At 36.5% G+C, this 144179-nt stretch overlaps 11 protein-coding genes across 11 annotated transcripts in view; 4 read left to right on the top strand and 7 right to left on the bottom strand.

The window, feature by feature from the left end:
• Nucleotides 1–6004, bottom strand: part of LOC143619183 (vacuolar-sorting protein BRO1-like) — a 7077-nt gene extending 1073 nt beyond the window's left edge. The window contains exons 1-7 of the mRNA XM_077091181.1: nucleotides 5711–6004; nucleotides 3427–3838; nucleotides 1408–2361; nucleotides 1191–1280; nucleotides 331–399; nucleotides 107–247; nucleotides 1–28 (exon numbers count right to left, since the gene is read on the bottom strand). The exon at nucleotides 1–28 is cut by the window's left edge and continues 21 nt beyond it. Of these exons, the coding sequence (XP_076947296.1) occupies nucleotides 1–28; nucleotides 107–247; nucleotides 331–399; nucleotides 1191–1280; nucleotides 1408–2361; nucleotides 3427–3838; nucleotides 5711–5985 (1969 nt within the window). The 5' untranslated portion in view covers nucleotides 5986–6004. The remainder of the gene's footprint in view (nucleotides 29–106; nucleotides 248–330; nucleotides 400–1190; nucleotides 1281–1407; nucleotides 2362–3426; nucleotides 3839–5710) is intronic.
• Nucleotides 6005–22952: 16948 nt separating this feature from the next.
• Nucleotides 22953–27809, top strand: LOC143619180 (ATP synthase subunit beta, mitochondrial). Its single transcript, XM_077091177.1, has 9 exons — nucleotides 22953–23534; nucleotides 25525–25600; nucleotides 25685–25773; nucleotides 26039–26156; nucleotides 26236–26339; nucleotides 26430–26588; nucleotides 26671–26895; nucleotides 27165–27476; nucleotides 27570–27809. Exons 1-9 carry the CDS (start codon nucleotides 23058–23060, stop codon nucleotides 27678–27680), a joined length of 1671 nt encoding a protein of 556 aa, XP_076947292.1. The 5' UTR covers nucleotides 22953–23057; the 3' UTR covers nucleotides 27681–27809.
• Nucleotides 27810–28462: 653 nt separating this feature from the next.
• LOC143619182 (sec-independent protein translocase protein TATC, chloroplastic-like) lies at nucleotides 28463–32349 on the bottom strand. Its single transcript, XM_077091179.1, has 4 exons — nucleotides 32088–32349; nucleotides 30920–31206; nucleotides 29615–29905; nucleotides 28463–28708 (listed from the first exon to the last, which is right to left on the bottom strand). Exons 1-4 carry the CDS (start codon nucleotides 32347–32349, stop codon nucleotides 28499–28501), a joined length of 1050 nt encoding a protein of 349 aa, XP_076947294.1. The 3' UTR covers nucleotides 28463–28498.
• Nucleotides 32350–39587: 7238 nt separating this feature from the next.
• On the top strand, nucleotides 39588–49564 carry LOC143619130 (uncharacterized). The gene is made up of 2 exons (XM_077091138.1): nucleotides 39588–41840; nucleotides 49325–49564. Exon 1 carries the CDS (start codon nucleotides 39588–39590, stop codon nucleotides 41739–41741), a length of 2154 nt encoding a protein of 717 aa, XP_076947253.1. The 3' UTR covers nucleotides 41742–41840; nucleotides 49325–49564.
• A 1481-nt stretch (nucleotides 49565–51045) lies between these two features.
• Nucleotides 51046–55705, bottom strand: LOC143619178 (fructose-bisphosphate aldolase 3, chloroplastic-like). Its single transcript, XM_077091176.1, has 6 exons — nucleotides 55541–55705; nucleotides 52729–52998; nucleotides 52546–52655; nucleotides 51937–52027; nucleotides 51586–51855; nucleotides 51046–51491 (listed from the first exon to the last, which is right to left on the bottom strand). The coding sequence occupies exons 1-6, from the start codon at nucleotides 55688–55690 to the stop codon at nucleotides 51213–51215; spliced, it is 1170 nt and encodes a 389-aa protein (XP_076947291.1). The 5' UTR covers nucleotides 55691–55705; the 3' UTR covers nucleotides 51046–51212.
• Nucleotides 55706–58245: 2540 nt separating this feature from the next.
• LOC143619061 (2-oxoglutarate and iron-dependent oxygenase domain-containing protein CP2-like) lies at nucleotides 58246–65048 on the bottom strand. The gene is made up of 9 exons (XM_077091085.1): nucleotides 64734–65048; nucleotides 62344–62391; nucleotides 62045–62230; nucleotides 61820–61970; nucleotides 61646–61732; nucleotides 61277–61401; nucleotides 59108–59226; nucleotides 58908–59019; nucleotides 58246–58452 (listed from the first exon to the last, which is right to left on the bottom strand). The coding sequence occupies exons 1-9, from the start codon at nucleotides 65040–65042 to the stop codon at nucleotides 58417–58419; spliced, it is 1173 nt and encodes a 390-aa protein (XP_076947200.1). The 5' UTR covers nucleotides 65043–65048; the 3' UTR covers nucleotides 58246–58416.
• A 7927-nt stretch (nucleotides 65049–72975) lies between these two features.
• Nucleotides 72976–76860, top strand: LOC143619129 (uncharacterized). Its single transcript, XM_077091137.1, has 7 exons — nucleotides 72976–73293; nucleotides 73861–73966; nucleotides 74055–74155; nucleotides 74907–75081; nucleotides 75161–75331; nucleotides 76409–76509; nucleotides 76741–76860. Exons 1-7 carry the CDS (start codon nucleotides 72976–72978, stop codon nucleotides 76798–76800), a joined length of 1032 nt encoding a protein of 343 aa, XP_076947252.1. The 3' UTR covers nucleotides 76801–76860.
• Nucleotides 76861–77984: 1124 nt separating this feature from the next.
• On the bottom strand, nucleotides 77985–79482 carry LOC143619059 (reticulon-like protein B9). The gene is made up of 5 exons (XM_077091084.1): nucleotides 79272–79482; nucleotides 78630–78810; nucleotides 78414–78543; nucleotides 78240–78309; nucleotides 77985–78151 (listed from the first exon to the last, which is right to left on the bottom strand). Exons 1-5 carry the CDS (start codon nucleotides 79372–79374, stop codon nucleotides 77985–77987), a joined length of 651 nt encoding a protein of 216 aa, XP_076947199.1. The 5' UTR covers nucleotides 79375–79482.
• A 34966-nt stretch (nucleotides 79483–114448) lies between these two features.
• On the bottom strand, nucleotides 114449–115651 carry LOC143619058 (glycosyltransferase BC10-like). Its single transcript, XM_077091083.1, has one exon. The coding sequence runs from the start codon at nucleotides 115649–115651 to the stop codon at nucleotides 114449–114451; it is 1203 nt and encodes a 400-aa protein (XP_076947198.1).
• Nucleotides 115652–118233: 2582 nt separating this feature from the next.
• LOC143619128 (glycosyltransferase BC10-like) lies at nucleotides 118234–120131 on the bottom strand. Its single transcript, XM_077091136.1, has 2 exons — nucleotides 119685–120131; nucleotides 118234–118878 (listed from the first exon to the last, which is right to left on the bottom strand). The coding sequence occupies exons 1-2, from the start codon at nucleotides 120129–120131 to the stop codon at nucleotides 118234–118236; spliced, it is 1092 nt and encodes a 363-aa protein (XP_076947251.1).
• Nucleotides 120132–128603: 8472 nt separating this feature from the next.
• Nucleotides 128604–143271, top strand: LOC143619177 (chaperone protein dnaJ 15-like). The gene is made up of 10 exons (XM_077091175.1): nucleotides 128604–128758; nucleotides 136600–136723; nucleotides 140376–140458; nucleotides 140546–140657; nucleotides 140747–140902; nucleotides 141386–141475; nucleotides 141556–141664; nucleotides 141763–141911; nucleotides 142086–142139; nucleotides 142903–143271. The coding sequence occupies exons 1-10, from the start codon at nucleotides 128604–128606 to the stop codon at nucleotides 143140–143142; spliced, it is 1272 nt and encodes a 423-aa protein (XP_076947290.1). The 3' UTR covers nucleotides 143143–143271.
• The last annotated feature ends 908 nt before the right edge of the window (nucleotides 143272–144179 follow it).

Raw genomic sequence — 144179 nt, 5'->3', positions numbered from 1 at the left:
AAGTGCTAGCAAAATCACGGTTTTGAGACTGCAAACAAGAAAACCGATTAGAATTTGAGAGGATCGACTGCGTGTTTTTATGAAAGATCAAAACTCAAATACAGACCTGAATATGTAGCAATAACTGTTCCTGAGCTTGAAGGTTTTGAGATATTTCTTCACATATTTGATTATACTTAGCTATCTCTTTTCTAAAGAGATCTTCGTGTGAGCCTGCTGATGTCATCAACTTCGGGAGGATATCATCCTATACCCAAATAATAATATTATTAATACGAATTATATTATTGAAGAACTATGTAAAGATATATCCACAAGAATTAAACAAACCTTTCTCTTCATATCTTTCAACATGTCTTCCAGACCTGCCCTTTGAGCGCCCAGTGTCTCCAATTGCCTCTGCAATAAAACCAAAATAATTTTAAAAAACATGGCAAATGTAAATAGGAAAGTGTAGATATTATTATAACCTGCAATACACACATAGATATATAGAGGGAGGATCAATAACGTATAGGCACTTTTACATACTTCTTTAAACTTAATACATAAGACTATTTTCTTCTCTCCCACTATATATTATTATCTTCAATGCATGTTCGTTCATTAAACTTTAGCGTGCAAGCAAATAAACAAACGGGGTTTTCTTGTCCACATCCGTCCGTTAAGATAATGAGTATGCTTGTGTTTGTTTATGTTCGTTGTTTAAATTTAAAAGTATAAACAAACGGTTCACGACCGAACAATACTATGTATAAATTAATAAACATAACTAAGCAGACACCAATTATAAGTTAACATGAACATAAATACGTTGGGATTATATATTTATTAAACCTTTACTAGATTGTAATGGGCCTGAAAATTTTAGATGACCGTGTAAATAAATGAACTTAAACGAACGACGATAAACAGACAAATGAACAAACGTTCAAGAACATATGTAAACAAACAAGACAAGTGTTCATGTTCGTTCGTTTAACTAAATAAACGAACATAAACGAGCTTCCCGCCGAACGTTTTACACACAGTTCACTAAACGTAGGGTTACAGACACACTTAGGCGGTTCTCGTAGTTCTCTACTTAAAATTGGTTCTGAATAGAAAGCGCCCAAATAACATACAATACATGTCGATTTGCTTTTTCGACACTAGAGTAATATGAAGCCTTATAATATAAGTAAAATTACCAAGCTCTGTTTCAGGGCCCCCACTATAGCATCTTCATTGGCATCCAAAGACATCATTGGCTTAGACAATGTTGGTAGTGCAGATTCAATCTAGCAAATAAAAGATCGCAGAAATGAATTTAACATAAAAAAAGTTACACGTAACTCCAGATTTTTCAAATTTATAAAAAAAATAATAAAAATAATAATAAGCAACCACTAATTTTAAAAAACTTACAGGTCTGCAATCAAGAATAGACATGAGTTGCATATTCTCTCTAACTGAACGTTCAATTTTAGCATCACTATCAGCAGCTTGCTTTAAATTTGCTGCAAATCTATTTAACCGATCCTGCAAGTTTTTAGTAAGAGTATTAGACTGAGGCCGAGTCCACCGGGTCCCAAACTGGCTTCTAAATTGAGCATCTTCTGCAGCTTCTTTCTGAATAAGCTCCTCGGTCTGAACCAACAACTCATGGTTAACCCTCCTCAAATCACGAAGCTGTTGAAGCTCACCTTCCAAACCAGCTGGACCGCCACTAATCTGAACCGCTTCAACGTCTTCCCATAAAGCGGTTGGCAAAACTGCGTGTCCTTCCAATGCAAGGATCGAACCAGGCAGGTCCATTTCCTTGAGGCTGACTCGAGCCAACTCACTACCTTGTTGTAACTTCTCGGCTTGAGTTCTGATGATGTCATCAACCATTTCAGTGTACTTTGAAAGAGCCTTTGCACTGCTGTCAGGGACAAGACTTGCAAACATCCTATCTTTACTTGCATCCAATACCTCATTCATGTTTAAAGGTTTGACCATTGCGAATGCAGGAAGCGGTTGTAATGAGCTGGCTTGTGGGACCCTCATGAGGTAAACTCTGTCATTCTCTTTCATAGCCCTGTCTAAATTGGTTTTGAGATTGGTTTCTAGTTTGTTGATTGCATCAAGAATCTGTTGTGCGGCTCCTTTTGGGGATGATTTTTTGGCGTCAGTTAATGCGCCGATTCCACTTTTTAACCGTGCGATTTCTTCTGCAATTTCTTCTTTCTCGTGAAGCTCTAAACTGTATCTGTAACAAGCCTCTGCATAGAATAATGCTGCCTTTAGTTGAACATGAGATAACCACGGCTTGTCAAAGTGATTAGTGAGAGGCGCAGCATGTAGTGCAGCTAGTGCTTCTTCATAATAGAGTCCCACCTATATGTGAACAAAAGGTGTTGTGTAAAACTATCAGGATTCAAGATTGCAGTATCATATAGCAGTTTGAATTTGTATCATATCAAGTCGTTTAGCTGGAAATCATGTAAACGTTCACTATACATGATCAATGTTTACCTATGATGATCATAATTCTTAAATCAACACACATGCATAGAAATCAAACAATCAATTAACTGCAAAACTTAACATTCCAGTATCATATAGCAGCTTGAAGTTATATAATATCAGATTATCAAGTCGATTAACCAGAAATCATCTAACCATTCACTATACATGATTAGCCTTTATCTCTGAAAATCATGATTCATAGATCAACACGTATGCATCGAAATCACACAATCAATTAGCTGCAAAACTTAGCATTGCAGTATCATATAGGAGCATGAAGTTATACATTATCAACCAAGTCGCTTAGCTAGAAACCATGCAAATGCTTATTATACATTATTAACCATTATCTCTGATGAATATAATGCTTAAGGATCAACACGTATGTATAAAAAGCAAGCAAGTAATTCATTACAAAACTTAGCATTGCACTATCATATAGAAGCTTCAAGTAATATATCATATCCAGTTAATTAGCAAGAAATCATGTAAACGTTCACCATACGTAATTAACCTTTATCTTTGATGATCATGACGCTTAAAGATCAACAAATATGTATAGAAATCAAACAAAAAATTAACTACAAAACTTAGCATTGCGGTATCATATAGCAGCCTGAAGTTATACTGCCAGTTAAAGTTATAGGCTTATAGCATATTAAGTTGATTAGCGACAAATCATGTGCATTTCTATCCACACATTAGCAACCCTTATCTCTAATAATCATAATGCTTAAAGATCAACACAGCTGTATAGAAATCAAACACTACTGACTCAAAAACTTAGCATTGCAGTATCTTATAGCAGCTTGAAGTTATATCGTTAATCATATCAAACTATCAAGCTATTAACCTTTATCTCTAATGATCACGATACTTAACTAACGACACATATGCACAAAAATCAAACAATAAAGAAACCGCAAAATCTACCTGTCTGGAAATCTTGGAGCAAACCCCAGAACTACTCCCTTTGGCAATACTATTCTCAAACACACACTCCTGAGCCTGCGCCAACATCAACCTCTCCAACATCCCCGCACACTCCACCGACAAATCCACCGTTGTCGAGCTTCCAACCCCAGCCTTCACACTCTCATTATCCCTCAAATACGCAAACGCACCGGCCGCCGCAATAAACGCCTGCACTGCCTGCCGCCTCCCCTCCACACTCATCCTATCAAACCCTAACCCTATTTGACTATACACCGCCCCCAAATTAAACAACACTGCCGCCTTCTCGAGATGTATATTCTGTTGAACCGCTTTCTGCTTACTCTTAAACGCATCGTACCACGTAAACGTCACGGCGTTCACGTGATCCTTATCGGACGAGATCGGAAACCTGGATTCAAACATACATGGCCTTTTAAACAAGCTGTGAAGCTACCAAAATATCATTATATTTTCATTATCTAGTTTGATAGTAATTAAACCTATCAGAAACCTATATTCAAAGGCCTTTTAAACAAGCTATTAAAATACGATCATATATATTTTTCATTATCTAGTTTGATAGTAATAAAACCTATCCAGAACCAGGATTCGACCTTTCAAACAAGCTACTAAAATATCATTATATATTTTTCATTATCTAGTGTGATAGTAATAAAATGTATCAGAAACTTGGATTCAAACGCACATGGCTGGAGCTGTAAATGAACAAACCGGACGCCCGGACGTCCGTTCGACGAGAAGTTTGTTTATGTTCGTCCGTTTAATAAACAAACCGGACATGATCAAAAAAAAATTTGTTCGGTAAGCTTAACGAACAGACACTGACAGAGACCTCGTTCGTTCAATAGTATCCATGAGCATCCGGTAGCGTCCAGTAATGATTATACTTTTTGAAATTAATATGTAATCGTTTAGGGTCGTTTGTTCATTAGAGTCGTTTATGTATGTTTTGTCCATAAATGTTCATTAGTGTCTGCTAGTGATCGTTTGTCCATCAGTGTCCATTACTGTCCATGTGTTTGCTTGTCTAGTATTGTCCATTAGAGTCCGTTTGCCCGTTAGCGTTCGTTTACAATATTAACAAACAAACACGGGCAACTCAATTCCTTAACGGATGGACACGGAATAGAGTGTTCGTGAACCGTCTGCTTGTCCGACAAAAGTTAACGAACGAACACAGACAAGGTCTCGTCCAGTCCGGTTCGGCCCGTTTACAGCAGCCCTACTGACAATGCCTTTTAAACAAGCTACTAAAAATATCATTATATTGTGATAGTAATAAAACGTATCGGAAACCTGGATTCAAACGCACATGACCTTTTAACAAGCTACTAAAATATCATATCATTATAGTGTGATGGTAATAAAACCTATCGGAAACCTGAATTCAAACGCAACAAGCTACTAAAATATCATTATAGAGTGACAGTTATAAAAGGTATAGAAGACCTGTATTCAAACTCACAGGACCTTTTAAGTTTTAACAAGCTATCATTATATTTATCTGAAACTATATGGTCGTTTGTTCATTAGAGTCATTTATGTATGCTTTGCCCATTTATGTCCATTAGTGTTCGTTTATTAGCTTCCATTAGAGACTGTTAGTGTTCATGTGTCCTTTAGCGTCCGTTTACAGTGATATTAACAAACGGAGACGCGGACAAACTCTTCGGTAGAGTGTTCGTGAACCGTCCGCTTGTCCGATAAGAGTTTATGCTCGTGAATCGTCCGCTTGTCCAGACGTCCGTTCGACTAGAAGTTTGTTTATGTTCGTCCATTTAATAAACGAACCGGACATGATAAAAAAATTGTTCGGTAAGCTTAACGGACGAACACGAACTGAGACCGCGTTCGTCCAATAGTGTTCGTGAACATCCGGTAATGATTATACTTTTTGAAATTAATATGCAATTCGTTTGTCTATTAGTTTCTATTAGTGTCCATTAGAGTCTGCTAGTGTTCATTTGTCCGTTAGCGTCCGTTTACAATATTAACAAAAGGACACACACAAACTCAATTCCTTAATGGGCTGACGGAAACGAATACGAATTTTCACTCCGTGGAGTGTTCGTGACCGTCCGTTTGTCCAGCAGAAGTTTAACGGACAAGGTCTCTTAAACAAGCTACTGAACTATCATTAATAATAATAATAATAATAATAACAACAAAAATAATAATAATTATAACAATAATAATAATAATAATAATAATAATAATAAAACACTGTCCGTTATAATAAGTATCTAAACAGATCAGAAACCTGGATTCGACGGCGGTTAGGGCTCTGAAGTAGGACTGATACAGATCACGGCGAGAGGTGAGTGAATCTGCGGCGGAGGCGCGTTCGATAGACGCACGCATGGATTTTAGGGTTTCGAGATCGTCATCTAGGGTTTGGGCTTGGCGTTCGGAGTAATTGAAGACGATGTAGTTGCGTAATGGACGGTAGAGATCGATTGAATTGGTCTTCTTCTCGTAGATTGCGAGCATGATGTTGGTGGTGGTTGTGGATGATGAAGTCGCCGGAGTTGACATGATCGGTGACGGAGATTGGTATTGTTATTATTATTATTGTTATCGTGACGGTGTGTATGTATAGAGAGAGATTTGGGTTTTTCTTAGGTGGCAAGAAAAATGTGACTGGGCGTAAAATAGTGCCAAGTACCATTCATGTCACACCACTGTTAGCAACCAGTAATACTGTAAAATACTCGTATAAAGATAGAAATAAAAAGAAGGAAAAAATTAAACCGAGCGGGCAGTGAACGTAACGCATTGAACCATGCACGTGAGACGCAAAACATGGAAAGCAATAGTTGAGTCGATCTAGGACCTTCGTGTTACGGCGGGCACCTGAAACGCAGAAAAATATGTGTAAAACCTTTGAATCACGCACACATGTTGCGACGTGTTGACTCGCAAAATTTAGACCGAAACGTAAAAAATTTTTGTAAAAGATGAAAAGTATAGTGGAACGAAACTGAAAGTGAAAAGTGTTGAGATTAAGTTGTAAAAGATGTTAAAAAATTGGGTTAAAAGTAAAGTATTAAAGATAAAAAAATAAAAAAGAAAAACCAAAAATGGGTACAGCCCACTAAAGACCAAGGTACAAACCATGATACATACTTAAGTAGCTAATTTTGTAAAAGATGAAAAATGTAATGGATCGGAATTTAAAGTGAAAAGTGTGGGGATTGGATTGTAAAACATGTTAAAGTATTGGGTTAAAAGTAAAGTATTAAAGATAAAAAATGAAAAGGAAAAACCAAAAGTGAGTACAACCTACTAAAGCCTAAGGTACAAACCATGATGCATTGCTAATTGTGTGTGTGTGTCTATATATATATATATATATATATATGGTAAGGTTAAAATAAAAACCCACTTGAGTTGTGAAAACTCTAGAAATTCATTCTCAATCACATGTTTTTAATTAAAGTTTAAATCTTGTGGTCCACAATTAAAGTGAATAAAAAATGTAAATATAAATATAACTTTTTCTCTCTCCTGAAAACATATATAAAAATTAGTAAAAAATGTTAAAAAGTAGCAAAACATTTTTTTTTATTTTTCGATGTTTTGTATTAAATGTAACGACATATATTACGTGTGCAAAAAAAAACGATGTTACATAGGGTTTTCACGGGTTTTCACAACTTAAGTGGGTTTTCATTCTATACTTCCCATATATATATATATATGGGAAGTATAGAATGAAAACCCACTTGAGTTGTGAAAACTCTAGAAACTCATTCTCAACCACATGTTTTTAATTAATGTTTAAATCTTGTGGTTCACAATTAAAGTGAATAAAAAATGTAAATATAAATATAACCTTTTCTTGCTACTTTTTAACATTTTTTACTAATTTTTATATATGTTTTCAGAAGAGAGAAAAAGTTATATTTATATTTATATTTTTTATTCACTTTAATTGTGGACCACAAGATTTAAACTTTAATTAAAACATGTGATTGAGAATGAGTTTCTAGAGTTTTCACAATTCAAATGGGTTTTTATTTTAACCTTACCATATATAGGCTAAGTATAAAATGAAAACCCACTTGAGTTGTGAAAACTCTAGAAACCCATTCTCAATCACATGTTTTTAATTAATGTTTAAATCTTGTGGTCCATAATTAAAGTGAATAAAAAATGTAAATATAAATATAACTTTTTCTCTCTCCTGAAAACATATATAAAAATTAGTAAAAAAATGTTAAAAAATAGCAAAATATTTTTTTTTGATGTTTCGTTGTTTTGTATTAAATGTTACAACATATATCACATGTAACAAAAAAAACGATGTTACATAGGGTTTTCGCGGGTTTTCACAACTCAAATGGGTTTTCATTTTAACCTTACCCTATATATATATATATATATATATATATATATATATATATATATATATATATATATATATATATATATATATATATAATTGTTATAAAAACTTCTTAATAAAATGTTAGTATGGGTAGTATGGGTGTACAAGAAACCGAAATTGAAAAAACTGAACTGATACAAAAATTGATGGGTTGGTTACTTGGTTTTATGTTTTTGTAAAAAACGGATTTATGGTTCTATTTTGGTTTTACATGTAGTAAAAATTGAAAAAACCGAACCGAATCTCCAAAGTTTTCTTTTTCTATTTTAAGTAATTTATAAATTTTAATAATTATATAACTCAAATATTTATGGCTAAATATATAATATTCACTTAGTAATAATTAACAAAATTATTTATACCTATATTAACTATTTTTGTCATAGCTATTTTTTCGGCCTAAAATTATAAAGATCAAATGACAAAAATCGAAAAAAAAACGAAACCAATACGAAAACCGAAACCCGAAATCGAGCGGTTTCAAAAAAATTCAAAAATCAAGTTTTCGGTTTTTGGCTTGGCTTTTGCCTAAAACTGCATCGTGCACGCCCCTGATATAATTCTTAACATACATAAATCCCGTGTACATTTTATATAATATTTTATTAGTTTATATTCGGTTTTTATTAGGATTTGTGTACTACTAACATAATTGAATAATGTAGGTTATCGGACTTGTTCATGGTTAAAAAGGGCGAAAAAAGAGCTAAAACAAGCCAAACCGGTGAACCGGAGCATCAAAATTGAACCAGACCGCATCAGAATTGAATCGAACCGCATTAGGAAACGAACCGGACCGGTCAGCCCCCCTTCATCCGGACCGGGAGGCAAAATCCCGCCGCACGGCGCGACGGGGACCCGGATTCTTGAATTTTCTTCGTTTTTTTATCAGTTTTGGGCCCAGGAAACCTATATAAATGCCCCTAAACTTAATCCTGAGCATACCCTGCGAACCAGAGCCGAATTTAGAGTTTCCTGGAGCTTAGGATTGCAACATTTGGTGGGTTTAAAGGCTAGGAATCAGCCGGCGAAGTACTTATCATCCAAGAACGAAGACCATGGGTTTTATTGCCTTTAATGTTCCGTTCTTATTTATTTTCGCCATGATTTCCTTTATTATCGTTTTGTTTGCTTTTATGATGTTAGGCTAAACTTTATAAACTGCCTAGGCTTATGATGAACCATTGTTGACGTTTGATTTTGACTTGGGATTTATTTATCGTTATGGTTTTTATGAACTAGTTAAAAGGTTTAATTATATTAAATTGATGTATATGTGTGCTTAGGTTATTTAATTAAGTTTTATTATTCCGTAGTTGCCTTGATTATTGTTTGTCATTATGATATGTTTCTATTAGGTCATCTACTTTGTGTTTTTGACTATTTTATGATTGATTTCGCGATAAGATCATAGGAATAATATTAGTTAATCAAATAAACCTAAGTGTGCTGCTAACCTAAATAGCTGTAAGGTGCTAGGTTATTAATAGGTCTTTATTAATCAAGATTACTAGATTTAGTTCTTCGTAAGGATTCCGTCTAGGTTTGATTGATTAGCTTTGTCTATCGAGTCTATTGAATATATTAGATTGCCTTTGATTTCAGCGTTGTAAGGTAGGATTTCGTATAAATGAACTAGTTTGTAATTAATTAGGTGACCGTAAGGAAACTTGATTTTTAATACTGGTGTGCGTTAAAACTTATTAGAAACTCATGGGTGTCTCTTGAGAAGGGTCATGGGTCCTGTTCGGGTTTTCTCTTAGGTGTCTATTTCACGATCCCAGTTCCATAACTAAGTATTCTCCCGGGTTAATTGGTAACTGAAACTTAGGGGATTCTAGCCTAGGTGGTTGTTCATCATCATCTGAATTAAGTCTAAGTTATAAGTTTAGTGGTCTTTAGTTTTCTTAATTAGTTAAAATTAGTTTAAAATTAGTTTAATAGTAAAACCCCCCTTAAACAAATAATAAATAAATAGTCGTGTCTGTAGTTGAGTCTAATTTAGCTAGTTTACGTAATTAAAAGAGTCTCGTGGGTTCGATATCCGGACTTACTTAGCTGTACTAGAGTCGACCGGTTCACTTGCCGGTTAGTAGTTTAGTTAAGTTTAAGAGTCTATAATTTATTACTTAGTGTTTAGATTAGCGTTTATTTAGTTAATAAATTAATAACTGCTTTTAGCACATTGAGTTTTTGGCGGCGCCCCGCGGGACTCTTGGCGATTGCGTTATTAGCTTTGATTAGACTTGCTTGCTATATACGTGCTATTTGTATTTTGTTTTGTTTTTGAGTCGTAGGAGTTAGGTTAATATATTTAGTTTAATTATTAGTTTTATTTAGGAGTATTTTAGTAGGAGTCTACTTCGTTTTATTTTATTTTGAGTCGTAGGAGTCTAATTGTCCGTGTCTTTTTTTTCTTTTGAGTCTCGTAAATATGTGTGAGATTTGTGGTGGACCCCATTTTACGCTTATATGTCCTCAATATGTGGGGTGTTTGGCACGTTATTATACTAACCCTCCTGTGCAGCCGCAACAAAATTTTTGGCAGGGGCCTCCTTCGTATTATTTAATGATTTGTATCGGCAGCCTCAGCATAATCAGGGGCAATTCGATGATCAATATTCTAATCACAACCCTGCTGAGAATAGTTTGTCCGAGAGTAATATGAAGAATTTAGAGAATATGATGGCTCAATATCTGGCTTCAGATTCCCAACAAAAGTTAGTCGAGCATGATATCATCTTGAAAAATCGGCAGAGCGTTATTACAGATCTCCAACGTATATTAGAGAGCGTTACTAGGAGATTGAATGAAGAAAAGGAGGAAGAAAAGAGATTGAAGTTACTAGAGTATGTTGATGAGCCAAATAAAGGGATCACTCAAGTAACGGAGATGAAAATGGACGATGAAGTCCCACCTCCGGTTCCACAGGTTACTATTACTAATTACTGAAGTGACTCTGATGATGAAATAGATGAAAAAGAGTGGGCTGCTTATCAGAGGTCGTTAGTGAAGAAAGAAGAGATAGAGGAGGAAGTGGATTTGAGAGATTCACTTGAGTTGATGTTTGGTATTGAGGAGGAGATAGACGATGAAATGGATTTGGGAGAGTCACTCAATTTGATGTCTAGTATAGAGGAAAAGGTTGAGAATAAGTTATGCGAGGAGGATGAGTTTTTGGATTTGGAGTTAGATGTCACACCCCAACCTAAGGCGGAAATGTCGGGGCATGATCTGATTGCTCACAGCTCGAAGATACTACCATATATAAAATGTGACAATATCTAATTAATTATTTATTCAAATAATACACACATTATCTAATTATAACAAGCAATTTACAAATATAAATATAAGCTCAAATAACGTTTATCTTGATTATATCCTAAGGTCTTGTCTGCGTGTCCAAACTTCAATCTTCAATACAAACAACCTGCATATGCATAGAAAATGGAGTTTGTCAACAACACATGTTGAGTGAGATGATCACCAATTTTGACAAAACAAATAACATATATATATATATAATAGATAATTGATAAATGATAAGTGATAAATGCGCAAATCAACCATGTGATAGTATTAATCAAATCATAACAAAACATGTATATAACCAAATCGTAACCAAGACTTGCTAGTGTGCCAATGAATCGTTGCCAAGCGAATCGGGCATTGATTACAATGACTAAAATTGTCGGTTTAACTTTGCCAAGCGAATCGGGCTCCGGTTACTAAGACGAGCGTATGATCATACTAATGAGAATTTCCAAATGTTGTCAAGTAAACAATTAAACATGTAGCAATTAGCAAATAGCATTCAACTAATATTCACACAATGATTATGTTTGCGATTTTGTGTATATATATAGGATAGAAAATATGAATAAGTACGCATATGTCCCCAAAACGTTTGAAAACAGTGTATAAAAAGGGGAATGATCAAACTCACCTTAGATTAATGACGAATGAATATAAATATGAATAAGCGAGCTAACGAATAAGCGAGTCGTCCACTACACGTCAAATGATATATACGATTCAAAATCTTAGATTTTAGGATATGATAATATGTATAAAAACGAACTCGTTGCCGCTGGAATCAATCCAAACGGACGTTTAGAACTCAAGTTATGTTTGTTTTAAGATTTAAGCGGCTGGTACTGACCAGAATCCGAACAGCGATTCGGAAGTTGGGTTTTGGTCAGTAGCCTTAAAATTTAGTTTCGAGAATAAAATTCTTTTGGACCGAACGTTGAATCCGACCAGAAGTATGAGAAAACGTAAAGTCAAACTTGTTGACTGTTTTGCCCTTAAACGGGTTTTATGCGAATTGACCAGTCAACACCCTTCAATCACCGAAATATATTGAAGGTTATTGACTAGGGAATATGTATGAACGATTTTACAGTTTACAACTTACCCGGAAAGTGAAAGGATTGATGAGAAACAGAAGTCAAAGTTCCACACGTAAGCAAAGTCAAACGGTTATGAACGTGTCTTCAACAAAATAGCAAAAATCAAAGCATATGAAGAGGGGCAGAAGGTAGGACGGATGAAGAAGCTCCTCTAGGGTTTGGGGTGAAGGTTTGTGGCAAAGATTATGAGTTGTTAATATAGGAAAAGCAATAACAAACTTAATATGGGCTTTTTACTCATTTAGGAAAACGAATCGAGTTTTAATGATCAAACCAATTATAAAATCAGTAGATTTCATTCTTTGACAAGGGGTTAAGTATATGGTCATGTATTTTAGTTATATTAGTTTTCTTGGGGCTTAAAACACTCGATTATGTCTTAAAATAAGCGATTTCGGGCCAAAAACGAACTAGGAAACGTATTAAACCAAAACGAACTGCACAGTTCCACCACGGCGCCGCGTGGAGGCCACCCCCCATGGTGGTCGCACGGTGCTTCGGGATTTGGAGGGTGAAGTTTGGATTTTGGCATTAACGGTCCCTAAACTAAAATAAGTTGCTATTTCTTGATTATTTTTAAAGTTAATTCAAATCGTAAACAACTTAGAAAAGGTGAAGGGTATAAAATGAAAATACTAAATTTTAAATACTTTTAAATACTTTTAAACGAGAAACTTTTCCGGCAACTGGGTTTCGGCCAAATCTTAACATCTAAAGGTAATTGATATATGCTTTTTAATGTCGTTACACCAATAAACAAAACCCCTAGTCTAATTATATCGAACATGGAACAGAAACCCCAATTGATAAATTAGGGTTTATGTTCTTGAAGATGAAGAAGACGAAGTTGAACATCTGTTTAAAGTAAACTGTTTCCATAACTTCATTGAATTGCTTCCTAGTCCAACTGGTTAAATCGTTAACATTGTAAACATGAGACTCGGGTTTGAAACCCGGGTCAAGCGTTTTTTTTTTCTTTTTGTGTTGGGCCCTGTATTGTTATTATTATTATTATTATTATTATTAAAATCCATTCCAAAGCTAATAGTATATTTAAGTATTAAAAACCATACTATAAACGAATATTGTCACCAGAGCAGTTGGATAAATACCCAGAACTTATACCACCAAGACCCGGGTTCGAAACCCGGGTCAATCTCATATTTTCTTTTATTAAACATTTTTCCAGTTTATTATTAATTAATAAATCATTTTAATCAATTAATAATCATAATAAATTTATAAAAACCTTTTTAAATTAAATAAAAATCATGTAAATTAACTATAAAATATATCTCACCATTTTACATATAAAAATCAAGTTTCTCGTTTTCATAAGTCGTTATTAAAAATCGTGTAATAATCACAAAGTAAACTTTAATTCTCTAAAAATCGTTTTGTTAAAGCAACAATTATATTTTCGACTTGTAAACAATAGTTCAAGCTTTTCGAACATATAAACTTTGTTTTCTCTCCATTAAAGTGCTTAAATTGTACTAATAACCAAGTTGTCGTGAAAACATAAATAATAATATAATAATCTAAGAGCCATAAGATTCGTAATAAAATAATAACTATCTTCTAAAACTAGCATACAATTAAACAACCTTAAAATCCCGATAGAATAGTCGTTAAAAGTCATGTTTATTCTTATTTATAGTTCGTACGGATTGATTACTTCGGTTCCTTTGACGCCTTCAAGTTATTCTTATTCCTTTTTCACTTCAATTACTAAGGCGAGTTTTTCACCACCCCGTTTTAATGTTTTAATGTTTTGGGATAGCATATGTATTCTTATAAAGATTCAAGTATTATTTCTTCTATTACAAAACTACAATTCGTATATGGACTTGTGTGTTACTTGTATTACTTGCACGAATATTACTTGCACGATTGGGAAGCCTCATTAAGTATGATCATACGCCCCCCTTTGCACTCCGGTCCATTTGTATCGAGTGGAAAAGAGCCTCATTATCCAAGTACGTTGGTTGTTACCAATTGGAAAGGACCTTACTTGCGCGATTATCCAAGTATGTTGGTTGTACCAACTGGAAAGGATTTACTTGCTCGTTTACCACATGTCTATGAATTGTATGGTTTTTATGTACGTATTTAAACTGTGGAAACTCACCAGCTATATTTATAGTTGACCATATTTTATACATATGTTACAGGTACCGTGATTAGAGGTTGAAGTATTGAAGACACTTAGATTACTTAGGGTATTTCAATAAAAGAACTATTGTTATGGTTATGTTTTGGTTTGAACTTGTATTGTTACTTTCGAACTTGTGTTACTTGGCTTATTAAATGAAAATGTTATTATGGTCACTTAATAGTGTCACGTGTGTTTGAGCAATCTGTACGTCACACTCGGGCGTTTCCGCTTAAGCCGGGGTGTTACACTAAGACTAAAAGAATTATTATAATGATAAAAGAAAAAACAAATATATTTAACATCGGTTAACTTTTTCACCATTACTCCAAAATATAAACAAGCATATGCTTATAACAAAAAAAAAATCCAAATTTCTCATAATGACGAGTTTATTGTCCAATGTTTACACATTGAACTCTTGTGCTCATTTTTCTTGACAATTTTTTTAAAATTATTTTCTTCGGAAATACCTCGTTACACTTGGTCTACATGAGCTAGTTTTGGTGCCTCCCACTTAATCTTGTATCGCTTTGTAGACAATATCGTGACGCCTTTTCATGTACGTGGCCTTAATTTTTTGCACCTACCACTTCAATCAATCATGTTATTAAAAACGAGGTTAGGATCATTTAAGTTTTAAACTATAGTTTATAAAGGTGCGTTGAGTGAATTGAACTCGGTGAAACACGTAGTCATTCACATGATTGTGAGAGGTAAATGAGGTCTAGGGCGTGGGCTTAAACTTCCGTAAACAATGAATCAACCTTCAAGACCTTTGAATTATAAAAACCGGTAAATAGCATGTGCACGAAAACTATTGGTAAGGCGTGGGGAGATTTGAAAGTAGGAAAACTTCACCTTTATCCCTAGGATAGAAAAGCCGCTTTCAGAATCTTTGCATGAAACTATTAATTAAAAATTTGTATGGCAAGTTATTAGAATATATAAAGTAAACATTACACGTTAAATGGTGAGAATCCTCATGAACCATTCATGAGATCATTAACCGGTCGATTCATGCTTGCAAAGTCCTTTTGCTGTTTTGCAGTGTTGATCTAAGGCAACCTTAGCATTATTATTAATAACTAGATTTTACCCCCCGTATTTACAGGGGTTGTTTTACATTATTCGTTTTTAATATTTATATATGTATATTTGGATTTTAATTTTATTTATTATAAGAAAGTTAATAATTAATATACTTGAGGTTTGATAATAAAATGGTTTCACAAATAAATGATATGTATAATCTGGTTTAAAAACTATCTGGGTTTGGTGATACCCATTACCCGTTTATTTTCTTTATTATAAAATTGTTTATTAATTATAAATAATATATTTTTTTAAAAATAAAATAGGATATTAATTTTTGGTATATTCCTATTTTATAAGATTTTCATATCAAATATTTGATGAGATTATTTTTTTTTAACATAATGAGATGTTATAACCCGTTTAAGAGCTATCTGGGTTTGGTGAGACTTTTACCCATGAATTCGGGTCAAATGCGTAAGAAGCCTTCATTTACAAATAAAGTAATCTGATGGCTTGAGAGAATGGTTGTTTTACATTTTTCGTTTTTTAATATTTATTTTTTGGATTTCAATTTTCTTTATTGTAAGAAAGTTAATAATATACTTAGGGTTTGATGATGAAAGGGTTTAATAAATAAATGATATGTTATAGCCCGTTTAAAAGCTATCTGGATTTGGTGACTCATGACCCGCTTATGTTTTTTACTATAAAATTGTTTATTAATTATAAATAATATCTTTTTCTTTTTAAATTGGATATTAAATTTTAGTATATTCCTATTTTGTAGGATTTTCATATCAAATAATTGGTAAGATTAATTTTTAATTTAATAAGATGTTATAACCCGTTTAAGAGCTATCTGGTTTTGGTAAGACTCATACCCATAAATTTGGGTTAAATCAATGAGAGGGCTCTATTTAAAAATCATGAAATCTGGTGGCTTCCATAAAAGGGGGGAGCGACCACATTGCGACACATAGGATTTTTGGGTTTTTCTTTATATAATAATAATAATAATAATAATAATAATAATAATAATAATAATAATAATAATAATAATGCCTTAGCATTATTAATAATAAACTCGATGATCGACTTAACAAATTTCAGTACTTTTTCAATTTTGATACAATATTTTTTTCAACAATTACGAAAAATATGTTATCTTGGTAAGTGGACGAAGAACATGTTTTAAATAAATGATTTTTGCAGTGATATCTCCGTCACACATGTTTTATAAGTACATGTATTAATGTTCGTATTACATAGACGCCAACAAATTATTAACTTGAATTAAAAATCATATACAAATATCTGATCAATCTTTTCAAACGATTAAGTTGGAAGAAGGATATGAGCTTCTAGAAGTCGTAATGTCATAGAAAGGTCTAAAAAATTGTGAGTATTTCCATCCATTTTCTTATGGAAAAGTCTTAAAATTTGAATCAACTAGTACTAACCGAGTATAAGTTTGGCGATAAACCAATGCATAGCTGAGCATAAGATATGTGAAATTTCATCTCATTACGATATCTTGACGTATATTTTTTCTGCACTATAAGGAAAATATTCGTATGCATTCCATGAACTTACACTTACTGGCTGCATTTGCTCTCACATACTTCACCGACTTTCGAACATTTTCAATGGCCCATTCAATTACTTTCAATCCAACTTGAACAACAAGATTTAACATAGATGCAAAACACACTGATATCCTATTTTACATTATCTAGTGTGATAATAAAAATCTTCTCAATAGCCCACCATGCTAAAAAAAATTAATCAGGTGCTATGCTAAAATAGAACCATCATGTGGAGCATCATAACTCGCAACTTTAGCATTTTTTTTATAACCTAAATTCAATGAGCATGATGAGCTATCAATGCCGTAAATATGCTAGCTGTGAGAGAACTCCATAAATTAAAAGTCAAACATACCCTACTAGTTACGTTTTGTAGCTTGTTTTTATGAATTTTCTTCTCTTGATCATATATATCGAGTCATCCGCCTTTGTAGTGTTTCTTGTTAAGTCATCCACATCACGATGTAAAAATTTATGCAAATTTCATGCCCCCCCGGTGTTCAACATAACTAAAAGAATAGTTATGTTTGATGATTGAAATTGCTAATTTCTTCTTGTATATTGCTTGATACAAAGATAGACATTTTTTTTTGTGCGTGTGAATCAATCTAATCAATATCAAAACACCTAGTGATATGCCATATAAGGTTAATTGTTTCTGATTTTAAACTCGTATACTTATATCTGCACGCAGTACAACTTGCTTTCTTATCCCCATCAGGTCTAACATGTAAGGGACGGGGGTTGTCCGTACCCCATGAAATTAGTATATATAATTCAGAGCGATCTTTAAGAAATTTTGATATTGACCTCAAGAAATTTAGACTTCAACCCAAGAATAGTTATGGCGAAGTTCCAAGAGTTGCGGGGAAGGTTAGCTTACTTTCTTAGCCCATCAGATTCAACATATCGAAGTAGGTGCGGATTTTGGTGTTTTGGTGTAAGGGACATGGGTTGTCCGCACCCCATGAAACTAGTATCCCAGAGCGACGTTTGAGAAATTTGGATATTGACCTCAAGAGATATAGACATCGACCCCAAGAAAAGTTATCCGGTTGGCTGAAGATATAAAGAAAACATAAAAACTTAAAAAGGAGAAAGAAATAGATGTTGAAGTTCCCAGAATTGCAAGAAAGAACAAAGATTATATAAGAAAATGAAAGGAAACTGAAAAAGAAAGTACTTCAAATTCACTTTTAGAAAATTAGGAATGTAGGAGATAAAAACAAACGTTGTCAAATTCTAGTTAGGGATGGAAAAATTGCCCGAGCCCGACGGGTATGCCCGAAACCCGAACCAAATGGGACAGGCATACCCAAAACCCGATGGGTATAGGTCGGGTGTGGGATGAAATTTAAAAATTTTCGCGAGTATGGGATTCGATTATACCTGGCTCGATTACCCGAGCCATATACCCGAATTGTAGACCCGAAAAATTCTTTGTATTTTATAGGTTGTGAAGTATATATTTAAAAAACTATATAAAAATTATAATGATATTATTTATTTATTGCAACGCTTATGTATATGGAGTGTCGTACATTTTAGACAAAATAACAAAACTAGTCTTTTATGTTTACATGTTTTTTCAATCGATGTTCTTTCGCAAACTTAATAACAAAAAACATCATTTTTGTTTAAAACCTATATCACCTTATGTCTTTTTTTGCCTAACCCATATAACTTTTCTTGTTAAAGTCGGTCATGTGCAAGACACACAAGGGCAAATTGGTCTTTTAACCCATTTAATTTAAAAAACATATTAAATATTAAAATCATCAATATGCCTTCACCCCACCACCTGCTTCTCTCCACCACCTACAGATTGCTTCATCAATAACGTTGTGTTCCCGAGTCTCATTAAAGGAAAGGAAATGAAGAGAAAGAGCTAGAATGTTGTATTCCCAAGTTTCATTTAAGGAAGGAAAGGAAAAAATACAAGGAAATGTGTGTTATCGAGTTTCATTTAAGGAAAGAAAAGAAAGGAAAGGAGTTATGAAAGTGAAAATGAAAAGAAATGAATGAATTCCTTTCCTTTCTCTCCTTTATTTAACTCGGGAACACAGCGTAAAGGAAATTCCGAACATATCTCCGACGGGGTTCACAACCATCAACACCTTCACCCTACCACCAACATACATCTGACCACTTCTCCTTGAAATTGTAGATCCGGCATCTGACCACCATATCTCTAGAAAGTAGAAACCCTAGATCCGCTTCCCCCAGCTAATTGATATCTTTGAAGTTTTTTGAATATGCAATGGTGAATGATGAGCGACGCCACCTGATTGTTCATCGTCGCCGTCGCCGTCATCGGTATTACTGTCAGATAACGCCGACGAGTTGAAATTTGATCGGCTAGGACCTAAAAATTGCCTGGTTGCTTGAATAGGTTTAACAATTCTGCTAATTACGAGTCTACAAACCGGTCCACGTGGCTTATCGACAGTTCCGGAGGCGGCGCTGGCATCATTGTCGGAGATTACACAGTTGACGCGAACGACAAAGTGGTCGGCTGGTGGTGACGTGTACGGTGGCTCCGGGTGGAGGAGGTGAGTTTTGATATGAAGGAAGGAGTCATGGCTAATTTGGGATCTATGATTTGAAGAATTGATATCTGGAAAATTAAATTGAGAGAGAGAGAGAGAGAGAGAGAGAGAGAGAGAAAGAGAGAGATTTTATATGTTTTTTTATAAATATATTTTAGTTCTAATGATTAAATAATGTGTAAAATTAGCAAACTACCCTCACGTGTCTTGCACATAATCAGATTTAATGAGAAAAATTAACGAGGCTAGCGCCAAAGGACGTAACGTGATATGGTTTTTTAGCATAAAGGATGTTTTCTGTTATTAAGTTTGCGAAAGGACAACCATTAAAGAAACGTAAAAATATAAAAGACGAGTTTTGCTATTTTGTCTGTATTTTAATTTATAATAATTGTTGTATGTTTAAATGGTATAGAACAATTATAATGATAAAAAATGTACTTGAAAGTCCTAACGGGTACCTGATTCCCAACGGATAATTCACGACAAATACCCGACGGGTAATGGGCCGGGTATGAGACACGGTTTTACAAACGGGTATGGGCATGAGATTACTAATACCCGGCCCAAACCCGACTCGTTGTCATCCCTAATTCTAGTATCATCGCATTCCTTAATATTCGAACACCTCGTGTGCTACACATGATTAGTCATATGACACATGTAAGTATCTTCGTTAGATTAGTGTAAGAAAATTACACTTGTCAAATTTTAGTAACACGTCATGATGTTTAAGACACCTTATGATATTTTAACTTAATCATTAAGTATGCTTAGCACTATATATAAGGGACTTGAAAGTTCATTTTGATTAATCTAAATTTGACTCTCTTTCCACTCTCAAATAAACCTGAGCCTTCTACCGAACGTTGTTTCGCTATCTAGTAGTCCGACCCTCGTATCTAGGAAAGCATGACAGTTCTAGTCGAACGTAAGAACTTATAGCCATCGACTTGTACTTGGTTGTAAAGCTTATTTGAGGTTCAGCATACGAGATAGAAGATTAATATATCAGGATCTATCAAACCGAAACAACAGGTGAATACGTCTTACCTTTGTTAAAATTATTTTATTCTTATGGGACAAACCAATAATTTGTCTTAAATTGAGTCAGAACACGTTTGTGAACGTGGATATGCCTAACTTTTTACGTACGTGGTTACGTACAACATTTATTTAACATGATTATGATGAGAACTTTTAAACTTATGTTTAAAAAGATTTTACTCTAAAACATTGTTGATTTGTTTGTCTTGAAGAGTCCGAAAACTCAAAATAAAATGCACACATGTCTAGATAACATAATTGACAATTATCAGATAGACCATGCGTAAGTCTCAAACCATTTCTCCTGAATGCAGGGTCGGCCATTGACCAAGGCTGAGTGGTCGACGACCCTAGGCCCGAAAATTTTTTAAAAAATCATACATACATACATACATACATACATATATATATATAAAATTGTATTTCAGCTTTCTTTTAACAAATGAATGTTTATTAGGCTCAGTTACAATTTCCAATTCCCAAATTATTTCCAGGCCCAAAACCCATTTAAAATTTTGTTTATCAATTTATGAAGTAGAAGACCAAAGGGCAAAACATACAATGTACTCATCACCCATTAGGTTTGAAAATAAAAACTGAAACCCTTAATCACAACCACCGTCGGTGCCGTGACCGGTGAAACCGTGAACGTCGGTGTCCACGGTCCACTCCGCCCCGCCACACTGCCACAGCACCGCTACGCCGGCTTTGGTCCGTCTCTTGGCTCCCTCCGACGGTCGGACTCTCCAGTATTAGATTATTTTTGCTACAATATTTATGTTTTGTGTATTGAAATTACAATTATCATTGTGTGATTTACTTTTATTTGAGTTATCGAATTTTATATATTACTTAAGCCCAAATTTATATTCGCTTTCCGCCCAAATTTTTTTAGCGATTTTCGGAGACGGGCCTGCCTGAATGGGGACAGTCCCGGTGAAATGTTGACTTGTGTGTGTATGTTACTTGATACGATTTGCTACGCATCAGTTTCAAACCATTTCTCCTTATTGGGGACAATCTTGGAGAAAATGTTGAATCGTATTTGTATGCTAGTGGATACGTGTCACAGGGATCGTGAAAATGGAAAATGGCGCCCTGTTGAGTCATTAAAAACTATATTTATTGAAACACGGGGATCGTGAAAGTGACACCCTGCGGATTTGAAAATGTTTTTGAGCCAGTCGACTATTCACCAGCATATAGCTAACGTATTTTCAAAACTGTTTTACAGGAACTCAGTAAGGTTAAACCCGACAAGAAAGACATAATAGAATATTGGAGATGTTCAAATGCTATCTAATGGCTCAGATACCGAAGTTATAAAACAATGTAATTTTTTTTAACCAAAGAGATGCTTTAAATAAAAGAAGGGTATTTAATTCCCGATATTTTAATAAAAGAATATTTAATTGAAAAACTTCTGCTAAAATAACGCAACTATATTATATTTATAAAACTGGTACCAACTATTAGTAATACGGCTAGAATCCTAAGACCGGACGTGACATGACATGTGGTTATTCTTAGTAACCCTATCGACATTACCAACAAACTTTAGTAACAAAACCTAATTATACCATTTTTAACGAATGAGGATAGGCGTTTTGACTGTTGTAACACCTTAGTCAAATCCCATATTGTCATGTTCCATGTTGTGGATGAGAGGAAACTTTACCGTAGATAATGTTTGAGTGATTATAGTAACATGACGAGTGACCTCATAAGAAGTCGTTACACGAACAACTAAAATAGAAACCTATTAGCTTCTAATTGGCAAAACACACAATACTAGTTTTTATGAGATACATCACATATCTGACACATTTTTAGTCGAAACTGGCTATTTTCGTTACAATACCAAAACTAAACCCACATAATAAATTCGCCAAATCAACATCTAAAAGAAATTAAAATATTTAAAATGATGGTTATTCAGTCAGTAAAACAGGGAACTGGTAAAACCCGAGTGTTACGACGACGAGCTGACGTGAATTTAGTCAGTATTGGTTACATTTGTTACATCGATAAAACCCAAGCGTAGGTAAAGTCCGAGCGTGTCATTGGTACTTGAAAGTCAGTAAAACCCGAGCGTTGTTAACCAACTTATTTGTTAAATTCAGGTACTTGACGCCTATTCAATCGGTGCGTTCGATACAAGGCGAAATTTGGACGGAGGTAAAATCTGAACGTTGAACCCGACGTAAAACCCGAGCGTTAACTTCCCACTTATACTTGTTAAATAAATTCAGGCATATTATTTTGTACTACCGAATCTCATAGCGTAAAAAATAACCTGAAAAACACAAAAAAATCAAAACCCTTCATTTCAGATATCACACTCTCACTCACACAGTCACACAAATCAAATCCAACCACACATCTCAAACCCTAACCCTAACCGTCATATCTCCGCCGTTATCCGCCATGTCTTCACGGCGGCTCCTCGCCACCCTCCTCCGCTCCTCCCGCCACCGTCCTCTATCAAAATCTCCACTCGCCGCCCGCTCACTCCCCCGCACGCGCCCTCACGCGCAACCATCTCCCACCGGCTACTTCCTCACGCGCGCCGCCGCCTACTCTACCGCCACCGGCTCAGCTCCGGCTCAACCTCCACCACCTCCGGCTGTAGCCGGACCGCATGACGGTAAGATTACCGATGAGTTTACTGGCGCAGGTGCGATTGGACAGGTGTGCCAGGTGATTGGTGCCGTGGTGGATGTTAGGTTTAGTGAAGGCTTGCCGCCGATTCTGACGGCGTTAGAGGTGTTGGATAACTCGATTCGGTTGGTGTTGGAAGTGGCGCAGCATTTGGGGGAGAATATGGTGAGGACGATTGCGATGGATGGGACCGAAGGACTTGTGAGAGGGCAACGCGTGTTGAATACCGGCTCGCCGATTACGGTACGCGGTTTCCGTTATTTTGTGTGTTGAGAATTAAGTGGAATTATAATGAGGAGTTTGACATTTAAGTGGAATTAGTAGATTGTTGTGGTTATATCGGTATTCGGTCACTTGGTAAAATATCGGTCAAACAGATATTCCTGATATAAGTGTTTTAAGTCATAATTATCGATAATATGTGTTCAATGCTAGTGTTTTAAGTAGGGGTGCAAACGAGCCGATATGCTTGAGATCGACTCGTTAAAAAGCTCGATCGAGCTGAGCTTCATCGAGCCCGAGCCTGAGCTCAAGCCTAAAAGTAAGCTCGTTTAATAATTGAGCCCGAGCTTCACTTATCGAGCTTGAGCCGGCTCGCGAGCCTAGACGAGCTTATCATTTATATAATTTTTTAATATATATTTAATAATTATTAATTAATATATGTAATGTTATGAAAAAATAAATAAAAATAACTAAATATATATTATTTTATACATAAAACTATAATAGAAAAAAGTATATAAAAATAATTATAATTATATAAAAATAATTAATAAATTCGCCCTGCTTGCGGTCTGTGCATATAAGGTATATATGTGTGAACCCTCGGATGGGCAAAAGTGAAATTGCACTAATTTTGACGTTATTATACTAATCTCGTGAAAATAACGTTAAAAGTGGCGGAAGGTTAATCAGGCATCATGTGGTGGCGTTGATAGTCGAAAGACAAGGGTACATGCACCAATCGGCCGGGGTCCCGATGGTTGAGTGTTATGTGCCTTAGTCCAAGGCTTGATGCGAAACTACTATCGAGCCGGGGGGTCTCACCGGAAGCAGCCTCTCTATTCCTACGGGGTAGAGGTAAGGCTATCTACATCTTACCCTCCTCAGACCCTACCATGGCTTTGCTATTGGTGGGATATACTGAGTACGATGATGATGATGAAAAATAATTGATAAATAGTAAACGAGCCGAGTCAGCTCGAGCTTGAAAATCTACTCACGAGCCGAGCTCGAGCTTTGAAAATAGAGCTCGAAAGGAGCCGAGCTCGAGTCTAGTCCAGCTCGGGCTTGGCTCGGCTCGTTTGCACTCCTAGTTTTAAGTCTTAATCAGTTCTTACTTGCTGCGATTGTTAGTGGTTTGCAAGTTGCAAAAGGCTAATTTCTTTAGAAGTAATCTGAGTTTAGTGGAAATGATAATGAGAAGTTTATGATTTAACTGAAATATGTTATTGTGGTTTAATTAGGATAGGTAGGGGTGTGCACAGTTTGATTCGGTTATTAGCTTAAACCGATCAGTTAATCTATTTTATCTACTACCAATAGGTTTTTGGTTAGTCAGTTTGGCTTAGTTGGTTAGTTTGTCGGTTTTTGATTTGGTTAGTTTTGGTTTGTAACCGAAGTCAAACTTGGGGTAAAATTTTTGTTTAGAAATACATGAAATGGAGGTATATACACATGAAATGGATGTATAAAAGATAGAATTATATGAAATTATGAATGGTTTGGTTCGGTTTATTTCGGAGAACCGAGTCTAGTTCTGTTGTCGGTTAATTGTGGTTTCGGTTAACGGTTTGGTTATTGCTCACCGCTAGCAGGAAGTTCGTTTACGTACACGAACAAGGAATATCGTGTGGTTAACTAAATGAACGAACACAAATGGAGGCAATAACGTTCGATAATGTGTTTGTTTGCGTTTGTTTATAAGTGTTTGTTCATTAAAGGTTTTTGTTATTTTTTAATGTCTTGTCCAATCTTATCATATAGATAATATCATTTTCAGGTGTTTGTTAATGCTTGTTCATTAAAGGTTTTTGTTATTTTTAAAGATTTGTCAAATTTTATCATATAGATAAAATCATTTATTAAGAATGCCAATTTAGGTTAAGAATGAGCAGATTATTATCATATTATCTCATCAAAAGGCATGATGCATACATTTCTTTTATGGTTTCATCACCTTAATATGCATTGTATTGGACTGAATTTTCATCTGTTACCATGATGATAGGTGCCTGTTGGCAGAGCCACCCTTGGTCGTATAATTAATGTTATTGGAGAGCCTATCGATCACAGAGGCGAAATCAGTATGTCTTGTTTTCCATTCAGTAGCATGGCTTATTCTGGTTAAGGTGTCTTATTGTTATTCAACTTGTTACAATTTTTAACAGAAACCGATCACTATTTGCCTATTCATAGAGAAGCACCTGCCTTTGTTGAACAAGCAACTGAACAACAGATCCTTGTCACTGGTATTAAGGTAATACACGAATGAAGTAGACACTGCCTTTTAAATAGTCACATCATTATTAGTTGTAAAATAATAATAATAATAATAATAATAATAATAATAATAATAATAATAATAATAATAATAATAATAATAATAATAATAATAATAATACTTTTTTATTTTTTTGGAAAAAGGCCGAGGCTTTGGCAAACTTTTATTCAATAATAATAATAATAATAATTATTATTATTATTATTATTATAATAATAATAATACTTTTATGATCTTTTAGGTTGTGGATCTTCTTGCACCATATCAAAGAGGAGGAAAGATTGGTCTTTTTGGTGGTGCTGGTGTTGGAAAAACTGTTCTTATTATGGAGCTTATTAACAATGTTGCTAAGGCCCATGGTAAGTAGATTATACTATTTTAGTATCTTAATTAAACATTTCGTTTTCTTGTTAATCATTATTTATATTCTTTTACCAGGTGGTTTCTCTGTGTTTGCTGGAGTTGGAGAACGAACCCGTGAGGGTAACGATTTGTACAGAGAAATGATGGAAAGTGGCGTCATCAAGCTAGGTGACAAGCAGGTATGTGTATCAGATACTTATGTTATTTGTAACATGTTGACTAAGTTCGGCAATGTGATCTGAATGCTTGTTTTTTATTGTTCATGTTAGAGTGAGAGCAAGTGTGCTCTTGTGTACGGTCAAATGAATGAACCACCAGGTGCCCGTGCTCGTGTTGGGTTGACCGGTTTGACCGTCGCTGAACACTTCAGAGACGCTGAAGGACAAGATGTGCTTCTGTTTATTGACAACATTTTCCGTTTTACTCAGGTAACATTGTGGTTAACAACCGACTTACATTATTAAAATGCAGTTGAGTAATTATTTAAATTCTTGCATTTATATTATATAGGCCAACTCTGAGGTGTCTGCTTTACTGGGTCGTATTCCATCTGCTGTCGGTTATCAACCAACTTTGGCTACAGATCTTGGAGGCCTTCAAGAACGTATTACAACAACTAAAAAGGGTTCTATTACATCTGTGCAAGCTATTTATGTGCCTGCTGATGATTTAACAGATCCAGCTCCCGCAACCACCTTTGCTCACTTGGATGCCACTACTGTGCTTTCTCGACAGGTTTGTTTATTTCCATCTATGCGTGGGTCGGAGAGTCGGTTAAAACGAGCCGGGCTGGTTTATATGCAAGACGAGCTTAACTAGGCTTTTATATTTTTTTAAAGAGTTAGATGGCAATGACCGAAAGATGAAAGGTGCAAACTTTTCAAAACATGAACGACAATTTTTGTTATTTTCTTAGTTTTAAGGACAAAACCTGAAACGTGGTATAAACCTAAAAGACGAGAAGTGTAATTTGTTCTAAAGATAATATTATTTCATTTCCACAGATTTCTGAGCTCGGTATTTACCCTGCTGTGGACCCACTTGATTCCACATCGCGTATGCTTTCACCCCATATTTTGGGAGAAGATCATTACAACACGGCTCGTGGTGTACAAAAGGTTCTTCAGAACTACAAGAATCTTCAAGATATTATTGCAATTCTCGGAATGGACGAGCTTAGTGAAGATGATAAGTTGACGGTTGCTCGGGCCCGTAAGATTCAAAGGTTTTTGAGTCAACCCTTCCATGTTGCTGAAGTTTTCACTGGTGCCCCTGGTAAATACGTCGAGTTGAAAGAAAGCATTGGTAGTTTCCAGGTTAGTTTTATTTTTCTCTAAATTATAAATTAAATCGCCTTATTATTAAAGGTTAAATCGTTTCATTTGGTATCGTGAATTGGCTGTTTGTAGGGAGTGTTGGACGGAAAGTATGATGATTTACCCGAACAATCGTTCTACATGGTTGGTGGTATCGATGAGGTTATTGCCAAGGCCGAGAAGATTGCCAAGGACAACGCCTAGACCGCAAACACACTTTCCTCTGTTTCTTACCGTTTGGAATAACTTGTTGATTTTGGTTTCGGGATTTTTTGTTTTGCGAGTCGACTGTTGTGTTGATTTTGTTATAGAGAAGCTGAGACAATGTTCGACCCCCCCCCCCCCCCCCCGGTTTTTATTGACAAATAATAATGATATGGGGAAGGAATTGATGAAGTTGTATAATTTATGTTCATCGCCTCTCGCATTTTCAATGTCTTGTTCTAAAGTACCTCTACTTAACTGGCCGGGCTTGAGCATAAATGAATGAAAATAATTGAACACGTAAGATATGTGTTCATGCTTGTTCGCATAGATATATGTTCATATTTTTTAGCATAACCCGAATCGACTGATTCATATCACCTCTCATTTCATTTCTACAATACATATATAGTTATAACGTTCATGATCAATATGTTTTGTCAATAGCATTGCCTTATTACTCCAGCAATAGGCTCGAGTGCTCGAATGAAGTTGGAGCCCGAAACACATTAGGCAACACTTGTTTTACTTGGTTTTTTGATCTGGAAAAGACTATATAAACATTTGAACTAACCGATGGTCAAAACGTTCGATTTTCTTTTTATTCTTTTCTCTTCAAACATGAAAAATTAGATATTTTTTTTCATTTATACGTAAAATTATAACTTATATTTATTGCAAAACAACAAAGACTAACTACACTCACCCGGTTTTTAGACCCGTTTGAACCATCAAACCTATAGGACACTGGTTCAACATTACAACAAAATGAAGATTACAAGTGAGTTCACGGTCCATGGATCACCAGGCCGGACCGGCTACCGGCCCATAAACTTAACGGTCCACGCACCACCAAAGTAAAGACCCAAAAGCGGGCCCGCCAAAAGCAACTGAGTAAGCGGGTCGGTTGAAGGGGTTACAATAGCTGCAGCAATAACTGCACCGACCACCACGTATCTCCATATCGACAACATTTGATCGCCTGACACCAAACCAACTTGCCCTAACAGTAACTGTATCACTGGAACCTGTCAGTTTCAAAATCAAAATTAGATTTGTTTGACTTTCAAAAGTCAACAATGCAAACATATATTTAAGTAGCTGTGTTAAATGGGCCGTGTTCGCGGGTTGGTGAGTCTAACCCGATACCAACCTAAACTTTGACCCGAACCTGAACCTGGGCATGAACTCGAACACAAAAGTTTTCGTAGGTTGACACAGACATGACATGTTTAACTCTTTATTTATTTGCATATTATAATTAAACCATAAAATTTGATGTTCAATTACAACAAAAAATATAAGTTTTCGCGGGTTGAACAATACTCTAGAATTACAAATTTACAACAGAAAAATAAATGTATATAGATAATTATATCTAAGTTTGAACCATAAAATTTGATGTTCCTTTTAACTTATATCTTTTCAATTTTGGCACAAAATACTCTATCGGTTTAATTTATGAGATAAAAAAACATTTAAAAAAAAGTATTAAGATATATACAGGCACAAAATACTCGATCGGTTTAATTTATGAGATAAAAAGCATTTAAAAAAAATATAAAGATATGAACGAGTTGACCCACGAATTTATGAAAGAAAAACATTTACATTCAAAGAAAAGAATAAAAATAAACGGGTCAACCCACGAATGCATACTAAATTACTAATAATTATATTAACCCATAAAATTTGATGTTTTTTTTATTTATCTTTTATTTCAGAATTTTGGCATACAAAACTCAAATCATTTTTAGTTAAGACACAAAACACATTTTAGAATAAAAGTATAAACTTAAACGAGTCAACCCACGAATCCACAGGTCAACATGAACATGACCCATTAAGTCAAACACCCTCAAACACCCGCGAATTCTGTGTTAGGTTCACGTCGTGTCAGAAAGTTCACACCTCAATATTTATTATTTAAGTACCTGAAAAGACAGCCCTGTACTGAACATAAGCACGAGCACGAACTCAAAATACTGATCAATCGACCACAACGATTCAACGACCCCTTCAGCGTACGTCACAAAGAAATTCAAGGCGGCCGGAGTGAGAACCGAGTACGAAAATGCGATTCCCGCGTAAAAAAGTACAGATGATCCAAGAACAATTGGCGCCAAAAACTTTCTTTCTGATTTTGTTAGTCCCGGAAGAACAAATGCTATGACTTCATACAGAATAATCGGGCTTCCTAATAGAAGGCCACAGTACCCGGATACCTGCAAACACAAATTCACATTCTTGATGGTTAAAGATCGAATCTTGAGATGATTTCAACGAGTTTATTATAGAATTTATACTAAAAGTGAAATCTTTATAACAACGAGAATACCCGTGTAACAAGATTGATATTTGTTTTATAACAATGGATATTTTTGTCAACAAAATGATAAAAATGTGAACTTTGACTTTCTACGGTCAAGTAAACTACTTTATAACAATGAATCTCTGTGTAACAAGATTGATATCCATTTGATTATGAAAAGTCATTGTTTGACAGTGTCTCGTTTACGAACAAAGTGGAAGAATGAGAAATGAGAATATATTTTTTTAGAATGGCGGCTTTCTTGTATTTCAGCTACCGCACTCCCCAAATATGGAGAGCCCCGTTGCCCCACTCTGGTTGGACCATATTGTCTTAACCGGGCCTATGCTGGCTTCAGAGTTTGGCTTGGGCGTTCCCCCGGGAAACCATAACGTCGGCTGCCACTTGAGCAGAACTCTCTGGCGTAACACACGGTGGGACGAAAACCCGGATGGGCTCGGGATTCGAACTGACAACCTAATTTATTGCCATTAAGAATGTGAAATTTGACTTTTAGGGTCAAACGAACTAATTCACAGACGAATTTATCAACTTCTTGATAAAATGTTAATAATAAAAAAACAAAAGATGCTTCTCTAGCTAGAGGTAGCATTTTCCACTTATTCACATATGAATGGTTTGATTCGGGTTATGTTTTATCTAACGGGTCAAATTACAAAATTCGCATAAACGGAAACGAGTCGAAAGTCACCCAAAATGTATTTTAAAAGACAGACTTCCAACAGAATTAATATGATTTACATAATCATACTTTGCACACTAATTATTTATCTAAAAAATTATAAAAAAAAAAATGTTTCGGGTCAACCTAACTCGCCCAACACGTACCAAAACCGACCAGTTTTGAGTCAAAGGGTATATTCTTCTTTCACCTAAAAAGTCAAAGGGTAAACATGACAATACTAACCTTTAAAGTTGTGAAGAAAAACTCTCCAGGGGCTAACTGCAAGAATCTAACACCTTGACTACTAACCGGAGCTTCTAGAAGCACTATAAGTTCCTTCGAGTATACAAAACACCCCGCGATCGCGGCTCCAACTGCCAAAACCGACACGAAAAGCCGTTCCCGCAGTTCTTCAAGATGATCAAAAACACTCATTTCTTTATCTTCCGGTAACAACTCTTTATCCGGATAAAAGAAGTTATGAATTGCACCCTTGTCTTGTGTATCTTGTTTTACCTCCTCAACCACCTCTATATTCATAATCACATAAAAAGACAATTAATTCATAAAAATAAAAAAATATATAAAAATAGAGCATAAGAACTTAAGAATGTGGAGAAATGAAGATGTTGTTTTCAATGCCATTTCTTGTGGTTTAAACCAGCTGAGTAGAGCCCGAGCTCTTATTCTAAAGCTCAAGCTCGGATCCTGAGTTCTTTTCAAGCTCGAGCTAGGCTCCAACACGGCGTGTTTATTACTTATTAGATATTTTACATACATTTATATCTTCTATTTCATATATTTTGAGAAAAACCGGCCAAAGCTCGGCTTGAGGTCGGCATTGCAGTGTGAAACTAACACATAGAAGTCCAAACAAGTTAAAACTTAAAAATACACTAGGCTCATTAAGGCTCTACTATCCTATACGATCTTCCCATACAAGGCCGTACCGAGAGCTCAATAACTAAACGAACTTTATTTGAGGCTTGCTTACACCCCTATATACACAAACTCAAAAACTCCTAATTCTAACACAGTAACCAACACAAATTCCAAAATAATAATAATAATAATCATAATAATAATAATAATAAAGTTTAATTTTTTAGGGTTTCCTCTACACAGTAAACAATATTAATTCCCCCCCAAAAAAAAAAAAAAAAAAAATCGTTTTCTTCAATAACCAAAATCAATCAAATTACTAACAAATGAGCCTACTTGAAGCATAATGCACAAACCCAAAAAAAAAAAAAAAAAAAACCTAGTCCCAACACATGAAAAACAACAATAATTCCCCAAAAAAGAAAAAAAAAACCTTTTTCTTCAATAACCAAGATCAATCAAATTACTAACAAATGAGCCTACTTGAAGCATAATAAACAAACCAAAAAAAAAAAAAACTTTTACTTACCAATTTGCTCTTCAACAACTGGTGCTCCACCTCCAATCCCAAGCTGTCTTTGCATATCCCTCACTTCATCAGGAGGAGGAAACCTAGAATAACAAATGACCATATTACCCTTATGTCTTTGCCTCTTGTTTGCAACACATAAATGAGTCTTCTTGTTTTGACCAACAATCTTTAATGAGTTTGAAAGGTTAGTTCTTGAAACTACACATTTGATGCAACTGCTTGTGTTGAACTCAAGATTGACTAAAGCATTTGGACCCATTTGAGGTTTGATTTGTTGGGTTATTACTGAAACTCAAGTGTGTGTTGATGTCTTGATGATATTGGTAGGTACAAATTTAGTTATATGGTGCATGTTAGCAAAACTACACCAATGGATCTAATCATGCGCTTGTTTTTTTTCTTCTTTTTTTTTGTTTTAAGCCCCCCTATATGTTTTTTAAAATGTCAATACACCCCCTGAAAGTTACATCTTGGTTTGAAACTTTTTCGACTGAAACTGAAAAACCGAGTCGAACCAAATTTATGTAGTTAGAAAATAAAGTAAACTGTGGTTTTCGTCCCTTTGGTTTGTCTAAATCTGCGGTTTTAGTCCAATAGTTTCAAATTTATGATTTTCGTCCATGTGGTTTCATTTCACTTGCAATTAAACCCAATCCCACTAACCCCGTTAAGTTTGGCCGTTAAATCCATCAGTGTGCCCCTCACGTGAGGGGCATCTTTGTCCTTTTTATCCCAAATACACCCCACCTCTCACGTGAGGGGACTTGTGAATTAGAGTTGGGGTTTATTTGGGGAGAAAAATGACAAAACTGCCCCTCACGTGAACGGTCAGACTTAACAGGGTTAGTGTGATCGGGTTTAATTGTAAGGTGGTGTTTGTTTTTGCTTAAAACATCTGCAGGAGGCTTATGTCTGCGCGTCCGCAGACATAAGCTTCTGAAGACTGTTTGTTTTTTTTAAATAAGATCTGCAAACTGTTTTTATGGTTTTAAAAAAGAAGCTATTGTTTAACTTCTTCACACTTCTTAACATCCTACCAACACCCAATGTTCAACACCACCACCCATCATGCGCCGCCACCACCACCACCCACCACCACCGTCCGCCACCACCACCCACCGTCCGCCACCACCACCGTCCATCACCACCACCACCACCCACTCGTCGGCCACAACCATTGTTCACTTCCACCACCCACCGTCCGCCACCACCACCCACCACCACCACCTACCATCCGCCACCAACACCATCCACCACCCACCACCACCCACCCGTCGCCCACAACCATCGTCCACTACCACCAACCACCGTCCGCCACCACCACCCACCACCACCACCACCTACCATCCGCCACCAACACCGTCGACCACCCACCACCATCACCGTCCATCACCACCCAACACCACCACCTACCATCTGCAACAAACATCGTCCACCACCCACCACCATCACCGTCCATCACCACCACCACCCACCGTCCACTGCCCACCACCAACTATTTTACTAGTCTACGGACGTTAAATGACTTCTATCTACTGTGATATGTATGATAGGTAACTAATTTTCAGCTTATGCAGACGATACCCAATTTATAAAACAAACAGTATTATATTTTCAGATTGCAGACCTTCAGACTACATATTCAGTTGCAGACATGAAATCAGATGAAATCAGATTGCAGACAGTTTTTGTCTTCAAAAACAAACAGCACCTAAGTGAAATGAAACCACATGAATGAAAATAGCAAATTTGAAACTATCGGACTAAAATCGCAGATTTGAACAAATCACAGAGACGAAAACCACATTTTACTCTAGAAAATAAAAGGGAAATTGAATTTAGTTAAGTTTTTTCAGTTTCAACCGAGTAAGTAGTAATTGTGATTTTTTTACTGAACTAAGTTGGACTAAATAAAATGTACTGAAGTTGTAGTTAGACCGTGCTTTATGAGTAAACTTAAATAATTGTTTTTTTGTTATTAGGTTTATTCAGTTCAAACCAAATCCAAACTCTTTGGAATGGAAAACTGAATATGTAACGAGTTTGGTTTCAAATGGTTTCAGTTCACTTCGATTTCTTTTAATCGACTTGAAGCCAGATCCTTGGGAGTGGGTCTTTAGAAGAATGTAAATAGTGCAATTTAACGTGTACAATATGGTTTTCTTTATTAGATGATGGTCTTTTTTTGAACGACGTATGTATTATAAACACAACCCAAAATGCTTGACACCAAGGATAAAAGCACACGGGTCCCATCAACAAACATGAAATCACATGACCAAAACAAGATTACCAAAAAAAAATAAAAAAAAAGAAGATTAGACTTATTTTTAAGCCTAAAAAATAACGTCTTCCTTAATCCAATCCATGCGTTAGTCCCATGTTAACTATTAAAAACTACACCGTATGGGTCATGAGAATGAAAGTTGTCTTAAGGGATAAAAAGATTGAGGTTTTCAACATTTATAACATAGATGGAAAACATAAATAATGATTTTTTTTTTGTTATTTGATTATTCGGTTTAAATGATCTCGATTCAGTTTTATTTTCAGTCTAATCTACTTTAAACCAAATATTGAACACCTATTTGTTGCGAGTCTTTTAATACGATATACATATAGCACCTTTAACGTGTACAATATGGTGATCATATTAAATATAAATATCTTTTGTATTCTTTATATTTACATAACGGTTTTTTTCCTATTATTTAATTGATATAACTTCAGGTGAACCAAATGTACAACTCCTGATCACCCTTCAAAGCGTTATGCAAGTGAGGAAAAAACCGTTGCCACCTCATCCTTTGTATTTAAAAAAATAAAATTAATTTATTTTTGTTACATTAGATAAAAAAAAGCTCAGTAAGTCTGAAATAACTGCAGAAAAGAAATAAACCATACAAGACTGTTAAGTCATTAGGAAAAAAGTGAATGAAAAGTTCAAAAGTTGCATAGCAAAGTAAAGAGGTATATCAGACCTAGTTCAAGACGTTCTATATTTAAAAGTTGAACGATAAATCACTACAGGTGACGAATACACGACTTGAATAATGAAAAATCCAATATTTGAAATGTTTATCTAAGATGACTAGAAAAGTGGAAACAAGGCTGTTATGAACAAATTCAAAAGATTATTTTGATGGGGCTTATATAATTTCTAAAAATAATCATTATGTGGGAAACGTATCAATGGATATCACAACGCAATAAGGCATGTTTCCTTTTGATACGCTCAAAGCTAAGGTGCGTTTTGTACAAAGGAATAAAAGGTAGAATAAAATGAATTAATGTAATGGAATAAAATAAATAGATATTTGTTGGTCAATGAAATTGAATCAACCATTACACAAGAAATCTTATTCCACCAAAACTACCCCCCCCCCTCTTTTCTTTTTCCATTTCATTCCCCCTTCATCCTACTATCTAGATAGCACCACTTGACAACTACCACAACCGCCACCTGATCACCGTTGTCACCACTTTCGCCGTCATCGCCTCCCCCACAACTATCACGTGATTGCCAGCACCGTCGCCGCCACCACCGTCACCGAACCACCTGCCATCATAACCGCCACCACAGTCACTGCTTGATCACCCGCCACCACAGCCACCACCACCACCGCTACCACCCCACCCGCGCTACCACAACCACCATCAATGTTGTGCCACCACCACCCCATGACCGCCACCACGTACCACCACCATCGTCATCTCCACCATTGTCACCACCACAACCGCAAGCTGACCACCACGCCACCACCACCGTCGCCATTGCCATTTTTTTGTTTTGTTAATTTTATTAATTTTGAGGTATGTATACTGTCATTTGTATTTCATTTTCGTGGGTTTTTTCTTCTATCAAACAGCATATAAATAATGATTTATTCCATTTCTATAGATTAACTAAACAAGACAAAGGAATGGTAATGATCAGCTTCATTCATTTGTCCATTTCATTCCCTCGTTCATCCATACACCCTTCATTCCATTACCTCCTACCAAATAGACCTTAGGGGTGTTCAAAAAAATCCGAATTCGGATAGTGATTTTGAAAATTTTTGGATAGTTCGGATACCCGAACTATCCGAAATAATTATTTTAATTAATAATTAATAAATATGATTTATAAATTTCAAATAACTTTTGGATATTAAGATAATTTTCGGATATTTCGAATAATTGTTTTGGTCATTTTGGATACTTTGGATAATTTTTGGATATTTTGGACAATTTTTCGGATATGTTGGATATCTGAAATATTTTTTCAAAGTATTTTTTAGATTTTTTTTATAATATTATTTTTTTCGATATTTCGTATATCCAGTTTACTATCCGAAAGGTTTGGATATCCGACTTTGCACACCCTACTCAAAATTACATATATTTATTGCACATTATTACCCTCGCATCACATACGTTTATTGGAAATTTTGTGAGATTATATACTTTAATGTATTAATTTGTGAATTTCCAAGGTTTGATTGTGAACTATGAGAGTTTCAGAGGGCGAATGAGGAAAAGAGAAGAAGTTTGTAAGCACATATCATGACCATGTCTTTAGTTGTCTTTCTTCTACTTCATAAATTTGTGCAGGCCAAACTAAGCTTAGTTGTCTTTCCATGTCTTGCATGTAACTTGCAATCATCAGTGAATAGTGTAATAGTGTTTCTTGCGATATGTCTTCAACCAAAACAAGGGCTTTATAAAAACATTCCATAAAGAAACCGGAACCTCGGGTGGGCAAAAGTGAAATTGCACTAATTTTGACGTTATTTTACTAATCTCGTGAAAATAACGTTAAAAGTGACGGACGGTTAATCAGGCATCATGTAGTGGCGTTGATAGCTGAAAGATAAGGGTACATGCACCGATCAGCCGGTGTCCCGATGATTGAGTGCTATGTGCCTTATGTCTAAGGCTTGATGCAAAACTACTATCGAGCCGGGGGTCTCACCGGAAGCAGCCTCTCTATCCCTATGGGGTAGAGGTAAGGCTGCCTACATCTTACCCTCCTCAGACCCTACCATAACTTTGCTATTGGTGGGATATACTGAGTACGATGATGATGATGATGATGATGATGATGAAACCGGAAAGTCCTAGGGAGTTTTGAACTCACTATTTAACTTTTAAACCTTGGTGATTTCTAGCCATCTGCAATCAACTTTGAAGGATCCAACATCAAGAGAAGCACCATCCATCGTCTACATCATCTAGCTTGGATTCTTCGTTTGATTCTTAATTTTACCATGAATTTTGTTGTCTTTTCAAGCTTGTATGTTGTTCTTGAGCTCATGATGAGCTAAACTCTTTGTTATTACTTTAATTTGAATGAAATTTAGTTAACATTTGATGATATTATGGATTATTGAGAATGATTATGTTAATGTTATAGAAATTTCATGATTATTCTTCAATGGTTTAATCTATTCAAAGGTTTATTGTGATATTCAAACTTGTGGGCGCTTGGTTATGTAAGGTGGAAACTCGTGATTTAAACAACCATTCATGGATTTGCATATATTTATGCTAGTCTACGGGTTTTGAGCTAGGAATGGTGAATGAAGCCTTGATTATTTATGTTAAACTCTTAGTTAAGATTTGTCATGTTAAGTGTTATGATGATCTAGAGTTTGTTGACTAAATTCTAACTTGTGTAATCTTGACATGAGCATCATAAGTTGAAGAAACACATGATTATTGCTTAGTTTAACCAACTTTATAAAAATATGTGTTTTTCATTTTACCTTTACATAGAGTTGTTGGATTAGTCATAGTTCATATTTATAAACATTGGCATAATTGCATCATTAGGTTTTGTGCATGATTTTAGGTGGTTAGTTTGTGTTTATCGTTATAACTTTCCGACAAATCATTTGATTAGATATCTTTAGCAGGACTCTAAGTCACCTATGTGTTTTCTGATCTTTCCATGCATCCATAATTGTTCTCATTTGTGAGGCAAATGGATTTAAGATTAAAGTGTTTCCTTAGCTTAATTGTAATATTTTGCATGATACCTTAGTTAAAAGCAACTAGCTTGTGTTTTTAGTATCAAGAGCTATCACGTCCATGGATCGATACTTCGTTCTTACCAATATTATACTATATATATACAATATGTATGCTTGCCTATTTGGGTATGGTTTAATTCTGAGGTGAAAGTCATTTCTATAAATTTAAAGTCTAGTTGTGTGAAAAATCGTTTTAAAATTATATATACTTCCACCTAGACAAGTAGAAACATATAAATATAATGCAAACAAAGTTTGACCACCCTTTTTTTTTTTGCTACAACGCCATCTGAAATTTTTTGATATCATTTTATAGATGATTGACTATATTTTTAATCTTACATTGATGAAGGAAATAACCATAATAACAACGACCATACCCTATAAAATCCCATTAATAGCATGGTTATTGTTAGGGTTTAGGGAGGGTGAATATAAGCAAAGCATACTTATGTCGTATAGAATAAATAGGTTACTTTCAGGAAGACCCTTGACTCGAAAAACCCTATTGGACCTGCAAAGTATATCAGAAATATAGTGCGTTTTCATGCAATCTATGCAACATAAGAGTTAAGATCAACAATACTCAACATATAGTATAAGCTATAAAAACAAAAAAATGACGCAAAAGGATATGGTAAACAGATAATACACGAAGATGAGAAGAAGCTAGTATACAAAGCCACCGAAAGCCTAGGTAAACTTAGCTCCAAAGACAAGTTTGTACGCTCTTCTAAATATCCTTAACCTTACTGCCACATCTCCACGAAGATAAGATAAGCTAACATGTAAAGCCCATGAGACCTGTCTTACCCAAGTCCTACAAATACCAAAAAGTTGGGCCCGGGTTTGCCTGACTTAGAAACTTAATAAATCAGTTACAATACATACTAGCAAACGGTTCTAGGACCAAACAGGCTCATATAGGACCTGAACCGAGTAGGATCGACTCCCGAGTATAGTCTTTAACAGTGTTGTAAAAAGCTCGACCAAGCGTCGATCGACTCCCACTGACTTGTCTCCGATTAATCCTCATTTGTCCAAAATCAGTCAAAATTGAAAATTTTACATATAAAATTTGGAATATATATATATGTAAATTTGAAAATTTACATATAAATTCCAATCTGATCGATCCCGATTAATCCCTATTAATCCTGATTAACCAACAATCCCTACCCCACCGTTCGACTAACGCCTAGCTGTTTCTTGTTTCCACAACCATGGTCTTTACTTTAGCATTAACCGGGTCCGGGTCGGTTTCGACCCAAATCTTTGGTTGCCATTTTGTAAAAAAAATCCCAAACTTAGTGACCAAATTATACAAAACATTAACTTAATAATTAATCACCATTCACCACTCTTACTAAACACAACACCAGCCGCCGTCGGGCTAGTCACTGGTGGCAATGGATTCATCTACGTCAATCTATCATTCAAAACCCTAATTTCAATCAATTAATCACATGAATGAATCTCAATGAACCTCCATGTTAGATCTTCAAGATCCATTGTCACCAAGGTCCGATTAACCTTCTTATTATCAATCAACTCATTCCACCATTCACCCACCAACACCCATTTCAAAACCCTAATTTCATCCACCAATTGGGCGTTTTCACACCCCGCAAAATTAACCCAAACCCCGTTACAGAAACAACTAAACCCACTAATTACACAACCCCTTTTGCTCACCAAGCTTCTTTATTCGATTAGACACCAACCCAGAATCGCAATTAGGGTTTTTCATTGGGTTACTAGACAACACGGTGTTCGGGTGTCGAATTGCTCGGTTATTGCGGTTCTCGAAATCCTTGTGGAAGGCGGGTTGATGAATCGGGCCTACCCGGTTATGGAACGAGTGGTTTGTTGGGATTTTGATGGGGTTTTGGATGATTTGTTTGATAAAAAGATGAATGCAAATGTTGCAGATAAGGTGTTCGACTATATGCTCTTTTTTTTAGTTAAGAATTTACTTGTCGAAAAATGTTTGTTAGCGTTTAATAAGATGATTAGATATAACCTTTTGCCGGATGTCAAGAATTGCAATCGGGTTTTGAAGTTATTACGAGATAAGAAGCTAGTTAGTCGAAGAAACGAGATATATAGTTTGATGAATGAGTACGGGATTAAACCGAATATCGTAACTTACAATACGTTGTTGGATTCGTATTGTAAAGAGGGTGCGATTGATCAAGCGTTAAGTCTTTTAGAAGAGATGCAAACGCGAGGGTGTGCACCGAACGATGTCACGTATAACGCGTTAATTAGTGGTTTGGTTAAAGCAGGTGATTTCGAGCAAGCGAAAGAGATGATTTCGAAAATGTCGGTTTTGGGTTTGAAGGTTTCGTCGTATAGTTTTAATCCTTTGATTCGCGGGTATTGTGAAAAAGGGTTGGTTGTGAAAGCGTTTAATCTTGTTGACGAAATGATTGTGGCGGGAGCTTTACCTAGTGTGTATACGTATAATATTCTCATGTATGGTTTATGCAAACAAGGTCGGGTTTTTAACGCTAGACAACAGCATTCCGTTATGTTAAAAAGGAATATAACACCGGATATAGTTTCGTACAATGTTTTGATATACGGGTATAGTCTTTTGGGGCGGATAACCGAGGCTTTCTCGTTGTTATATGAGTTAAGACGTATAAATCTTTATCCTACGATGATTACCTTTAATACCCTTATGCAAGGGCTATGTATGAACGGGAATTTGGAGAAAGCGAGACGGTTGATGGGCGAAATGGTCAATATTGGTTTTGATCCGGATGTTTACACTTATACGATACTGGTCAACGGTTGTTACAGGATGGGCGATTTGACCATGGCTAAAGAAACGTTCGATGAGATGTTGACCCATGGGTTGAAACCAGATCATTACGCTTACACGACTCGGATAGTTGGAGAGTTAAAGCTCGGTGACACGTCAAAGGCTTTTAATTTACTAGAAGAAATGTTGGAAAAGGGTTTAACGCCTAGTTTAATCACGTATAATGTGTTTGTACACGGTCTTTGCAAGGCTGCAAACGTTGAAGAAGCTAATGAGTTATTAAAGGAAATGGTTAGTAGCGGTTTTGTTCCGGATCACGTGACTTACACGAGCATAATATGTTCTTATTTAGATTTGGGAAATATTCGAAAAGCTAAAGATTTGTTTTTCGAAATGGAAACCAAAGGTGTGAATCCAACGGTTGTGACTTACACTGTGATGATCCATGCTCACGCGGTTACTAGAAGGGTAGAATCGGCATTTATGTATTTCAAAGAAATGGTAAACAAGGGTATTATGCCAAATGTGATTACATACAACGCGTTAATTAACGGTTATTGTAAATCAGGAAGAATGGAACATGCTTATGAATGTTTTGCAGAGATGGAGTCGAGAGGCGTAATCGCTAATAAATATTCGTACACGATTTTGATAAACGGGAATTGTGATTTGGGAAATTGGAGTGAGGCGTTACGGTTGTATAATGAGATGGTGGATAGAGGGATCGAGCCGGATTCGTGTACGTATAGTGCACTTTTGAAGCAAATAGGGTTGAACTCGAAGGCTCACGCGGTTCATTATCTTGAAAATATGGTGCTTGCTAGTTATGTGAATGGTGAACGGAAATCGTTCTGTTATTCATAGTGGTAGTTGAAGATGCAAAGTTTCTTTAAGTTATGTGGCTCATCGGTTGTGAAATGACTATGGTGGACACATTGGCAGATCTCTTGCTTGGCGTTTTAGGTTGGTTTGATTTTATGTTCTGTTGTCGAACGATATATGTGTGCGCGTGTGTGTAGGGGTGGCAAATGTGAACCATGGGTTGAGGTTTTTTTTTTATGGAACGAGAAAAACGGGTTGACATTTCTTTAGTTTTTGATTTATATTTCGAGTTATGATTTTTTAATTATTATTTTTGAATATTTTAGTGAGGGGTTTCTGAAGTCTCAACCCATTTTGGCCCATTTCAAAAACCCCTCATTAAAAAATAAAAAAAATAATAATTAAAAAATCATAACTCGAAATATAAATCAAAAACTAAAAAAGTGAAAAAACTAAAAAGTTTCCTTTGTTTTTCTCATTCTATTAAAAAAAAACTCAAGAAATGTCAACCCGTTTTGACCCGTTTGAATCATTTTCTTTTTTAGCTTACCCATTATATACATTTTATTATAACCCATGGGTCACATTTTGATGTAGGGGCATTAAATTGAGTTGGAATCTTTTATTTTAATAGTTTATCTTTTCTTGTTTTATGTTTAACTCGTTTCCATGTGTTATGTTGTGGTCTCCGATCCATCATGGGTCGGGTCCGGTTTAGACGAATAGACAGAATTAGGAGATTAAGCTGTTTGAGTTTTAGCCAAGCCCAAAAGCTCTAATCAGGCCCAGTTTAGTTAAAGGGTTAAACCCTAATTGTCTAGTCTATATATTCTCTCCTGTACTTGTAAGTTTGGATCACTCAATAATAAGAAAACCTAGTTATCGACAGTGGACGTAGGTCATACACCGTGACCGAACCACTTAAATCCTTGTGTCTCTTTCGTTTATTCTTTCGGTTTTACTATTGTATTCGTGTTTGTGTGTGACTCCGAACCTAACAATTGGCATCAGAGCCTGGTTCTCGATTATACACACAGTTCCACCGCCGCTGCTACAGTACCGCTGCCGCCGCTACAGTACCGCCGCCGCCGCTACAGTACCGCGCCGCCGCTACAGTACCGCCGCTGCTGCTACAGTTCCGCCGCCGCTGATTAGGGTTCCGCAGCTGCTGGTTCGTTTTTTCTGATCAGTTTCCAGTCCTTTTATTCCTTGGGTAGTTTGGTTGTTTGCTGTAATCAAAACTCAGTTTGGATAATGGCTGAGGACGGAAAGATCAAAATTGAGAAGTTTGATGGTCAGGATTTTGGATGGTGGAAAATGCAAATTGAGGATTTGCTATGTCAGAAAGACTTAATGGAAGCACTAGAAGAGAGGAAACCGGAAAGTATGAAAGATGATGAGTGGAAGGTACTTGACAGAAAAGCCATAGCTGTTATTAGACTCTCACTAGCTAAGAATGTGGCATTCAATATTGTAAATGAAACTACCACGTATGGTCTTATGAAAGCCTTGTCAAATATGTATGAAAAGCCTTCTGCATCAAACAAGGTATTTCTGATTAGACAGCTAGTTAACACCAGAATGAAGGAAGGGGCATCTGTTACCTCTCATGTTAATGACTTCAACACTATTATTTATCGTTTGTCTTCTGTTGATATCAAGTTTGATGATGAAGTTCAAGCGTTACTCTTGTTATCCTCGTTACCCGAAAGTTGGTCAGGGACTGTTACTGCAGTTAGTAGTTCTTCTGGGAATACTAAGCTTACTTTTGAAGGAGTCCGGGATTTGATTTTAGGGGAGGACATAAGAAGAAGGAATTCTGGTGAGACATCTAGTTCTATATTGAGCACCGAAGGGAGAGGTAGGAGAAGAGAGAAAGGTAATGGCAGGGGTAGGTCAAAGTCTAGAAGAAGAAGTCAGTCAAAGCCCAGAAAAGACATTGAGTGTTGGAATTGCAAAGAAATGGGGCATTTCAGAAACCAATGCCCTAACCCCTCAATTTCAAAAGAAAAGAAAGAATCTAAGAAGGAAGTTAATCTGGCCACCAGTTCAGATGATTCAGAAGGTTCAGAAGAGACTCTTATCTGCTGTGTTGAAGAATCAACAGATTCATGGATTATGGATTCTGGTGCATCTTTTCATGCCACTTATAGCACGAAGAAGATGAAGAATCTCCGAACAGGTAATTTTGGTAAAGTTCGTTTGGCTAATAATCATGCTGTTGATATCACGGGGATGGGGGATATTGAACTAAAAACTTCATTGGGCACCTCATGGACTCTAAAGGATGTTCGGGTCGTTCCTAGCCTTAGAAGAAAGCTAATTTCTGTTGGGCAGTTAGATGACCAAGGATATGATGTTATGTTTGGTGGGGGTAAATGGAAAGTTGTGAAAGGGAATCTTGTGATCGCCAGAGGTAAAAAGAAGGGCACTTTATACATGGTTGAAATTCCAGCTGATGGGGTAAATGCAGTGACCAGTGGACCGAGTCAGTCTAGTTTGTGGCACCAACGACTCGGCCACATGAGTGAAAAAGGGATGAAAATGCTCGTTGCTAGAGGAAAAATTCCAGAACTGAAGAAGGTTGAATCTGAATTTTGTGAACCATGTGTTTTCGGTAAAAAGAAGAAAGTATCTTTTGTGAAGACCGGAAAACAACCGAAAGCTCAGAAATTGGAGCTTATTCACTCTGATGTCTATGGACCAACTTCAGTCTCTTCTTTGGGAGGATCGCACTATTATGTCACCTTCATTGATGATTCGAAACGCAAGGTATGGGTTTATTTTCTTAAAAATAAATCTGATGTTTTTGATACTTTTAAGAAATGGAAAACTGCTGTTGAATTGGAAACTGATTTGAAGGTGAAATGCTTGAAGTCGGATAACGGTGGTGAATACGTTAGCAAAGAATTCCGTGATTATTGTGAAGAGTACGGTATTCGGATGATCTTTACAGTCCCTGGCACTCCTCAACAAAATGGAGTGGCAGAACGAATGAACAGGACGTTAAATGAAAGGGCAAGAAGTATGAGACTTAATGCCGGGCTTCCAAAGACGTTCTGGACAGAAGCAGTTAACACTGCAGCTTATTTAATTAACCGGGGATTGTCAGTACCGTTGGGTTTCAAGACACCAGAAGAAGAGTGGAAAGGTAAAGCTGCAGATTATAAGCATTTGAAAGTCTTTGGGTGTAGCGCTTATGATCTAGTGAAAAATGACAAGCTTGATGCTAAAGCTAAAAAATATGTTTTCATTGGATATGGGTCAAACGAAATGAGCTACAGGCTTTGGGATTTAGAAAGCAGAAAAGTAGTCAGAAGCAAGCATGCAACTTTTAATGAGGCTGAGTTATACAAAGATAGAAACACTTCAAAATCAAGGGTTCAGAAAGAGCAGGTTGAATATGAAATTGATGCTCAGAAAAAGACAGTTGAGTCAGCTACCGAACCCGAGACAGAAACTGAAGAAACCACAGTTCCTGAATTTGAAGATGATGATATTGGTGGAAATGAAGAGTCAGAGGGAGTCTCTGACAGTGGGAGTTCAGAGTCTGAGGATGAACAGTCTCCACAAGAACCTGACCCGCCTCAGCACTGGGTTAGGAGGTCCACCAGAGTTTCTAAACAGCCGGTACATTACAAACCTTCAGTTAATTATCTCCTTTTAACTGAAAATGGTGAGCCAGAGAGTTATTATGAAGCACTTAAGTTGAAAGATTCGCTCCAGTGGGAGCATGCTATGAAGGAGGAGATGAACTCTTTGAGTAAAAACCAGACATGGGTTTTAACCAAGTTTCCACCAGATAAAAGAGTTCTACAGAATAAATGGGTCTATAGAGTCAAGGAAGAACATGATGGGTCTAAACGATACAAAGCTCGTTTAGTGGTCAAGGGTTTCCAGCAAAAGAAGGGAATTGATTATAATGAAATATTCTCTCCAGTTGTGAAGATGACCACCATCAGATTGATCTTAAGTATTGTTGCTGCAGAAAATTTACATCTAGAGCAATTAGATGTTAAGACAGCATTTTTACATGGTGATCTTGACGAGGAGATCTATATGGCACAACCTGAGGGATTTCAGATTGCCGGGAAAGAAAAATGGGTCTGCAAATTGAAGAAAAGCTTGTATGGTCTGAAGCAGGCACCTAGGCAATGGTACCTAAAGTTTGATGATTTTATGGTGAGAACTGGGTACAAGAAATGCAAGGCCGACCATTGCTGCTACTTAAAGAAGTTTAAAGGCTCATATATCATTCTACTTCTTTATGTAGATGATATGTTAATTGCAGGATCTGATATGAAGGAGATTCGCAAGTTGAAGAAACAGTTGTCTGATGAATTTGAGATGAAAGATCTTGGTCCAGCCAAACAGATTTTGGGGATGAGTATATCCATAAAGAAAGATGGCTCCATAACTCTATCCCAAGAGAAATACATAGGGAAAGTGTTAGAAAGATTCAGGATGAATGATGAGAAGACTAAACCGAGAAACACACCTCTGGGAAGTCATTTCAAACTTACCAAAGACCAGTCTCCCAGAACAGAGGAAGAAAGAACAGAGATGGCTAAAGTTCCGTATGCATCTGCTGTTGGCAGTCTCATGTACGCCATGGTTTGTACACGGCCAGACATTGCTCATGCTGTCGGGGTAGTTAGTCGTTTTATGTCGGATCCGGGAAAGGAACATTGGGAAGCGGTGAAATGGTTACTCAGATACTTAAAGGGTACTTCCAGTTTGGGGTTATGTTTTAAGGGGAAGAATACAATTCTCAGGGGTTATTCAGATGCTGATCTGGGTGGATGTAAGAAGACGTTTAAAAGCACTACTGGTTATGTTTTCACAGTTGGGGAAACAGCAGTATGTTGGATGTCCAGACTTCAGAAAAGTGTTGCTTTATCAACCACTGAGGCAGTTCTTATACTGTGACAATGAGAGTGCAGTGAAACTTGCGAAGAATCCAGTCTATCATTCGAAGACTAAGCACATCGGGAGGAGATATCACTTTGTCAGAGATTTGATCAGTGATGGTGTTTTCAGTTTGAAAAATATCTCAGGTGCTAAGAATCCAGCAGATATGTTCACCAAGCCGGTGATGCTGGATAAGCTGAAGCTGTGCAGAGCTTCAGCAGGCCTTCAGGAATAATGTTGAGAAGGCGAAGGGTAACTAGGAGGTGCAAAACCAGATGGGTTTTATTTTACATGTACAAGGCAATGCAGGTGAAGACATTTTACGTCTCCAAATGGGAGCAGGTTGAAATGTTTGACGCATCCAAGTGGTGGTTTAGAGAAGATGTCTCGAAGCCCAAGTGGGAGATTGTTATGTTGTGGTCTCCGATCCATCATGGGTCGGGTCCGGTTTAGACGAATAGACAGAATTAGGAGATTAAGCTGTTTGAGTTTTGGTCAAGCCCAAAAGCTCTAATCAGGCCCAGTTTAGTTAAAGGGTTAAACCCTAATTGTCTAGTCTATATATTCTCTCCTGTACTTGTAAGTTTGGACACTCAATAATAAGAAAACCCTAGTTATCGACAGTGGACGTAGGTCATACACCGTGACCGAACCACTTAAATCCTTGTGTCTCTTTCGTTTATTCTTTCGGTTTTACTATTGTATTCGTGTTTGTGTGTGACTCCGAACCTAACACCATGTTTATCTATTTTCTTTGTTTAGTATAAATTGGATGTTAGGGTTTATTGTTTAATGAGTTTTTGATTAAGTTTTATATAAAAGAACATTGTTCTTGGAACTTCGGTTCAATTTATCGTCTTTTGATTAATCATGAATCTCTCGAGCCATTGATAGCTTCAAAACTGCATCAGTTGGTATCAGAGCTTTTGGTTCTCAAATGGCTCGACGTGGAGGTGAATACTTGTTTGATCGTAGAATCGCCGATAGAGGCAACGACAAAAGTATTTTCTATTCACGTGCCCGTGGAGAAGACCGACGTCCTACTCGCAGAGTCGCCGACCGAGGCAGCGGTGGAGTATGTTCCGACCCACGGGATCTTAAGAAGATCAAACGACTCCGACAACTAGTTCGCGATCTTGAAGAGATCCACCGGCTCCGAAAACGAGTCCGCGGTCTCGAATTACAAAGGGAGATGAGCAAGAAAGAAACCGAATCGGTAACCATCGTCGGGGACGGTGCAAACGAGGAAGAGGAGCATCTTTCGTGCTATTTCCACTCCCGGTTCTATGAACTGACTTATCCCGAAGGCGAGTCGCAAGATGAGCCTAAGGTCTATGAAGACGATTTTATCTATGATTCTCTGCCCTTATATGATGTATACGAGGATGAAGAATGGTACTCTTGGATAACTGGTGGTGAATCAAGTTCCAAGATTTATAATAATGAAGATGATGGCGGTAGCATTACTGTTTTGATAGGCGGTCCGTTGGCTAGCGGTGGGACTGGATGGCAACCCATGGTAATTCTTTTTTTTTATTCCAGAAGAAACGAGGTTTCAAAAGGAAATAGATTTGATTAAATATTCAAATGTTAAATCTCCTATTTTGGAGGGTTTTCAAAATGGAATAAATACTGATGAAGAGATATCGATGTATGTATGTATGGCCCCCATGCATGAACCTATCACACGTATGCTATCAAAGTATGATGCGTTAAATGGTGGCATTGATGAGAATTTTTGTGGAGTACACGAGGGGATTATTTCTACCACTTTTGTTCATAAAAACCCACCCAATGTAACATCTAGTGATTTGCATTATGCATATGGAGCAAACACGTGGAATAAAAAGTTATTTTTTAAGTTTCTACAACGTGTAAAAAAAGAAGAGGATTTTTTCGACGTTCTCAAGACTCGAGGACGAGTCTTTTTCAAAGACGGGGAGAAGGAGGTGGAGAGACCCGACAACCTAACAGACCTAGGGGGTGGTTCGATTCTAGAGCCGGGTGAGACAACACATGAAATTCAGGTTAGGTTTTTTGAGGTTCCGTTTGATCCAGGTGGTACCGGTCCAAAGTCGAGCGACACAACACACGAAGTTCAGGTGGTGATAATAATAATTCAAAATCGGGTTGATATTCCTTTCGATCCGGGTGGCTTTGAAGCAAAACTCGAGGACGAGTTTTCTCGAAGATGGGGAGTATGATGCAGGGTATCTTTTCTTGTTTTATGTTTATCTCGTTTCCATGTTTATCTATTTTCTTTGTTTAGTATAAATTGGATGTTAGGGTTTATTGTTTAATGAGTTTTTGATTAAGTTTTATATAAAAGAACATTATTCTTGGAACTTCAGTTCAATTTATCGTCTTTTGATTAATCATGAGTCTCTCGAGCCATTGATCGCTTCAAAACTGCATCACATTTGCACCCCTACGTGTGTGTGTAGAACCTACACATGTGTAGGTAAACAACTAAAATCTAAAAAAAAAAACATGAACAAATTAGTTTGATGGTTTTTTATGTACATAACATACACCTTTGTATTCAAGAAGTACAAAATCAAAAAAAATATCTCATTAATAAACGATTTTTAGTTTGTAATTTTTGTTTGCGCATTTGTTTAGTTAGTTATTTGTAATGAACCTCGCCCTGCCAAACCAGCCTGTTTAACCTTTTAACTTTGGTTGCTTATTTTTCATGTTTGTATGTTTTGCAGTAATCTTAACTCGGATGTAATACATTCAAGAAGATGAAAAGGCAATCTTTTTGGCCATAAAACAGGATAGTAATAGCATTACAGGTATGTAGATGAGATAAATGCCCGAAAATTTTGAAATTGTATTCTTTCATTTTTTTACTAAATGAATGTTGATGTATGATTATTATCATGTCAACCATAAATGCATGCCTTGCTTCTTTCCCCTTGGGAACAATCTACTTGTACAAGTTATTAATATAATTGCAAGAGGGAGTTTTTAGCTGCAAATACAAAGTAAACCGTAATCACGGTTTTTTTTTTTTTTTGTCTTAGCCGCTTAATTCCTGCAAATATTATCCCTTTTACATGAACGACGGTTTCTTACTTTTACTGTGATTTAACTTATAAACAAGATGATTTAGTTTTAGATTTGTGCTGTTATAATCATACATTTACTGTCACATACTAAAAACATGTATGAGTTTTGAAGGCTGCATGCATTTTTAACTGGTCCCATTGGTTAGGCTGTTTCTCGGTGATGGATTGTTCCGGTTATCAATAATAATAACAGGAATGAATGAACAAGACATCAAAGCCATCATCTAAAAATTAAGATATTCTGTATGCGAACACACGTTTTGGCCAAACGGGGTCATTGTTTATGGGAAATGAATGTTTTTGCGAGGGTATTATGCGCATATCATGTTATGCCTTATTGTTTGTGGCCGTGATTATCGTTTCCTGGCATGTCTTATAACATATCTGATGTTTGTGGTACATGTATTACACAATGTTTGTATGTAGTTAGCACTCCTGTAAACTAAAATCAACTTCAACCCTTGTAATTACTAATTACTAACTAACCTTGTGTTAAAAAATTTTATCTTTTAAATCAACCCAAATAAAAATGTCTGTTTATTTATTTTTTATTTGAATAGAATATGTTACAAGACTTTGCAATTGAGTGATGCCAATTCTCCTTTTGAAAGGAACTTAAAAAGAGTGACTTTGTTTTAGATATGTTTATACATCAGTGTTTATGTCAAGATTTTACTTATATCACCAACGAATTGCGTCAACAAATTATGCGTATTCACTTTGCTTAGAACGGTTAACTCACATCCGTAATCATACTCATAAAGATACACCATTGCTTGGTCGTAATCATACTCATAAAGATACACCATTGCTTGGTATGGCACCCGAACCCAGCCTAACGGGGATGGGTACTCCTATATACCATTTTTAATACCACTAAGCTAGACGCCTTTTGCCTTTTGGTGTGTAATCACTTTATTGTTCTGTAATCTACGTTTGGGGCAACAAGAAATTAGGTTTGTATATTTTAAGACATTTGTGTATTTATAGATGTCAATTGTGAAGTTTAATACACAAAGGTGAATTTGGTTGTAAGCAAGATCATACATAAGCGAGGGGTGCTTATGGTCCGATTTTGAGTTAAGAGGTATTATGACTTATAGTGAGGGGATAAGTTAAAGCGGAACATAATTTAACGCACTTTCATACAGGCTACAAGCCATTTGGGTTTAAGCTTTTAGGCACAAGATTGCGCATGTATAGCCAAACATTAAAGTCGAACGGAAATATGCAATACTAATCATCTCATAGTTTGGTATGGTTTTTTACGGCCAGTTTTAGCGTAAATGACAAATCAAACCGATCAATATGGATTGAATCAAAATCAATCAAAAATACCAGAAAAAAGAAACTTTATGCTCTCTTCGCCTTTTTCCAAACATGGTCTGCAATGATACAACTCATCGTCACCTTTGACCGCCCCACATATTAAAGGGTCAGATCTTAGTTTTTCGCATGGTCTTCAGACCAAATTATTAACCAAACCCAAAATTACAAACATATGTCGAAACAAATTACGTAAACCTGATTAGTAGGTGTAGCCCTTAACAAACATTCCTTTCTTGGCATCATCACTTTCACCTTCGGCCGAGTACTTTCCAAGTTGGGCCAGTGAGTTTGCCTTCGCACGGGCCAATAATGCTTTCTGGGCTGCTTCAACGTTCTCGGGCCGCCCTTGCCATGCCTTGAGCACAGAGTTTTGAAGGGCCCGTGCGTATGAGAAAGACACGTGCCATGGGTTCGGGCTTTGGTTCATTGCGTGTAGGTTTAGTGTAGCTTCCATTTCAGATTGTCCTCCTGACAAGAACTATATAACCACAAGTTTCAGTTAGAAATTAAGACTTATTAAATTAAATAAGTTTTAACAATATTTTTAAGTTTTGCAAATGGTAGTATGGTACCATGATGCCTGGAACTGCAGGTGGGACCCGCCTCTTGAGCATGGTGAGTGTATATTTAGCAACGGTTTCAGGGTCGGCTTTTTCCTTGTGGTCGGCGCCTGGTGTAACCATGCTCGGCTTAAGCAAAATTCCTTCAAACAAGACATTGTTTTCTGCCAAGTAGTAGAAAACCTCGGACCAAACTCTTTCAGCTACTTCAAGTGTCGTGTCGATTGAATGGTCACCGTCTAGAAGGATCTCGGGCTCCACTATTGGCACTAACCCATTGTCCTACATAAAGAGATCATACTTATATAAATATCATTAACTTTATTAAATATAATAAGTGTATAATGTATAATAAATAGAAACCTGAGAAATAGCAGCGTAACGTGCAAGTCCCCAAGCAGCTTCTTTCACAGCCAAAGCAGACGGACCGCATGGAATGCTCACAACAGTTCGCCTAGAAAATAAAATATGATGATTGATTAACTAACTAATACTAGGCCTGTATATGAACTGAGAGTTTAGTGAACCGTTTGGCAGAAGTTCATTTATTTAATAAATGAGCCATCATGTACATATGTCTCATTCGTTCATTTATGTTCATGAGCGCTCATTCACTTAAATTCATTTATGTTCACCCGTTTGCATTCATTTATGTTCATTAACTTATGTTTGTTTAAGCTCGTAGATATATTCATTTAATTTTTTTGGCCAAATAGTGTATACTCATTTAATAACTTTTTAGGCCCAATATGTTGTTACTAACATTTACTATTAATTGGTTTTAACTCAGTTATGTTCGTTCATTGTCGGTTCGCTTACACTCGTCTATAATGTTAACGAATGAACATAAATGAACACAAACATGGAACACAAACACGCTCCGTTCATGTTCGTTTGGTTCATTTACAAACCTAATAAATACTAAAACATATTTATATTACTGGCACATATATCATGATATACATATCTCACCACTTGGCAAAACGAGCTCCTTGCTTGTAATACTCAGCTGATCTAGAAGCCAACCCGTCTAACCCTTGACACCAAGATTCATTGTTGGATCCTGGAAGTGGAACCAAACCCTGTTGACCATATTCAAATATGTAAGAATATAATTAAACAGTTAAAAAGAATATCTTGAAATATTAGATTTACCTTATCAACTTTGATTCCGGGAACAATGTTCTGTTCACACAAGCAGTCAACCATTTTCTTTCCATCTGTAGTTGACTGAAACAAGGTTTCTTCAAATAGGATGGAACCCGAGATGTATTGACCCAAGCCCGGTGTGGTCAACAGAAGTTGTCTGTATGCTTGTCGGTTGGCTTCAGTGTTGTCTAATCCAATAGATGCTAATCTCTTTCCACAAGTTGCATTTGATTCATCAATTGCAAGGATACCACGACCAGGTGATGCAATTGTTTTCTGAAAAAAGAGTAATTTAGTAAGGATAAAATATACTAACGCTCGCAATTATCCTGAGTCTCGCATTAGCTTCTTCAAGAGTTTAAGCTCCCCGTTTTCAACATCTTTTCTATGTCTTCCTAATAACACTAGGGATGTGTAATGTGTTCAATACAAAACCAATTTTATACAAGAGAACTCCCATGTGTATCATGTTTAAAGAAATAGGAACAAATGTTTATGCGGTTCTTGCAGTTATATACTTAAAAAGACACTGTACATACGCATTCTTTTAAAAGAAAACTCCACTTATTTGTGTATATATTTACCCAATATGAGAAAGAAATTTTTAATGTGAATAACTAACAACGAAGGTTTTATAAAAGAGGTAGGAAAAACTCTAGAAATAGTTCTAAATGACAACCTAAATAAACCAAAAAGTAAGCCAACAGCCTAACAACACTTTTCAAATTTGAATAACTAGTTCCTTTAATAACCAATATACCACTTAATCACTTAACCATATAACTTTGCACACACCAAGATGAATTAGTACATCTATCAAATATCAAAACACTAAACAGTTGTACACTTAATGTGATTTGATTTGGTTATTATTTCCATATTTTGAACCTAGAACAGTAAGCATAGAGCAGTAAGCACAGAAGATTGAATCACAAAATACACAAGCAATAGCTCAACTATTTGTTGAAAAGAGCTTTCTCTCATCTAAATGATAGATGCTTCACTTCAAATGATCAGAATATCATTACACAAAAACAGAATGAATTCAGGATTCCAAATCTAATCAAGTTCGGTGCATATGGCTAGGGGAGTGCAAGGTTCAGATCGGGCCAGTTTTGCGCAATAACCAACCGAAACTTTGGCTTTTGAAGTTTTGAAAACCATTTGGTTTCGGTTTTTTCGGTTTTGTCACTTGAGCTTAAAATATTTGGGCGAAAAAAAAAATTTGGCTCAAAATAATGAATTTGGGCTAAAATATTTGAAGTACATATTTTTATTAATTTTTACAAATTACATTAAACAAAAAATAAAATATGAAAATGTATAAGGTTTTTTCAGATATTATATGTAAAACCAAAACCGAACCGTAAGTTTGTTTTTTACAAAAAAACATAAAGCCAAACCGTCTGTTTTTGTTTCAATTCGGTTTTGGATTGATTTTTACGGTTTCTTGCACACCCCTACCTGCTAATGATACAAAGAGAACATTACCATTCGAGTAGGAGTTTGGTTCCGCTTTAGGCTAAAACCCAACCGAAATTTTGGTTTTTGAGTTTTTGAAAACCATTCGGTTTCGGTTTTTCCATGTGGGCCAAACAAAATATGCTGGGCAAAAATTAATGAATTTGAAGCCTAAATTATTTATTAGTTCTTTATTAGTTAATAACTAATTGATTATTATGGCTAAACTATATATTAAATTATCGTAAATTACTTAAAAAATTAAAAACAGAAAATGAAAACCTACAAGTTCGGTTCAGTTTTTTCGGTTTTAATTACACGTAAAACCGAAACCGAACTAAAATTCAGACCCTACCGTCTTTGTTTCGGTTTGGTTATTTAGGTTTTTTCGGTTTAACTTTCATGCACACCTTACCAGTTACCACTCAGCCTACCACATCAATTCATGATATTCATCCATCAAATAACTATAATTAAATCCAATCATACTCAAACTAGTTAACTAAACCCTAACATCAACTACTACCTAAATCAAATCAGATCCTCCATACAAACACACAATTCACAACAAATTCATTTCAATTAATAAAAAACAACAGATATAATTAAGAAAAACTCACAGCGGTTTTAACAAGCTCTTCGGAGCTCGGGAAAAAAAATTGGCTCAAAATAATGAATTTGGGCTAAAATATTTGAATTACATATTTTTATTAATTTTTACAAATTACATTAAACAAAAAATAAAATATGAAAATGTATAAGGTTTTTTCAGTTTTTCTTATATGTAAAACCAAAACTGAACCGTAAGTTCGTTTTTTTACAAAAAAACATAAAATCAAACCGTCTGTTTTTGTTTCAATTCTGTTTTGGATTGATTTTTCCGGTTTCTTGAATTAGTTAATAACTAATTGATTATTTATTTATTAGTTAATAACTAATTGATTATTACGGCTAGACTATATATTAAATTATCGTAAATTACTTAAACAATTATTAACAGAAAATGAAAATCTACAAGTTCGGTCAGTTTTTTTGGTTTTAATTACACGTAAAACCGAAACTGAACTGAAAGTTCAGACCCTACCGTCTTTGTTTCGGTTTGGTTATTTAGGTTTTTTCGGTTTCATGCACACCTTACCAGTTACCACTCAGCCTACCACATCAATTCATCCATCAAATAACTATAATTAAATCCAATCATACTCAAACAGTCAAACTAATTAACTAAACCCTAACATCAACTACTTCTACCTAAAAGGCTAAAACAAATCAGATCCTCCATACAAACACACAATTCACAACAAATTCATTTCAATTCAATAACAGACAACAGATATAATTAAACTAAAAAGCTCACAGCGGTTTTAACAAGCTCTTCGGAGTACGATCCAGCACGAATAACGGATACACGAGTAACGGCAGGTGATCCGGTGCGTTGACTGAACGATCGTTGACCGATCCACGGCGAAGACGGTGCGTTAAGCTTCACGAAGCTTGCAGACGCCATTGAAGCTTGGATCTGATTGATTGAATATAGAGTTAGGGTTTGTGTTTATAGAGAGTGTGTGATCTCGGAGTGTCCGCCGGTGATCAAGGGTTTGTTTATATAATAATATTATTCAGACCAAGGTGGTGTGCGGAGCTAACTAGTGTAATGCAGTAGGTGGTGGTTTTGGTTTAGTTGATCCAAAAGACCATTTTACCCAAACATATTTAACTAAACAGCGTAGGTACTCGGTACGGGGTGATCTAATGGTAAAAGTCATATTCAACTGATCCTACCCAAGCTATCTTCAGCTCCAGGCAATGGCGAAGGTTGCTTAGGGCCGGCGATGGCCCCGACCCCCTGTTTTTTCACGCAGTAGTGTAAATTTAGCCGTTTTCGTTCGAAATTTTTTATACGTAGTGTAAAATTTAGCCTTTTCCAGCCAAAATTTTTTATATGTAGTGTAAAATTTAGCCATTTTCGGCCGAAAATTTTTATACATAGTGTAAATTTAGCCGTTTTCGGCTTAAAATTTGAGCACGGACCCCTTAGTTTGTGAGACTTTGTATACATTTTGAGTTCGCGCCCCCCCGGTATCTTAGTCCAAGCTTCGCCACTGGCTCCAGGAAAAACCCACCAATGGTAAAACCGAGACGCTTTTACCCTCAAAGTGAAAGACAATAAAAAAAATAAATGGCTTTTTGTTTAGATCGTGTGTAGTGGTAATTAAGCATATAGGGATACTTTTTTGACACGTGATATCTCGGTCAGCATTTACTAGTTTTGCCAAAAGTGGCGTTGTGGTAAAAATAAGGGCTGACAATTGGGTATCTGTTTAAGAGACGATAAGACCTGTTAAACAAAAAAGTGCGGTATGTGATTTTTTTATTTTCTTAAACAATTGAAATTAGTAGGCTAGATTTCATGATTTTCCATTATTGGTATATGAAAATTAAAGCTGTCTTATAGTCATGACATATAAAGTAGTTAAATGAGTCGTATTCATGTTTGAAGCTTGTGTTAAGGGAGCCGTTGCTTACCTGTTAAACCTGTTAAGACATGAATTGCCGACCCTCCGAAAAATGTCCCATAATCTCCTTTCAATAATTACACAATTATTTTTTTTAATTTTTAATATAAACTAAAAGATAAAAAATTGTGATTGGTCCAACCCTCCCCCACTACCGTTGTCTGTACCACGAACTGGGGCAAAACGAGGTAGGGGCGGCGTTCATTGCGTTTTGGACCTCATTTTGGACTTCACAACGAGCCACTACGCGTGGTCTTATCAAAATTAGGTGAATCGCTGCTTGGGTTGGATAGATGATCTATGAGAGATTGTTACGATAGGAATCCAATTATCTTAAGATTTGAACTTTAGATCTCTACTAAAGACTAATGTTACGGACCAAATATTTGAAGATCGAAATGTTTGGATTGTACTTAACGCTTGGGTTTGTTGGGCTCGTCTAGACTTTATTGGGCACTGCATCAGCAGGAAAGGAAGGTGTTCAAGCCTCGAGGTGCTTGCACTCGTGACCCAACACCGGTTGTGAGTTGTTGCCGCTCGTATGATGAGTCCAGTACAGGACGAAATCAATAGACCCTGATCATAAGCGGATGGTTTGGCTGGTCTTCAGGCCCACACGGAGTCTTAACAGGATTGCTCCATGACACTAAAGTCTCTTAAGTTGAAAGACAAAAAATTAAGGATAAAGTTTCTAAGTTTTGGTATTGGTTGATAGGGCATCAAACAAATGTTAAAAAGATTGGTGTTATGAAATATATCAATGTTTTGCATACAAACCCCTTGCTTTTGACGTTTGTTTAGACGACAATGTTAGCTTAATAGATGATGTTTGTTTAGACGACAAAAAGTCCCCTTGCTTTTGACGGTTGTCGTGCGCTCTAGCAACTATCCATGCTTTGAGATAAAAACGCCTGATATGCACACGTGTTAACACTATACCAATCTACTTGAGAGGCGCACCTGCATTCGAACGATTAAAGCTCAAAATCATGTATGATGAATGGCTATTCATGTCAACACAAACCTTTGAGAAACTAGACGGTGTTACACCGAGCTTACTTGTGTTCTTTTTAGATGGCTCAATTATGGGATAATGCTAGTGACTTTCTACTCTAGTGCTCAAAATCAGTTTTCACTGAAATGTGTTTTATAAAGAATTGCCATCAAATTGTTTGCTACATTCTGCAACTTAAGCTAAAATTCTTGATTATTTCAATTAAGGATCACGACCGCTAGTGTCTCAATTTTGAATTTCGGATTCAACCCCCTTCACTTCGTTACACAAACTCATGTTTACTCGTTTCTGAGCAATATTAATATCCTCATACCAGATCCGGTCCATGCACGTCAACAAAACGCATGCGGCTTCAACTTCTTACAACTCATCCATTAACTCCATTGGAACATGCTAAACTTCTAAAACTAGAATTGTGCATTGATTCAAAATCGGCCAAAAACGGCAAATGCGGCACGTCAAATGCACATTAGGATACATAAGACCACGCGTCCAAGAAGAAGATATTTGTGTCAAATCAAAAACAAGGAGCACAAAAAAGGCATAAGTTTATAATTTCTAACAAACAAATTCCGTCACAAGGACAATTTAAGAACCTTAAAGTGACAAAAGTCTGACAATGTAGTTCAACTTAAAGAGCAAGAAACCTGAATGTACAACACGGTCAAAATAAACACGACCCCATAATCTTTTTAGGATGATTCATAAAGCAGCGTCTCCTTCACCTACAAGCAACTCCTGAAAACACCAAAGACAAACAATTAGTTTCAAGAATCTTCTTAAAGAAACCATACAAATGTAACAAATGTGACAATGCTACTATTATAAAGTGTACACGAGTCGAGCCGCTCGCGAACTACTCGAGATTGGTTCATTAAAAGCTGAGCGGAGCTTAAAAGGTATCAAGCTCACTTAATACTCGGGCTTAAATCTGAGCTTCGTATAACGAACTTGGCAATGCTAGCGAGCCTACACGAGCCCTTATTTATATTAATGCAATAATTATTATTTAATATACAAAAACAAACTAATAAGATATATTATGTTATATAATATATCATAGTTATAAATTTATATAAAATTAATTACGTATAACAAAACTTAATATAAAAAAAACGAGGTCGAGCTCGAGCTTTGGATATAGAGCTCAAAATGAGCTCGGGTCATTCACGTCGCTAGTACTATGCTAGTACCTTTTTCCTTGCAGCCACAGAGTGAGAAAGCCTTCCTTTCTTCTCCCTTTGGCACTCTCCACAAAAGCTTAAAAACTCTTTTTTGTGCTTTTTCAGCTCTCTAAATACAGAACTGCAATAAAAATGCTTTGTATTAGGTAAGTAATAAAAAACCGACAAAAATCAAAATTGACATGCTCATAAGTAAACGAGACATGTACCTTCTACACCACAAGAGTAAATTAATTCTATGCCCGGATGTGGTGGCTCTGGCACCATGTCTATGACGACCCCGATGAATAATTGCACGACCAGGAACATGAGAGTAATCAAAAATTTCCTGTCATTAATAAATGCATGAATTATTATATAATTGTAGAACCAAAAACTTTAGATAAATCTAATAATAATTCAACTAGTGGCTCACATATGCTGTCCGAGAATCAAACACAAAAGAGAAAACACAGGAAGAGGAGTTTGACCGAACACTGATTGACTCATTTGCATTAAATAAACCAAAATTAGAGTACACCGTGAGTAGGAAACGAAATTAAAACCATAAATCTAAATCCTGAAATAAATCTCCAGAAATAAAATAACCCAAACAAACTAATAATAGAAAAACGCATCCAGAAGATTCTTAAGCCAACTCGGACCCCAGCCAAGATTTTGACCGTTTCACATGTGAACCCAAACGATAACATCTTACCCCTTATTTTAAACGCTCATCTCATCCCTACTTTCTTTGCAAGCATTTAGTGAAAATTCTTCACAAAAGAATTAATTTTAGTATTTGTCAAGCATACCTTATTCATGCTTTCATAACAAGAGCTAGCCATATGAGGCATTTTTGAGTTTCAGAAGTGAAGATTCGTGAAAGACCTCCGTTGGACATATTTAGACCATTCCCATTCATAAACCAACCCAACCCAACCTAATATTAAAAAATTAGTATCTCTCTCTTTCATCTACACAACCCAACCCAATTTATATTTTCACCCTCATTCACAACCTAACCCAAACCAATTTTCTTTATCAAATAAATATAACTTATTAATATGTAAAAGATACATAACAAAATAAATTTTTAACATAATAAGTTAACGAATCAAATAATATTAGACTAAAACTATCCTTCAAAAATACGTTTTTTTTAAAGAACTCTGTTTTTTTATAAAACAAATGTCGGCATATTCATATAAAAAAACTAAACATGTCTTTGTTTTTAGATTTTGTAAAAAAGTTAAAGATTACAATTTATTAGACAAAAAATCAGTTTCAATGTAAATTAATTGTTGTAACAAAAAATAAGATAAATATATGAGGACATGTCAATAGATTATTGGTCCAATTACTTAAACAAATGCCCAAACTGCGTTGCAAAATGGGTTGCTTGGCCGACCAGATTGGGGTGGTTCGCGACCTTCAATCCAAATTTCATTTCGTCTTTTTATCCAAATGGCAAACCAAACCAACCTTTAGTTTGGCGATGGGAATGGTCTTATGTTGCTGTTAACCAAAAAGGTATTTGCACGTTCAAGGTAATTGAGAAACTCAAAAAAGAAAAAAAGGTAGACGATGAGCTCCTAGAATCCATTGAAAACTCTTATGATTCCAATTGCCACACCATTGTTTTTTTTCTTTCAAAACACCACATCTTCATCACAATGCTCATACAAGCCCCTCGGGAGATGTGGAGTGTTTGGGAAAGCAGTCTCCCGTTCATCTTACAACACTCCATAATCTTCAGATGCTCACTTAAGCGCTATTATGGTCTGTAGTGTTAAGATAAAACAATGATGTGAAATCTTGAGTTTTCAATGAACAGTAGAAAGCTTAAAGTTTATCTCTTTGCCTTACTCGGGTCTCCACTCCTTGAACTTGTAAATACCTTGTTGAGCAAGAACATAAAGATGGTAAAAAAACGTCTTATCGGTGTCATCCCAACTGAACCTTATGAATGCACATCGTGTAGCTCTTGTGGTGAATGCATTTACTTGAAGAAGGTATACTTGTCAAAGATACTAAAAATCAGTTCTTTCTTGATGAGATTTTCACCAAATGGAGATGAATTGAACGTTTAAAGTTTAAACTGAAACACGTATATTAAGATAAGAGATAAAATTAAGTTATTATATAATTTTGTAACTGAAGAGGTAGATTGGGACATGCAAAGCCCGTCGAAACATTAAGGAAAAGTTTAAGCCAAAGAGAAAGCTAAGTAACCCCCCCCCGGGTGTACCATCACGTAACATGTTAAACAATTCATATACTAGAATGAAATAGAATTAAAGATCCCTTCAAAATATGACAATCTAAAAGAAAGTGAAGTTGGTAGACTTTTTACTCAACGATTATTCATATAATGCAACAAAAATATACTCATGTACCTCGGGATGTGTATCGGTATTAACATGTTTCTCACATCGCAAACCTCTGAAAAACAGTTCCCCGCCACTAAACTGCTTTCCCAAACACACATTTAAAGTTACCTCTGAGTCATCCACATGGAAACCTAGAAATGGGATACACCAATATACATCGTAAGAACTTTGACCATTGAAACAATAGCAACAGTGAATATAAAATCAAATACTTGAGTAATGTTCTTGAAAACCTAATAGAAAACTGCACAATTTTTAGAGAGTTTGCTTGTATAAAATACCTAACTACTGAAATGACTTTTTGTTTCAGATAAAAGTAAGTGCTAATTTTAAACAAACAAAACAGAATTTATAAAGCAAGAACTTATCATATACCCAGCTCAACATCTCTATCCATGCCATACTCCACAACAAATCCATGATGAGAATCAAGAGAGAATCCTCCAACATCAGGGAAATAAACTGCACAGATTTTAAAAGCAAGATAAGAATAAGAGTCATGTCGGGTTATTTTTAACTAATGTTAAAAACTTTTATAAAAGAGTTCACTCTTTGAGATATGGCGGATGAACTCTTCCATTAACTTATCAAGTGTGCCTTGCATGCCGAAGTCATCAAGAACAGCCCCAAACTTGTTCATTGTATTCGGTCGCATGATTCTGAACTTTGTTTCGTGAACCCACTTTTCGAAATTTTCCACCTGAGCAATTAGACTTTCATAAGAAAAACAAAAAATCTAAAGTACCCAAATGACAAAATGGGAATATTAGAAACCTCGCTTAATAACATTTCACAGAAACGTGGCTGCAGCATATCAAATGTGTAGATTCCTGGAGAAGGTTCATTTATTATGCTTTTAATACTATCATCTTTGCTCTTATCAATGGCACTGAAGGCTCTCACAAATGATGGAACGAAAAACATTGAAGAATTTATCGTATAAAGTTCTCTGTACAGAGGCTGAAAATTAACAAAATAATCAAGGAAACATATGCATATCAGAATAAATTCAAAAGAAAGATAGCTGTTAAGTTATACCAAACTAGATACTTGTGTATATTATTGAAATGCACCTGATAATTGGATACAATTTTCTGCCGGTATTCTTTATGCTTTTGCTCCTGTTAAAATTGAAACAAAGAAAAGATGATTAGCAAATTATTAATTTACCACAATTATTGTTTGATATAAGAAAAACCAAATTGAAATTGATCACCCCAAGCTCATGTTTTCTGCAAAAGTAAAGCTAATAACCAATCTGCATGTATTTTACTTAGGGCTGTAAACAAACCGAACTGAACGAAATCTTGTTGTGTTCATGACTTTGTTCATTAAAAGTTTACCGGACAAAAGAACGGTGCACCACCACATGACCGAACAAAATTTCTTGTCTGTGTAAGTTCATTAAAAAAATAACTTTGTCCGTGTTCGTTCATTAACTTTGAACACAAACCAACATAATTACATAAAATGATCACAGATAAACATATATAAATTTGTAGATAGGAAACATTTTAATCCCAAATATGATACATAACTAGCCAAAGTACACATCAAGCTAAGTACTTAGAAAAAATTATCGAACAAACATATCATCATCATCATCATCATCGTACTCAGTATATCCCACCAATAGCAAAGCTATGGTAGGGTCTGAGGAGGGTAAGATGTAGGCAGCCTTACCTCTACCCCATCGTACTCATCATCATCGTACTCAGTATATCCCACCAATAACATATCATCATCTACCCCATATGTTCGATAGCAAAGCTATCGAACAAACATAAACAAGCGTAAATAAACTTACATGAACGAGCATTCATGAACATGTTAATGAGCGTTCACGAACACAATAGAACAAACGCAACCGTTGTTCATGCTCGTTCATTTAATTAATCGAACAGAATTCCTTGTTCATGTCCGTTCAGTTATTAAACAAACAAACTCCCTGTCAAACGGTTCGCGTACTGTTCACTCGTTTACAGCCCTAATTTTACCATTCTAGGTTAGATTTTAATCACTTCAATAACCTAACTGTTTTCAACTTCTTCAAAAATTTAAGCACAACATAACTAAATACTGCTAAAAATCCACTCAGTTTACATAATTCAAGCTTCAACACACGAAAAAATGTCAAAATATCCAAATACCTAGCTAGTTCACGTTCTATATGCTATGTATATGTAAATCAAACCCTAAAACAAATCTATTTCCAGAATTCAAACTTCATTCCTGTTAATTGAATGGAAGTTCACGACAATTGAACGAGCACGACCTTCGTTCATCTTCATTCGTTTAATAAACAAGCAAAACTCCGTGTGAAACAGTTCACGAACTGTTCACTCGTTTACAGCCCTAATTTTACCATTCTAGGTTAGATTTTAATCACTTCAATTACCTAACTGTTTTCAAGATCTACAAAAAATAAACCACGACATAACTAAATTCTGCTAAAATTTCCCTCGGTTTACATAATTCAAGCTTCAACACACGCAAACATAGTCAAATTATACAGATACCTAACTAATTTGTGTTCTATATGCTACATACACGCAAATCAAACCCTAAAACAACTCAATTTCCAGAATTCAAACTTCATTCCCATTAATTATACGAGCACGACCTTTGTTCACGTTCGTTCATATACTGTTCGTTCATATACTTAATAAAACAGAACTCCTTGTTCATGTTCATTCATTTATTAAACACAAACAAATCCCATCGAACGGTTCACAAACTGTTCGTTCATTTACAGCCCTATTTTACCATTCTAGGTTAAATTTTGATCACTTCAATTCAATCACCTAACTGTTTTCAATTTTCTTCGACAATTAAAGCACAGCATATTTCAAGCTTCATCACACACAAAAAACATCAAATTATCCATATACCTAAGAACTTCATATTCAATATACCACATATATTCAAATCAAACCCTAAACCACTTCAATTTACACAATTCAACCTTCATAACCATAATCAACAATCCAATTCACAAAACTACCACATAATCTCATCTGAGTACGTTCTCCTTCGGTCAAAGGATTCGTAAACTGTTCGCTCGTTTACAGCCCTAATTTTACCATTCTAGGTTAAATTTTAATAACTTCAATCACCTAACTGTTTTCAAGTTCTTCAACAACTTATCAAATTATCAAATCAAAACAATATCAAATTATCCACATACCTGACAATTTCATATTCAATATACCACAACCCTAAACCACTTCAATTTCCATAATTCAACCTTCATAACCATAATCAATAATCCAATTCACTAAACTACCACATAATTCAAGCTTCAACACATACAAACACCATCAGCTTATCCAGATACCTAACTAATTTGTGTTCTATACACCACATATATGCAAATCAAACTCTAAACCACTTCAATTTACACAGTTCAACCTTCATAACCATAATTAACAATCCAATTCACAAAAAAACCACATAATCTCACCCGAGTACGTTCTCCTTCGGTCGAATACCGCCGCAATATATCCCGCATGTACTTATACTTCGTATCTCGCGGCACCTCAAGCAGATTTGGCGGCAAGTACCGTTCCAGAGAGCTGAACAGAAGCGAAGTGAACTCCAGACCTAGATCGTCGTAGTTATCGGCCCGGTGGTCTTGGTTAGGGTTCAATCGGAGCCGGTAGTTGGCGTTTGATGGTGCCAGACCGCCGCCGTGACCGCCACCGTTGGCGACGGCGATTGGCGCCGGTGACGTTGGCGGTAACGACGGATCGTTGCCACGATCAACGGCCATTGACGAAGAGATGTAGAGAAGTTATGGTTTGTAATTTGGGGGTTTTGTTGTTGGTATGTTTGCAGTTAATATAATAATAATAATAATAATAATAATAATAATAATAATAACTAATAAGTAATACCTACGGCCCCGCACGTCCGCGGAGTCGAAAACAATAAAACCTAATACTTATACATAGACAACAATAAAACCTAATACTTATACATTTTTTAATAATAATACTGATTTCGGTATCTATCGAAATCCATAAAAGTGAATAACGTTATCGGACCCGCTAACACTGATGCCGCTATCTGTGTTGTAAGGTCGGTAGTAGTATCGTACGGTTAGTCACATACCGGTACGGTACCGACGCTCAGTATAGCTTACAACACTTAAGATATTTCATTTCGAATACAACTTCGGGTTTTTTTTTTAATTTATATCGGAACGTTGAGAAAAAAATAATCAAATTTACGCATTAAGTTTTATGAAAAAGTTAACGGACGAAAGTTATGATAGGAAAATATAATTACTGAAAGAAATAAATAAATGAATTAAAGACATATATTGTTGTAAGCATAAGGGTCGAAAACTATAAAAATAGTACCGATACCGACATCAATGCCTATGTTGTTTGATTGTTTTTTTTTTTTCATAGTAATAAATTAAATTAATTTCGTAGTAAATAGTTTTCATAACAAATATTATGTAAACTTTTATTGAATATAAATATACGACTACCAAAAGAAAAAAATGCTCAATGGCTAGCAAATGGACTCGTCTCCTCTTGTTTGTTTATGAGGCTAGGCATGAGGAAGAGTCCGCCAATAAAAAGTTACTGGTCAGATATAAGCATCATGTAATTATACTCCATAAATAAAACACTAAACATAATGCAATTGAGTATAATCATCAAGTAGTTGTACTCTACGCATAAAAACACTAAACATAAAGGAATGGTAACTTCCTCACGCAGTCGTAAACCTTTTTTTTAATATATATAATAATAATAACTTGATTATGTATGGTGTGGTTTGAAGATTAATATTTATAAAAGTATTTTGAAACGGTATTTTATAAAATCTGACCCGAGTTTGATTTGGTTAACCGAACCGGGATGGAGATGGTTGAAAACTTGAAATTTCTTTGTGAAGTGTGGTTAGGTCGTGATGTAACTCGAAAGTGATGGATTAATGTGTGATAAGATTATAATGAGGGGGTGTTTCAAAATTGCTTATTTTACAATACCTATAACTTATAACTTTTTTTAAAAAGTTAATAAGTTATATAAGGTGTTCGGGTCTTAGAAAAGTTAAAAGTTGTGAGGTAATTTTGTAACTTATAACTTACTGACAAAAGTTATAAGGAGGTTGAAATAATGAATCCCAAACATCCTTTAGGCTTAAACGTGATAGGTTAATTGTTATTTGACTATGTCATTAGAGGACGATTATTTACAAAGTAGTTCATTGTTTATTGAATAGGTTATAATACTTTTCTTAAAGCATGTGATACAAGTGGCCTTTCATTAAGCTATGTGTAGTGGGGTCGATTTTGGGCGAAACGCCCCAATGTCGCACTCCACCCCCCCCAACCCCACCCCCCGCGGTGATTGGGGGGGATGTATTTGTCGCCGGGTTAAGTCTCAAAATAATAATAATAATAATAATAATAATAATAATAATATATTATTATTATTGGGACGATTTTGCACTACAAACCATTACACCATAAAATGAAAATCGCTCCTTCTGCAACATGACGCCATGTGTCACCCCCCTCCAATATAGCCCCTGCACTACACATGGCCTTACATGGGGAAAACCCAACTTATTTTTTATAAGAAAAGAGAATCCACATTTGTACCAACCAACCAAGAAATTCACATATCGGTCCCTTAATTTCATCGTGACGACGTGCTTGTTTACGCAGGACGTGATTTATAGCCCAATAATAAAGTGTCACGCGTCCTTTTTTTTTCTTTCTCTTGTTGCCTACTCAAAAAATTTTCTTTCCTAAAAAAGCCTTCCCACACCCTGCGGAAGTTTTTCCGTCCTTAATAACACTCATCATCTTTATAGCACCGATAATTTATTCTCTTTATAATACCCCATCTTCTCCCCAAGACACAAAACGTTTCATCCATGTAAATCGATTAAGACCCAAAAAAAACCCTTCTCCCATGTAAATCAGTTAAGACCCAAACAGTCTCTTCCACCTTCTCGCCAGAAGTAAGGCTAGGGCACGTGGTAGCGTTCGGTTTGTAGTCGTCATCACCAACCCTAATTTTCCCTCAAAGGTAGGTCCGCCATAAGACCCTCACCACTTCGTCCTTGGTTCTAATTTGAAACTTACCACTAGCGGAAAATAACAAAAACCGTCGATGATGAAGTTGTTATGAAGAGGAAAATGTGGCTTTTAAAACAAGTTGTCCAGCATATGTTTCATAAGCATATTTATAGTCTTGACATATTGGTTGACCTACACCTTTGGTGTAGTTGTCGGACGACCCCGTCAAAATTTTTTTTAATGTATATATATATATGTTAAAATCCCGATCGACCCTTATAAAATTTTAACATCGACTTGTGAAATTTTATCTTGGGTCCGCCACTATCGTGACACTGAGTTTTAAAAGCAATCAGATCAGGACGTCTTTTTGTTTCCATATGCCATATTGTGATTGGAATTTGGGCTAACGCAGGGTTTGAAAAGCAATAAGACGTGTGCATTCTTTATAAAAGAAAGTTCCTTAAATAGACATTTTTTTGAATTAATTTCTTTCTACATTCCGTCTATTTCACCACATGTCACAAATGAGACTACAATCCACAGTCATTTGGTTGTAAGATATACACATATGTCACTAGACCAAGCTAGTGGTTGTAAGAAAGTTGTTTAATACAATTGTATTTTATTTTTCTCATTTGTTATTTTTTTTTTCTTTTCTCTTTTTGTTTATTTTCTCCCCTTTTGTACTTCTTTTTATTCTCTTTGTTTTTTATTTTATTTTATGAATTATAACATTTAACAAACTAAACCCTTTTTTTTCGAATGACAACTTTCATTAAAAAGGCACAACTAGCAAGACGCTAGAGGCCGAACCAACAAAATACAACTTAAAAAGAAAAATTACACAAATCATTCCAAGACAAAGATTTGAAAGACGATATATTTTTTATCCAAAGATAGGCCAAGTACTTGTCTCTATTACTTCTAAGAGGTTATACGATATTCCTGAGAAAACAGCCTCGTTCCTCGTCTTCCAAATGCACCCACAAGCCGTAAAAATGATGCCTAGCAGAACTTTTTTCTTTTTGTAACACAACAGGGTCGTGGTGTGAACATTGAGAAGGTCCCGAATAGAGTAAGCATAGATTGTAGGTGCCCAACACCAAGACCTAACAGCATCTCAAACTGCCATTGCTAGGGGGCACGAGGTAAAAAGGTGGCAGGAGGTCTCAACACCTTCACCACACAAACCACAGCCAATCAGATCAACAGGTATGTTTCTGAAAGAAAGGGCCTCTTTAGTAGGTAATTTATCAATTTCTGCCTTCCACATGAAAATATTTAATTTCTTTGGCACCCAATTGTTCCAAGGTAACACAAAGGAATCGGAAAGACCATAGACTGTAAACAACATTGTCTTACCGTGAACGTGCCCGAAGGGTCCCCAAGCCAAAACCATTTGTCACTAATTTCCGAAAGCTCAACTTGTCTTAAAAGATTGTTCAAATCTGTGAATTCCGCAGTTTCGATAACATTTAAGTTTCGATTTTTCCACTTCCAAACCCACGAACGGTTTTGCCCGTTAAAGCATTCCGCAACCATTCTGTTCTTGTGACGTTCAATAGAAAACAAATTCGGAAACTGGACTTTGAGCGGTTGTGGCGCGATCCAAGCGTCAACCCAAAACCAGATGTTTTTGCCGTCCAATTTTACCAATCTTTTAAAAAGCTAAGTCTAAGTAGATGACGATTTCCCACATTTTGGGTATGTTTGGCAAGGAGCTTTTAGGAGCTTTTAGAAACTTTAAGCTTTTAAGAAAAAGCTTCTACCCAACAAAAAGTCTTGTTTGGTTCAATGGGCTTGAAGCTTTTATACTTGTATTTCGGGTTATTTTATACTTGTACTCTTAATGTAAACCCGACCTGTTTTGTATCCCGAACATTTTGATATTATCAAAATGATGAATTGTATGTTAAATATTTGTTTTATAGTTGTTGGATAAAAAAAACACCCTTTTCGGTTCTTAAAATTCCCCGAAAACGCTCAAAACGAACTCCAGGGACTAAAACTACCAAAATGGAGACTTGAAGGACCCATTTGTAGTTCGTGCTTCTTGGGTCTATAACCAACCCATTTTCATGAAACACCCTTTATGAAAGACCCATTCAACTTACTCTATATATACACACTCATCTTCTTCATTTGTGCTTGCTCATTTCTTCATTTCTCTCTCAAATTCTTGAATTCTAAGGTTGTTCTTCATAAGCTAATCTTTCATTTTAACTAACTTCTCAACACTTAAAGCTTGATGTTACAACATATATATAATATACACTCCTTGTTTACCTTCGGTCTTTCATTTCTCCGGTCTCGGCCGGTTGAAATGTCGGGCTAGTAAGGCAAGGTTACATGGAGGACTTTGTAGTCCTTGTTTATATATTTAACAAATCTAACCATATAACTTGTTATACTTGCTTAACTTCTACATATTTTAGTTTATTGTTCATATTTGTCAAGTTCCATGGTATTGGGTATGTGGTGACTAGCCTCGGTTTCATCCCGAGTTGAGAACCGAACCAAAAACCAAACTTTTGTTTAAAAGCATTATTGTTAACTTTTTGAATGTAAAACTTGAGTATTATTATTTATTAGTTATTTTACAAGTTCCATGGTAATTGGGTATGTGGTAACCATCCTCGGTCTTATTCCGAGTCAAGGACCGAACCAAAAACCGAACTTTTGTTTAAAAGCTTTATTGTTAACTTTTTGAATGTAAAACTTGAGTATTATTATTTATAAGTTATTTTACAAGTTCCACGGTAATTGGGTATGTGGTAACCATCCTCGGTCTTATTCCGAGTCAAGGACCGAACCAAAAACCGAACTAAACCGAGTTCACTCGTTTAAGACACACAAGTGTGTTTTTAGCCACCAAAACTCATATTTTTCTTCAATATTATATTTTAAATCAATTTTAGTTAGTTTCTAAACATACTTGGCATGTCGGTAACCAACTTGATCTTATAACAAGTTCGAACCGATAAGGTCGTATACTCGCTTAACGAACGTTAAGGTTCTTCACAATAGAACTACATACTTGGTTAAATCTATTTGATTTTATTGAGTTATCTCATAACATTTATTATTTTGGGAAGTTAACTGTGAGCTTGGTCAATTATCAAGTCTTGAACCGACAAACCCGAACACTCGTTTAAACCTCGTTTTGGGTATTCTTATAACCAAGGGTTTTGAAATATCGCATTTTAACCAACATTATTACTTAACATAGGTTGAGTAAAAAAAGAAAAAAACTAATGAATAGAATACCGAGACCCGGTTTCGAGTAAACTTATTTTACAAAACTCGTTTCTTTAATTTCTCAAATATTTACATTTTAAATCATAAACTTTATTTATTTACTTTATTTGTCATGTATTTTATTTTAAACCCTTCCAAGACTACCTACTAACACAAGACCCGTTTAATATAGGTCTTGCTCGTTAAACCGATCACTCCGATTATTCACGACACTATCTTTCAAGTTACTTGTTAATTTGAGTACTTTTTCATTCCCCGTTTTCCACTCTTCCATTTTGGGGGTGGCATTGCATACTTATTCAAATTTAAATGATTTATACTTGAGTCTTAAACCACAACACGTATTGTATATGTTTACTTAAATAAATGCTCGATTTGGTGTTATATGCTTTACATGATTATGTGCAAATTCTTGAATGCTAAGGCGGGTAGCCTCTTGAATGCTAAGGCGGGTAGCCTCATCAAAGTATGATCATACGTTAATTCCGAGTATATATGGTATCCCCATATAGAAATGTGTCGTCAATGTATTCTTATTGACGATTTCATTATTGTCGTCAATGTATTCTTATTGACGGTTTTATTATCTAAATTGTTGCTATTATTTATTGTTTTCATATACTAGTTGTGGATTTCATACTATATACTTATTGTCCAAAACTATGAAAATTGCTCACCAACCTTCGTGTTGACAAACTCTATTTTATGCAATGTTACAGGTTTGATGTTAGCTTGATTGGATTACTTGAAGAAACTTATTATCTTGGCTTTAGGATATTAGAAAATAAAAGAACAAGTTATTTGTTTATCTATCTATTTGGCATTTTGTATGAACAATTTTTGTGTTATTTATGATGATATGGATTTAAATGAGTTGTTTAAATATTGTAACTTTATAGTGTCATTGTGCAATGAGCAATCATGTCGCGCCTCGACGTTTCCGCCTTCATTGGTCGGGGTGTGACAATAACTATGTCCTAGGATAGCATATAGCAATGTTGTGCATAATGTGTAGTTTTGTATTACCACTAGAAAATGGTAAGATAAATTTTCTTATGCATATTTCAAGGGCATACTTTGCATTATCCTCATGGTTCTAGTTAAAGCATTCCCTTCTTTATAGGTCTTAAATCTTAATCTTACGGTTCCACGAACTTCTATCCTGAATCGTGTTCTTAGAGGTGTAACTCTAACAAATCCTGTCTAATCGTTTATCTCAACTAAGTTGGGGTCTGCCTCTACTCATTCTCCCTCCACTATGAGGGCTTTCACTATTATAACAGGCATCTTCTCCCACTTTCTCTTTAAATGCCGAACCCATCTTTATCTCACATCCTTTATCTTATACGCGATACTAGTCACCCATAAATCAATAATCTTTGCCTGAAACCTCGTTTTGATATCCTTGGTGCTGTTGGAAATTGCTAGTTGGGCTAAGTATGAGACAAGGAAGTGTATCAGAGTTCGAACCACACACGTAACAAAAAAAATTACGGGAACCTCCTGGTAGTCTTAATTCGATTCCAACAAGTATATACCAGTCATTAAGAATACCACTGTTCTAAGATTCAAACTCCGGTAAGATGAGTCGTATGCAATCATGCATATGGGAACATAGGCAAAGCTTCTGTAGGGCTAGGGGTGGTCCCGGCCCCCCTGTTTTTTTGCACAGTAGTATAAATATACCCGTTTTCGCTTGGAAATTGTTATATGTAATGTAAATTTACCTGTTTTTGACAAAGAATTTGAGCCCGCCTGCCCTCTTTTATGAAGTAAAAAAAAATAAAAAATTTGAGTTCGCCCCTCTCGTTCTCATCCAAGCTTCGTCACAGTATGGGAAACCTTTCAAAACCAATTATACTATAAACGTGAAAAATAATATATTCAAAATTCATAATATTCATTACATTACATTAGAGGTGCCCAAATCGGTTTTTTTTTGTATCCGAAACTGGGTAGGGCATGATTTTGGGTTGGTCAACAAAAGTCAAAACCGGATTGGGTAGGAACCGGTTCCGGGTATAATCGGGAATTTGACTGGGTTTTTCGGATTTTTTTCAGGTTTCGGGTAGGATCGGTTTTGAATGGGTATTTTCGGTTCCGGGTACAACCCAAGAAAAAATCTAATATCAGATCGTACCCACAAATAAATAATGTCATAAATAATTTCTCTTCCCATCCGTTTAACCGGTCAATCATATAGTTTGGTATATGTTCTCCATAACGTGCTTTTGTCACGTGCAGATTATAATTAATAATAAATAATAATGTCACCAGCCTCATAACACGTCATGATAACTTGTACCGCCCCGACTACCCTTTGACTCCATGACACGCAACTTTCATAAATATCTCATCATCCCCAAATAGCCATCAATAATAACAATAATATCCAACAATGGCCACGTCATCAACAATTCACCACCGATTACAGTCACCTCAACCACCGCTCCCAATGACGTCATCACCGTCATCGTTCAACTTCCTCCGCCGCCTCGGCGTTCAACTCCGGCGTCCTCCGGTGCCGTCGTCGATCCGGATGACGTCATTCGTGACAGTTAGGGCTTTCTCTTCGGACGAAACGAATGAGGTTCGGATTAACGGTGAGAAGGTTGTGAATAAGCCTCCGATATGTACTGCGGACGAGTTGCATTATGTTTCGGTTGATAGTTCGGATTGGAGGCTGGCGTTGTGGCGGTATTGTCCGAGTCCGAAGGTAGTTTGTTGACGGAGATTGATATAGGTTGTGTATTGGTTTTGATTTAGGTTTATTATGCATGCTTGTTGATCGGAATGTGTGGATTTGTAGGTGCTTTGTTAACTGAGATGGAATTAGGCTGTCCATTGATTTTGATTTAGGTTTATTTGCGTGTTTGTTGATTAATTTGTTACTCGAATTGTTTGATTTCAGGTAGTTTGTTGACGGAGATTGAATTTAGGTGTGTATTGCTGTTGATTTTGATTGATTTTGCATGTTAGGATGTGCTTGATTTTACATGCTGATCGAATGTATGGATCTGTTTGATTTGTTGCTCGAATGCTACGGAGATGAAATTCAGCTGTGTATTGGTTTTTTAATAAGGCTTTTTTGCGTGTTTGTTGATCGGAATGTGTGGATTTGTTATTCGAAATGTTTGATTTCTGGTGATTTGTTGATGGAGATGGAATTAAGTTGTGTATTGGTTTTGATTTAGGTATATTTGCGTGTTTGTTGATCGGAATGTGTGGATCAGTTGATCTGTTAACGAAGATGGAATCTAGCTGTTTATTGATTTTGATTTAGGTTTTAATTTGCATGTTTGTTTATACTCAACCCGAAGATGGTAAATTGGTTGCTATTGGACACTCCATGGGTGGAATTTTACTATATTCAATGCTATCGCGATATGGTAAAGTTTCAAATCGCATTATTTTTATTTAATTAAAGAAACTGAATCATGAAATAATTCTTAGTTTTGTAATACTTTAATTATTAAGGTTATGAAGGAAGGGATCCTGGTTTGGCAGCCGTTGTTACACTGGCATCATCACTTGACTACACGTCTTCAAAATCATCACTAAAGTTACTCTTACCACTTGTAAGAAAATATTTTTGTGTTATTTGGAGCTAGGGGTGTAAACGAGATAGGGATGTGCGTAAAACCGAATTAACCGAGTCGTATTGAATTAATCAAACCCATCCAAAAACCGGTGGGTAGGTTTTGACTTTTTTTTGAAAACCGAAATTAGCGGATCAGTTATAGTTAATTCTTATTTCCATAACCGACAAAACCGAATGAACCCACGATTTAGTAAACCCCGATTATCCGACCTGACCCACTACCTATATCTTATCTGTAACCTAAGATTTAGTAAAAGTTTATGTCAAATGGTAAAGCTCACATTGTTCAAGCAAAATGTCTAATAACAGATTATTAAGTGGTTAAAATTTTTCGAGCCCAAACTTTTAGGCCCAATTACATGTTTTGATCTATTTTGGTCAGGTAGGTGGTAGGCCCAAACATTTTATGACCAGGTCTAGTTCTCATAGACTGAACCATAGCTGAACTGAAATCAACTTGTAAAACCGATTAGTCATAACTGATTGGTTATCATTCTTTAGTTAACCGATATTTCGGTTATGGTTACTGTTTTGGGCCAAAACTGACCCAACTGAACCATGCACACACCCCTAAAACAAGCCGGGCTTAACCGAGCCAGGTGTTGGCATGCTCAGAACTCTGCTCGTGAGTTACTGTTCATGCTTGATTCGAGCCTTTAACTTGCAAACACTTCTGTCTGGCTAATAAAATGTAGTAAAATTGCTATTTATCTAATTATTATTTGCAGGTTGATCCGGCACAAATCCTAAATGTGCCTATTGTTCCTTTAGGGGCAATGTTGACAGCTGCTTATCCTCTTACATCTCGTCCTCCTTATGTATTATCATGGCTTAATCATATGATAACAGCCCGAGATATGATGCATCCAGATTTACTAAAAAAACTGGTTCTGAACAACTTTTGTAAGTAACAAATGCACGTGTGCTTCATGCTTTTTTATATGGGTTTTATGCTGACAACATGGGTTTAAACTTGATGCAGGCACGATACCTGCTAAACTCTTGTTACAGCTGGCATCGGCTTTTAGGGAGCGTGGTTTGTGTGACAGAAGCGGGACATTTTTCTACCAAGATCATATTAATAAAATTAATGTCCCGGTTTTGGCTATTGCGGGTGATCGAGATGCTATATGTCCCCCGGAAGCTGTAAAAGGTATTTATTGTATAAAGTGTATAAAGTTTTGATCTTTGACACCTTCTAGAATGTTTAGGGTGTAAATGAGTCGGCCCAAACTCGAGTTCGCCTAACCTCAAGCTTGGTTTGGTTCGAGCTCTGTTCCTAAAGCTCGAGCTTGGGTCGTGAGTAGCCTTTCAAGCTTGAGCATAGCTTGTTTATTATATATTAGCTAGGTAGCATCATTTATAGTTCTCTTTTATATATCTTTAATTAAATATTTTTATATGTAACATTATATCTATGATTTTAATTATTTTTATCTTAATCTTATATATATTATTAAATGCATATCTATCTCTCAAGTTTGATTCCCATTTATGTCATTTTGGGTGGATATTGGCAATGAAGGATTTGAGCTAGGCCTTTTTTAAAGGTTGTTAGTTTGAACCCCGAGCCCACCCGGGTTTTAGTCCCACAATGTGTTACGCCAGAGAGTTATGCTTTTGTGGTGGCACAACGACTATCAAGTGGCAGCCGGCGGTTTGGTTTCCCGGGGGAACGCCCAAGCCAAACTCTGAAAGCCAGCGTGGGCCCAGTTAAGACACCAGAGTGGGGCAAGGGGGCTCTCCAAATTTGGAGAGTGCGGTAGCCTAAATACAAGAAAGTTGCTGCTCTAAAAAAGATAAAAAAAAAAAATAAATGCGTATCTAATAAGTTAACTAAAAACTATATAAATAACAGGCTTGAGCTCAATAAGAGAAGCCCGGGTTCGGGCTTGTTTATTAAACAAGCTTATTATAGGGTCGCAGCTTGGGCCTGAGTTCATTTATACTTGGATTGGTTTGAGCTTTTAGCGAGCCGATCTCAAGTAGCTCACAGGCTTGATATATGAAGCTCGGGCTCCAGCTTGTTTATTGAAAGAGAGAGAGTATAGGCTCGAGTTCTGGCTCAGACTTGTTTGAACTCCGCACGATTTGAACTTTTAACATGCTGATCTAAAGAAGCTCATAAGTGGCCTGGCTGATGGCTCGTTTACACAAGTTACACTTTATATGTAGTATATATGAATGCTAGTATTCTTATGATATTTTGTTATTTTTATCGAATGAACAGAAACAGCAATGCTGATTCCTGAGAATTTGGTTACCTATAAAGTTTTTGGCGAGCCGGATGGCCCGCATTATGCTCATTACGATTTGGTTGGAGGCCGACTGGTATTACTTCTTACTGTTATCCACTTACGAAATAATCAAAACAAGATACTTAACCGTGACAACATAATCAAGATTCAAGGATATGATAATTGGATTTTAAATAACCATCTCTGCAATTGATTAAACGGGCTGTGTTCACGGTTATATATATATATAAAACAAAACGCTATATTTTAAAAGTTATAAAAACAAAATACAGTTATATAAAGTACTCTTAATGGTTTAATGCAGGCTGTGGATGAAGTATATCCCTGTGTAATAGAATTTTTAAGTGGTCATGACCAGAAATAATTATATATTTATAAAGTAATGTAGATAGCCTTTTAAATTAATGTAATAGTAAGGTGTTGTATAAAAGAATTTCAGTGTCTTGTTTTCTTTTAATTTATTTTAGCAATTTGCAGTCATAGACTTCATATGTTTATTAACGACATTGTTTGTGTGTATTACTTTTCGGTTAATGCATTATTTGCCTTCTTTATCGAACCACAATATTTGTTTCTAGAGGTCCGTCTCTAGAATCTATATCAGGGTTGTTTAGTATGTCTATTTTGTATCAAGTATACAAAAAAATAATGGTACAATTATTTATATGCATCTGAAGAACAAGCAAGCATGTTAGGGGTGTTAAAAACGTTGGTGACTGAAGCAAGTTGTCGGTTTTAGATTCAAACAGTTCGGTTCATTGTTTGGTTTTCATGGTTTGATGGTTTAACGGTGCGTAGGGTTGGCACCTGGCTGGGTTAGGGACGCGTATAACTAATCATGGTTCCCTACTCAATTGGCATGCCAGTTGGCACCAAGCCGGGTTAGGGACATGTATTAGTAATCATGGTTCTCGACTCAATTGGTATGTTGGCTGGCACCTGGCTGGGTTAGGGACGCGTGTGTAATTACAGTTCATGTCAATTTTAAAATCGTGTTCTATACCTGATATTTGTTGGGTATACGTATACCTTGTATTTTGTTGAAAATTAATATTTCAAATTCTATATAATTTTATTACCCAGCAAATTAAAAATATGAAAACTAAAAGTTATTGGGTTGGTAGATTTCTTTTATTACCCAATTACAAACAAAAACCGTCTACGAAAATGAGTATGTATGTTTTAGGTAATTGAGTCAGGTCTAACATCATACCGTTTCTTATATTATATTTTTTAATATTATATCATGCACAGTCCCACTATCGAATAGCAGACCCCGTCATAACAAACATTCGTTTGTTATGATCGTTTGTTATGATGGGGTCTGATTTGAAACTTAGAACCGGACCTCAGTTTATGCGTGAAAATTGTAATCTTAAATATATTGGTACAAAAGTGTATAGATAATCTTTTATCAATTAAAAAGTTATAATCATGCTGAATAACTTTATATTTTATTTTGTATGTAACATTTATAAACTTTTATATAACTTCTGTCATGTACTTCTATTTACATGTCAATCTTGATATACAACATTACAATAACACTTATTTTCGTTTCTTTTCCTTCACTCCTCTTGGGATCTTTTTCAACACTTCAGCATCAAACCTCTTAAACATTTTCATCGCGTCTTTCCTTCCTTTGATAATAAGATGATCGATCTCCTTCTCATACTCTTCGTACAATGCCGGTAAAGTCCCAAGGCATACGACACCTACATTCAAAGAAACCGTTCTATCATAAGATCAACTTCTAACGTATAACGTATGTTTCAAAACCCTCAAGTCAAAACCGACACTTACAGAAAAACAAAAGATTCAACGAGCTGAAATGGTTTCCAATAACGGAAGTCATCCACAATGCCCCGATCACCTATAACATAGTCATAGTTTATATAAAATCAACAAAAATAAGTTTAATGTAACCAAAAACAATTTCTATAGGTATATCATATATGTACATATGAATGTACTTACCAAGAAGAACTCGAGGAAGTTTTCACCACTCGAGATCTCATAAAACCGAAGTAAAACATAGTTTAGTTTCCGATATAACCATCTGAAAGAGGTTTCTTGGATCGTTATCTGGTGGATATCGGGAAGATCCCTGGTAGAAATTATATTAAGATATATTGAATTAAATCATAACGGTTTTGGAGTACAGAGATAAGTATATGAGGTTAATAACATTACCAATCGGTGAATTTTGCCGCAGTATACGTGACGAAGACCATCAACATGACAAGGATCGTGATGTGACAAACAAGCGAAACAAAGTTGTACTCGAGTACTTCAAATAGAAACCATATCATTGTAAACCCTAACAGGAGTGCTGCAGACACGCTTTTATTTCTCCATAGAAGAATGTCCGCAACTACAACATACATCCAGTCTCATGTCAGTAAAAAGTGAAACATATTGCTACACAAGTGTGAGTATTTGAACCACAAAACAACCGTTAAAATTATTTTGACCGATTTTCTTAGCCAAAATCATGTCATCGCTAATCTATTTTGTGTCCGGTTTAAGCAACTGAAAATATTCGTTAAGTTTGTGACTAATTTTAGCGACTGAATCCATCTCCAAATTTGTGACACAAATTTTTATCACGAATTTGCAACCTATTTTCTGTCGCAAATCCATCACAAGTTTGCTACACATCATATATGTTTCCAGCTTTTATGTTTCCATTTTCTATAAATTTATATAAACTTTTTTTACATAAATTTATAAAACCATACAAATTATCCGCATACAATAAAAACAAAAATAATAAAAGCGAAAATATGTCTGTTATGTAGTGGTGACAATGAGATTTTTTTCTTCAAATATTACCTTGTCCTCCTCCAAGTGCGGCATGCAACGATCTTTCACGTCCAAACCATTTACCACTTACATGGTTATGATCGTCGCTATCAGAAGATGTATATATCGGCATGTTAATCACGATCAGACAAAATGTCGGTTCCGATGTTTATGTGTTTGTGTTTTGTTTGGATTTAAAGAAAGATGCATAGGTTATATAATCAAAATAAGGGTTCTAAGCTTTGCATTCAAGAAATCTTTAGGGTTGGAAGAAAGGTATGACTTTGGGATGACTTTCCTCCTAATAACCATATGACTAAAGCTAATAAATTGACTTTATGTTTTTTTTAACAATTCTTTTTTATATTTTAATTTTGATATTTTTACATTTACCTATATCTATATCATCTAATAAATAAGGACTATTGTCACCGGTCGTCTCCACATACTATTTTTTTTTTCGTTTTTGAAGTAAATACTTATTATATAAACAACGCATTGACTATAAAGTATCTATTATTATAAACAATTGAATAGACGAACATAAGATTGAATATATGAATAAGATAACTGTGAAGATAAATATCAATGAATATAAAGGTTTTTAGTTTTCTCGGTTAGGGAAGAACACTTGAAATATCCATTTAAAGTTATTCTAAATTTATTTTTTTAAAGTCATTCGGTTTATCTTAAAGTTGTTTGAATTTTAATAAATACTTATGGACTAGGCTAAATATACCCATCTTCTTTGTTAAACAAACGTACTCCCTCATAAACTTTTAATTTCTTTAACGTTTTTAATTGACAAATTAGTCCCTTTAAACATTTTTCACCATCTTCTTTGTTTTTCTTTCTTTTTGTGTTTTTTTGTTATTACTTTTATAATAATAATAATAATAATAATAATTATTATTATTATATTTTCAATCCTATGACAAGATGTTCATCGCCCCTTCTGATTTTGACATTTCATTCCTCACTCAACTGAAAATACCATTAAGAATAAAATCCACCACTATGAAAAAAAATCCTATTAAGTTAGGTTTTGAATTTGATACCATAACATCTCAGGTCTTAACTGTCATCATCATGCCATTGGACAGAAGACCATCCGCATTATCTTGTGATTCTAATGTATATGTTCTTTTTAACATGTGAATTTAAGTGAACACTAGAATTGGTGTGTTTATGTATAACTAGTAAATGGCAACATGCAGATAAACCACATAAGCCATTCGCGTTGCAGCACGCTTACAGTTGTGTGCATACAAGTGTGCGTGTTGTGACGCGCTAGATCATTAAAAATATTACGTGTTGCTTGAGGAATTAAAAACAAATAAGTTAAATATGCTTATATGCCACAAACATGGGCAGACCCAAAGCCTAACAAAAGGGGTAGCTACCTACCTTAATTTTCTTTAAGTGTTATATATAGGTGCAAATCCCAAGCTCCTTCCATAAAATTTTTGCAATTTCACCCCTTAAACTTATGAAACCATTAAGAAAAAGGAAGAAGAAAGAAGAGGATACTGCAACTTAAACTTCTTGTAACTCATCGGAAAGAAGAAGAGGATATCGCAACTTAACTTCTTGTAACTAGTTCTATGAAAAAGAGGAAGAAGAAGCATAAGCATATGTTTACAGTCTTTTTTGGTTTTAACCAAATATATATATATATATAGCATCTTATCATTATTTTGTTGGTATCTCAGGTTAGTCTGAAAAGCAGCTTTTATTTGCATCCATCAACCATCATATCTATACTTATTAAATTGTCAAATAGATAAATATGAGAAAATCTGAAGTAAATTTAAGTTTGTTTAACTATTTTTATTTTTCATTAGTTTATTTGCATCCATCAACCATCATTCTGGTCTCCACTTGACACCTATAAATAATTATGACTTATGACTTATGACTTTTCACAATTCTTATTTTTTAAGCATTTATATAATTACTCAACCATACACCCCCTTAAAGTCAAAAGTGTATGGTTTGAAAGTTGGGCAAAATTTTAGTTGGTTAACGGATCAATCTTTTTTTTTTTGGTTTCATTAAGGGGTAAAAAACGGTTTTATTATCAGGTTAAATTTTGTCCCGTAATGGGTCAATTTTTTGTTCATTAACAAGTAAAAAAGGTGTTTTTTAAACGGAAAATTGGAAATAAATAATCCCACATTTTGTGTATTGGTCGATAATAATCTCACCTTTAAAAATCACTAGCAATGGTCCCACCTTTTAACTATTTTTGTCTCACTGGTCCTCCGTTAAAAAATACTTAACGTCGTTATGTTTTTTCTCTAGTTTCAAACCGATGCTTTAGGGCTTTTGATCGGAAGAACGATACGAGTCGACCGATGTAAAACTTATCTCGAAATGGTGATCCAAACGACGATACAATGTTTCAATTCAGGTGCTTGAATTTCCAATTAACAAAAATCAAGCCATTTGAATCACCATTTCGAGAGAAGTTTTACATCGGTCGACTCGTATCGTTCTTTAGATCAAAAGCCCTAAAACATCGGTTTGAAACTAGGGAAAAAACATAACGACGTTATGCATTTTTTACCGAAGGAATAGAGAGACAAAAATAATTAAAAGGTGGGACCATTGCTAATGATTTTTAAAGGTGGGATTATTATCGACAATACACAAAAGATGAGATTATTTATTTCCAAATTTCCTTTTTAAATTAACTTGTTATCAGGGTTAACCTTTATATTCATTAACAAGTGATTTTAATATGATCATATTTAAACCTGTTTATGTGTAGTTTCTTTTGTTTCATTACTGGTTCATTTTTGTTTACTTAATTGTTCAAAAATTCGTTGATTTGTGCATAAGATTGCTCGTATAGCTTTTTCAGAACTTTTGGACAATTTACTAGATGAGGTACTTCACAATTTTCTTACGTCATTATGATTGAAGAAACGTGGATCTACTCACTGGTAGCAGATCTACTTTCCTCGGGTGTGATTATACTATTTCACCGATGGTTCTTCTGGATCTGTGTTCTTCCACCTACAAAATGAACAGCGCCGTTACTTACCCCTCAGAAAGGGACAGAGGGGTCCTCTTTGGGGTAACCCTCCGGCGTGAGAATAAGTATATGTAGGAGAAGATGATAATGTGAGAGTAAGGGAATTTGGAGAGTATTGCTTAATAGCTGAATACTGTATGTTACTCTGTATGATTATGTGATTGAATATGCTTCAATGTGAATTAATGTGTCTGTAACTGTGTACGTTATGATGTATTTATAGTGCTAGGGTTTCCACTGATTGAGCTGAGACCAAATTAGGGTTTTGTTGGCCTCCTCCAATCGATTTGCGCCACGTGTCCCTGGAGACACCTGGTGCTTTTTCATTGGTTATGATCATGTGGTAACCCATGAGTCATGCTGAGCTGTCCACCTTTCATTTAGCAGCTGTCAACATCAGCATATCCTTATTCCTTAAAAAGATGCCTTCTGGAAGGTTGTCTGACGTGCACAATCAAGGTTGCCCTAATCCTGATTTGGATAAGGACGAGGTTGATTATGTGCATGTGTGATATGCGCCCATCCTGAGGATGCGCGAGGTCTTCTCTTTATTCTCACGCGCGGATATTTCATGCGCAGATGTGATACGCACAAGCATGTAATACGCGTCACGCGCGGATGCCCCACGCGCAGCTGCGCCATGCGCAACTATGATATGGGTGGGCATGTATGATGCGCGAGCATGTGATATGCGCCGCGCGCGGATGCACCACGCACGATGTGATATGCATAAGCATATATGATGCGTGAGCATGTGATACGCGCGAGCATATGTGATGCATGAGCATACGTGATGCGTGAGCATATGTGATATGTGCAAGCATGTGATGCTTGAGCATATGCGATATGCGCTGTGCGCATAAGTTTTGGCTTTGTGCCTTGATAATCTCTTTGATTTCTAATGTCTTGTATATATCTTGTGGGTTGACCCGCCCCGCTCGATGTTGAGGCGGGTACATACCTCTTCGAGCCCCCCCAGTCTAATGTGTGTCTTATCTCGCGCGAGCGCGGTAAGATAGATATTAGACTTACTGATTTGGTCTTTTAATGGGGTTTTGTCGTTTTCTTGGTTGTTTCCATCGTTGCGCGAAGTTCTATCCATTTGGTTGAAACGAAGGGTCCAAACACGTGGTTAGTTGGTGGTGACGTGCGCCGTAAACGTGTCAGACGTTTCGTGTGCTCTAGGTGCTACAGTTGCCTTTCATGTCCCCTCGCACAGCTGTCTTGAACACGTGTCGCGCTCGCATTGGTTTGCACCTGCGAGTGGGGGCGCGTCTCTGCTCCGTGGCAGTTCCGTTACGTTTTCATGTCCCCTCAAACAGTGTCAAGGACACGTGCCGCGACCACGTTGGCTTACAGCTGCGAGTGGGGGCGCGTGAAATCCGATCAGTTGCCAAATTTCTCTCTCCTGGGCCTATAAAAGCAGGCCCTTAAGAAATTTTTTATCTTCATCTTCATTGTTGCTAATTTTCGAATTTCTGCCTTTCATATTCTGATTTGAGTGTATTCATCGTTTCGAATCCTCGATTATCTGCTGCTGCAGTTGTATGTCTGATAGTTCAGACTCCTCTAACCCCTCAATCACCTCTATTGCCTCTCGAAGACGCCGTGTGAAATCTGTGGTGATGTCGACATTGAAGTAAATGGGCAAGGGGAAGAGGGTTATTGAGACCACATCGGAGGAAGTAGGGAGGACCAAGGCCACGAAAAGGTGGAATGAAATCCCCTGCAAATTGAGGCAGGCCGATCTCGACAGCCTCATCTCGTCACAGGGTTTTCCCCCTGTGTTTGGCTGCATGTTGCCTGTGGCCGGGCAAACGGCGGCGGACCCGCCTCCCTGCTATATTTCACTGTACACCCATTTTTTCACCCACTGCAACCTTCGTCTTCCGATGACAAGGTTTGTAGGCGCGGTGTTACGGTTTTTCGGGATTCATATATCCCAAGTCCATCCATTTGGACTTGTGCGCATGACTCATTTCGAGTTCATGTGCAAATCACAGCGCGAGGAGCCCACCCCTCGGCGCTTTCAATTTTTTTACAAGCCCAAGATCCAAGATTCTTGGATCTCCTTTATTCCTCGCAGTCAGAAGGTTAAGTGCAGCACCGTGTCATTCAAGAGCCTTCATGACTGGTCTGAGAGGTTCTTCTACATCAGGGCTGGTGTAATCCCTATCCGCATGACGATGCGCGCGATCGATTCTGCGCCCGCGGATGCGGATGTTATTAAGAACCCAACCGGCGCCTGGGTTAAGAAACTGACCGAAGAACCATCTCCCGCCAAGAAAATTCGCGAGGAGGCGCTGGTGGGGGTCGGCATGAGTAAGCTGTGGGCCGACAGCGCGCTTGAGCCCGTTATCCAAGTCGACGGGTTGTGTAAGTTTATTTCATTGCTTTATTTCTTTTTCTGCGCGAACATAATTCTTTTGCTGATATCACTTGACTTGTTTTTGCGCAGTCACCAAGGATTATATCCACGCCGCTTATGATGATCAAGTGGAGGGTGGCTCCGTCGCGCTTGGCGCTGGGGAGGTTGGTTTCCCAGATCGCTTCGATGACATGTTCATCCCTGTGGATCTGGAATTTGACTTTGATAGCGACGCGCCTGGTAAGCCTTCGCACTTATGCTTATTCCTTTAGAATACCAAAGTTTATTAACAGTTCTGTTGCTTGTATTTGCAGATGCGCTCGAAACCTACGAGCTGGAGCTCGCGGAAGAGGAAGAGGAGGAAGAGGAGGCGCCCCTACTAAAGCGCAAAGCTAAGGGGAAATCTGGCGCAGGGGGCAGTAAGAAACAGAAGAAAGATGACACCCCTGTCGCTCATCCCCATGCTCAAACGAAGGGACCTGAGGAAACCCAGGTGTTTACCACCAAGGTTTCTTTAGCTTCCCTGCCTGTGAGAGTGGGCAGACCTCCTGTCCACTTGAGGTATGGTGGCGTGACCTCCTCCCTTCGCGCGGCTGAAGAGAGAAGCAGTGCCGCGCCTGCGACAGGCATACTTTGCTTACCCATAATGGTTCAATGAGGGCGATCCTGATTGAATTATTATTAAATCTTTTCTCATTTGAATGTTTGCAGGACCGGCGACGGTAGCAGATCAGCCGCAGGCGCAACAGGGTGCTGAGGCTGCGCCGGGGGCTGCTTCGAAGTCCCCTGTTCTACCCTCAGAAAAGGGTAGAATGAACTTTATGGCGATGTTCACCGCGCGAACAGAATTGCGCCAAGGTATGTTTGCGCATTTGTCTTCTGAATTTTTTGTTTTGATCAAGTCATAAACCATTTTTTGTTGTTGCTTTGTTCATAGGAGTTGTAGCTGGCGTACAAGCTGCTGGTGACACTCCTGGCGCCGTTGCCGGCGCCGCTGGCTCTGCTCCTGCTCCTGCTAGTGCTGAGTCTCCCCTTATTGGGATTACAAAGGAGCAGGAAGCCGTATTGCGCGCCGAACTGGCGGCGTCGAGACCTCCCTCGCCTCCTCCTACGCGCAGCCCTCTCCGCGAGACTGGTTTGGAGCCCTCCAGGTCGCAGGAGAAGAGGCCGATTGAAGAAGATGAGGAGGATGAGGGAGCTCAAGCTGAAGACTCCTTCGGAGTCCGTGCCAGCCCTGCGATGCCACAAGACTTCGCAGCGCAGACTTCTGGTGGGGCTGGCGCTGACTTTTCTGCTTCATCCCCGCAGGTATGTTTTAATTTGTTGCTCCGCTGCGCGTACTTCCATATAAGTATGTTTTTATGACTTAGAACATTTCTTGTGTTTTGCAGGAAGGTGACCACGTTTACCGCCCGAGATGGAATATTAACGAAGACAGTTCCTTCCAATCCATGGGTGTATGCGAGGACTTCTGGGCTCATGCCGTGCCTCCTACTGAAAGGAGGTATCAGGAGGGGCGCACCCGCGCTGACTTGCTCAACGATCACATTTTCGCTGGGTCGGCTTTCTTTGCTGCCTCCCAGGAGCTTCGTCGTGATTATATTAAAGTACGCGATGCTCTTGTGGAAGCCCAGCAAGAGGCTAAGGTGGCTGCCTGGAACCTTTCTGATGCTCGCGCACGAGCTGAGAAACTCCAGGCGGAGCTCAGCGAAAACCGAGCAAGTGCCAACACCGCCTTTATTAAGCGCGGGCATGAGCTCCAAGCTGCGCGGGAGAAGCAGCAGGTTGCGGAGGCCGAAGTTGCCAAGTACGCGCGGAGAGTGCGTGTCTTGGAACAGCAGGCGGAGGCGCGTGACCAAGCTATCGTCCAGAGTATCACTGAGAAATCATCACTGGAGAGTGAGGTTGCGCGCCTGAAGAAGGAGTTGGCGGCCGCGCAGGCCGATAGAGATGAGGCCTTGGCGACGGCAGCGTCTAGCCAGGAAGCACTTGATGCTGCGCAGGCGGAGAAAGAAAAAATTTTGGCGGCAGCAGCGTCTGATAAAGAGGAGCTAAAAAAGACCAAAGAAACTGTTGAGTTATTAAACTCCCAGGTTCCTGCCCTCGAGACGTCTGTTGCTGGCCTCGCGCAGGATCGCCAATGGCTGGTGTCACAGGGCATGACTCGTTGCGCTTTGGCGATGAAATATTCTGCCGAGTTTCAAGCCCTTGTGATGGACTGCAATGCTGCCGCGCGCTTGGTGGGTCGAGCTGAAGGGTTTACGGATGGGTATGAATATGGCATGTTGAAGAAGAACCCATCCGACTACCCTTACAAGAGCGACGCGGCCTGCGCGGACATGGCCGCGGTGGGGGAGAAGTATATGAATACTCCCATCCCCATCCTTGTGCAGGTACCTTGACCTTAATGAGTTTTTCTTGATTAATTTTCCAAGTGTTTTGTACTCAATACTTTTCTAATGATTTGCAGATAGCTGCGCTTGCTGACCAGCCCGACCTCGGCGCGCTAAAGAAGTTGCTCGATGAATGCGAGAGGGCTGGTGGCGATGATGGTGGCGCGGGGGATGTTGCCCCTGCCAGCGGCTCTGGCGCGGCGAAAGAATCTGCTCCTGACACCGTCGTGATAGAAGACTCCATTGAGGAGGAAGAACTTGACTATGGTCAGTTTGGAGATGAGGAGCGGGCCGCGCCAGATGCTGCGGGAGATGATGAGGGTGATGAAGTGGCTGACGTCGACGTGGAGACTTGAGAAGCCCTTCATCTTTCTATTTTTTTTTTTTTTGTTTTTTGTTATACTTGTAATTTGTAACTCATCACACTTGTAAATTTCAATGCTATGGAATGAAATTTGTTTTCCCTTTTTCACATCTTGCGCATTTTCATTCATCTCTTCATGTTTGCTTGTATAGATATAAGATATGCTTGCACGTTAAAATAAGAACAAGGTTGTAAGGAAATTATTCACTTAACCATAGTCCTATTTTGTAAGTGGTTTCGCAGTATCTTGTTTATGCTGACACGCGCGATGACTTTTCACTATTCCTTTTTTGCGCGTCGTTGTCGCGCGTTTGTTATATGGAATTATGAGTTTTAGCCATTACATGTCAGCATGTGTTACTCAGATATCCACTATGATTCCGCGCGCGACCTCGACCTGAGACCTCAACAACTATGATTTGGCATGTACTTTGCCTTAGTTGTGTTTAGGGATTTTTATGATCAGGCTGCGCGGGATGTAAGATGGATATTTGTGAGTGTTTTGAGCTAAGGCTCTTTGTTTTGGGCTAAGGCCCTGACGTTTTTAGAGTTAAGACTCGTTAACGTGTTTGAGCTAAGGCTCGTAGGTTTGGGCTAAGGCCTTGACGTTTTAGAGTTAAGACTCGTTAACGCGTTTGAGCTGAGGCTCGCGCATGTATGTTTTACTTCGTTTTATTTTGTTTTGAAGTCAATATAGTGTTGTCATATTGCTCCAAATTAATAAAGGAAGTGTGAAACATGTATGCAAAGGTAATAGAACAAATATTGAAAGATAGCGCGAATCATCATTCATGATGGCTTAAAAGCCTTGATTACATATTCGAATTTTTACATGAAGCATTTTCTAAGCTGTGCTGCGTTCCACGCGCGCGGTAACTTTTTTCCATTCAAATCTTTTAAAGTGTACGCGCCTTTCCCCAATTCTTCTGAAATTTGATAAGGTCCCTCCCAATTGGGGGACATTTTTCCTGGGGGTATCGCGCGGCTAGCTTCATTGTTTCGAACGACAAAATCATTTTTCTTGAAGTGGCATTCTTTAACGCGCTGATTATAATATTTTTCCAGCTTTTTCTTGTATTTGGCTTCATTGATGATAGCCGCTTCTCTGCGCCCTTCAAGCAAGTTGAGGTCCAATCTTCTTTCGCGCTCGTTATCAGTCTTGCTCATCATGAGTACCCTATGGGATGGGCATCCAATTTCTGCTGGGATCATAGCCTCTGTCCCATAGGTTAGGCTGAACGGGGATTCGCCATTGCTAGTTTTGCTTAATGTCCTGTGCGCCCACAGGACATTAGGTAACTCTTCGACCCAAGAATGGGATTCTCCCTCCAACCTTTTCTTCAGCCCATTTAACAAACTTTGATTCGCGCGCTCCACTTGGCCATTCCCCTGAGGGTGGTAGATCGAAGTGAAGATTTGGTTGATGTGCAATTCTTTGAGCCAGCTGGATATCTTCCTGTCAGTGAATTGTTTGCCATTGTCGCTCACAATTTCCATAGGAAGGCCAAAACGGCAAATGATGTGGCTCCAGATAAATTGCTTCATCGCCTCAGCTGTGATTTTTGCTAGTGGCTTGGCCTCAACCCACTTTGTGAAATAGTCTACCGCCACTACCAAAAATTTCACTCGCCCTTGCGCTTGCGGCAGGGGCCCCACAATATCAATGGCCCATTTGTGGAAAGGCCATGCGGAGGTTACTGGAATCAAGTTGTTCTTTGGCCGCATGGTGTTTGGCGCGTAGCTCTGACATGCCTTGCATTTTTGGATTTCTTTTAGCGCATCCAAGTACATGCCTGGCCAATAGTAGCCTGAGCTCATTGCCTTGGCAACCACCATGCGCGGGCCGGCGTGTATTCCGCAGATTCCTTCGTGAGTCTCCCTAATCACATAGCTTGCTTCTTCAGCATCCAGGCATTTCATGAGCGGTCCAAGATAAGAGCGTCGATATAATGTACCCTCAAGTAGTTCATAGTTCTGCGCCTTGTGTCTTATCTTCCTCGCCTGTGCGCGATCGTCCGGTAACTTCCCCTCATTCAGGAATTCCATTATTGGAGTTATCCAGGATGAAGGGGTTGTATGAATTACAAGGACAGATTGCGTTTGCACTGACGGGTTGCTCATCACTTCCACCCTGACATCTTTGCCAAAGTGATCAAAATTAGTTGATGCCATCTTACTCAACGCGTCAGCGGACTTGTTTTCGCTGCGCGAGATGTGTATGATTTTGAAGAAGTCAAACTGCTCAACAAGCTTTTTTGCCTGCTCTAGATATAGAGGCATGGTGTTCTCCTTGGCATCATAAAGGCCATTGACCTGTGCAGCTACCAAGTAAGAATCAACATGTGCCTCTAGCCTTTTAACTCCAAACTTGCGCGCAATGCGCAGACCAGCCAGCAGGGCTTCATACTCAGCCTCATTGTTGGTACTCTTGAAGTCCAACCTAATAGCATAAGTATATTCATGATTATCAGGGTCCACCAGTTTGAGGCCTGCGCCGGACCCTTCGCTGTTGGAGGCTCCATCAGTGAATAGCCTCCAAACATCTTCTTCATCATTTGCTCGCGGAGGGTCTACCTCGCGCTGAGCTTCTTCAATCTTTCCCTCTGGGATTTCCGTGATGAAATCCGCTAAAACTTGACCCTTTATTGCTGGACGGGGCTTATAGGTGATCGTGTGTTCACCTAATTCCAGCGCCCACTTTGTCAGCCTTCCGGAGAGCGCGGGGCGTCGCAAGACCTGCTGGATGTTGTAACCTGTCAGAACTTCAATAGGATGACCATTGAAGTATCTATGAAGCTTGCGCGACGCGTGTGTTAGTGACAAAACTAACTTTTCCATGATGGAATAGCGCGTCTCAGGGTCTGTCAGCACCCGACTCACATAGTATATTGGCGTTTGGATCCCCTTGCGATCCACCAATAATACTGCGCCGATGGCGCGGTCTCCAGCTGACAAATACAATGTAAGGGTTTCGCCAGGAAGTGGAGCTGTGAGCGCGGGCAGCTTTATGAGACATTCTTTTATCTCACTGAAAGCTTGCTCAGCCTCAGGCGTCCACTTGAATTGGCTCTTCTTCAAGCAGTTCCTCAAAGTGTTAACGAATGGAGTAGATTTGCTGGCGTGGTTCGCTAGGAACCTGTTGATTGACACCAATCTACCATTCAGCTTCTGAACCTCTTTCATGGTGGATGGTGAAGGCATGTCAAGGATGGCTTCCACCTTTTCAGGGTTCACCTTGAAACCATCCTTAGTGACCATTACACCAAGAAATTTTCCCTCTTCCGCGCCGAAAGTACATTTGCTCGGGTTGAGCTTCATGTTGACTTCCGTTAAGCGCTGAAGAGTTTCCTCGATGTCTTTGAGCATTTGTCTCTCCTCCCTGCTCTTGATCACCAAATCATCAACGTAGACTTCTAGATTTCTTCCGATTTGTTCACTGAAAACCGAATCCATAAGTCTCTGATAGGTGGCGCCCGCATTCTTTAAACCAAAGGGCATTTTTGTGTAACAAAAAACACCCTTGTCGGTTCTGAAGGCAGTCTTGTCTTCGTCTTGTGGTGCCATTTGAATCTGGTGATAGCCTTTGTAGGCATCCAGGAAACATTTGAGCTTGAATGGCGCCACGGAGTCCACCTTTGCGTCGATGTTTGGGAGGGGGTAACAGTCTTTCGGACATGCTTTGTTGAGGTCCTTGAAGTCAATACACATCCTCCATGACCCGTTACTTTTCTTTACCATCACAGGATTGGCTACCCACGTCTGGTATCGGATCGGGCGGATGATGTTTGCGCGCAACAGGTCGTCAACTTGCTCATTCATGGCCTTCGCCTTTTCATCCCCCATGATTCTCTTTTTCTGAGCAATTGGCTCCACCGACTTGAACGTGTTAAGAGAATGTTGTGCCAAGTCTCGCGGGACCCCAGTCATATCGGAGTGTTGCCACGCGAAGACCGACGTGTATTTTGTGAGCAACCTTTTCATTCTCAATCTCGTTTCGTCTGAAATAGTGGCGCCAATTGTGACCGTTTGCTCTGGGAATTTTGCGTTTAAAATCCACTTCTCTGGCGCATTGTCCGCCATTGGAAGTTTCATTCTCCCTTCCCGCGGCGTACTTGTCACTGCGCACAAATGATCGCGGTAAACAAATGTTACGCCTGTTGGTGTAGGGAACCCCAATGCGCCGTGCGCTGGCGACGGTATAGCATTAAATTGGGCAATCGTTCCCCTACCCAGGATCATATTGTGGCATGACGTGGTGGGCAAGACCAAGAAGTTGACAACTTCGGCTCGCTTGTGCTCATCATCCCCCATAGTTAGTTCAAACTGAATTTGACCTAGGGGATGGATGATTTCATTTGAAACACCACAGATTGGTGCGTTCACCATCTCGAGCCGCGCTTGGTCTGCCGGGTCTAACTTTCTGAAACATTGCTCATACATAATGTCAGATTCGCTTCCAGTGTCCACCAGGACCTTTGACACTTCGTAATGAGCAATGTGCGTGGTGATGACGAGAGGGCTGCTGATTGAAGGGCCTCCCCTGATTCTTGGAAAGATAACTTGCTGCTCGCGCCAATCTCCGTGGATTTGCGCGCTTCTCTTTTTTGACGTCTGCCCTTGTCGTCCCCCCTCAGCCACACAGATTCTTTTGTATTTCTTGCTGGCAGAGGCTCCTTCCGGTTGCTCATCTTCTATTCTTGTGTTTTTCACCAAGTGAGCCAGCCTGCCTGATTTTACATCCTTCTCGATCGCATCCTTTAAATGATGGCATGCGTCGGTGTTGTGGCCCGGGGACCTGTGAAATTCACAATATTTGCCACTGTTTTGCGGTCCCTTGTAGTGTAGTTGCTTGGGGGGCTTGAATTGGACATTCTCAGTACTTAACACCTGTGAAGGTGTTTTAGTGAGGGGAGTCCATATTCTTGGCAGAGGTCTGCTAGGATCTCTGCCGCCCTCCCTTTTGTCACCCTCCCCGCGATTACGAACATCTTTTTGGGGCTGGGGTGAGCTTGGTTGCGTTTGCTTTTCTGCGGAAGAAAAACTTGTTGGCTGCAACCTGGACCATACAGAGTTCTGTTTGGCCCTCTTCTCTTTGCTGCGCGGTGATTCAGCCTGATGCGCTCTTTCTCTTGCCCTATCTTGGGCAATCTGTTTTTCATTTCTCGCGAAAACTCGCGATGCCTCCATTAATTTGGCCCACGTGGTGGGCATGCCATCTTTGCTTACGAGAGCTCGTCGTAGTTGATCACTGCGCGCGCCTTGTATAAAGGCCACGCGCAGGAGTTGCTCGGTTATACCTCCGATTGCCAAAGACTCCTGATTGAACCGAGTGACGTAATCTTCAATCGTTTCATCATTCCTGCGTACGCAGTGCATGATGTCATCAGGATCGCGCGTGTGCCTGCGCTGCTGTACGAAGTGGGCTTGGAACTTTTCTAATAGTTCCTCGAACCCATCAATTTGCCCAGTCGGCAAGCTCTCGAACCATACCCGCGCCGCGCCCGTTAGGCAGCGAGCAAACATATGACACCATGTTGGCATCGTCCAGCTCTCTAGGTTTCCCGTGTTGTAAAAACCTTGCAAGAAATCGTCTGGATCTGTCGTGCCGTCATATTTACCCAAACCACTTGGCATCTTGGTCTTGTGCTGGATGGGAGCCTGCGCGATGCGCGCAGTGAACTTTGAGTGTTTCACCAAGATGGCTGGTTTGTAGGGTGTGGTTACGTCCACTTGCCCTCTGACTGGTGGGCTGTACGGCATGTGCAGATCCAGATCGGCTCTGGCTCCAGGCGCCATGTTCACAGGCGCGCGGAGCTGTGAGCCTCCTGCATGAGTATCCCGCGTCTTCCTCATGCTATGCACTTCTTCATCACTGAACTCAGTGTGTGCAGTGTGAACAGAATGTCCTTCATCCGGCGCGCGCGGCCTTTTTGTAGTCTGCTTATCAAACGCTTGCCTTTGTGTTTGGTCGGCTAGCTTCTTCTGTTTGACCATTTCATTGTACTTTTCCATCAGACGCCGCTGCTCGTTTATGAGCCATTCATTCGGATCATTTGTTTCTTCTTCTGGACCCATTGGTCCTTTCTGTTTCGCGCCGGCCATATTTTGTAACGTGAGATCGTCTGGAGGAGTTTCAGTCTGGCCGTGAAGGGGTTGTGACGAAGGGACGGTTGCTGGTGGTACGCGTAGAATCACGCGGAACCCTCAGAACCTGCTGTCCGTCGTTAACACACTCACGTTCAATATCCTCCAGAGCTTGATCAACGTTACGAACGCCAGAAACCATGGTGATTGATTTTTTTTTATGTAGATCTGATGAGATCTGATTGCCGATGTAACAGTGGATGGCGCCAATGAAGAAACGTGGATCTACTCACTGGTAGCAGATCTACTTTCCTCGGGTGTGATTATACTATTTCACCGATGGTTCTTCTGGATCTGTGTTCTTCCACCTACAAAATGAACAGCGCCGTTACTTACCCCTCAGAAAGGGACAGAGGGGTCCTCTTTGGGGTAACCCTCCGGCGTGAGAATAAGTATATGTAGGAGAAGATGATAATGTGAGAGTAAGGGAATTTGGAGAGTATTGCTTAATAGCTGAATATTGTATGTTACTCTGTATGATTATGTGATTGAATATGCTTCAATGTGAATCAATGTGTCTGTAACTGTGTACGTTATAATGTATTTATAGTGCTAGGGTTTCCACTGATTGAGCTGAGACCAAATTAGGGTTTTGTTGGCCTCCTCCAATCGATTTGCGCCACGTGTCCCTGGAGACACCTGGTGCTTTTTCGTTGGTTATGATCACGTGGTAACCCATGAGTCATGCTGAGCTGTCTACCTTTCATTTAGCAGCTGTCAACATCAGCATATCCTTATTCCTTAAAAAGATGCCTTCTGGAAGGTTGTCTGACGTGCACAATCAAGGTTACCCTAATCCTGATTTGGATAAGGACGAGGTTGATTATGTGCATGTGTGATATGCGCCCATCCTGAGGATGCGCGAGGTCTTCTCTTTATTCTCACGCGCGGATATTTCATGCGCAGATGTGATACGCACAAGCATGTAATACGTGTCACGCGCGGATGCCCCACGCGCAGCTGCGCCATGCGCAACTATGATATGGGTGGGCATGTATGATGCGCGAGCATGTGATATGCGCCGCGCGCGGATGCACCACGCACGATGTGATATGCATAAGCATATATGATGCGTGAGCATGTGATACGCGCGAGCATATGTGATGCATGAGCATACGTGATGCGTGAGCATATGTGATATGTGCAAGCATGTGATGCTTGAGCATATGCGATATGCGCTGTGCGCATAAGTTTTGGCTTTGTGCCTTGATAATCTCTTTGATTTCTAATGTCTTGTATGTATCTTGTGGGTTGACCCGCCCCGCTCGATGTTGAGGCGGGTACATACCTCTTCAATGATTAATTATGTTATTATAAATAAATTACATCCTATTGATGTTTTCATATTTAGGTTTGTAAAGGAGCGACATATTTCTACATTGATATGCTAACAAACAAGAAAGATGGCAATGAAATGTTGGTAATTGGATCAAAAAGCCGTCCAAAGGTCATAATGCTGGTGATTTGTATTTGCACATATTATGTTATAATGTCTATGTAAGAATGTAAGACTGAACCCTTTTGATAAATCATTCTACACATTTTGGCTCTTATTAATCGAATATTATTTTGTTTAGAATGCAAAGAAAAATACGAGCAAAAATTATGACATTAAACTACCCGGCCACCGGACGTGTATAAAATAAATCAGGTAATGGTTTACTGAATTATGACATTCCTGTGTTAATATTCCCGTCCACCAGACATGTAAATTACTAGTTTTCATAAAAGTAGCGAACGTTAAAAATTTCCAAGTTGAAATCTTATAATCTTAAAAAGATACATTTCACAAAAAAATAATATTTAATCAAAACCGGTCCGGCCATTCCACTACAAGAAATTGTTCTGATTAGACCGTCTTTACCGACCACATGTGGTTGGTATAGGTTGGTCACTAGAAAATGGTCGGCACAAGTCAAAAATTGTGTCGGTATACATATACTTTTCCTAACCACAAGTGGTCGCAAAAAGTAAGTTCGCAATTTTTTTCCTCATTTAATAATAAATATAAAATAAAATATTAAAACAATTTTACCGACAACAGGTCGTCACATAAAAATCCATGAATAATTATTTTTAAATTTAATAAAAATATTTAAAATCCCTTTACTAACGACATGTGGTCGGTATAGGGTTTATTAAAAAAACATTTTTTTAATATTTAATTTTGCAGAATAATATAAATTTAATGCCTAATAAATGAAAAAAAAAACCATGCATAGTTCAAACCTAATACCAAACGTAGTACATAATTAAACCTAAACAAAATATCACCATACGTCCTAAGTTTCTTAGTCAAGTTAATTGTATTACAAGCCATCAAATTGCCATAATCAAATAACTAGCAATCTTCACCCTCGTTCCCTTCATCATCTTCATCCATGTTACCCTCGCCATTTTCACCCTCCTCAATTTGACTCGATTTATTATTTTGCATGCTGGTTAAATAACGTATTTGGGCTACGAACAAGTCATCATTTGATGCATTTTATTTGCCATTGTTTGGGTGTAGCAAAAGATGTCCCACAAGATAGATCATAAGGTGTATACCTTACTTGCCGACCCACATCCTTGGTCCAACCACGACATTCACCAAGGGTACGGGTTAAGCACTCAGCCCTCATCAATTTCTTCACCTTTCGGTTGGCAGTTTCGCATTTTATCTAGCTTGGTTTGTAATTTACTATTTTTTCCTGATTAAACAATACTTGAATAACAAATATTAAAAAAGTATATGCGAAGTTATATATATTTAAACAAACCAATACGCAGACATACATATATACACATTCCAAGTCAAACGAACAAAACAAGTCGTGTTCGTAATACCAACACTAATACAATGTACATATATACACGTATACAACTACATGAATAACAAGTTTTAAAAAATGCAAACTTTTATATATTTAAACAAACCAATACACACACATATATATATATACACATATACATACATGTTCTGGATCAAACTGGCCAAACGAGTCGCGATCATAATACTAACACTTATACAAAAACTTATACACACGTATACACATACATGAATAAAAAAATAAAAAAATGCAAACTTTTATATATTAAACAAACCAACACACACATATATACACGAATACATACATACACATTCCGAGTCAAATGAGCCAAACGAGTCGTGTTCGTAATATATTTACACAAACTTATCCGATCCTCCCCCACCTTGTCATTTACCCAACTGGTTTGCATCTTTTAATGCATTTTGCACACGCCTTCTTCACTTGATTTTCTGTTTTTTTTTCTCTTTAAACAACAGAAATATTATTATTAAGACCCGTTTAATGAATTGTATAATATTAACAACTTTTCTACCTTAATGTATGGATACTATGCATAGGACTTGCTCCCACAGACACTAGGATATGGTTGTTCTTTTTCTTCCTGTTATTCGAGGTTTTCTAACAACGTACTCCTCGTTAAGAAGAAAATCATCAATAAGTTTATTCTACTTGGCTTGAATTATTCGGGTATAGTGGCGGACCTAGTTATATACAAGGGGTAGCCTCCGCTACCCCTCAACTTTTCGTCGGTAGTACAAAGTTTATATGTTTTGGTCGGTTTTCGTATTTCGCTACCCCTTAAAAAATATAACGTTACCCCTCTTCGTTTAAAGCCCAACCAAATTAAAAGCCGAAATCAATTAAAGCCCAACCAAATTTAAGCACAAACTATATAAAACCATTTGTTTGTTTTTCCTTTATGCTTAAGTGTTTGGTTTAGGTCGGGCATCAACATTCAACAAACCAAAATTTCATTCAATCGTGGCTTCCACCCCACACTGCCCCAACCCCCTGCATACTACACCCGAGTAGCGAACGATCGGTGCTCCTTCAGTCCCTTACTCCCTCGTCCAAGGTTTGAATTCTACTTGTTCAATTTAGGTATTCTTCTACTTCTACTTAAAATTGTAATTGCTTATTTGTTTGTATAAATTGTTAATTTAGAATGGTTTATGGGCAATTACAGTCAACTTTTAATTTTTGTTGTCTTTAGGATTTGAACACAAGATCCCTCCAAACCCCAAGTGTTTTAAAGGCGCAATGGAGCACCACCCCATTGGTAGCAATTGAATAATTGACTATGGTTTGTTGGATATTTGGATAATATAAATTGAAAATTGTAACTGAATAGGGATTTAGGGTTTATGTGTAAATTGAAAATTGATTATAGATTTATGGTTTAAATTTTCTCTCTTCTAAAATTAGGGAACTTAGAAGATGAAACAACAAAGTCTTATTAGCAATCATTTTAAACGAAAATTACAAGGAACGATGATATCGGTCCAAAGGCAAGTTTAAAAAAACAAAAAAACTATTGTATGAAATATCGTAAAAAAATTCGATTATTGTATGAAATACGGGAAAAAAATTTCGTTTACATTGTATAAAATACGGTAAAAAATTTTTTTGAATGTTACCCCTAAGATTATGGTTTAGATCCGCCACTGTTCGGGTATATGCTTTCTTGCATGTCTTCATATTTATAGCCTCCACATTTTTTAAAATGATTTTTCACTAGACATGAGTCGTCATGAATTCCCGCCAATATTTCACATCATCTTTATAGCCTTTTGAAGGGTTAACTTAAAGGAATACGCGTGCGCGCGTACACACACACATATATAGGTATGATTTCTTTGAAAACTCATATGATTTTTAAGAACTTAAGAACAACTTAAGTGAACCACATTAAACCACATCATCATACACTTAAAATACTAAAAGACAATTTAGTCATTGATATTTTTCTCTCTTTCTACAAAACATATAATATTCTTTCTTCTTGTCAGTCATCCTATTTAACTAAAAATAAAACATAGTTTTGGTGGAGAATATGAGTGTGTTATAATATCAAGGTAATTGTTTTATGTGTTTCCTTTTTTATTTTGTGCTTTTTATTTGATTCATCTACGAACCCAGACTCAAAAATTATTTGGTTTTAATTTCAAATATTAGTAAAGTGCCATTTTTGTCCTTGTGCTTTGGCAAATAATGCGAATTTAGTCCAAAAAGTTTATTTTTTTACATATGGACCCTCCACGTTTCTCAATTCTTGCCAATTACATCCAAATCACTAACCTCGTTAAATTTAATCGTTAAGTCAGGAGTAGACATGTCTTTTCACTATTTCTTTATTATATGAGTAAAGTGCCAGGTGTGGTCATATTTGTGAATTTCGTCTAAAAATATTTTTTTTTTCGCAAGTAGACCCTCGATTTTTCCCAACCGTTGCCAATTTCGTCCAAATTGTTAACTCGGTCTAAATTCAACGTTAACTTATGGGTGTTACTGTCCTTTTACATGTTTGTTTACATTATTGTTATTATGTTTTCTTTGATGACATATATTAGGGATGAGCTCGGTACAGTACCGGTACTGACCGGTACCAGTACTGAAAATCCCGATCCCGAAAATCGCAAATGTTTGGTACCGGTACCTGTTAGGTCCCATTTTGTTTATATTAGTCTTTTGTATCGGTTTTTATGTAATGGACCGTTTTGGTTATTTAATATGTAATAGGCCCAAGAGAAATAATGTTGTAAAGCCCATTCGACATTTGATGTGACTTACTTCTCATGCATGGTTCCCTATAAATAAGAAGCATGCCATGAGAAATAAGTGGTTGTTCATTTGTTGATTAATAGAAAATCTTTTGCAAACTCTCTCATTCTCTCTCGGCTTCCTCTCTTTCTATTTAACCACCCGAAAATAACATCTCAAGATCTGAGACTGCTTAGGTGGCTTAGTGTGATTTCCGCTAGCACTAAGTTCGGTTGATCCAAGATCATTGTTAGATCCACCCGCGTCGGGACCTACAATTCGTATCAGAGCTTTCGCTCACTAGTTGAGGGTTTTGGATCACAACCTTGGGTTTTAATCTTGAGAAGAAGAAAACAAGTGTTCTTGACAAGAAAAATCATAAAAACAACAAAAACAATAAAACTACAAAAAGATTCGGCTTCAACTTCATAAAAATGTCTTATAAAGTGTTCTTGGTGAAAGTATCAAATGTACAAGTTCTAGATCTGTAAAAGTTTTAGATTTAAAAGTGATAAATTTTGGTGTTGCGGGTTGTTGAAAAGTGTTAAAATTGAAAAGTTAAGATTTTCGCTTCTCATGGCATCAAAATCAGCGTACCTACCTTTGACCTTGTACTGACAAGTTAGGTGAAACAGATCCCAAGAAAGATTGCTTCTAGAAAACTGAACTTTTTCGCATCAAAGAGTTTTTCGCTTCACCTAGAACAATTTCGCTTATGTTCACAACTTTTTTCGCTTCGCTTCACTGTTCAAATTCTTTTCGCTTCGCTTATTTTTGCTTCGCATAGAAACCTTTTTCGCTTCGCTTTACTATTCACTTTTCCGCTTCGCTTGCTTAAACTTTTTGCTTCGCTTGAACCAATTTTTCGCTTCGCTTGAAAAAGTGTTTCGCGCGAAAAAGTTAACTGTTTTCAAAATTTAAATTGTTTAAGGGTTGTTAAGTGTTTGAAACCGCTAAAACCATGACGAGCACTGATTCTGAGTTGTTAAAGGGTTATTTGCTGTTGGAAAACCAAGTGGGAACCCCTCAGAAGTCTCCTAAGTTTATGACCTTAGATGACAACTTTGCCGACTTCAAATGGAGGTTCATGAACTACATCTCATTGACTGAAACTGACCTAATGAGATGTTTTGAACAAGGTCCTCATATTCCTGTGACTCGCACTAATGCGGGGGAACAAATTAAGACTGTTGAAAACTATGATCAAGCAGGCAGAGATTTATTAGCACAAGACAAGAAAGCCTATCTCATTTTAACCGCCTGCCTTTCAAATGAGATCATGGACACTCTTCGTGAACACACAAGTGCCAAGGGTTTGTGGGAAGCACTTGTTGAGAAGATTGAGGGTAATGCTGAAATTAGGGAAAACAAGAAGGCCCTATTCAAGGAAGAGTTCAATAGGTTCAACCATCGACAAGGTGAAGCTGTGTTGGATTTGGTAAAGAGATGAGAAGCTGACGGTTAGAGTCAGAGCTGCCAGTGTCAACATAACCAACTCTGAGGTCAATCACAAGTTGATGAATTCGTTGCCTTACAGTTGGAGTACAAACACAATCACAATCAAGAGAACTACAAATCTAAATGCCATGACAAACAGTGATTTGATTTCTACTATCAAGTCATTTGAAATGGATGAGCAGATGAGAATGAACAATCATCTAAGTTCTCTGAATCAAGCTGGAGTAGGTACTGCTTCCTCAATGCCAACTGTTTTTATTAGCAAGACTCAACAGAATGTGTATCCTGTGACCACTCCTAAGTACTCCCCAAGTGTGCCTTCACAACCAACTGCTTTCATCTCAACCAGCAATCAATCAGATTCTTCAAGTATAAGTTCATTTCAAAAGGTAGTCGACAGTGCGGTTGCCCAAGCATTAAAAGCTCAAGGGATTTCCACATCTTCAAAACCTTAACCAAGCAAATCTTCAAGTTATTGTGAAGCTCTTCCATTGCTGAATGATTCAAATGTCTTAATAGTTCATGCTTTTCTGTCATGTCATGAAGAATTATTGCAGGGAAATCTATTGCCACCACAGTTTGAGGCTGGGGATTTGAGAGATATCAATCAAAAGGATCTTGAAAAGTTGGATATCAAGTACCAAATGGCAATGGCTATGCAAAGAGCCACAAACTTCATGAAGACGTATGGGAAGGATAGCTTCAATGACTTTGACAGGAAAATGATTGGATTTGACAAGTCGAAGCTACGATGCTACAACTGTGGAGAGAATGGTCACTTTTCAAAAGAATGCACGAATCTCTCAAAGCCAGCAACTGATATTCGTGTGACCGAGGTGACAGAGGAAGAAAATAGCAAAGCTGCCGGAAAGAGGCATGAAGTGCAGAAGCCAAGCAGCTCAGCTCAAAGAGTTGGGAATCATCCACACAAGGGCAATACAAGTACACACTCAAAGGCCCTTGTCTCCCAATCGGAGGTCCAAACTGGTATGGATTGGGATGATCAATTCCAAGAGCTGCAGAATCCTCTCAACATGGCTGGCATGGCTTTCACAACAAACAATGAAGCTTCTTCGTCTACTGCTGCAAGTTCTGATGCGTCACCCTCTGATGAGGTAAATAAAATTCTTTACTCTCAAGCTTGCGTGAATAAAGTTACATATTATAGATATATTCAGGACGAAGTTTTGAAAGAAAATGCAAAACTTTAACTAAATGCTGAATATGTAAAGGCTGATAAGATCTATGTTGAAAAGATTAAAACTCATCACGATGATGTTGCAAATCTTAAACTTAAAATCTTTCAAGAAGAGCACAATGTCATCTATTATAAGAACATAATTAATAATTTAAAAGATGAGATTAAAAAGTTGAAACTTGATATTTTGATAAACGAGAAAAGGAAAAACAAGTTGAAAGATTTGAAGCTTCATCTGAACAATTAGATGATCTTATTGGAGCTCAGAGAAGTACTAAAGTTAAATCGGTACTAGGTTATGATTATTCAGCGATGCCTCTACCAATGAATAATAATTACACCTGCCTACCCCATAATACTTCTCCTGATGAAGAGATGGCTTATAGTATTGGTAAACTACCAAAACCAGTGAAATTTGTTCCTGCTGTCTCTCCATCAAAAGCTCAAATTTCATCATCTGATAAGTCTAACGTCAACGTATCTTGTGTAGCAGGTGATGTAAGTGGTGATTGTGGGAAGGTTAACCAGGGTTGTAAACCAAAAGGAGAATTAGAACCCCGTTTTGAATCTTGTGTGGGTCTAACAAAAACGATTAACAATCCTATCTGTAATAAAGTGTGTGAATCAATGTTAGGAAGCTTGATGTCAGGATCAAAAGCTGTGTTTTGTGAAACATCTAGTGATGACTGTTGTACAAATATTTGTAATGAAAGTGAATGTTCTTCTTCTAATTCAGAATGTGAAACTGTTTTTGATGAAATCATTGAAGTCAAGGTTAATGAACAGACTAGTCAGAGTTGCTCATCAACTGATCATAATGTTGAGAACTTAGTAAGAGAAATCCAGATTTGAAAATGAAAAACCAAGCACCTCCTGTAAATAAGTGCCACCAAAGAAAACCTCATTTTCCCAATATACAAATTTAAACAATAGTGCTCAATATTATGGTCAGATTGATTGTAACTATTATTATTCTCAACAGAAACCTAGACATTCAAACTATTTTGCTTCAAAATTTTTAAATGATCATCATTATAAAATAGATACAAGTTATAGAAATGTTAACCCAACTACATCACCCTATCACACATATCTCAGTGACCAAGATATCTATAAATGCAATCAAAGAAAATGTTGTTTTGTTTGTGAAAATCCGTCTCATCTTGCAAGACATTGCAAAAACTGGCAAAAGTAACAAAGAGATCTAAACAGTAAGTTTGGTCAGCCATTTTCTAAGTTTCCTGCTCAAAATAAGAAAATGCCTAACCAAACTTACACTTCAGCCAGTGAGACAGATTTAAGACCCAAGAGAACTGAAAAACCCAAGAAACCTTTCTGGCTAACCCAAAGAGAAAGAAAAAGGTTAGCTAAGGGATCTAAAGCTAAAAAGCTCAAGAACCCTTCAAAGGCTCTCTCAAAGGCTAATCAAGAAGATTATGTGGTTAAGCCTAAACCAAAATGAAGGCAATCAAGAAAACTATTTCAAAGCCGGGGAAATCATAATTCAAGTTCCTCGAGGGATTGCTCTTCAGATTCTGACTCACCAAAAGATTACATTTTCAGAAATCATATAATTAAACTTGGTGATTTTGTGTTTAATTTTCCCGAGACAAGTACGTCTTGGGAAACCCTCCACTAACTGGTTGTTCGTGTGTGTAGGGTCAGCCAGGACGGCCTGTCAACAGTATTTGGTACTTGGACAGTGGCTGCACCCGACACATGACAGGAGACGAGTCCCTGTTATTCGACATCAAATCATTCGATGGTGGACACGTTTCTTTTTCCGGTGACATTGGAAGAGAAATTACCAAACAAGGGAAGGTCTCGAATGGTACTTTGACATTCGATGAGTTCAATCTGGTGAAACAGCTCAACCACAACTTGCTCAGCGTGTCTCAAATCGGTGATAAAAAATTCTCAACCCTATTTACAGAACATGAATGTCTGATTCTAAAACCAGGTTTTAAGGTCCCTGAAGAGTGGATCATGTTGCGTACTCCGAGGCACAACGATGCATACATTCTGGACATGAGAAGCAATTATTTCATGCATTCTACTTCTTGCTTGATGTCCAAGGCCTCGGAGAATGATTTATCTTTATGGCATCGACGTTTGGGTCACGTCAACTTTAAGAACTTGAATAAGTTGGTTAAAGGTGACCATGTAAGGGGTTTACCAGTAAAATCTTTTCACTGTGATGAAAAATGTTTATCTTGCTCTAAATGCAAACAGCACAAACTCCCTCATAGACCCAAAACCGTCAATTCTATAAATTCCACTCTTCAGCTGTTGCACATGGATCTTTTCGGTCCAATTCAACCAATGGCAATAGGTCGAAAAGCCTATTGTCTGGTTATTACTGATGACTTTTCACGTTTCAGTTAGGGCACAAGGATGAGACATCACAATTTCTGCTCGGGCTTATCGTGTTGGTTGAGAATCAAACTGACAAGAAGGTGAAGTGTATCAGAAGTGACAATGGCACAGAGTTCTGCAACAAGGTGGTGAATGAATTCTGTCACAACAAGGGAATTGTCCATCAACTTAGCACACCTTACACTCCCGAACAAAATGGGGGTGGCTGAAAGAAAAACCGTACTTCGGTGGAAGCTGCTAGAACAATGCTCTCATATTCCAAACTACCATTGATTTTCTGGGGTGAGGCCATCAACACTGCTTGCTTTACCCAGAATCGTGTGTTTCTGAACAAAATATTGAACAAGACTCCGTATGAAGTCTTCTATGAAACAAAGCCAAGGGTAAATTTCTTCAGAACGTTTGGATGTCCCTGTACCATACTCCAAAAAAATGCTGGAACAACCTCCAAGTTTGCTGAAAAGGCGGATGAGTGCTATTTTGTTGGTTATGCTGCCGACAAATGTGCTAATCGGGTCTACAACAAGAAAACTAGAGTAATCTTGGAGTCATTCAACATTGATTGGCAAGAATTGAACCCTACTGATGCACACAATGGTCCAGAATGGATGTTTGATTATGAAAGTTTGTTCAAGCAATTTCGTGGAATGTACATGACTCCCGCTGTACCAATGGTTTCCCCTGTTGTCTCTCTGCTGGTTCAACCTGCTGATGATCAGTCTATCCTGATGCATGTTGTATTGAGAGATCTTGGGCATGTTGACATAGCTGCTGATGCACCCATACTTAATATACAACCCATAGCGAATCATCCAGCCCTGGTCAATGATGAGCAATCCACTGCCGACGCCACTGAAATGCCAGTTGTTGAAGACATGACTGATTCAGATTCTGATTCATATGTGTCAGCCGATAACAATCAAAATGTTCAAGTCGATCAAGCATAGCCACCTCTTGCAGAACCAAGTGTTGTAGAATCTGTCCCCACACCTCCCTCAGAAGAAGACAATCAAGGTCCTGCAATGGAGGTCAATGCATCAAATATGCAGGTTGAACCAAGTCCGAATGATGCTTCTGATAACACCAACACTACCTCTGTTCCATCCGTTGTTGTCCCATTTTATGACAACCTATGGGAAGGTCCCACTGCACCAGAACACTTAGTCGATCAAGAGGAAGATGAAGTGAATCCTCAACCAAATGTTTCTGTCCCTGCAACCACTGTTTCTCATCCCATAGAGAGCTTGACTATCCAGCTTCAGGCCACACCAGTCGAGCATGTCGACCAGATTCCACAGCTTCCAATTCATCGTCGACATTCGACTGAGAACATCATTGGAGATCTGTTCGCTGGCATTCAGACACGCAGTACTTCCGGTAACATTAACATATGTCTTTTTTCCTGTTTTATTTCACAGTTGGAACCCAAGGACTACAAAGTTGCACTGAGGGAGAATTCCTGGGTTGAAGCCATGTAAGAAGAGCTGTTGCAGTTCAAGAAGCTGAATGTTTCGAGGCTAGTGAAGAAGCCAGAAAATAAGAAACCGATTGGAACGAAGTGGGTGTTCCGAAATAAGAAAGATGACAAGGGGGTGATCATTAGAAATAAAGCCTGGCTTGTTGTGCAAGGATTTTGGCAACGTGAAGGTCTTAATTACGATGAAGTCTATGCACCGGTAGCCAGACTAGAAGCAATTCGCATCTTTCTGGCATACGCCTCGTACATGAACTTCAAAGTATATCAAATGGATGTGAAGACTGGTTTCTTATACGGGAAAGTAAAAGAAGAGATCTACGTCAGTCAACCTCCAGGTTTTGAAGATCCAAGTCATCCTGATCACGTTTACCGCCTTGATAAAGCACTTTATGGTCTTCACCAAGCACCTCGTGCATAGTATGCCACACTGGCCGATCATTTAGTGAAGAATGGATACAAGAGAGGAATTGTTGATCAAACTCTTTTTGTCAAGAAAGTCAAAGGTGATCTGATTCTGGTACAAGTTTATGTTGATGACATTATCTTCGGGTCCACGAATGAGGATCTGTGCAAGGAGTTCTCTGAGGTTATGCAACAGCGATTTGAAATGAGTTCCTTAGGGGAGATGACTTTCTTCCTGGGCTTACAAGTTGAGCAAAAGAAGTACGGGACTTTAATACACCAAGAAAAGTACGTTCACGACATCTTTCTTGACTCCAATCGCTACGCGACCTATTCTCGCTCCTGATCCATCGGGAAAACCAGTCGATCAACACCTTTACCGACCGATGATTGGTTCCCTGATGTATCTCACTGCAAGCAGACCAGACATCATGTTCCCTATTTGTCAGTGTGCCAGATATCAGTATGACCCGAGAGAATCCCACATGACGGCTGTCAAGCGTATTTTCAGATACTTGAAGGGTAGACCACGTTTGGGTCTTTGGTATCCAAAGGAGTCACCCTTGGAACTTCATGCTTACACCGACAGTGATTATGGGGGATGTAACTTGGACAGAAAATCTACATCCGGTGGATGTCAATTCCTGGGAGATCGGTTGATCTCGTGGCAGTGCAAGAAACAAGTTACCGTGTCCACCTCCACAGCAGAAGCTGAGTACATCGCCGCATCCAGCTGCTGCTCTCAAGTGATATGGATCCAGCATCAGCTGCTGGATTACGGTTTGAATTTCTATGGATCCACAATCAAATGTGATAATGAGGCGGCCGTTGCAATTGTTAAAAACCCGGTCCAGCACTCAAAGACTAAGCACTGACATCCAAATACACTTTATTCGTGATTGTTATGATCGTAAGCTTGTTGACATAAAAAAGGTCCATACTGACTATAACTTTGCAGATCTCTTTACTAAAGCTTTTAGTCGTGCCCGATTTTTGTTTCTCGTCGAGTCATTGGGCATGATCTCCTTTGAGTAAATTTTATCTTTGTTTTAAAATAGTAAATATTTTTCAAATATGTCACAATTTTAGAGGGAGAAAATGAGTTAAACTTAACTCACCAAAAAGATTTTAAATTTACTTTTAGTAAAACAAAAATCAAGCCATTTGACTTAACAAAAATATTTCAATTTTTTATATATAATATTAATTTCATCTTTACTCCTATTTAAGAAAATCTTAAGAAAACTCTAAAAGCATTGTTCTGTTAAGAGGAAGCTCCTTCGTAGAGGGAGTCGGACATTTAAAATTTTCACTTAAGAACTTGATCCGACCATATGTAAAGTGATAGTACATTGGTATGTATTGATCCTAGCAAGTCAAAATAATAGAACAAAAGGCTACAAAGTCATTCATTGATGTGTAGATAGGCTTGACAAACAAGTAAGTGTTGGGCGATATAAACTTAAATTTCTGCCGTTGCTAGTGGCTACACGTTTAAGAAGCGGTTGCATGATTCCATTCAAGTCATATCAATGAAGGATAAAATGTAATTACACATGTCATACCCAAGCCTCTCTTTACATGATCACAGTGGTCTTATGAAAGTCAGTGACAATTTTAATTTTCATTGAGTCACGAAAAGAGTTAAGTAAAACGTCAAGAAAAGCAAGAAAAAGAAAACAAAAGAGTCAGAAAAACAAAAGAAAAAGAGTCAGAAAAAGTGTCAGTCCTAGGAATTTTAACTTCTGCTTTATTTCTTCATTTATTTTCGACTCAAGCCTTGAACTTTCTACGTTTGTAGTGATACAAGATCTGATTGTTAAGGCCCTGAGTCTTCTGCTTTGTTTTATTTTCTTTCTTTTGTTCAAGCCTTGGACATTCTCTGCGCGATAATATGGTATTATCCGACCTGATTGTTATGGCCTGAACTTCTGCTTTATTTTAATCTTTCTAGATCGAGTCAAGTGTGCAAAGCACAAAGTGTCATGTATATAGTGTACAATGAGTCAAGTGTGTTAATAAGAATATTGTGATCAACTAAGAAAGGTTTAAGTCAAGTTGAGGTGATATGTCAACACAAAGTAAACCCGAGATATTATAGAATCAGTAAAATGTCTGATTAAGTGGGGACCACATAAGCACTATGCGTAATTGAACTTCAAATGTATCACTTTGACATCAAAACACTTGTCAAGTTAAAAAGGTGGACAATGTCTACAGTCAATGATAAATTGTGTCACAATAACTTCAAAATGGAGACGCGATCTAGGGCTTTGCAAATCAATATGATTCCATGTCGCGATCGTTCTTTGTAAATTAACTAAATAAAAGATCTATGTAAATTAATTCAATTTTTAACTTCAAAAGGTTTTAAATTTTCTTTTATTTTAGTTTATTTTGTTTTGTTTTTGTTTTATAAAATATTAAGTACCTGTATAGTTTAATATTTTCAGTTTTATTTTTAATTTTATTTTATTTTAATTTTACTTTTACTTTTGTTATTATTATTATTGTCTTCTTTTATTGTGTTTTTATGTTTTGTTTTGACAAAGAGATCAATCTTGCAAATGTTTAACACTAACGGACCGTCAAAAGAAAATTATAAAAATTAAACAAGTGCGTGGATTCGGTGAGTAAACGTTTTTCGGGTTTGAAAATGCAAATATTTTAAAGACCGAGGACCGAGAGTGTATTTTTGGTGAATACTCGCGATGTTTTGACCTTATCGCGAGATAGGCTGACCCTATATAAATGGGAATCCCAAAATATCTTTCACTATTCACCAAACACTTTCACTTTTGCACTCTCTCTCTTCTCTCTTATCTTCAACTCTCAAATCCTAAATCTTCTTCAAATCTTCAACGATCCGGCCTACTTTTTATCAAATATGTCGTTGAATCCTGAATATCCTCCCTCGGTATAACTTCATAAACACCTCGTTTCCTCCGATTCATCCTTGTTTATGGGTTCTCAAGGATCGAGACGTCAGTTATTATGAACCGTTGGTTAGATCTAAGGATAGATCTTCATAATTTGTGTTGCTATCACGCTTAGATTATGATATTAGGACTTTAGATCGAGTTTATCATAATTAAATTGTTGGTTTTAGGTTTGTTTATTGAACAGTTTGTAGATCTAGGCTTGTTCATATGTTCAAGGGTTCAATTGACCATGTAAATCTAAGGGGGTTGCCTTCAAACTTTCCAGAAACCTAATTCAGGTCTAGGCGACACCCAAGGAAAGGAAAAGGAATCAAAATTTAAGCTAAAGAACTTTTTCGCTTGGAAGGAAGTTTCGCTTCTCATGGTCATGCGAAGCGAAATGCCTTTTGTTTCGCTTCTCATGGTCATGAGAAGCGAAATGATTTTGGTTTCGAACCGGGGGGTTCGGGCCCGAAAACAACTCAAAACCATTCGAGTTGGATGAATCATTCGAGTGGAATGGAAATCCATTCGGCTCGTTCGGTTCCAGCTCGGCTCAATTTGGGTCCATCCATTTTTCCACTTATCATGCCTCGTTACACCTGTTTCAATGTTAGGACAAGTTTCGGGTTATAATAACTCCATGTTCTTGCTTAGTACGGCCCAAACATCACTTATTCATACCGTCGAACCCAAGACCCGATTCATCTTAGTTTTGAATCTTAGCACAACTCAACATCAAAACCTAAACCTTTATATCTAAGACATACCAAATTTGTGACGAAAAAATTTTTATGATCGAATTTGCAACCTATTTTCGGTCGCAAATCCATCACAAGTTTACTGCACATCACATATGTTCCTAGCTTTTATGTTTCCAGTTTCTACAAATATATATAAATAGATATCAACTTCTTTTTTGCATAAATTTATAAAACCATACAACTTATGCACAAACAATAAAAACAAAAATAATAAAAGCGAAAATATGTCTGTTATATAGTGGTGACAATGAAATGTCTTTTTTTTCAAATATTACCGTGTCCTCCTCCAAATGCGGCATGTAACGATCTTTCATGTCTGCACAATCTACCGCTTACATGGTTATGATCGTAGCTGTCAGAAGATGTATATATCGGCATGTTAGTCACAATTAGACAAAATGTGGGTTCAAGTGTTTGTGTTTGTGTTTGTATTTGTTTGGATTTAAAGAAAGATGCATAGGTTATATAATCAAAATAAGGGTTCTAAAATTTGCATTCAAGAAATCTTTAGGGGTGGAGTATGACTTTGGTAGTTTGGGATGACTTTCCTCCACATAACCACATGACCAAACTTAATAATAAATCGACTTTATGCTTTTTTTTTTTTTGAAAATTGGATTTTAATAATTCAAACTATTGAGCATTGGCCAACATTAATCCCAACTAACAATGTGGCTAGTGTTAATTCCAACTTTCATTTTCGTTACCAATAGCACTCCCGATCTAATTGATTATTAACTCCGTTAGAAATAGTTGCGCTTATAGTCCTTATGGTTTGGCCAAATTATGATTTTGGTCTCAACTATTTATAAAATTACCAAAATACCCTTAACATAAAATAAATAAATATAGAAACACAATAAATGAATATTTATATGCCCACCTTTAAAAACAATACATTTTTTTAATGAATTAAAACATAATATCTATATACTGTATATAATATAGGAGTCATGGACAAATTAAGACCAATTTTAAAGGATTTACAATTATTTAAACACAAGATACAACCTAAAATGAGGGTAATGTAGTCATTCTAACATTAAATCTCACTTGTTTTCATTTTTCACCAAAATAGTTACAACCTTCCTCTTTAACTTTAATCAACTTTTATGATTTTAAAGATTAGTTATAACTTTGGTCCTTTATCTTTTAACTATTTATTATTTATAATTTCATTTTTAACACAAATACTCCCACAATTTTTAAACGGTCACAACTTTTTCGTACGTTAATATTTTTTTTTAAAAACTGCACCATAAAAACGAGCATTTAATTCTCTTTAATTTGAGTATGATATTGTCATAGTTTCTTTTCAGTTAAAAAAATAAAATTTCACGTATACGCATTTGCAGTCCGGTTTTGACGGTTTTAAATTAAACCATGAGCCAAGCCATTATTAACGGTTTTTGGTCAGCGGCAACTAAAACTAAACCTTTGAAAATTGAAACCCAACAAAACCAAACCATTAACAATGGTTAGGTTCTGTTTTCGTTTGTATCTCAATATTAAATTGAGTTTAAAATAAAAAATATGAATCTACTTATCCCAATAAATGGTTTCACAGTTACAAACGAAACAAGAAGCACCCATAAATCTATAACGTCATTACCAAGGTGATTTCCTGCTGCATCATGCGGGCACCCGTCTAGTATATACATAATAATATTTAATGTAATAACCCACACACCCCCCTTTAGCATCGTCATCCTCATCGAAACTCGGCTCCACCGCCGGACAACCAGTCAACCACCGTTGACCACTGCCACACCACACCACCGCCACCTGCATCAACAATACCACCGCGTAGATGACGAAGATTACTGAATCGACGACAGAGATGACGGAAACGACGTCAGTTCGTCAAACCATGCTCCGATTGCTTTATCTTCTATAGAACCGTCTTTGACGGAAATGACGTCGTATCATATGCCTTTAAAAACCATTTTCGACGGAGAAGACAGAAACAATGTCGTATAATGCTCGTATTGACGGATTTTTTTAATTAGAATTTGTTGGTCTTCAATTTCAATATGTACGGATCTCTTCGACACTTCATGGTGTAATTTGTGATGGAATGGGAAATTGGGGGTGCGCGTTGGTGGTGTTGCTGGTGTCGATGGCATGCGGTGGCAGTGGCGTGGTCGTCTTGCGGTGGTAGTGGCCAATGGAGGTCAGCCACGGTGGCAAACGGTGGTTGGTAGCGGAGCTGGTGTTTCGTTAAGGATGATGAGGGGGCTATAAATATTAAATTTATTGTTTTTTATATTTATGTATTTTATGCTAGGGGTAGTTTGGTAATTTCATATACAGTTGAACCCAAAATTGTAGTTTGCCAAACCATAAGGACTACATGTGCAAATAATTGTAACGGAGTTAATGATCAGTTAAATCGGGAGTGTTATTAGTAACGAAAATGAAAGTTGGGATTAACACTAGCCACATGTTTGTTGGGATTAATATTGGCCAATGCTCAATAGTTTGGATTATTAAAATCCAATTTTCTTTTTTTTTATATATAATAAGGCATACTTAATATTTCAATTTTGATGTTATAAGGAGGATCTCATATGTCACGTGTTGTATCCATATCTCTTCTCGCAAATTTTCTCCGTGTTTCTCTTACTAATAAACCTTTTTATTTTAATTGATGATATAATTTTAAGAAAAATATTAATTATACTTTTTTTTTGAACGACCAACTAAGTAACGCCGGGTACTGCGTACGCGGTCCTCAATGGCTAAAGTTAGCCCGAGCCGGCCACGAGTCCAGATGGACGGAGCCCCTAGCGGTTCACCTATTGAGGGATTCCCGAGATAAAGCCCGACTCCCACGCCCGCCAAACGGCATGACAGCGAGGAGCCGGTAAAACCGGGTGAGATCGGGACTCGAACCCTGGCAAGCCAGGGTCATCCTCATATCTCCCATATAAATTGGTGATAGTAAGCTTTAATTCCCCTACCTCTCACTAGTAAAGTAAATACTCTACCATTAAGCCACATTCAATTTATATTAATTATACTAATAGAACACATTTATTTGAAATTATCCCTTATAAGTATAATAAAATTTAAAATCTAATTATGTAACTTTTATTTTCAATCAAATAGTAAATGAAAATCACATTACATTAAATAGCAATTAATGTATTTTTAAAACCCAATTACATATTTTTTAAACAACCAACAAACAAAGAATGTCTATGTACTTCGTACGGGGTGACCCAATAAAAAGGTCACTGCCAGTTGGCCCAGTCAAGCCATACGGAGCCCTTAAGCGCCTCAAAGTTATCTCCAGTTTCAGGAGAAACCCACCCATCCGAAGGCCCACATGTGATAGAACCCGAATACTCTCTCAGAATCGAACTGAAGATCACAAAGATACCGGTTTTCCTTTATTGAGTCACCCATGTCCCCTTCAAAGTGTTGTAAGTGAGGATTGTACTTAGACTCATGCTTTTTACCACTACACCACATTAGAAAGGGCAAACCAATTACATATCATTTATTTTTCCTTCTTTGAATTGTCGGTATATGTATTATATTTTACCACTTATAAGATGTAAATAAAAATTTAAGAATTTTATGTATTGATATATTGCACACAGGGGTTCTAACATGGTAAAGTAATATATTGAACATAAATATTCTGTCTAAAAGTAAATGGCATTTATAACTTTTTTTTTCTTTCTTTCTTTCTTTTTCTTTTTTCTTTTCTTTTTTTTTTGTGAGGAACACATTTATTGGGCTAGCTTATTTCTGTAATGAACTTATTGGGCTTGAAAACCAGCAGTTTTTTTTTTATCACATTACGAAGGGAAAAATTATTTATTAAAATGTAATTTAAAAGTATTTAGCTATTTATGAAAATGAGTTTTTTTTATAAACTTATCTTTTATCACTCCTACTCTTATTAAGCAAAATAACTTATTGTAAAATTTTATATTTAAGATAGATAAAAACAACGAATTAAATCTTTTTTTTCACCTCGTCTAAATCAAAATTATCCAAATAACGTTTTTGGAAAGTGTTTTTTTACATATTCATATTCTTTGTTTGTTTTGGCTTTTCATTGCTTTCTTTTCTTCTTTTATTTTTTTTTCTAAGAGCATTTTTTATATGTATATATTTGGGGTACAATATATTTATGTTTGATAATTCAACTCTTTTGTGATAGAATTTTTTTCTCAGTTGTCTTTGTTAGTAATTTTAGTGTGATTAGAGATTAACTTGTTGATCAAGTTAATTGTAATATGAATCTAAATAAGTCGGTATAGGATGCACACTTATCAATCTTATTATAATTTATATTCTATTGGTACTTAGGGGCGAGGCCCCTAAGTCATGGGGGTTCCAAAGGGGCAACGCCCCCTTGATGGGGGGACTCGGGGCAGCGCCCTGGCTAGTGTCGAGCTGCAAAGCATCAGAAAATTATATTAATTAATTTTTGTTACAAAGTTTAATGAAACCAACAGGAGCGTATTTCAGTTGTTATCTTTGTCCATATAACAAACCCTAATATAACGTTATTTGATCATACGAAAGATCTCTCTAGTTCATCATAACACTCACAAAATCTATACTTGAATCTTGCTCTCAAATCTGAGTTTCATCCGGTCAAAATATTTGGGAACCACAAACAATTTTGATCTGATAGTCTTTGCACGACTCTCAGATATCCAAAGATACTCGTTTGCAGAAATTTCCCAACAGTTTTATGATAAAAAAGCTATAAGTTGAATTGCATAAGCTTTGGTGCAATTTTTAACAATCTATCCAAAGCATGAGGGGAAAATTTCCTTGCGAACAAATGACATGTTTGGTTTTTCTTCCCGTTATACTCGCAGCTTCTATCATTCCTTACCTTTAACAAAAACTTCTCGGTCACATCGTTTCTTGTGTATAGAGTCGGGTGGGCTCCAAGTATCTTCCAGTCAACAAAAGTCAAAGTCTGGTTAGAATTTGTTCTACCGAATATCTTAGTGACAAATGTCGGTAAGTAATGCTCGTCAGCGAAACATTTTCCGTTACAAAAGTCATGAAAAACAGAGAAATACTTCTTTTCAACTATCACCTCGACAGCTAGGTCGCGGTCCATCTCAAACCATTGTGACCCTTTACGCCAGTCTTTAATATCCACAACAGGTGCCATTTTCTTACTATAACGATCACGCCCAACAGGCCCCTCTAGGTCATACGACTCCACAAAGTTATGTTTCGAGTTAATAAGGTACGAGTAAACCGTCGAAAAGTTAAATAGTGGAATACACGCTTCAGACAAAAGCACAAACCGTTGGTTAGAGTAATCCAACAACGCGTTTGCTAACAATCGACGCCCGGCCTCCACCATATTAGGTTTCCCCCATTGAACAGGCTTACTCGGAACCCTCCGCCCATAAAACACCGAATCCTCCGCCTCGGTCACTTTCACCAACTGATTCGACGAATGAATATAAACTGTGAAAAGACCATTATACCCTTTAAAAAACCTCTCCCACAACGGCGCCAAAAACACCAGACCTCTCACCAAAAACATAAACGCCACCTTCGGCGTTCTATCAAACGGATACTCCCGAACCTTCGGAACCATCGATGCTCTCCAAATCAATTCCTCATCTGTCATATCATGCATTATCTCCGGCGGCGTCAGGTAACTTTTCAATCCGACTGACACCCGCGATAGAGGCGGGTTTCGGGGTGTCGGTGCCACCGAATCTGATTCGCCGGAGAGGGCGCCGGAGTTGTCGCCGGAGAAGGAAAGTCGGGTGAATTGAAGGGCTAATGAAATGTTTTTAATTTGGAAAGTGAGGATGATGCCGGAACATAAGCCGAAAGCGAAGAATAAGATAAAAGATATGAGATTTGATGGTGGATTGAAGAGCTTAACGAGTGATAAGATTGTTGGGTTTTGATGAGTTCGATTGGTTTTCATTGTTGGGTTATGAAAAATTGAATCTTGTTTATTAATTTGCAGTGATTGGAATTGAGGTTGAAGATGGTGGATGAAGAAAAGGGTTTTATGCAGGGGATGATTATTTAAAATTTAAAAAAGTTATTTTTTTTATTTTTGGTTGTAAGAGCATTCACAATCCATTCCCCATCCATATCCCTATAATTACACTACAAAACACTACATTTTTTTTCCTGTTTAATTAAATAATAATTTTTATATCTTTATTATTACAGTTTTCTCTCTCATCTACTCACAACCTACTTAACAAATATTAAAAAATAAATAGAGGCAAACAATGTTCCCTAAATGTTTCCCCAAATTTACAAAAATCACTACATTTCTCTCTCCACCCTATAATTTACACTCACAACCATTCAAAACTCTACCCTATAATTTACCAATCCCCCTCACATAATTATGGGGGATGGGTTGGGAATGCTCTAACGTTCTTATTTTTCCATAAATGAAATCATTAAAGTATGATATTTTTTTTCAAAATTGTTCTTTTAATATTAAAAGTAATTTGAGAAAAAGGTAAATAACGTTTGGTCATGTAACTATCAAACAGGTGAAGTACATCCCGAGAAAAATATAATTATATTAAAAATCATTAAAAACTTTTTTTCTTTTTAATTAAATATTATACTTTTAAACTTTTATTATTACTATTTTTCTTTTCTTCACTTACAACCATTTTAAAATAAATATTAAAAAATTAACTTTCGTATATAACATTTTCTTTTTTCTCTACTCACAACCACTCTCAACTACATCCTATAATTTACAAAAACCCTAACATATTTTTAAACACGGGCTGTGAATGCTCTAAATGTTCACATAAAAAGTGTGCTTTGTTTGGCCAAGAAAATTAAATAAAAAACTATTCTTGTTCCATGTCATTTTTACGTTCATGATGATGCTTAAGACGCTTGGAAAACGCCCAACTTGTGTCGGTGTTGGTGCGTTTTATACGGATTGTGGTTTTGGGCTTCTTGCTACTAGATATGTCGTAACACGCATTTATAGGAAAATTTAAGGTTCGTTCATTTTAGGAATCATGTATGTTGCGTTTAAGTGAATGGTTGAACTAAAGATGTAGCGAAACATTGGAATCAAAATCGAAATGTGTACTGTTTGCGTACTTGATTTATAAATAACGATATAACTTGACTATTTGTAATTTTTTTTATGAAAAGTATCTTACTGTTAGAATTAGTTTATAATGGTTCTGTTGTTAAAGTATTTGAAATTATAAATTTACTAAAAATGTATTGTATTTGGTTATGTTTGATTTGGTATAAATGAAACTGCACATATATTTATTTCACTTGGTAAATAGTATAGGAGAATACTTCTAATAAACTGAATCGGCACTTTAATTATTTTCTATAAATATGTTATTGTGTTTTCTTTTGAATTTATCAATACTACATTGTGAAATTATAATATGTCATTGGCATATCTCAAAATCCTAGAACATGTATCAATTGGAATTTGGAAAACTCGATCAAGTTTAAATAAAATGTTGAGAACACTGCAGTTTTTGTTCCGTGATTCGTTAAAAACTGCTATTTTAGTTGAATAGTTTAGAATTTACAAATTTAGTCCTTGATCTTTCATTTTTTATGCAATTAACTCAAAGCCAACTAATTACTTCATCTACTTATTCTGTTAGTTATTATTTCCCTTAATTTATTAAAAAATCGTCAGCCAATTTCTTATTCATCATCTTCTTAGTTCATCAAAATCATCATCATTTCTTTAGGTGTTCTTAGTTCATCATCACTATTTAGTATTCACTACCATCATGAACCACCACCGCGGCGTCATGTCACCATGTTTCTCCAACAACGAACCAACAACCAAAGTTTGAAGCTTTGAGGTTGATCATATCACAGTATTATAATGTTAAAGGGGCATTACGGTCTTTCATTGAAAACTAACATAATAAGTGGATGGAGGTATTTGGCTTGGAGTTAATTGCAACGCAAATGAAAATCTAGAGTTGAAATCATAACAACGGGAACGAAAACCGCAATTTACAATAAATTATAATTTATACGAAATGATCCATATGACTACAAAATCTGTGTTAATAGCAAGACAGCTTACCTAAGGGTTACAATAAAATCTTTGTTTTTAATCTTTTCAACTCTTCCTGTTCTAGACTTCTAGGAGATGAGTTTTCCCTCTCTAAGATTTTTAACTTCTAAAATTATAATTCCATTAATGAACATTTTCATCATTGAAGGTTTATTCCAACTTTTTATTCATTTCAAAAACATGTTTCTTCACCTTGGTCACGACTTGTGGCAAACCCAACGACAACTATTAAACTCGTTGTGAAATAGGGACTTGACGTAAGAAATGTCTAGTCGATGATGAATCTTGTTATGATACTGGAACATGGTGTATTTGTAATTCATATTATAATGAACAATATACATTGGTTAATATTCTTTGTATCATATTTGATGGGAAATGATTTTATAAAGTTGGAAATGATTTTATAAATAAATATGTGTATATAAAAACTTGATGCAACATAATATACAAATTACCTATGGGCTAAACCCGAACAGCCTCAGACCTATCTTCAACAATGGCTCTAAACAACTCGGCTGAAACTTCCTAGCAAATAAAAAGCAAATCGAGCTGTTACCACCATTATACGTACAATTAGACTCGTATCTAACTCGGTTTAGAAACGTCTCTGTAATATTTATTTTCCTGAAGGTCTCAGGATGAGACCGGCGACCAGACCAGTCAGTCCATGTGACGGTCCTATTTGTAGTCAAATCCGGATGGACCTTATTTACCAGTGTGGGTAAGTAATGTTCGTCCATATAACAAGGTGGAAAACAATGGTCCTGAAAGACTTTATAATACAACTTATCAGATATTATTTCTACAGCGAGTTCTCTATTGATTTCGAACCATTGTGAGCCTTTGCGCCAATCTTGCAACGTTATTGTGGGACCCATTCGCTTGTTGTATCTCCCACGACCGATCTTAGTTGGATCGTCAAACAAACTTAGGAAACTTTGGTTGGCATTGATAAGGTAGTTATAGATGGTTGTGAAATTGAACAAAGGAATGCATGTTTCGGATAGTAACATGAATCTTTGATTGGAGAAGTCGAGTAGTGCGTTTGCTAGAAGTCGTCTCTCAGCATCGATCATGGTTGATTTACCCCATTGAACATGCTGTAGAAAACGCGGAAAATATTACATTGATAGTGGTCATTAAATATTAGCAATCTAAAATTTCACAAATTTAATGATCTACATACAGCTTATCATTATTGTTTGTAAATTGTAAAGTTAAAAGAATATTGAATAAGGTTACTAATTTACAATTGATTTAAGTTTGTTATGAACTTTTTAAAAAGAAGTTAAAAAGTATAAAAAAATCCATCACAATATGTGAAAGAAGTTAATATAAAGTATAACAACAATCTTTAACAATTTTCTTGAAAATTTATAAAAACAGCAGCAAACTCTATAAAGAAACTAGCAAAAAGTAAAAGAAGTTGGTTGCAAACCGTACACAACATTTGTAATTAAATAAATAATTACATGAGAATAAATCACTTAGCAAATTATGTAATACAAGTTAATAAAAATAAATAAAATGGTTGTAAATCGTTCATAAATTTGTAATAACAATTAACAAATACCTAAAAATTGAATTAAATACTTGTAAAGTTTATAGAAAAAAAAAGTTGATCTATAATTATACTAGTTTAAAAAATCGATCATAAAAGGTTCAGCTTCAAAATTGATCGCAAATTTGACGACTATATAGTCAATCGCTAAATCAGTCACAATAGTTGTTGCAAAACGTATCAACAACGGAGAAATTTTCAACTAAAAATATCAAACTCAACTGTGTTTTAGCGACTAATTTAAGACCCTTTTGCTTACACAAACATCATTTTTATGAGTGTATTCTATTAATTAATTTAAAAAAGAAACTACTAGTAACAAATCAAAAACTTTGCATAGCGAACCTTGCTTGGAATTTTTCGTTTATAAAACACTGACGAATTTGGAGGTTCATAATTGAAATCCGGCGACGTATGAATATAAATTGAGAAAAGACCTTCATGCCCTTCAAAGAATCTTTCCCAAAATGGACCCAAGGGCAAACTACCTCTTGTCAAGAACATGAAGGCTACTTTACTTTGACCCTCTACGAACCGCGGGGCCCTCACTGCTTTTTCCATGAGCTCTTCATCACTCATCGCATGCCAGATATCTACAATACCGGTTGAATCAGTAAATTCCACAGTTTGGTGAATTGGTGTAGAAGATGGTGAAGATGTTGAACATTTATGACATAATGTGACTGCGGTGACAGAAGGGAGATACAAGTCATGTGGGACTACAATCATTTTGTAATGATCAACGACAAATGTGCCAAGAACAAACACGGTCATTGACATGACTAAACACATGGTTATGGTAGAGGTTACATGGATGTAGCCTTCATTGATCCATTGTTTTGCATTAGTCTTGGCATGCATTTTGAAATGTTTGTAGAATTGTAGGGTTTGAATTGATATATTAAATGTTTTATAGTATGAATTAGCTAACAGAATTGATAAAAGTACAGGACATGTACTTTTTTTTTAGCTTGTAGGAATGGTGTGATTACCACACTAGATGTAACATGAAAGCTTCATACAAATGTTATTGTTATCATGATTAAGCTTGTTTCTTTAATCTTAAATTGTGTAATGTGTTATATAAGATTAACGTGTCACGATAATCATGGTCATACGAATAGTTTTCGTCTCAAATATGTTATATATAAATGGATCGATAGAACAATAGGTGTTATCGCGTGCACAAGGTGTATATAGAAAAGGTTCAAATGAAAACCACTACAAGAAATGGGAAACGTTTTTTGGTTGTCAGATTTACAAGATGAAGAAATTGTTACGTGATGGTATTTCGTGATGAAATTAAAAACAAAATATAGTGTATTCACCGGTGAATGGAAGTAAACACTTGTTTTGTATATAAATTCATAGCCTTTTTATTTTTGTAAATTAAGATGTTTAAATTGTTAATAGTTTAATTAATAGCCACATTTACTAGAGATTTGTCTAATAAAATAGTTGCTATTGGTTAAAAAAGTACATAAAGTTTATACGGTTTAATTCAAATAGGAAGACTCATTTAGATCTATTCAAATATTAAATTGTCAATGTGCCATTTTTCACATTTTGATAACTTAAAGCATATCAAAATGGATTAGTCATAAGTCATAACTATTGTCTATCGCCACCACCTACTAGTCTAGTTACACACTACCACCGCCACCACTATCACCATCGACACCCCCTCCACAGTTATCTTTGTCGTCTCTGCTTCCACCACCTACTTTGTCGCTGCCACTTCCAACCATCGTCACCGGTTGCTACAAAATCCAAGGCTGTTATGACCAAGCTAACACTTTTATAAAATAACTAGTTTGAGCCCTGTATATTACACGGGAATTGATGGAAATTTAAAACTACAGGAATTATCATATATTGTTAATACAAAACAATTTATATTAGAACTACAGGAATTACAAAACAAACATTACACAAATATTTTACAAATAAGTAAAAAATTTTCTTGTACACTACATTTGTGATTGTATTGGTAAAGATACCTTGTTTATGAAGAATTAAAATATTTAGTCCATGTATGCTTGTAGCTCTCATAGTTACCCGTGTGAGAACACATGTTCTTTCAAGTACAAACCAACCTTAGATAACGATTAACCTTGACATTTGTTTATAGTCGATGCAAAACATACTACAAGGAGAAACTGGTGTCTTTGAAATACAAATGCTATTTTTTTTTCATTATCCACATATTTATACTTAGGACTGTAGTCACCAACAAAAACATTCTTTATAATGTAACACATATCTTCACACACACACGCACACATATATATATATGATGAATATCATTACAAAACTCTTAAATTATTTAAGAATTCTAAGGAACTCTTAATAACGTACTAACGTTTATTTGAGTGTAGTTTTATCATTTTTTATATTATATTTATGATTACAATTATATAAATTAGTTTTTACACATATCGAATTTTCTTTTACACGTATGTAAGTTTTTTATTACATAAAGCTTACACATATGTAAACTATTAGTTTATATATGTAAATCAAAATTTTATATATCAAATATGATAAAATTACTCTCAAATAATTTTATTATACAAAAAATTAAAAAAATATTTGGGTTTTAAGAGTTTTTAAAAGTTCTTATAAATAAACAATAAGACACTTACATTCCGTGTATTAGTCCAGAACCGATGATTATGTTTTGTCTTTTTAGGCTTCTTAACACATCTTAAATTTATCAAGATGTGTAAGAGCATTCTCATCCAACCCCTCATATTATGTGAAAGGTGTTTTTATAATTTAAAGAGTGATTTAGAGTGTTGTGAGTAAAGGGTTTTTATATTTTAGAAAAAGTAGTGATTTTTCTGTATATTTGAAAAGTTACTGTTCATCCCCTATATTTTTTTAATATATTTTGAAAGTGGTTGTGAGTGAAGGAAAGAGAAAATGTAATGATAAAAGGTATAAAAAATATTATTTAATTGAAATGGAGAGAGAAAATAAAGTGAGTTTTAGTGTAATTTTTGGTTTGGAGATAGGGAGTGGGATGCATTATGATAAGGAAGTGAAATGCATCCTACAATTTAATTTAACATCAACTAAAAGACAAAATATTTGGGAGTCGGATCTAAATAGGCAGCGGCGAGGATGCAACTGTGTTTGGGATGGGGGTGTTCTAAATTGAAAGAAATATGACATATTGGGTCGGGTAATAAGTTAATAACCCATAGGCGTATCCAAGAAATCCATAAACAAGTTATATATTGAAAATAGTTTAATAAAAAAGGTAGGAGGGCTAAGAGAATGACAAGTGGCAAAAATGAGTATTCTTTTGACTCGGACCTATTTTGACAATAACATGTTTTGACCTAGTTTAATCCTGCATTGTTTCGACTCATTATTGAAGCGTTTTTCCAGACTTAGTCAGTGTTGATCGTTTCGAATCAACTTTCAACTTTGGTCTGCTCAGAAACACTAGTCAAGTTTGGACGTTTTCTTTTGGTCAGCTTTTCTTGGATGGTATACAATTACTCATTGTTCATTAATGATATTTTAGAACCAAGAGTGGCGTTTAAGTGAAATAAAGGCAAGTCAATGTTCAATAAGTGTGCCTTTGGTAATTGGTATGTATATATTAGTCGTCCTAAGTCCTAAGAACACACATATTAGGGCTGTCACTTTTATCCGAAACCCGAAACCTAACTCGAGAAAACCCAAACCCAAACTAACCTGATCAGAAAAACCCGACCCCGAGAAAAGACTAGTCCGAACCAGAATCTAAGTAATTCGGGTTGGTTCTCGGGTTTGATTTATAAGTTTCGGATCAACCCGGAAAACCCAAATAAACTTTTATTAGTTTTGAAATTAAATATATTTTAGGAATAACATGCTAAGTTTTAGCCACTAAAGTTATCAAAATCTGACTTTAGTCGACCGTGTCATTCCAAGAATTTTGGATCGATTATTTATTGTTAATTTATGTTTTCCGTTTATTACTAATAGCAACCGTAATCGAACAACCGAATCACACCCGATTGAAGAAGAATATGGTTCGAGTTACTCTTCTTTTGAATTGTTTTATCAAGTTATGTTGGTTTATTATTTGATTATTTCGTTACAAGCAAAGAAGAATATGTTATTTCAGTTTTAGCATTGTAGTTTTTTAATTTTTTTTAGGATACTCAAAACCCGATTAACCCAACCCGAATTATCCGAACCCGAAAAACCATGAGAGATTTGGGTTGGGTTTCGGGTCAAGGTTTAAAACTTTGAATCCCGAAGAACCCGACCCAAAAAACCCCAAACCCGAAAAACAAACCCGAAGACCACCCCTAGCTTGATCATGTTAATAATTTTAAGGGTTTAACAAACAATAACTAAATTTCTCAAGTGTTTTGTTTAAGTTACTAAAAAAGAGGTTTTTCAGTTTAGTCAATAATTTTTCACTATGTTACAATTTTGTGAATTTTTTTATAAATATTATTTAAAAAAAAGTTAGTAATCTTAACAAAACATATATGAATGCTGGTTAATGCTTGTTAATTATTTGTTCTTCTAACTTAAAGTAGGAGGTAATATTGACTAAAAAAATGCTTTAGAAATAACAAAATTTTTATAACTTTTCAATGAAATTGGTATCTTTATTCTATTTGTAATTAAATTTGTAAGAACTTATAAAAGTAAAAAAACAAGTGCTTTTTTTTGGTATACATGTGGGAATGGTGTGATTACTACACATGATGTAACATGAAACTTTCACGCAAATCTTAATGTTACCATGATTAATCTTGTTTCTTTAACCTTAATTTATGTAATGTATGATATAAGACTAATGTGTCACAATGATCATGATTATACAAAAAGTTTTAGCATAATAGTCATCCTTAATTCCTTATCAAATTAGAGCATGTTTGGGATTGAGTTTGAAAACACCTTATTGACTTATTTGCTTTTTCAAAAAGCCAATGAGTTAAAGAGGTGTTTGGCCACTACGAAAATCCTTTTTATTTTAGTATTTACACCAAACTGAATTTAACCGAAAATCGAAAAAATCAATTGATAGAAAACCAAATTCCCTGAAAATCAATTAATAGAAAACCCCGAAAATTGGTTACAACCTTTTTTGGTGTGTACCGTACATCAACCGATACCAAACCAAATAATTCATTTTTCATATATTTCTAGCTTTTATACCTCTATTTGCATATAATTATAGTTTTTATGCATTCGTTTCATGTACATGTCATGTTTTTTAACTGTATTTCATGTATTTATATGCGTCTATTTCATGTATTACTAAGCAAAAGAGTTGGCTTCGTCATTATGCGAAGTTTAAAATTTTAGCCCAAGGTTGGTTTTGTTATAACCAATCAATTAACCGAAACTAAACCGAAAACTAACATGTTAACTGAAATAACCAAACCTGTTTCAATTATGGATTTTCCAAAACCAATTATCGATTATCGTCTTAGTTATGTTTAAAAACAAAAATTAATCTATGTTTGCTCCCCCTCTAGTTGGGGGTCTCCGTGATCCTTCGGGTAAAAGTACGGTTTGTATACGTTCACTCTCCATTGATCCTACCGGGTATAGTTGTTTCTCCTATAATCTCTTAGAAAGCTTGTAAGTGGTCGAATACTTAATCTTCACTAACAATTCGACCGACTTCCATGATTATAACTCTATTTCAAACTCGAATAGTCTAGTTAGATATTCAAGTTAAACTCCGATGTTTTGAATTTATAGCATAACAATTTGATCCTCAAGAAATGCCTTAGTTATTTACTTCAAGATAAACCATTTTATCCTTTTAAGTCATAAGTTTTGGATTTTGAAACTATAAACAGTCATAATGAATTTAGTCATTTACATAACGTTAAGTATCCTCGGGGTGTTTGGCTGAGCTTTTAAAACTGCTTATTTGTTTATTGCTTTTTGAAAAGCAAAAACAATTCTGAAAAGTTTATAGTCAAGCTTTAAACTGAAGCTTACCAAACAACTTTTACTTTTTAAAGATCAAATAAACAGTTTTTTTTTAAAAGCACATCCAAACACCCCCAGTTCATTTATGAACCAATTATGACTAATCAATATTAGGTTCCAAAATTCAACGCGTTTCACGTCTTCAGGTTGTCTGGGTGGTCATAGGGTTGTGCCATAAGGGCCAACGTATTTTCATAGATGATGGAGTCATAACATTACTTTCCATGACCTGTTGAAATTGATTAAGTAGCTCTACGATCTTAAGCGCAAAGAAACCAAAAATATCAATGTGAATGATATAAACATTGTTGGTTGCCAAAACAGTTTTATCATGTTTATTCACTTTGCATGAAGTAGGGGGTGTTATTTATAAAAAAAAATTATTTAATTATCTGAAATATTTTTTAATTATTAAATAAGTAGTTTTAGAGCTCATGTCACACACGAGATAATTCAAATTATAAAATTATAAGTAAAACATATAATTACATAGCATATATGAGAAAAAATGTATTACATCTATGTTTATATCTATACAATATGTACATAAATTAATTTATTTATATCACAAAATGATTTTTTTAAATGAACTTAATAAAAAAAATGACTGTGCAAAATCGTACCTAAGAATGTTTCTTTCTATTGAAAAATTCATTATCGGTGTCAAATATGTACAATTGAAAGAATTTTGGTTATGAATCAATTTCGAAAATAAGACTTTTCATACGATTGTAGTTCTATCCACTCAGCCTAAATACAAAAGAAACGTTACCTTTATTGATATATTTATCAATTTACCATCCATCAAAGGAAAGTAGGATATTAAATTGTAGCAATGGATGTTCTTCAAGAATTATATTTTTCTGAGCTACACCATAAAAAAGGTTTTGATAAGTTTCAGAGTGCTTCTTGACAACATAAAAAATAACATGTTAACCAATTCAATTTTGTGAATATTTTGTTTCATTTGAGCATAGTTTTGCATGACATGCTTCCCATACAACGTTTTGATCACAAATGAAGGAAAAATTAATGTTGACATAAATATTTCAAATTTGATAAAAGTTAGAAGCATTAATAGGCATGGGGTGGCATGTCGAAAGTGTTCGAAATCTTTTCTTAAATTTTAATAGTTGAGGGAAAAATAGTCAAATTGCCAAATCCTGAACCTTTTGATTATTTCAAAAAATGCCCTTAAAAATAAACTTGAAACCCGAATCATGTTTAAAATTCTAACTTTCATATTTTTTGACATTTTAAAGTCAACACTTTGAACTCATAACAAATTTAACGATAAATTTATTTTGCATTCTCAAACTTTTAAAAATACTCAAAATTGTCATTTTTGACCCATAACAAATTTTGACCTAAATGTAATTAACTTGTACCAAACAATCTATTTACCAACTTTTGACCCATAAAATCAAATTTAACTTTCACGAAAAACTTGAAACAATTTTCATTTGGGAAACATGATTTGTTGTTGATTTTTGGAATTCACAAAGTATTTTGAAATATATAGTAAAATAATATATTAATATTTATATTTATAAAAATATATAAATATTATATAAATATAGTGTAAAAGGAAAGTGAATAATTATTGATTTATTACATATATTTGGGTATGGAAAAAATTTGCGAGAATTAACCAAAACATAACAAGTGTTTCCATTTATTTTACTTTATTAGAATAGGTAGATAAATATTATTTATAATTTTCGGATAATTTTTGGATATTTTGCATACTTCGGATATTTCAAACAAATTTATATTTCAAACAAATTTTCGGATAATCTTTTGGACATTTCAAACAAATTTTCAGATATTTCAATATATTTTTAAAAGTAGTTCTAAGTTTTTTATAGCTATTATTTTCATATATTTCGGTTATCCAGTTCACCATCCGATCGTATATTCGAAATTTTGGATTTTGATTCAGATTCGGATAGTGAAAATCACTATTCGAAAGGTCTGGATATTCGAAAGTCCAGATACCCAACTTTAAAACCTCCTAGTTCGGATGTAGTTCTTAACACAACATGATCTACCATGAAAATAGCTTTATCATGTTTGTTCATACTTCATAGCCACAATTGCATATTTTTTAATAGAAATTCTGTCGTGCCTAAATATGTCAAAAAGATCACCCATAATAACCAAATCGTGTCGGTTCTCAAACTCCGGGATCGCTCGACAATTTCTGCATGCTCCCTATTAGAATCCAAACACAACTTACAACAAACAAAGTATATCTCGTGTCTCTCATATCGTAATGCTTTCTTACAACTACCTTAACATTATCTATATATAACTGGAAACCTATATTGCTACAGTAACATGACACTTTTGTAAAATCTGTCTAAAGAAAGTTAGGCCACATCTAAGATTTGTATTTTGATTTTTGCCATGCCTTTCAAAAAGGATTGATGAGAAGGGAATTCATTTCAAGTGTTCTACCTAGGTTCGATTCTTGCGAAAAACGGTTTTTCTTTATTTTGTATTTCGTTATGTCCAATTATTTTATAATTTGAGTAGATTACTTTTTTATTGCTAAAAAACTCTAAATCACTTTTTAAGTTCGTATTTAAAGTTTATAACTTTTAAATAACCATTGTATCTTAGGTAAATAATAAAAGAAATCAACGAATCAAACACACGCCAAAGTTATTTTATACACACTATAACTTGATTTTGTTGTTTTTTCCAACCCGTATCATAATGAATCTAATTGATACCTACTAAATTTGTGCCGAATCGCTGCTGCAACGTCCTTTTTTTATCGGTCTTTTAATTTGTTTTAAATACATTAGTTTGAGGAATTATTTTACGGGTTTGGTTTTGGTACCGTAAAGAACGCAACCGATACCAATCGAATTCATGCCAACTTATGGAAACAACGCCCGGATTTTACTAATACAAAATAGCCCTGCGCAACGCGCCGTGTAACAAGCTAGTATAATAATATTGTGTGTGAGTAACTTTTTAATAACAAGATATATTGTTTCTTAATAATAATAATAATAAAAACATTTGCTTAGTTAGCCCATATGACAAGCTATCCAATTTCTTGTGGTGGGCTGCTTGTTTAGCTAAAAACGTTCTTCACCAAAACCAAATTATAGGTCAAAAAAGAAAAACAATAATTATAAATCAAAAAGACAAAAACCAAAATCCACAGTGAAAACAAACAAGATTCTTTACCAATTCAAAATACACAAATCATCAATTCCACAAATCTACCCCTCTTTTACCCCTGTTTCCAATTCTTGAAGGTGGGTCAATTAGGGTTTGAGATTTGAGATGGGTGGGTCAAAAACTGAAGGTGGTACATCTTCTTCATCAACAACTACAGTGCCTGTGATTGCTAATCGGAGAGACCCTTATGAGGTTTTGAGTGTTTCCAAAGATTCTTCTGATCAGGAGATTAAGTCTGCTTACAGGAAACTTGCTCTCAAGTTAGTTTTTTTTTGGTTATTAATTGTTTTTAGGTGTGATTGCTAATCGGAGAGACCCATATGAGGTTTGATGCTGAATTTGATTTCTTGAGAATTGTGGTTAGTGATATCAAAAATTATAATTTGATTAAGCTGTTGTTATTGTTGTTGTTGTTGTGAGGTTATTAAATCTGCTTACAGGAAACTTGCTCTAAAATTAGTTGCTTTCTTGTTTTTTTTTGGGGGGTTTTTGGTTATTAATTGTTTTTAGGTGTTAATTTGTGTTAAAGTTTGGTTCTTGATACTGAATTTGATTTCTTGAATTCTTGAGAATTGTGGTTAGTGATATCAAGAATTATAATTTGGTAAAATTCTTGATCTCAAGCTAGTATCTTTTTTGTTAATTTTTAAGTTATTAATTGCTGATTTTTAGGTTATAATTGCTGTTGATTGGTTTTAGGTGTTCATCTGTGTTTGAGAATTGTGGTTAGTGATATCAAAAGTTCTAATTTGGTAAAATTTTTGATCTCAAGTTAGTATATTTTTGTAAATTTTTAAGTTATTAATTGCTGATTTTTAGGTTATAATTGCTGTTGATTGGTTTTAGGTGTTCATCTGTGTTTGAGAATTGTGGTTAGTGATATCAAAAGTTCTAATTTGGTAAAATTCTTGGTCTCAAGTTAGTATATTTTTGTAAATTTTTAAGTTATTAATTGCTGGTTTTTAGGTTATTAATTGTTGTTAATTTGTGTTAAAGTTTGGTTCTTGTTAATTTTAGGTTATTAATTGTTATTGATTGTTTTTGGGTGTTATTTTGTGTTAAAGTTTGGTTCTTAATACTGAAATCGATTTCGGGCGGGTTGCTTGTGCGCTACTTGAGATCAGATTGAAACGGGCTGAGCTTTTTAGAGCTTGAGCCTCAAATAAAGCTTGTTTACGGTTATTAGTTTGCGGAGGTTTTAAGAAAGTTGTTGGGGGTAATTCCGTAATTAGGTTTTGAGTGTTTCCAAAGACTGTTCTGATCAGGAGATCAAGTCTACTTACAGGAAACTTGTTCTTAAGTTAGTTGCTTTCTTGTTTCTTTTTGTTTTTTGGGTTTTAGGTTATTAATTGTTATTTACTGTTTTCAGGTGTTAATTTGTGTTCAAGTTTGGTTCTCGATACTGAATTTGATTTCTTGAGAATTGTGATTAGTGACATCAAGAATTATAATTTGGTAAAATTCTTGTTGTTTTGTGGTTATTTAATCAGCTTACAGGAAAATTGCTCTCAAATTAGTATCTTTTTGTTATTTTTTGGGTTATTAATTGCTGTTTTTTAGGTTTTTAATTGTTATTGATTGGTTTTAGGTGTTGATTCTTCATACTGAATTTGATTTCGGGTGTTAATTTGTGTTAAAGTTTACTCTCAAGTTAGTATCTTTCTTGTCACCCTTTTGTTAACTTTTAGGTTATTAATTGTTTTTGTTGGTTTGTTAGAATTTTTAAGAAGGTTGTTTAATTTGTGTATGAGTTTGTTTCTTGATAATTAATTTGATAAACGACCCAAGGCGTTCGCGTGCTATTTTAAGATCGAGCTTTAGCCGAGCCCGAGTCTCAAATAAAGCTTGTTTAGTTATTGAGCCTTGCATTTTTAAGTTTGACCTCTTTTGGACTTCTTCTATGTATTAATTTTACACTTTTGTTTAAGGAACTACATGAGCTCGAGCCGAGCATCGGCTCGTTCAAGGTTTTTCTCGAAGTATCTAAAAAATTTAGAAACATATATAAATTAATTAATTAGTTTCTTTCTTGTTTCCCTTTTGTTAGTTTTTAGGTTATTAATTGGTTTTAATAATTGCTGAAATTTTAGGTTATTAATTGTTTTTGTTGATTTATTGTTCACAATTTGTAGAGTTTTCAAGGAATTTGTTGGGGATTAGGTTTAGTTTGTTTCTTGATGATGGATTTGATTTTGGGTGGGTTGTGAGCTGTGGTTAGGTATACCTAAACGACCCGAGGCGCTCACGAGCTACTTGAGATCGGATCGATAAAAAGCTTGAAACAGGACGAGCTTTTTCGAGTCCAAGCCTCAAATAAAGCTTGTTTAGTTATCGAGCTTGAGCCTCAAGTAAAGCTTGTTTATGATTATTAACTTGCAGAGTTTTAAGAAAGTTGTTGGGGGGTAATTCCGTAATCAGGTTTACATTTAGTTTGTGCATGTAGGGATGAAAATAGCCGAGCCACTCGAGATCGAATATATAAAAAGCTTGACACGGGCAGAGCTTTTTCGAGCTTGAGTCGAGCCCGAGCCTCAAATCTATAAAACCGTGTATTTTAAGTTTACCTCCTTTGGACTTCTATGTATTAACTTCATACTGCATAGCTGAGCTTGAGCCTTGTATAGGAAGCTTGCTTAGCCTCATCGAGCCTTGTGTATTATTAAGTTTTACCTCTTTGGGTTTCTTTATATTAATTTCACATGGCTGAGCTCGAACCGAGCTTAGGCTCGTTTAAGGTTTTTCTCAAAATACGTAAAAAATAAAAACGCATATAAATCAATCAATCAATCATGCCCAGTAAAATCCCACCGACAGCAAAGCTATAAGTAGGGTCTGGGGAGGGTGGGATGTAGGCACACCGTACCTCTATCCAAAGGAATAAAGAGGTGGCTTCCAGAGAGACCCTCGGCTCTAAGTACATGTGTATGAAGCAAAATAAAGGAAATGAAAGTTTAACAGTTATATAAAAACTACTACTAATTATAATAATATTAATAATAAGATCACAGTTTAACAGCTATATAAAAGCTAATAATAATTATAATAATAATAATAATAATATATGTAAGGGAAATACCATTATGGTATGTGACCTAAATAAGTTAAGTCTAAGCCCTAAGGTATTCAATTCTCTCTAAAAATCCTTAACTTTAATTCTACTTCTCCACGAATTCCTATCCTCAACCATGTCCTCGGAGAGGTTTAGGTCTATCAAATCAAGCCTAATCCTCTCATCCCAAGTCAATTTCGGTCGTCCTCTACCCCTCCTCCCCTCTATATTAATGTTTTCTACGGATCTAACAGGAATCGTCGTCTGTCTTCTCTTTACATGTCCAAACCATCTCAATCTCCACTCTCTTATCTTGTCTGCTATGTTCGCCACCCCTAATCTCTCGCGAAACACAACGTTTCTTATTCGGTCTAGCCTTGTGTGCCCACACATCCAACGTAGCATTCTCATTTCTGCTACCTCCATCTTCCGCACTTGTGCCTTCTTGATGGCCCAACAATCTGTTCCATATAGCATTGCAGGTCTAACTGCCACCCTATAGAGTTTTCCCTTTAGTTTAGTCGGGAAACTCTTGTCGCACAATATACCTGTGGCTGCTTTCCATCTACACCATCCTACCTGAACTCGGTGGGTCACATCACTGTCTAATTCCCCATCGCTCTGTACAAATGATCCTAAATAATTGAACTTCGTTACCTGCGGGACCACCTGCCCTTCAATTGTGATCTGTGCGTCTTCATTGTCGTTTATCCCACCAAAATCACAGTGGAGGTACTCCGTCTTAGATCGGCTAATCTTTAAACCTTTTGTCTCTAAGGTTGTTCGCCACTCCTCAAGCCTCATGTTTAGATCTTGTTTTTTCTCAGCAAGTAACACAATATCGTCTGCGAACATCATGCACCACGGGAGAGTCCCCTGAATCGACTTTGACAACTCATCCAAGACTACTGCAAAAAAAAACGGGCTCAACGCTGACCCCTGGTGAAGACCTACCTCTACAGGAAAGAAATCAGTATCCCCACTGGCGCACGGACACTTGTTTCACTCCTGGTATACATATCCATAATTATCTCTATGTATTTCCTGGGCACTCTTCTACCCTCCAAGCACTCCCAGAGCACCTGTCGTGGCACACTGTCGTAGGCCTTTTCTAGGTCAATAAACACCATATGTAGATCACGCTTCTTCTCCCTATACTTTTCCATTAATCTTATTATAAGGTGTATTGCCTCTGTGGTGGAACGCCCCGGCATGAAGCCAAATTGGTTGACCGTAACCTGAGTTTCTCGTCTAAGTCTAACCTCAATCACTCTTTCCCATAGTTTCATAGTATGACTTGGTAGTTTGATTCCTCGGTAGTTACCACAACATTGGGCGTCTCCTTTGTTCTTATAGATAGGAACTACAACGCTGCTCCTCCACTGGTCTGGCATCTTACCTGATTTGAGAATACTATTGAACAGAGTAGTTAACCACATGACTCCTTCCTCCCCCAGACACTTCCACACCTCGATGGGTATGTTGTCTGGGCCAACCGCCTTAGACCTTCCCATCCTCCTAAGTGCATCCTTCACCTCTTCTCGTGTGATCCGTCGGCAGTAGCAGTTATTCGATTGTTGTCGTTGAAAGTTTGTGTTGTCATGTTCTTCTTGGTAAGCTCTCCCATTGTTAAAAAGATTGTGGAAGTAGGTTTGCCATCTTAGCTTGATGTCCTGCTCCTTGACCAGTACATGCCCATCTGTATCCTTTATGAACTTCACCGGTCCTAGATCTTGCCTTCTACGCTCCTTGGCTTTGGCAATCTTAAACATAGCATGTTCCCCCTCTTTTGTTTCTAGACTTTCATACATCCGTTTAAAGGCCGCCTTCTTTGCTTCCGCCACTGCCTTCTTCGCCTCTATCTTGGCCGTTTTGTAGTTGTCCCTCAATTCCACTCGCTCCTCCTCATTCGTGCACCTCATTAACTCCCTAAAACATCATTGTTTGTCCCTTATCTTGTCTTGCACTGCGTCATTCCACCACCAAGACTCCTTATGCCCACTTGTCTTTCCTGTTGTGACCCCGAGAGTCTCCTTTGCTACTTGGATGATCTTTGTCTCCATAGCTTCCCATATATGAGTTGAGTCCCCATTTAGTCGAGACCCGCGTATGCAGTAAGAGTTTATCCTTAAACAGTAGGAGATTTTCGTCCTTCAAATTTCCCCATCGAATTCTCGGTGTACCTTTCTTCTCTCGAACAGTCAGCTTATTTCTAAAGGCTATATCTGTCACTAGTAGTCGATGTTGAGTCACAACTGCCTCCCCAGGTATGACTTTGCAGTCCTTCCACCAACGTCGGTCTCCTTGCCTCATCAAAAGGTAGTCAATTTGCGTGTCGCGTCCGCCACTGCTAAAAGTGATTAAATGAAAATCTTGTTTCCTAAAATAAGAATTTATAATACCTAGGTCATGTGCCACCGCAAACTCTAGAAGATCTGTTCCGGTCTCATTCCTATCACCAAAACCGAAACCCCCATGTACGGCTTGAAAACCATCGTTAGCCTTACCAATGTGTCCATTAAAATCACCTCCTATGCAAATCCTCTCCCCCCTAGGTATGCCCCCTACCACTGCGTCTAGGCAATCCCAAAATTCTCTCTTTTTCTGATCCCCTAGGCCTACATGAGGCGCGTAGGCGGAGACTACTGCCACTACTTCCTCTCCTAGTACTAATTTCAACGCCATAATCCTGTCATTATGTCTTATCACCTCCACCACACTAGTGTGTATTTCCTTAGCCACTAGAAACCCCACTCCATTCCTAGCTCCATCAGACCCCGAGTACCACAACTTATACCCATTACACTCAGCCCCTCTATGTCCTTTCCACTTAGTCTCCTGGAGGCATGCTATCTGAACCCTACGTCTTTTAAGCACATCTACCAATTCTAGCAACTTACCATTTAATGTTCCTACATTCCAAGAAGCCAAACGCAATATACGCTCCCTATCTTTACTCTTTCCTACACCCCTCGTTTCAGGACATGGTCTCAAGTAATAGTCATGGTTCCTACGCTCTATGGTTGCAACTAATCACACAAACACAAGCAATAGAACACCAAATCAATAATAATAATAATAGTAACAAAAACTAATAATAATAAAAATAATACTAGTGTGTAGCAATAACAATAATAGTCAAGAGATCTTAAAATGAAAATAAACTCCAAAGATCTGGATCACGTATGTTCTAATGATAATAATAATAATAATACTAATAATAATAATAATAGTGAGAAAGGAACGAGTATACCGTGAAGATGATGAAGGCAGATACAGCTCAACGGCAGCCAGGTTACAAGAAGCTCGCTCTTTTGTTTCAGCGTCGTGGTGGCAGTTTGTGTTAATGCGGAATAAGAAGAGCAGCCAGCAGCTTGCGAAAGGCCGGCAGCGTGAGAACGGTGTGTTGAATAAGCAGAGCAGCCAGCAGCGTTGTGTGGTAAAAATAGAAGATGATGCAGCGGTGGACGTAAGTGCAGCAGATACCTATGGTGGTTGGCGGCGGAGCTCCGGCTGGAACCAACGGCTGTGCTATTCGCCCGGGGAACAACAATTTGTGCCTGGCCAACTTTGTACGTCGCCGTAAAAAATGTAACGGTTCGGTACACTCTAGATCTCCGCCCAAAATTTTGGTGTAGTCTGCCGGAAATCTCAAGATCTAAGGCTAAAAACAGAGGGATAGAGTTTGGGTATACGGTTCCGTAAAGAGATGTTGTATTTTGTGGCTGCTCAGGTTAGGTCCGGCGCCTGGTCTTGGAGATTGGCCGGAGATAGGTAGGTAGGTGGACTTGGTGGTGGTGACCGTTGAAGGTGTACGGAGAGAAAAAAAAAGTGGAAAGTTTTTGCCGTGTAAAAAACGCATATAAATCAATTAATAAATAGTAAACAAGCTGAGCTCGTGAAAAAACGATTCACGAGCTGAGCTTTACATAGAGAGCTCGAAACGAGCCGAGCTTGAGCTCTCGTAAGTCGAAACAAGCCGAGGTTGAGCTCTATTAAGTTGAAACGAGCCGAGGCCGAGCTCTCTTAAGTCAAAGCTTGGCTCGGCTCGGCTCGGCTCGGCTCGTTTACACCCCTTACTAACACCAACACTTGGAAATTTGATGAATTTATGCTTGTCATTAGGTTATTGCTCATATGCATTAGTTTGTTATTCTCAATTTGCAAAGTTTATAAATTCTTTCTTGGGAATATTTCAATTTAGTTTAGATTTTTGAATTTTAGTTCTTTGTGCATGGCTGCATTTATTGTTAATAAATTTGATTCTGGATTTATGACTTGCGATTAGTGGTATCAGCACTTGCAACTTGATGAAGTTCTACTTGACATTATGCCATTGGCTTATTGTTCATATTCATTGATTTATTATTGGCAATTTGCAAAGTTTTTATTTTTTAAGGAATTCTTTGGTTTAATTTGGAACTCTTATATATTAGGTTTATAAGGTGTTTATGATTTTGCTTATTTTCATCACTTATACTTAAGCATAAGCAGATAATCAGCTTCTAAAAACAAGTTATATCACCTTAAGGGCAGACTTGTAATTTTGAATTCACCAAGAATAATGAGTTTGAAGTAAGCTGCTTCCGTAAACAGACTATGTTAATTGGAAGCAGATTAGCAAAACACTTGAATAAGCAGATAAGTTGTTTAAATGCATTCTGCTATGTGTTCTTGAAGAAATAATAACCTTCTATAATAAAAGCTTAGAATCAATGTGAATCTATGCTAAGTGGTGCATCATTTATGTGTTTCAATCTAGCATGCTATAACTTGCAGAAAAAAAAGAAAACTATAACGTGACATTAAGTTGCATGATATATATATATTATTATTTATATTTGTTAATATTAATGCAGAGCGGAAGTGACAAAAGTGCTAGATACAAATGAATGATACAAATGACCATCTAATTATAGGCTTACATTTGGTTAAAGTAACTAACATTTTAATTAAAATTAATGATAAAAACTGACTAAATTATTAAACCTTTAAAATTGTTTATTATTTGTGTTATCGGTCCCTTATATATCAGATATCGTTCATACGCAGGTATCACCCTGACAAAAATGCTAGTAATCCCGAAGCCTCGGAACTATTTAAAGAGGTTGCATATTCCTACAGCATATTATCTGATCCAGAAAAAAGAAGACAATATGACAGTTCAGGGTTTGAGGTACTCGCTTTCTTGTTAATTTTTATTAGGCCTGTAAACGAACTGAACGTTTAGTGAACGGTTTGTGAATCTTTTGGTGGGAAGTTCGTTTATTTAATAAACGAACATGAACATGAACACTTGTCTCATTTGTTCGTTTATCTTCGTGAATGTTCTCTTACGCTCATTCAGTGGTGTTATTTATGTTCGTTTACGTTCATTTATGTATCTTCATCTTTGGACTCAATTAATTTTTGTTTGTTTATGTTAGGATTAAACTCTCCCACGAAACCGAACACACACACGAAAGCAATAAACGAACACGAGGATTTAACGTGGTTCGGTCTAAACTGACCTACGTCCACGGGTGGCAACTAGGTATATCTTTATTGAGTGACAAATATTACAAGTACATAATGTTGTTTATATAGAGACTGAACTAGGGTTAGTAAATTATTATGCAAAAAATCTAAACCGGGCCGGGCTTGGGCCCGACCGCCCACACCCGTCTCCTCTTTTGACTTCATATAATAAACCGGGCCAACAAGGCCTACGAACCCAACAATCTCCCACTCGGAGGCCTTGAATACTCTCGTCTGCACTCCTGATTGTACTTCTGTAATCTGAACATTAAACTTCTTCTAGTTGCCACCGCCTTCTCATCAATTAACCTGAAGGCCCGTTGAAGCTCCCCGGAGCTCCAACACGTCAGTCATGGCTGAAACTGCCCCTGACCCGTTCTCTGTCCCTACCGGCTCCCACTGTAACGAACTACCGGATCTTGAGATAACCTGAGAACAAACACTCCATATTCAGCAAGTAATTCATTGGAGAGACTTTTACAGCTGGAATACTGGTTTTCTTAATCCACTGTCGACCTGGAACTGTAACTGAAACACGACCTGTGCTCCCACTGTCACGATGTCTCCAAACTGATTTAACCTTCCTAGCTCGTTCATCCTGAATCTTCACTTTGGCTCTGGGTTTGTTACTTGCAAAACGAACCTTCTTCTGCCCACGAGATTCTGTGAACCGGATTTTGTCTTTCACCAAAACTGGATCCACTCATTTCGATGACATATCGACCATATACAACGAACCCATTTTCTTGCCACGAGCAACAACGAGATTCCCTTTGACTACTTTCCACTGCCCATTCCCGAACTTAACATCGAGCCCTTGGTCATCCAACTGCCCAACTGAAATCAAACGTTTCTTCAAACTTGGAATAACCCTCACGTCTTTCAAAGTCCAAGAAGTACCGGCTGAAGTTATCAAATCAACGTCTCCCATACCCGTAACCTCTAAAATATCATCATTCGCTAGTCGAACCTTTCCAAAATCCCCAAATTTAAGATTCTTCATCGTTTCACTACAGTGAGTGGCATGAAACGATGCACCAGAATCCATCACCCAAGCATCAACGCTACTCTCAACACTACAAACCAAAGCCTCATCACTACTGACCCCGTCATCTGTGTCGTCTTCTGTAACGTTCACCTCTTTCTTACCATTCGGACACTGATTCCTGAAGTGTCCTTTCTCTTTACAACCCCAACATTCAATATCCTTACGAGTCTTAGACTGACTCCTCTTCCTGCTCCCACTGCCTCGCTGTTTTCCCCTACCTCTACCTTCTGTGACTAGCATATTGCCTGATGATTCACCTGAACTTCTGCGTCTTGAATCTTCTCCCAGAATCAGATCTCGAATCCCATCGAAAGTAATATTTGTAGACGAACTACAAACTGCAGTCACTGTTTGCGACCAACTGTCGGGCAAAGAGGATAATAACAAGAGGCCTTGAACTTCATCATCAAACTTAATGTCAACTGACACTAAGCGGGACAAGATCGAATTAAGATTATTGATATGAGTTGTAACTGACCCACCCTCTTTCATTCGAGTTGTCACTAGCTCTCTGATAAGATAGACCTTATTCGCTGCCGAAGGCTTCTCATACATGTTGGATAGCGCCTCCATCATACCACGTGCTGTGGTTTCTTTCATGATGTTAAACGCCACATCTTCCGACAACGACAATGTAATACAAGCCCTAGCTTTCTTGTCTAACTTCTTCCAATCTGCTTCTGACAACTTTTCTGGTTTTTCATCCTCAAACACTACATCCAAGTCTTTCTGACAAAGTAGTGCCTCAATCTGCATTTTCCACCAACCGAACTTCTGTCCGTCAAACTTCTGTATCGAAAACTTTCCGTCTTCTGCCATAACAATGACTAAAACGAAAAACTGGATAAAAAACAGAGACAGACACAGCAACACGAGCCTGAACTTAACGACTGTTCAACGGAACTCTGTTAAACAATCAACCTATTTAACGTGCAGCGGAATAACGAACTGTAAATCAGAAACCGAAACTTTAAACTGAAACGATAAACCTGACAAACGCGGTTGGCACTGGTTCTCCGTTTCTTTAAACGACTTCAACTGTTCTTCAACAAAAATAGGATCTTGATTGGCTCGTTCTTGACTCGTTGAAACTGTTAAAAAATATCTTGTCCTTGTGCCTCGGCTAAACTGCCCGATAAAACTTTCGAACCTAAATAGAGAAAACTTGGCCCACACAAAAAATTGATCTTTTAAAACAAAAAGAATCAAGAATTTTGGTCAAATCTGGCTATTGGTCAAAAGGTATGCTGCAACTTGAACAAATATAATTAACCATGGTCACGTCTCTCTCTACCAAGCACACGCTCTTAGTGAGAAAATATCGATTAAGCTTCTGCCTCAAAATCAATATCTTACAAAAACTCCGGCGTCTGACCCACAACTAAACAACGGTACACGGTGGTTATGCGGTGGTAAAATGCTTTCGAAAATAAAACCGAACCTGAACAACTCCGGCGACTGGGTATGGCGGAACCCTACCGGAGATCACCCCTTTCTTCCCTGCGGCTGAGTCGGTAAGACTCTAGCGGTGTTGCGACAGTAACAGCAAGGTTTTCTCGCGGCGAAAAAACGATGACGGCGGAACCCTAGCGCAGTAGGGTGGCGGCGGCGGAAGGTTGGTTCCCGTGTTCTTCGTGTGATCCGAACCTAAGCTTTGATACCACTTGTTAGGATTAAACTCACACACGAAACCGAACACACACACGAAAGCAATAAACGAACACGAGGATTTAACGTGGTTCGGTCTAAACTGACCTACGTCCACGGGTGGCAACTAGGTATATCTTTATTGAGTGACAAATATTACAAGTACATAATGTTGTTTATATAGAGACTGAACTAGGGTTAGTAAATTATTATGCAAAAAATCTAAACCGGGCCGGGCTTGGGCCCGACCGCCCACACCCGTCTCCTCTTTTGACTTCATATAATAAACCGGGCCAACAAGGCCTACGAACCCAACAGTTTACGTGTGTGAACCGTTTGTTTATACTATTAACAAAAGAACATAAACGAGAACGAACATGAACACACTCATTTACTTAAAGAACGGACATGAACAAGAAACCCTGTGCATTTATTTGTTCATGTTGATCGTTTGTCTGGTTAAAGTTAAACAAACGAACACGAACATGCTCTGTTAGTGCTTGCTTGGTTTGTTCGGCTCGTTTACAAGTCTAATTATCATGCAATTTCGATTTCTTTTATAATTTTATTGTTTTATAGTTCACTCATATCCTTGCATTTTTATCATCCGAATTAGGCTATTGACGCGGAAGGCGTGGACATGGAAATCGACTTATCAAACCTTGGAACCGTGGATACAATGTTTGCAGCACTATTCAGGTAATTATTTTAATAAAAAACATTTTTATCTTAATTACATTATTTTCTCAAAATACTAAATATTCTTTTTATTTTAATATTTTTAAGCAAGCTTGGAGTTCCTATTAAGACAACTATTTCAGCCAATGTTCTCGATGAAGCATTAAATGGAACCGTCACCGTTAGACCCCTTCCGATAGGATCATCAGTTAGTGGAAAGGTGCGTATTTTTAATATTTTTGTGCTACAAAATCTTTATTTTATTAAATTTGTTATTTGAAATAAATTTGTTATTAACTAAATTTGCAGGTCGAGAAACAATGTGCACATTTCTTTAGTGTTACGATGAGTGATGAACAAGCTAAATCAGGAATTGTTATTAGAGTCACTTCAACCGCACAAAGCAAATTTAAACTACTTTATTTTGAGCAAGATAATGGTGGCGGTTATAGTCTTGCGTTGCAGGTAATTCGTTTTTATTCTATTTAGCTGTTTTTATTTATTTTATTAAAATACCATCATATATAGTTATAAATGAATATTGAATAATTGTATTTATAAACTTGTAAAATTTAAATATTATAAATTTAATAATTTGTCAATAATAAATTTTATAATTTATAATATTAACTAAATTTTAATTTTGTAAAATTTGAATGATTGAGCTTGCAAATTTTAAAGTTTCTCTAACGAAAAATATTTAAATATTTGTTTACATATAATTAAAATGAAAAGATCGCCAATTACATATAAATGTGAAAGATGGTGATGACGTGGCATGTATTTTTGGTGGGATTTTCGTGTTTTTGAAGAATGAATGTTCTTATGATGTGGCAGCTCACTAAGCATGTTTTTAGTTGTTTTTGGGGTTTCTTATTGTGGATGTTCTAGATAACAAATGGCACTAGTAAAATTCAAACTTCTGATTTATGACATCGTCTCATGCAGGAAGATAGTGAGAAGACAGGTAAGGTGACATCAGCAGGGATGTATTTCTTGCATTTTCAAGTTTACAGAATGGATTCAACTGTTAATGCCGTAAGCATTCGCCAACGACATTAATACTTTTTTCAAAAATTATTTTCGATTATTAATATTTTTTTTAATTAATTTTACAGTTGGCAATGGCTAAAGACCCCGAAGCTGCATTCTTTAAGAGGTTAGAAGGTCTTCAACCGTGTGAGGTCTCGGAACTGAGGTCAGGCACTCACATATTTGCGGTTTATGGTTAGGAATCTTTTCATTTTTATTTTATTTTTTTATTTTTTTATTTTTTTTGGGATCTTAATTTTATGTAGAATATGAATTTTTGTTTCTTTTTGCAGGTGATAACTTTTTTAAAACAGCATCTTATACTATCGAGGCTATTTGTGCCAATACATATGAGGATACGACTCATAAACTCAAGGATATTGAACAGCAGATTTTGAGAAAAAGAACCGAGCTTTGTCAGTTTGAGACGGAATACAGACAGGTGTGTTTCGAGTTTTGACCTGTTTAGTTACTCTCAAGTCTTGTTTTATTGCATACCTTATTTTATCTAAATATTTAGATTTACTATTGTAACAGTATTTGTTTTATAAACAAAATTAATACATTAATTATTTATAAAAACTTTTCCGAGTGTTTCTCATTTGGTAATTTGCAGGCTTTGGCACGATTCCAAGAAGTGACCAACAGATACGGCCAGGAAAAACAGAACGTGAGTGTTTTCATGCTTTTATACAAAATAGTTATATGTGTTGTGACCATTTTAGCCCTTGCACGACTAATGGTCAATGAGTCAAAATTAATGTTAAGGGCAAAATAGTCCGTACACATAATTGTTTATGAATTAAAGTGTTCTTTTTCCTACATATCAATCTATAATATTCTTTCAAGTTATTCTACAAAGAGGTACAAAAATGAGAAGGATTTGTAGCAAAAAAAAAAAAAAACCTAAAAAGATAATAATAATAAAAAATTAATATAAAAAAAATCATAACTCAAAATTTAATAAAAAAACGAAAAAAGTAAAAACATAAAATTACAAAAATGTTTCCGCCGTCTTCCTTGTTCTCAAGAAAAAAGAAAAAAAAAAGACAAAATGTTGAGGAAAAAAGATCCTTTTTTTTATTTATCATTGTGTTTTGTGTTTATTCTTGTCATTGATTGTGTTCTTTTTTCTTGACATTGCGCTATATTTTGCGATCTATTGTGTCTTTTTTTATTTTCGTCATTGTCTTTTCATCGTTTTTTTTTGGAACGGGAATGACGGGGGAAACATTTTAGTTTTTTTTAAATTTTTTTGTTTTTTATTTATATTTTGAGTTATGATTTTTTTTTTTAATTTTTAGGGGTTTTTTTTGTGGCCACAAATCCATCTCACACTTCTCATTTTTGCCTCCCTTTACATTTTAACTTTCCCCCCTTGAACAATATTTAATTTTTTTATGATGTTAAATAATATTTAAACAATATTACAGGTGGACGAGCTTCTAAAACAACGAGACAGTATCCAATCGTCGTTCACGGTAGGTAGGTCTGTGGTCATTGGTAGTGGGAGTAACACTCAACCCAGCAGCAATGGTGGAATCCACACCAAAGTTCCAGGTGGCAGCGGTGACGGTGAAAACAACAGTCCAAATGAAGAGGGAACCTCGGATTCCAAAAGTAAGAAAAAATGGTTCAATCTTAACCTCAAAGGCGATAAAAAAGCCACTTAAGATCATTTTTTGTAGGCTTGATTCGAAACTTTCGTACGTTTTTATTCTATGAATCTTGTTGTGTGTTGATGCATACATTTTTTTTTGTGTTTTTATTAATTATTTTTATAGAGGGTTGGTTATGTTCATGTTCATGTTCATGTTCATGTTCATGTTCATGTTCATGTTCATGTTCATGTTCATGTTCATGTTTTAGTACCTATTTGGCTATTTGTGTTTAATTAATTTCATTTTTTTAAATGAAGGATATGGTTGGTTTTTTGTTTACCTTTTGCTATTACCTTTTGCAGCAATGCTTTAGTTTTGATAAAGAAACCGATATTTAGAGCCCGATATTTTTGGTAGTTTGCTAGAATATCGTACTGCAGGTTTTTTTTTTAAAATACTGGTTTAAACCGGCATACTGGTTTTCAACATGAGATTTTTGATATTTTTTTGCGGCCAATATTTTAGAAATGACTTTTAACCTAGCAGATGAAATTGAAACGAGTGAACACAGCCGATTATTCGCTAATCAACCAGTTTTGTATTATGCTAATACAAAGTTGGTTTCTTTACATCTTTTGTAATTGATTAAGTTCGTATGCGAAGTTTAAACTTTCTAGTTGACTTGATCATTGTTCATGTGACGTTTATTAATATACTTTTGGGTTATTTTTTTAAGTTGAAGTTGTATTATATGGAATTTTAGAGTAAACTATTAAACACGACGGTTCAACCGGTTGTACCATTTTGAACCATATCCGGTGCGATTAAAATACAGGTATTTAAAACATTGAGCATAAATTGTAATAAATTGAAATAGACTTTTGTTGACGTAAACCGGAACCAGTTTAGAACAAGAACTGGTTTCAAATGGATCCATATAAAGATCACCTTTCATACCCATTCACATCTTGGCCCAAAGTATATGTAATATCATTATAATTTGGCATTTAACATTTGCAATCTATTAAATTTAATAAGTTTCTGTATGAACTTGAAATCTGTAATTCTTAGTTTTAACTAATTTAAAATCTTTACTTAAAAGTAAAAAT

The sequence above is a fragment of the Bidens hawaiensis genome, unplaced genomic scaffold, assembly GCF_021521415.1.
Source record: "Bidens hawaiensis isolate Kalapana, Puna unplaced genomic scaffold, B.hawaiensis_p1.1 tig00002414_1, whole genome shotgun sequence".
Taxonomy (NCBI): domain Eukaryota; kingdom Viridiplantae; phylum Streptophyta; class Magnoliopsida; order Asterales; family Asteraceae; genus Bidens; species Bidens hawaiensis.
Note: the sequence above shows the minus strand (reverse complement) of the source record. Positions and strands in the feature narration are given on the sequence as shown.

Bases quoted from the DNA above. Each gene is read 5' to 3' on its own strand.
- LOC143619180 (XM_077091177.1), top strand. From the start codon at position 23,058: ATGTCTTCACGGCGGCTCCTCGCCACCCTCCTCCGCTCCTCCCGCCAC. The intron at 25,601-25,684 runs GTATGTCTTGTT...AATTTTTAACAG, and splicing joins CGATCACAGAGGCGAAATCA to AAACCGATCACTATTTGCCT. The intron at 26,896-27,164 runs GTTTGTTTATTT...TCATTTCCACAG, and splicing joins CTACTGTGCTTTCTCGACAG to ATTTCTGAGCTCGGTATTTA.
- LOC143619182 (XM_077091179.1), bottom strand. From the start codon at position 32,349: ATGGGTCCAAATGCTTTAGTCAATCTTGAGTTCAACACAAGCAGTTGC. The intron at 29,906-30,919 runs GTTAGTATTGTC...TTGTGTTTGCAG, and splicing joins TTTTCTTCACAACTTTAAAG to GTATCCGGGTACTGTGGCCT. The intron at 28,709-29,614 runs GTACTTAAATAA...TGAAACTGACAG, and splicing joins GTACAGGGCTGTCTTTTCAG to GTTCCAGTGATACAGTTACT.
- LOC143619130 (XM_077091138.1), top strand. From the start codon at position 39,588: ATGAACCTCCATGTTAGATCTTCAAGATCCATTGTCACCAAGGTCCGA.
- LOC143619178 (XM_077091176.1), bottom strand. From the start codon at position 55,690: ATGGCGTCTGCAAGCTTCGTGAAGCTTAACGCACCGTCTTCGCCGTGG. The intron at 52,028-52,545 runs GTGAGATATGTA...TTTATTTTCTAG, and splicing joins GGAGCTCGTTTTGCCAAGTG to GCGAACTGTTGTGAGCATTC. The intron at 51,856-51,936 runs GTTTCTATTTAT...CTCTTTATGTAG, and splicing joins GTTACGCTGCTATTTCTCAG to GACAATGGGTTAGTGCCAAT.
- LOC143619061 (XM_077091085.1), bottom strand. From the start codon at position 65,042: ATGGCCGTTGATCGTGGCAACGATCCGTCGTTACCGCCAACGTCACCG. The intron at 62,231-62,343 runs GTGCATTTCAAT...GTTAATTTTCAG, and splicing joins AAATTGTATCCAATTATCAG to CCTCTGTACAGAGAACTTTA. The intron at 59,020-59,107 runs GTACATGTCTCG...TTTTTATTGCAG, and splicing joins TTACTCTTGTGGTGTAGAAG to TTCTGTATTTAGAGAGCTGA.
- LOC143619129 (XM_077091137.1), top strand. From the start codon at position 72,976: ATGGCCACGTCATCAACAATTCACCACCGATTACAGTCACCTCAACCA. The intron at 73,294-73,860 runs GTAGTTTGTTGA...ATTTTGATTTAG, and splicing joins GGTATTGTCCGAGTCCGAAG to GTTTTAATTTGCATGTTTGT. The intron at 73,967-74,054 runs GTAAAGTTTCAA...TTAATTATTAAG, and splicing joins TTCAATGCTATCGCGATATG to GTTATGAAGGAAGGGATCCT.
- LOC143619059 (XM_077091084.1), bottom strand. From the start codon at position 79,374: ATGCCGATATATACATCTTCTGATAGCGACGATCATAACCATGTAAGT. The intron at 78,310-78,413 runs GTAAGTACATTC...ACTATGTTATAG, and splicing joins ACTTCCTCGAGTTCTTCTTG to GTGATCGGGGCATTGTGGAT. The intron at 78,152-78,239 runs GTAAGTGTCGGT...CTTTGAATGTAG, and splicing joins GTTGAATCTTTTGTTTTTCT to GTGTCGTATGCCTTGGGACT.
- LOC143619058 (XM_077091083.1), bottom strand. From the start codon at position 115,651: ATGAAAACCAATCGAACTCATCAAAACCCAACAATCTTATCACTCGTT.
- LOC143619128 (XM_077091136.1), bottom strand. From the start codon at position 120,131: ATGTGTTTAGTCATGTCAATGACCGTGTTTGTTCTTGGCACATTTGTC. The intron at 118,879-119,684 runs GTTCGCTATGCA...CGTTTTCTACAG, and splicing joins AACGAAAAATTCCAAGCAAG to CATGTTCAATGGGGTAAATC.
- LOC143619177 (XM_077091175.1), top strand. From the start codon at position 128,604: ATGGGTGGGTCAAAAACTGAAGGTGGTACATCTTCTTCATCAACAACT. The intron at 140,459-140,545 runs GTAATTATTTTA...AATATTTTTAAG, and splicing joins ATGTTTGCAGCACTATTCAG to CAAGCTTGGAGTTCCTATTA. The intron at 140,658-140,746 runs GTGCGTATTTTT...CTAAATTTGCAG, and splicing joins GATCATCAGTTAGTGGAAAG to GTCGAGAAACAATGTGCACA.